This window comes from Acomys minous (genome assembly GCF_964271855.1).
Source record: "Acomys minous genome assembly, chromosome: 1".
Taxonomy (NCBI): Eukaryota; Metazoa; Chordata; class Mammalia; order Rodentia; family Muridae; genus Acomys; species Acomys minous.
This window is the reverse complement of record NC_140483.1, coordinates 141,191,548-141,311,752: the sequence shown is the minus strand read 5'-3', so window position 1 is coordinate 141,311,752 and position 120,205 is coordinate 141,191,548. Positions and strand designations below refer to the sequence as shown.

The 120,205-nt window shown below is 43.0% G+C and overlaps 2 protein-coding genes and 1 pseudogene across 9 annotated transcripts; 2 read left to right on the top strand and 1 right to left on the bottom strand.

Moving 5' to 3' along the window:
- Positions 1-18,075: 18,075 nt before the first annotated feature.
- Positions 18,076-33,409, bottom strand: CGA (glycoprotein hormones, alpha polypeptide). 3 transcript variants are annotated; one of them, XM_084784694.1, is made up of 6 exons: positions 33,054-33,409; positions 28,382-28,513; positions 27,644-27,808; positions 21,446-21,552; positions 19,906-20,090; positions 18,076-18,357 (listed from the first exon to the last, which is right to left on the bottom strand). In XM_084784694.1, the coding sequence occupies exons 4-6, from the start codon at positions 21,543-21,545 to the stop codon at positions 18,280-18,282; spliced, it is 363 nt and encodes a 120-aa protein (XP_084640820.1). In that variant the 5' UTR covers positions 21,546-21,552; positions 27,644-27,808; positions 28,382-28,513; positions 33,054-33,409; the 3' UTR covers positions 18,076-18,279. The 3 variants fall into 3 exon arrangements, with proteins under 3 accessions (XP_084640820.1, XP_084640821.1, XP_084640819.1); XM_084784695.1 differs by lacking the exon at positions 28,382-28,513; XM_084784693.1 differs by lacking the exons at positions 27,644-27,808; positions 28,382-28,513; positions 33,054-33,409 and having other exon boundaries at positions 21,446-21,731.
- LOC311606799 (transmembrane protein 11, mitochondrial-like) lies at positions 21,676-33,381 on the top strand (annotated as a pseudogene). The gene is made up of 3 exons: positions 21,676-21,682; positions 23,872-24,501; positions 33,026-33,381. The product of its transcript is annotated as a transmembrane protein 11, mitochondrial-like (transcript).
- A 3,836-nt stretch (positions 33,410-37,245) lies between the features above and the next one.
- Positions 37,246-114,065, top strand: ZNF292 (zinc finger protein 292). 5 transcript variants are annotated; one of them, XM_084784208.1, is made up of 9 exons: positions 37,257-37,322; positions 37,437-37,465; positions 74,990-75,144; positions 75,331-75,409; positions 75,513-75,648; positions 89,721-89,923; positions 96,763-96,899; positions 100,463-100,604; positions 105,143-114,065. In XM_084784208.1, the coding sequence occupies exons 1-9, from the start codon at positions 37,283-37,285 to the stop codon at positions 112,226-112,228; spliced, it is 8,007 nt and encodes a 2,668-aa protein (XP_084640334.1). In that variant the 5' UTR covers positions 37,257-37,282; the 3' UTR covers positions 112,229-114,065. The 5 variants fall into 5 exon arrangements, with proteins under 5 accessions (XP_084640337.1, XP_084640334.1, XP_084640338.1 ...); XM_084784212.1 differs by having other exon boundaries at positions 37,257-37,465; positions 105,143-107,501; positions 107,603-107,893; XM_084784209.1 differs by lacking the exon at positions 37,257-37,322 and adding an exon at positions 51,315-51,496.
- The last annotated feature ends 6,140 nt before the right edge of the window (positions 114,066-120,205 follow it).

Here is a 120,205-nt window from a genome sequence, read left to right as displayed (position 1 = left end):
TACTAGGGAGAGCACTCACCGTCGGGAGGGTGGAAGGCGGAAGCCAGCGCCATCTTTAGGCGTGGCTGCATCGGAGCTCTCAATAACTTTCCTCACCTCTCCCACCTGAGATATGGTGACCTTCTTGCCTGGTCCCTGCTTTCCTTGGTTTTGTTTTGTTAACATTGCTTAGAGATAGGCTCTCACTGTGTAGTTTTGGCTGGCCTAGAAATCTATGTAGACCAACCAGGCTGGCCTCAACTGACAGAGATCCGCCTGCCTTTGCCTCCTGAGTGCTGGGATTGCAGGTGTGTGCTCTATCATGCCTAGCCTCTTACTTGCAGGGTTTTTTGTTTGTTAGGTTTGTTTGTTTTGAGACAGGGTTTCTCTGCGTTGCCTAGGCTGTTCTGGACTCACTTTGTAGACCAGGTTGGCCTTGAACTCACAGAGATCCACTTGCCTCTGCTTCTTTGAGTGCTGGGAGTAAAGGCGTGCGCCACCACACCTAGCTTTATTTATTTGTTTATTTATTTAATGTGTGTATGGGAACTGTGCGTGTCTGTGCACTACCATTAGCTATGAAGGCCAAAAGGATGGCTTCAGATCCCCTGAAATTGGAGTTTGAGCCACCATGTGGGATGCTGGAAACTGAACCTGGGCCCCCTCTAAGAGCATGTGCTCTTGACCACTGAACCATTGCTCCAGCCCCCAACTTGGAGTTTTTAACCAGTCCTAACTATCCACTGTTCCCAGCCTGATCCTGCTGAGTCCTCTGAACTTGTAGGGCCCATTGCTCATGCATTTTCGTGAGTTGCTCACTCACTGCTTTGCACACCCATTTCCTGTGGACAGAGTGAGGAAGAGGATCAAGTGCCAGGAGGGTACAAGTCACTAGGTAGGAGAACAGAATGTGCGCCAGGTTCCTGCCAGTTCTGCTGTGAGAGCTTTCTGAAGGCTGAGTGGGGCCTTAGCCACCCAAAAGAAGTCTAGAGAGAAAGAGATACCATCCACATGATTTTAATTATAACATTTAAATTTTTCTATTTTTATTATTGTTGTTGATGCTTACTATGCCTAGTCCATTAACTCAGTGTATCATAGGCATGTATGGGCGGGGTGGGGGAGGGGGCGGGCATAGCCTGAGAGGACTGGAAGATGGGAGAGTGCTTCCTGCACAAGTGTGGGGGACTGTGTTTGATCCGCAGAACCCACACGAAGACCCGGCATGGTGGTGCACGCCTGTAATCCCAGACCTGGGGAGGTGGAGATGGGTAGGCCCCTGGGGCTCACTGTCTAGACAGCTTAGTCTCTCCAGAAAGCTGCCAGCCAATGAGAGATCCTGTCTCAAAAAATGAGGTCACCTTTGAAGCATGACACCTGAGGTCCTCTGCCTTCTGCAGGTACAAACACACACACACACACACACACACACACGCGCGCGCGCACTTGCATCCTTGTGTACCGGCATATGCGTATTCATCTGTACACACTTGTGCGCACACACACACACACACACACACACACACACACGGGTGTGTGCACTTGCATCCTTGCGTACCTGCATATGCGTATTCATCTGTACACACTTGTGCATGCATACACACACACACATGAAAGGTGTCTTTGTGGAGTCTTAGAATGTGTTCTCCACAGGTAAGGGGGTACCACAGGGAGTCTAAAGCCTGTATTCAACCCCAAAAGTGTTCATTTGTCATCCTAAATCACCAAAGGGCTGGGTTTTATAAAGTGGATATTTTTCCCTACAGGTTTTGCAATGAAATTAATTCCTATCTTTAGAAAACGCTGCTCTTCTGTTCCCCCCAAGATCAGGATATAGGCCAGATAATCGGAGTCATCCAACAGGGAACGGTCTCTCCTAATGCTTTCCTCATTCTCAGCCTTCACTGGGGCCTCCTGAATGTTAAACCAGAGAGTGCTTATTGTGTGATATTTTAATTAATTAAGGGAACCCATATTGCTCTGGTGTCTGCGGCTTATTGAGTTCAGGACATGGATCCTGGGCACCATGCTTGCTACAGTGGCTCAGTAGGGCCGAATGCTCTCCCCTGGAGTGAGAATGCCATTATAGGTCAGGGCTGCCTGTGAGCGCTGTCTTGGTGGCCCCCTGGCTGAGAAGTGCCCGGTCCCACCTTCCCCACACTTCCCTTCCCCCCCAGAGAGTGTTCATACAATGTCCATCACTGTGGCTGGCTGTACAGTGTCTGGAAGGATGTGTCTGGCTAGATGCAGACCCAGCACCATTTGACAGGAGAGACTCCTGAATATGTCCACTGGGGTGCTAGAAGCAGCGCCCTGTGGTTCTCGAGGGATGGCTGTATTGTGTGTATTTTGCTTATGGTTGCCCCCCTCCATCAGTTCCCTGCTGTATCCCCAGCACCTAGCACAATTCCCAGCGTACAACAGAACACTTAAATGTGTTGAATAAATGAATAGACAAACTGACCACCTCCCCCGTGCCCTTAAGCTGCCTCCTCCAGCAAGTTTCCCTATCAGGTTGGTGGGGTTTTTTTTCCCCCTGAGACAGGTTCTTATGTAGTCTAGGACAGCCTCAAATTTGATATATTGCCCCAAATGACTGTAAACTTACTGCCCTTCTGCCTCCACCTCTAGAGTGCTTGGGTTACAGGTGTGTGTCACCATGCCTGATTATATGGGGCACTGGGGACCAAATCCAGTGTTTCATGCATACTGAGCTATATCCCCAGCCCCAAGGCTCCCTTTTACAGTAGCTAGCACCCCATACACACCTAGTTACCACAACCAAAAGGTTGACCCTCCTCCTGCACCAGTCTGTCCTCCTACCACCTTACCCTGCTTCCTGGTTGGTCAGGATCTCCCACTATGCCACACCCTGATCAAGCTAGTGCCACAGTGGACAGAGTAACAGTGTCCTACACAGTCTGCCCCATGTCCATTGTTCACATGGAAAGAATGACCTTTAAAAACTGGATATAAGCCAATCTCTGTCAGGGCTTCCTACTGTGGGGCTTGGCTTCCTAAGGATGAGTGGTAGGAAAGCTCCAACCCCTGGCTGCCTACTGCCCCAGCCTCCCTGCTCCTGTGGGAACAGGCTCTGCCCTTCCCTCTCCCTTACCAGTGGTTTTGTCACCTCCTTCTCATCCATCAGGATCTTGTGTCCCATTCCTAGGGCCTTGCCCTTGGGTGAGCAGAGAAGCAGAGTGGAGCAAGCAGAGAAAAGAAAGGAGGGTCCCAGGTTGTGCTAGCCCTGCTTAGCTGCTTGACAGATGCTGGCAGCATTCCCTGGGGACTACCTGAGGGCAGATGGGAGCACTGGGTGAGCTGGTGCCTTGCAGGTACTTGATAAATACATTCCTTTCCTCTCTCTTTTTTTGTTTTGTTTTGTTTTGTTTAATTAATTTATTCAGATTACAACTCAATTGTTATCCCATCACTTGTATCCTCCTGTTCCTCCCTCCCTCTCTCTTTTACCCTATTCCCCTCCCTGATGTCTATGACTGAGGGGGACCTCCTCCCCTCCATCCTAACAGCCTCTTGACATCTTGACCTCCGTACTCCTGCTTGCCACTGCACAGGTCACCCTGTTCTGTAGTTCTCTTGCTTACAGGGTGTGAACTCCTGCGGGGCAGTCTGTCTGATTAGTTTTCTCCCAGTGGTCCACCTACAATGGGGACTTTTTGCTCTTTCAGATCAATGAATGATCTGAGCGGTTAGGAAAAGTGGGGACCACCAGAGGTCAGTCTTGTACCCATAATGGTTCCAATCAAAATGAAAGTTCCTCAGTGACACAGACTTGGGTTTAGAGGTTTGATTAAGTTTGTTTCTAAGTATACCCCCTTGTCTGGCCCCTCAGGCATGCTCATGGAAAACTTACCCAAATAAGCTGTCCATTAGACTCTCAGAGCTAGAGGGATGGCTCCGTGGTTAGGAACACATACTTTTCTTCCAAAGGACCAGGCAGTTCACAGCCACCTGTCACTCCAACTCCAGGGCATATTCTGGCTTCTGTAGGCACCCATACACACATGGCATGCAAACAGCCACGCACAGATACACATAAATACATCTTTAAACAAAAAGGTAAACCTCTGCTTGCTTACTAGGAAAAAAAAATCACATCAACTGCCTTGCTTTACAGTACTGTTTTAAGGCCAAATTAGTATGTGAAGACACTGGAACAGTGCTTGACGCAGTATGAGCTCGGTGGGTCTGTGGGAAAGATGAATGGATGCAGAGACAGACTCCAAACCACAGCATCTGGCACAGCTCAGACCTGCAGTCCAGATGTGCTGGACTGAGCTGATGCCCAGGGAGACCTTCCTTCCTTGTTTGAGGGATACAGTCTACTCTGGCAGGGAAGGCATGACGGTGGGGTGTGATGTGGCTAGCACCCTGTGCCTACAGTCAGAAAGAAGAAATGAATACTGATGCTCATCAAGATTTCTTCTCCCCCCCCCCCCTTTTAGTTCAGTCTAGATGCCTAGGCCATGGGTTGGTATCAGCTATGTTTAGGGTGGGTTTTCCCAATTAGGCTAAACTTCTCTGGAAGGCTGAGACAGGACAGTCAAGTTGACAATGAAAATTAGTCATCATAATAAGAATCCTTCACTACTGTACAATGGGGGGGGGGTTGTAGTGTTCTCTTCAGAGAAGTATATGAAAGATGCTGAGTCAGGGCCATGTTGGTCTCAGAAAAGTCTCACAGGAAGGGGGTCCTAGGAAGGAAGAAGAGAGACCCAAACCAACCTACAACCCTTGAGACACTAGAAGGAAAACCTCAAACTGAAGAGTTTAGCCATCCCCAAGAAAACACAAGAAATAAATAACCTCAGACCAGTAAGGGGGAGGGGTACCCATATCACAACAGAATATTGGGAACCAGCAAATACTAGTCATTGATAAGTCTCAATATCAATGGTATCAATTACCCAACAATTAGACACAGACTAACAGGTTGGGTATGGAAACAGGAAGCCTTCTTCTGCAGGGTCCAAGAAACACACCTGAACATTAAGGATAGATACCACTTCAAACTAAAAGGATGGAAAAAATATTCCAAATAAAAGGATCCCCCCCCAAAAAAAAGCTGGTGTAGCCATGCTAGTATTTGACAAAACAACCTCAAACAAAAACTAATCAGAAGAGATAAGGAGGTGGTGGGAACCATGTTACATCTCTTAAGAAGAATCCTTGATTCTTCCGTGAGTGATCTCCTTGAGGCAAGGACCTTGGAGCTTTTCTCCCACTTGACAAGATCCAGTGGGACTGATGTCCAGAATGACTTTTCAGAAAAATACATGAGTCTTCTGTGGGGGATCTCCTTGAGGCAAGGCCCTTGGAGTTCTTCTTCCACTTGGTGAGATCCAGTGGGAACGATACCCAGAATGACTTATGTCAACCCTTGAGAGATGGAGCCACGATTCCTGCTTATGACCCCTGCTTGTTTATTTTTTTTTTTTAAGATTTATTTTTTATTATTATGTATACAGTGTTGTCTGCTTGTTTACCTGCAGGCCAGAGGAGGGCACCAGGTTACATTATAGATGGTTGTGAGCTAACCATGTGGTTGCTCGGTATTGAACTCAGGACCTTTAGAAGAGCAGGCGGTGCTCTTAACCACTGAGCCATCTCTCCAGCCCCTCCTCCCCGCTTGTTTATTAAAGGTCAAGAAAAGACATGATTGGCCAAGGCCTTTATAATAAAGATTCTTTAGTAGATGGTCTTTAATATTGTTAAAAATATTTGAAGAAGAAGAGGGGCTTGCAAAGGCCAGCTACTTCTGAGGACCTAAGTATGCTAATGCATTAAGGTGAGAGAAAGGCCAAAACCAAGAGAAGATAGAGTCTGAAGAGACGGGACCTACTGAGATGAGGCCCTACAGGTCAGGAGTGAGAGTTTATTCTTAGGTCAAGTTAACTTAACTTTAGGACAAGCTAGTAAGTAAAAATTTATCGTGATCTTAAAAGAAATTGAATAGATTCATTCTCACCTTGGACAAGGAAGAAAATAATATCGGATAATGAAAGATGATAATTATTTCTGCTTAACGAGAAAGCTGTAATAGAGTAGGACCACGTTGTATAATCACACAAAATTGGATTATAAGATAACTTAATACATATTATGAATATATTGTTTCAGATTATAATAAGATGTAGACGTTATTTTGCTGTTAGAGGCTTATTCTTAGATTTTAATTGTTTTTACTTTGAAACTGCATGTTTGCTTCCAGCCTGCACACAAACCAAACTGGTTGTTCCTGGCTAGATGTAATCATTTGGCTTGCAATAGTTAGGCATATTTAGTTATGACATAATCGTTTGGATTGTAATACTATATTGCTTAGATATGGACAAAGGTCAATCACTAACTAGGAATGAACAAGAGAAACTTAATACACGTTGAGATTTTTGGATAATAATTGAAGGTTAATCTGATATTGTACATGTGTAATGCTTCAAAATTCTGTATATATAAAGACGGCTCAAGCTAGTCAGGGCCACTGGCTCAAACTGCAACAAGTGGTCAGAATTTCCCTTTTCACCGACCTCACATCTCCATCCCGGGTTACTGAACTTGCCAGATACAGACTCCAGCAAGGAGGGACACACACTCCTCATCAAAGGAGAAATCCACCAAGAAGATATTGCAACTCTAAACACCTATGCACAAACACAAGGGCACCCGAGTTCATAAAAGAAACACCACTACAAGCTAAAAGCACATATCGACACTCACACAGTAATAGTGGGTGACTTCAGGACCCCATTCTTGCCAACTGACAGGTTGGGCAGACTAAAGCTAAGCAGAAATGCTGGAGGTAACTGACAGACATCAAAAACCAAATAGACCTAACAGTTATGTATGGACTGCTTCACCTGTCTTTATCACACTGTTCTGTAAAGAGACGCCATGGCCAAGGTGCCTCTTACAAAAGAACACATTTCATTAGGATTGCTTATGGTTTCAGAGACTTAGTTGATCATCATCATGGCAGGAAGCATGGCGGCCCACAGGGAGGGATGGTGCTGGAGAGGAGCTGAGGTCCACACCCTGATCTAAGGGCCCAAAGTGGGTGGGGGTGGGGGTTGATTGGGTTTTTGAAACATCAACTCCACCCTCAGTGACACTGTCATTAAAGACCACAGCTCCTAACATTGCTAATCCTTTCAGACAGTTACAATCCCTGGTGGTCAAGCATTCGAATATATAAGCCATTGGTGGACATTCTTATTTAAACAACCACACCACTAAAATACAAAAGAATATACTTTTTCTCAATCTCATGGAACTTTCTCCAAAACTGACCATATACTTAGACACAAAGCGAGCCTCGATGGATACAAGAAAATTGGAATAACACCCTGCATCCTATCTGAAAACCACAAATTAAATCTGGATATCAACAGAAAGCTTACAAACTCAAGAAAATTGAAACAAAAAAAAATCACTACTGGATTTTTTTAAAAAATGAGTCAAGAAAGAAATTACAGAGAAGAGACTTGATACCCTATGAGCATATACAGGGAGAGGTAATCCCCCTCAGGAACAGTCATAGGGGAGAGGAATCAGGGGAAAATGGGAGGGAGGGAAGAATGGGAGGATACAAGGGATGGGATAACCATTGAGATGTAACAAGAATAAATTAATTTAAAAAATTAAAAAGAAAAAGAAATTACAAACGAACTTAAAAACCTCCTAGAATTGAATGAAAATGGATACAAATACCCAAACTTTTGGTACACAGCTAAGACAGTTCTAAGAGGCAAATTCATAGCACTGACTGCCTACATTAAAATAAAATAAATAAAGCTATCTCACATTAGTAAAAAGTGGCACACCTCAAAGCTTTAGAACAGAAAGAGGTAATAACACTCAAAAGGAGTAAATGACAAGAAATCACTAAACTCGGGGCTGAAATCAATAAAAATAGAAGCAAATAACAAACAAAAAAATTACAAAGAACTGATGAAACAACTAGTTGGTTTGTAAAGTTATCCTCAGTCTCTAGAAATCCAGATAAGGGAGGGAGTGAGGAATGGGAGGATACAAGGGATGGGATAACAATTTAGATGTAATATGAATAAATTAATAAAAAAATAGTTTTTAAAAAAGAAATCCAGATAAGAGCTGAGCACAGATAAGATTTCTGGGTGTGGCCCATAGACCCTTGATCTCAAGTTGTGCTCATGTTATTTGATACTTATGTATAGCCCAGATGACACCATGCTGCTATCCTGACACACCGGTTATGAAAATATTGTCTTGGTTGGAAAAATGGAGGGTGGAGGCTAACTCACACTTGGGATAAACTTATCCAAGTTTACCAAGGACCTGGGCATGGACAACTGCTGGGAGAGGCATACACACTCCTCACACCTGAGGTTTCCAGATTATTTGGTGGTCAGGTGTGGTCTAGATACCATGAAAGCCAAGATGAAGTCCTACTTCCACTGTGGTGAGGATTTGTCCTTGGCTGGATAACATGAAAGTGTTGCCCACCCATCCTTATAGTTTAAATGTGATCAGGCTACTTGGTAGTCAAGGCGCTGCCAGGCTCCTTGGCATTGGTGGGAGGGAGTTCATGGCCTATGATCTGATACAAATCATCAATGTAGAAATGATTGTGGGTGAGTTAAAGATTCTTGGTGAATACTGTGTGGTCTGGGTCACAAGTGAGGATTTGGTTTGTCCAACAAAATAAACTGAAGATAATATCTGGTGTCAGAGTAGGGCCATGGTCATGGGTTTGCTCATTTCCTTTGGTCATTAAGTTGAGGTTTGATCCCTTTAAGGCCTGGCTAGTTCATGTTGATATTGTTTCCTGGGTTGGAGGGAGGGAGGGAGCAGACCACACACCCTTGGTGATAAAAGGACCCTAACTACTAGGAGGTCAAGGAACTGCCAGGTTTCTTTGAGGTCTGTTTGTGGCCTCACACCTGTGTTAACAATCCGATCACTAACAAAATCCCTTTATTGGAGGATGGAATTCCTCCATATGTGAGTTAATTAGAACAAGATCAATTTCAGGTTTTCCAAGATTCTTAGTAAATACTGTTGGGACCTGAGTTACACTTGAGACTTGTTTGTCCCTAAGAATAACAACCACAAAAATCAAAGATTACATTTTCCCTCAGGAAAAAACAAAGCAAAACAAAAAACAAAAACAAAAAAAAAGTTTTCCCTCAGATGACCACATAGAGTTCAGTATAATGCCCTTTATATTATAGTACCTCCAACATTGCTTGGTGACTTACGTGAGAACTTGGCTCCTTATGGTGAGTGGGAGTTCCAGGCTCACATGTCTTAAGGATGTTTCAGGGGTAAATGAAGTGTGTGATCCATACATGTGGAACTCAGACTGATGTCAGCTTATATCAGGCCCCAGTACAAAACCTTCTGTGAGTCTAAGTTTTGAATGGACATGCAAGAAAAAAAGACTATGGTGTTTCTGCCCACCCTGGGGAGGATGTGGCCTATGTTGGATGGAGAGAAAGAGGGTCCTGCCCATCCATGAGGCCAAGGATTTCTGAGTTTCTTTCTCAGTGGGTTGCAGGGCTCTGCTGATAGCAGCTTTATGGTCAAGTGCATCTCTTTTCTAGGTTCATCTTCACTCCTTTCATGGGCTTGATCCTTGGCTACGTAAAGGTCAGTGCTTGGTCTGGGAAGGTTTCCCATATGAGGTTGCATCAGGGTCCATGTAGTGTGCCTCTTGACTTGGCTTCATGGAGCTGGAGAGATGGCTCAGAGCTTAAGAGCCTTAGCTGTTCTTCTAAAGGTCCTGAGTTCAATTCCCAGCAACCACACGGTGGCTCATAACCATCTATAATGAGATCTAGTGCCCTCTTCTGGAGTGCAGGCACACATGCAGGCAGAACACTATATACATTATAAAGAAATCTTAGGGGCCAGAGAGATGGCTCAGAGGTTAAGAGCACTGTTTGCTCTTCCTGAGATCCTGAGTTCAATTCCCAGCACCCATAATAAAGAAATCTTAAAAAAAAAAAAAAAAAAAAAAGACTTGGCTTCATGAGGTCAACGTTTAGTCCATCCCGTTTCTTTCATTGGATTGCAAGGGAGCCTTTGGTTTTAGGATTCGGGGACTGTTTTCAGCAAGGCCAGTCCTTGGCCCAGTAACATTTCTCTTCTGTAAGTCATCTATGGGCTCTGACTTCTCAGGACCCACTTTTCTTCTTGGTTTGGGCCCAGACTTATTCATGATAGTAGCTACCCACAAGCATTTAACTTTTTTGCTTTGGCTTCTTTCAGTTGAGGGATTGACCTTGGGCAACCTCTCTTCACTTTTGGGTCCGTTGCTTCTTCGGGGTGACATGTGGGCCCAGGCCCACTTCTCTTTTTGGCATGGGCCCAAGCTTCAGTCGAGGGGGTGGGGGAACCGTTAAGCCCTGGAATGTTCCTTTTCTTGCTTTGTCCTCAGCCTCTGTCAGGGAAAGCATTAGGCCTAGTCATTCTTCTCTTGCTTTGCCTGCAGATCTTTCATTTCATATTTCTCTTCTTGATGCAGGCCCAAACTTCTTCAGGGCCAGTTTATACATATCCCTAATAATGTAAAATGCCAGAGGACCCTGTAGAACAGCATGTGTCACTGGATGGGATCCGGTCACTTTTAGGCAGCCCAAAGGGACTCATACACAGTTGGTTTCCCCAGCAGCCCAGGGAGCATCATAGTAATAACTCTGATGTGTGAACACAGCAAGAACAGTGGTGAAATGTCACTTTAAATTCATAGTGAAACCCAGAACAAAGGCTTGCTTCCCCAACTCGGCTGTGAGTCAGCTTTCCTGCCTACAACCAGCCATCAACATCAGAGCAACAGGCCTAGCTACCCTGAAGACTGGTCCAGAGAACAGTCTCCAAAGCTCTTCTGAGCTCAGAAAGCAGTGAGAGGACTCACAGAGGAGGCTTGATGCATCTTTGACCCAAGACACTGTGATTATGGGGAGCAGAGGGGATAGTCCTCCACAGGGATGCGGACCGACAGGAAGAAAACCTGCAAGACACAGAGGGCTCAAAAGACAACAGCTCTGTGGGCACACATTTGGGAGTCATGGAACAAACTGCTAATAATAATAATAATAATAATAATAATAATAATAATAAAGCAATTTGCTTTCTCAAGATCAAATCAAGCCGAGCGTGGTGGCACATGCCTTTAATCCCAGCACTCGGGAGGCTGAGGCAGGTGGATCGCTGTGGGTTCAAGGCCAGCCTGGTCTACAAAGCAAGTCCAGGACAGCCAAGGCTACACAGAGAAACACTGTCTCGAAAAACTAAAAAAAAAAAAAAAAAAATCAAATTTCTTAAAACATAAGCAACGCCCCCTCACCCCCCAGTATCCTAGACAGGCAATCTGAAGTCTGTGGAACGAGATTCATTTATGTAGCTGAACCATCGAGGATGCTTACTGAGAGACCAGCATAAACACAGTGGCAGCTGCTAAGGAGGAGGAAGCAAGTTTGAGGCCAAAGGAAGATGGAAAAGGGACCAATGTGACATGGGTTTCTTTATTTCGCAAGAGTGGCGTTTTCGTGAATCTGAATGAGGAAGTGTGGCACCCCACCCCAGCTGCAGTACAGCAGCCCATCAGCTCTCCCCCCTTTTTTTTTTTCCAAAATTCTGCAAAGAACTGTTGGATGTCCCTAACAACGGTGCCTTCACCAGCGCCTATCTTCAGACAGTCTTTTAAGTTCAAGGCACTGTATTCACAGACCAGCTCCGTCTGATGGACTGGACTGGACTGCTAAGGGCGTAGCCAGGTCACACTTACTCGTGTTCTCATAAGCCAAGGGTGTATCTTACTGATCTTGGACAGGAGCAGGACAGCTCTCTATACATTTTCACACAGTCTTGACCGGTGCACAGCCTGCTGCGGCAGTTCAGGGGCCGATAGGTGGCAGCACAGTTCTTTACAAACTGCTTAGCTTGGAGCTCCTAAAGTCTGTACTTGGTTTTCAGCTGTTCCCTTGCTGCTGTTGTTGCTGTAGTTGTTTGTTTGTGGGGTTTGTTTGTTTGTTTGTTTGTTTGTTTGTTGTTTTTCGAGACAGGGTTTCTCTGTGTAGCCTTGGCTGTCCTGGACTCGCATTGTAGACCAGGCTGGCCTCGAACTCACAGTGATCCACCTGCCTCTGCCTCCCGAGTGCTGGGATTAAAGGCGTGAGCCACCACTGCCCGGCTAGCCAGGTGGTGGTGGTGGTGCACACCATTAATCCCAAAGCTTGGGAGGCAGAAGCAGGTGGATCTCTGAGTTCAAGGCCAGCCTGGTCTACAGAGTGAGTTCCAGGACAGCCATAGCTACACAGAGAAACCCTGTCTTGAAGGGGGAGGGGGGAACGGAATGCAAAATATTTCCTGACAAATAGAAGGTAAATTCTTGCAATAAGCACAATGACTGCTTCTTTGGGTTACACTGCATTTGTAAGAGCCCTACCCTGATCCTGAGCCGCGGTTTCAGGGGAGACGACTCAGCGGCGTGTGGCCTGGTTTCATGTTGAGATCCTTGCTCCACTTGAACCTGAGTTTTGTGCAGGGTGATAAGTATGGATCTATTTGTGTTCTTCTACATGCAGACATCCAGTTAGACCAGCACCGTTTGTTGATGAGGCTGTCTTTTTTCCAGTGTGCATTTCTGGCTTCTTTATTAAAAAAAAAAAAAAATCACACTGGGCAGTGGTGGCGCACGTCTTTAATCCCAGCACTTGGGAGGCAGAGGCAGGTGGATCTCTGTAAATTCAAGGACAACCTGGTCTACAAAGTGAGTCCAGAACAGCCAAGGCTACACAGAGAAACCCTGTCTCGAAAAACAAACAAACAGACAAACAAACAAAAACACGTATCGCTAGGTGTATAGATTCTTGTCTCGGTTTTCAATTTGATTCCATTCATCAACATGTCTGTGCTTATGCCAATACCATGTGGTTTTCATTACTATAGCTGGGAGGTACAACTTGAAATTGGGCATTCAACAGTTCTTTTATTGTTCGGGATTGTTTTGTCTATACTGGGTCTGTTTGTTGGTTTGTTTCAGATTCATTTATTTATTTATTTTTATATACATGAGTGCTCTATCTGCGTGTACACTGACATGCCAGAAGAGGGCACCAGATCAAATTATAGCTGGTTGTGAGCCACCAAGTGGTTGCTGAGAATTGAACTCAAGACCTCTGGGAGAGCAGACAGTGCTCTTTAACCACTGAGCCCTCCAGCGCCCTATCCTGAGGTTTTTGTTTTTCTGTATAAAGTTGAAAATTGTCCTTTTAAGGTCTGTGAAGAATTTTGTTGTAATTTTGATAGGGATTGCATTGAATCTATAGATTGATTTTGGTAGGGAAAATATACATATATTATATATAATATATATCTGTAATATATATATAGTGTGTGTGTGTCTGTGTGTCTCTGTGTGTGTGTGTGTGTGTATGTGTGTGTGTGTGTGTGTGTGTGTGTAAAATTACTCTTTGGCTTTATGTGTAAAATCATTCTACTGATTGTCTCTTTGGCTTTGTAGAAGCTTTTTAGTGCTCTGAGTTCCATCATCAGAAAGTCCCTTCTCACACCTTTGCTCTGTAGGGTTCTGCTATATTTTCTTCTAATACTTTCAGCTTCTCAAATTTCACATTCAGGTTTTGATTCATCTAGATTTTCTTTTTGTGCCAGGTGAGACATGCATGTCCAATTTAGTGTTTCTCTACAAGGAGCTCCAGTTTTCACAGCACCACAAATGGTGGTTTTTTTTCTCTGCTATGTGTTATTGCATCTTTGCCAAGTGGTAGATGGCTGTACTCCGGGTTGGGGTTAGGATTGTGGGTTTGGTGTTTGATTTGGGGTTGTGGTAGGTGTGTGTTTGCAATTGGGATGGGTGTTAGGGTTAGAGTCTGGGTAGGCATTTGGGTTAGGTTTGGGGTTGGCTTTGGGGACAGGGTTGTGGTGGGGGTTGGGCATGGAGTGCCAGCGGGCCTCGGCAATGGCTTGTGGTTATGGGGATGCCCAAGGGTGGGATGGCGTTTAGGGATATGGTTTGATGGGGGTGGAGGTTGGGGTTACAGTAGGGTCAGGGATGTTACTGGAGTTAGAATTGGGGGTTTGGGATTGAGGTTGGTATTAAATTTGGTGTTGGGTTTGGGGTTAGGGTAGGGGTTATGTATAGAGTTGAGGTTAGTCTTAGAATTGAGCTATATATTGAGGGTGGGATTGGGGACGGGGGAAGGTTTGGGGATTGGGGAGGGATTGCTTGAGGTTAAAAATGGGGTTGTGTCTGGTGGTGTTAGGTGTGCTGGCTGATTTTATCACCACTTAACACAGGTTAGAATCATGTTAGAGGAGGGAACCCCGATTAAGAAAATACTTCCATAAGACTGGGCTGTAGGCAAGCCTTTAGAGCATTTTATTTTTCCTCTTTCTTTCTTTTCTTTTTGTTTTTTTTTTTCCTTTTTTCAAGACAGGGTTTCTCTGTGTAGCCTTGCCTGTCCTGGACTCACTTTGTAGACCAGGCTAGCCTCCAATTCACAGCGATTCCCCCAGCCTCTGCTTCCAGAGAGCTGGGATTACAGGCTTGTGCCACTGAGCCCTGTGTGTATTTTCTTAATTGGTGAATTATAGGGAGGATCCAGTCCACTGTGGGTGGTGCCATTCCTAGGAAGATGGTCCTAGGTTTTCTTAGAAAGCAGGCAGGGTGTGGCGGTGCATGCCTTTAATCCCAGAACTCGGGAGGCAGAGGCAGAGGCAGGAAGATCACTGTAAACTCCAGGCCAACCTGGTCTATGTGCTGCAGCTGGAGACATTGTTGGTGTTCATGGCATGCGCTGCTGCTGCTGCTGGTGAGGGCCATGAGGCTGTCCGTGGTCTGTTCTGCCACTGGTGACCATGCTGAGGTTTGTGGCACATGCTAATGCTGGAGGCCATGTGAGTGACTATGATCTGTTCTCTCATGGACTGTAAAGGGCAAGGAAGCTCCTTTTCAGAGGTATCGATGAAAGCATACTTACAGCTGAGAAAGAGACTCATAGAAGGCTCCTGTGTCGATCCTCCCCCCCCCACCAAAAAACAAACAAACAAACAAACAAACAAACAAACTAGCCTGGACAGGAAGCCTTCAAAGAGAACTCTTAAAAACTGTGATAAGTGGGACGGGCATGGTGGTGCACGCCTTTATTCCCAGCACTCAGGAGGCAGAGGCAGGCGGATCGCTGTGAATTCGAGGCCAGCCTGGTCTACAAAATGAGTCTAGGACAGCCAAGGCTACACAGAGAAACCCTGTCTAGAAAAAAAAAAAGAAAAAAGAAAAAAAAAGAAAAGAAAAGAAAAGGAAAAATTGTGATAAGTATAGCTCTTCCGAAGTTGATGGCTTCCGGTGGGGGGTGCAGGTGGGGAAGGACGCAGTTTTCTTCAACAGGCTGACTCAGTGAGTACACGGGCAACACAAGCTGGACTTGTGTCTTTTTGGTGGTGGTGGTGGTATTGTTTTTTTCTTTCTTTCTTCCCCCTCCCCAGCCAGATTTGTTACCTCCATTGCTCTCCTAGTGGCGCTCCTGTCCCCTCCAGGTCCTTCTAGCCCCCCACTCTTCCATAAGACTCCCTGCGCTCCCCCTGGAAGTTTGCCTGTGAGTCTCAGCATCTGCTCTGATGCCCAGCTGAGCGGAGTCTGTCAGAGGATCTGAGAGGATCAGAGGGAGGCTCCAGCCCTGTTCCAGCTCGTCAGCCACTCCCAGGGTCTATTCTATTTGTCCTTCTGAATGAGAATTAAGCATCCTCCCTAGGGTCCTCCTTGTTACTTAGCTTCTTTAGGTCTGTGTACTGTCCTGTGGTTATCCTGCCTTATGTGGCTAATATCCACTTATAAGTGAGTTTTTCCATACATATTTTTCTGAGTCTGGCTTACCTCACTCGGGATCTAGTTACATTTGCCTGTAAATTTCAAGATTTCCTTGTTTTTAATAGCTGAGTAGTATTCCATTGTGTAAATGTACCACAGTTTCTTTATCCATTCTTCAGTTGAGTGACACTTAGATTCTGGATATTTTTAATAAGGCTGCTATGAACATAGTTTAGCAAATGTCCTTGGTGTGTGGAGCATCCTTCGGGTATATTCCCGGGAGTACTATGGCTGGATCTCAAGGCAGAACTATTCCCAATTTTCTAATAAAGCACCAGATTGATTTCCAAAGTGGTTGTACAAGTTTGTACTCCCACCAGCAGTGGAGGAGTGCTCCCCTCTCTCCACATCCTCACCAGCATGTGGTGTCACTTGAGGTTTTGATCTTAGCCATTCTGATGGGTGTAAGATGGAATCTCAGAATTGTGCTGATTTGCACTTCCCTTATGACTAGGGACGTTGAGTATTTGTTTAGGTGTTTCTTGGCCATTCGATATTCCTCTGTTGAGAATTCTCTGTTTAGTTCTGTACCCCATTTTTAAATTGGATTATTTTGTTTGTTGGTGTTTATTTTCTTGAGTTCTTTATATATTTTGGATATTAGTTCTTTGTCAGATGTGGGGTTGGCGAAGATCCTTTCCCAGTCTGTAGGCTGTCGCTTTGTTCTGTTGACAGTGTCTCCTGCCTTACAGAAGCTTTCCAGTCTCATGAGGTCCAATTTATTAATTGTTGACCTAAAAGCCTGAGCTGTTGGTGTTCTGTTCAGGAAGTTGTCTCCTGTGCCAATGAGTTCTAGGCTCTTTTCCACTTTTTCTTCTAACAGATTTAGTGTGCCTGGTTTTATTTTGAGGTCTTTAATCCACTTGGACTTTAGTTTTGTGGAGGGTGATAAAAAAAGGATCGATTTGCATTTTTCTATACATAGGAGTCCAGTTAGACTAGCACCATTTGTTGAAAATGCTATCTTTTTTTTCTTCCATTATATGGTTTTGACTTCTTTGTCAAAAATCAAGTGTCAATAGGTGTGTGGGTTTATTTCTGGGTCTTTGAGTCAATTCCACTGAGTACTTAAAAAGTACACTCATCTATTTTAACTTTTTAAATTTTTAAAAAACTTTTAAAATTTTTTAAAGTTTAAAGTAGGCCAGAAGAGGGCACCAGATCTCACTATAGATGGTTGTGAGCCACCATGTGGTTTCTGGGAATTGAAATCAGGACCTTTGGAAGAACAGCCAGTACTTTTAACCTCTGAGCCATCTCTCAAGCCCCTATTTTAACTTTTACCATGACAACTGAAATGCTTACCAGTTTGCTAAGGAACTGATTGGTCACTCAGTGATAAAGTGATATGTTTGTGATGGTTGAGATTTATATTAATTTATTTTGCTTTTTTTTTTGTCTGTCTTGCTTTTGAGGCAGCTTCTCATGTGGTTCCAGTTAGCCTTGAATTTCTATATCTCCACCTACCAAGTGCCACATGTACTGAGAGCAGATGCACATTCCACCATGACTAGCTTAGAATTAATTTTTTAAATTTTGCCTTTGTTTTTTTCAAGACAAGATTTCTCTATGTAGTCTTGGCTATCCTGGACTTGCTTTGTAGAACAAGTTGGCCTTGAACTCACAGAGATCCACTTTCTTCTGCCTCCTCTAGTGCTGCGAGACACGTGCCACTGTGCCCGACTTTTTTTTTTTAATCTTATCTGTGATGGGTATTTACCTGTAAGTATATGCAAGGTATTATCATGATACTATATCTCTATTTTGATACAATGTATTAAAATAGAGGTGTAAAGGGGACATAAAAATGAGTAAAAAGGCCAGGCATGGTGGTACACTCCTTTAATCCCAGCACTCAGGAGGCAGAGGCAGGTAGATCACTGTGAGTTCAAGGCCAGCCTGGTCTACAAAGTGAGTCCAGGTCAGCCAAGGATACACAGAGAAACCCTGTCTCAAAAAACCAATAAATAAATAAATAGAGTAAAAATAGAATTTTCATACCTTTATCTCCCACCCCAGTGAATTATCTGATAAACAGCTACTGGCTGACAGAACGCACAACTTGCTTCCAGAAAGTAAACTGGAAGCCGGATTCTCCAGTGTCGGGTCACTAAGTGTATTTGGTCCTGATTCAACCATTTGATAGATCTTGTCAAAAGTAAATAGCTTTACTTTTAAAGAAGGTGACAGTTCTGTGCTTGATGACTTAAAAGGCTTTATTTCTGGTGGAACCAACTTTTTTGAGCATGCTAAATGCTATATTTTTCCCTAATAAAAAAAGACTGCTGGTGATACTGACGTATAAGGGAAGTGGCAATAAAGCTACGGTGCATGGCTGAGTCACATCCAAGGTCTGGTTCACTCAGCGCTATGCCACAGGTGGCGAGCATCCGCTGCCCTTTGCAACAAAGTTACGACTTGTGATAGTAACAAGTACTGCAGTGGCACTCCGTGTGGTTCTCCACTCTGGCGTTTCCCAGGACGGTGGCCTGGAGGGAAGACAAACAGGTAGGTAGACAGACAGACAGACAGACAAAATTGTAAAATGTCAAATAAGACAGTAGCCAGCATAATTTAATAAATATCTGGTATTTTTATATTTTCACTTTCAGGAGATATATTCACTCTTAACAGTGAAATTCACATTGCAAAGTAAGCTATGGTTTTTTATTTAGCTCTCTCTTTCTGTCAATTAAAAAACTATTTCAGTATTTCTTAGGCAAAGCAGGCAGCTTTAAAAAAAATAGCCATTTATGATATCCTCCACCACCACCTCTTAAGAATCAAACCTCAGGCAGGTGCGGTGGCACAGGCCTTTATTCCCAGCATTCAGGAGGCAGAGGCAGGTGGATCACTGTGAGTTCGAGGCCAGTCTGGTCTACAAAGGGAGTCTAGGACAGCCAAGGCTACACAGAGAAACCCTGTTTTGAAAACAAACAAACAAACAAACAAAACAAAAAATTATTCTCTCACATGTTCCTCCTGTTACTTGGAAACTTTGTTTTGTTTTGTACTTTGCTTATTTGTTTTGTTTTGTTTTTACTCTTGTTCTTCTTCTGAGACATTAAACTAGCCCAGCTAACCCACATGAAGACTAGGTGGCCCTTCCTTTTCCCACTTGTTAGTGTGTGTGTGTGTGTGTGTGTGTGTGTGTGTGTGTGTGTGTGTGTATAGGGGGTGGTCAGAGGACACTTTGAAGGAATCTGTTGTCTCCTTCCATCATTTGGTTCTTGGGGATCTAACTCAGATCATTAGGCTTGTCGGCAAACTCTGCTACCCACTGAGCCATCCCATCAGCTCCAACCGGGCAGACATAGATCACGTAGGATGCCCTCACCCCTGAATGACGAGGTTACAGGCACGCACCACTACATCCAGACGCTTTATTTTAGAATATATTAATTTCATATATTTATGGGGTATAGTTTGATAATTTTATTTTATTGTTATTTTTTTTTTCCAGACAGGGTTTCTCTGTGTAGCCTTGGCTGTCCTAAACTCCCTTTGTAGACCTGGTTGGCCTCGAACTCACAGCGCTCCGCCTGCCTCTGCCTCCCGAGTGCTGGGATTATAGATGTGCGCCACCACTGCCCAGCATAGTTTGATCATTTGATACCTACATACAAAATATTATGATCAAACCAGGGTGATAGCCCGGTTTCTTTCCTCTAACATAATGTATCATTTCTTTGTGCTGCTGACCTTTGAACTCTTCCAGTTCTCCGCAGTCTATGTAATAAATTGTGGCAAGCTGTCACTGCCGAGCTGCACGGCAGAACTTGAGAACCTGCTTTGCCTATGTTATGTTTTGTTATCCTCATCAAACCTTCCTTCGTGCGCCTCCCACTGGCTTCTTAGACTGTGGCAACCACTGTTCTCTCTATTTCCGGGTCATTGACATTTTCCATTTCTAATTAGAGAGGGCAAATACACCTGTTGCCGGCTCAAAGGAGCAACAAATAAGGTCACTAGGCAGCTTGGCCGTTAAGCCCCGCGAGTAACGACTGCCTCCCGATGGGCTGCCGGGAAGCGCTTACCTTAGTGAACGCTTTGGCCACACAGCACGTGGCCTCCGAGGTGATATTCTTGGGGACCAGCATCGTCCTCTTGGACCTTGCCGGCGTGGGGTATGCCCTGGAGAAGCAGCAGCCCATACATTGATAGATGGGGGCACCCAGCTTAGAGAAGTATTTGTTTTCCTTGAGTTTGCATTCCGGGCAGCCTAGCCAGCAGAAGAGAGGAGGAGGAGATCACCCAGAAAGGACTCAGAGACAAACCAACTCTTCCCTGAGTACAACCTGAACAAATGCTTCTTGCATTGGCAACAACAACAACAACAAAAAGGAAATAAATATTTTTGTCTACATGTTAGTTTTCACATATAGTATCATTTTATAATCGTTGTAGCTATGGTCACAGAGAAACCACTTCTGCATATCTGCACAGGTAGTTTGTTGTAGTGGATTCCCACTCTCCCAGCATATAAAAGCTTGACAGATACAAATGACACATTCCTTTGAAAGGAAAGTTTTTCTGGAGGCAAGCCTGCTATTGGTTTCCTCATAGAAACTCCAAATATTGGCAGGAAAAAAAAAAGTCATCGGGATTAAGAAAGCACGGTGAGTATAGATAGCCTGATACTACAAAAGGCATCTGTGCTTAGAATTTCATATTGAAATATTGCCGTTTAGCAAGAGAAAAACCATAACAAATAATAGTTCCCAATTTCAAAGCTGGTGGTTATGTCAGTTACTGTAGGAGCTGGGTCAAACCATATAGGAAAACTAACTTAATGCACAAACCTGATTTTTGTTTTTCTTACTTGTTAACTGATATAAAAATTTATATGCGGGGCTGGAGAGATGGCTCAGAGGTTAAGAGCACTGTCTGCTCTTCCGAAGGTCCTGAGTTCAATTCCCAGCAACCACATGGTGGCTCATAACCACTTGTAATGAGATCTGGTGCCTTCTTTTTTTTTTTTTTTTTTTTGGTTTTTCGAGACAGGGTCTCTCTGTGTAGCCTTGGCTGTCCTGGACTCACTTTGTAGACCAGGCTGGCCTCGAACTCACAATGATCCGCCTGCCTCTGCCTCCCGAGTGCTGGGATTAAAGGCGTGCCCCACCACGGTCCGGCTGAGATCTGGTGCCTTCTTGTGGTGAGCAGGCACATGTGTGGACAAATATTGTATAAATAATAAATAAATCTTTAAAAATTTATATGCAAGAGCAATGTTAAATTTTTCTGACATCTGGAAGAAATGTGAAAAGCAAGCGAGCTGAGTGCAGATGATTTTCTCCTTTAAAACTCAGATATGGAATAATAAAGAATGTACTTCAGATGACCATGACAGGATGCTGCTAAAATAAATGTGGAATATAAGATTTCCATTGTATATTTTCTGAACCTAATTTAATTTTGTATTCACAGTCTACAGGTGTCTGGATATGTACCCAGAAGTGAATGTTTATCACATGTGAAAGGTAGTAAAAATTAATTAAGGACTGCTGATGCACATCTATTTAAAAGAAACAACAACATGTTTTCCTTTTTGTTGCAAGCCTGAGTTTGGCCACATACCTTGAATAAGAAAGTCTCCATCCGGAAGAGAGTGAAGAATATGCAGGAACATGGACAACATGACCAGAATGACAGCTGCGTATTTTCTGTCGTAATCCATAGCTCCCCTGCAAACCACACGTGACAAAAGCAAAACAAACAAGCACAGTCTCATGTTAGCTCATCAGTCATAACACATACCCGTGGTTTCAGGACGATTGTTCTTTCAGCTGCCAATGCTGGCTTCGGGCATGCTAAGTAAGTGCTCTACCACTGAGCTATTTCTCTTGTACCATCAGCCAGGCAATTTAACATTATTGTTCATAATAGTCATTAATGCCGTGCCCCCTTGCTTTCAGCTCCCAACATAGCCTAAACATACATAAACCATGTAAATAAAAGCACCAAATCCCTTTAGGAAAGAGGAGGGCCATTTCTTTCTTTCTTTCTTTCTTTCTTTCTTTCTTTCTTTTTTCTTTCTTTCCTTCCTTCCTTTCTCCTCTTCTTCCTCCTCCTCCTCTCCTTCTCCTTCTCCTCCTCCTCCTCCTCCTCCTTCTTCTTCCTCTTCTTCTTTTTGGTTTTTTTTGAGGCAGGGTTTCTCTGTGTAACCCTCGTTGCCTGGACTCACTTTGTAGACCAGGCTGGCCTTGAACTCACAAAGATCCACCTGTCTCTCTCTCTCCCAAGTGCTGTGTGCCACCACCACCTGGCTTACCTCCCCATTTCTGACATAACAACTCTGTCTCTCTGTCTCTGTTTCTCTGTCTCTCTCTTTCTGTCTCTCTCTGTCTCTGACTCTCTCTCTCCCACCTTGAGCAGTGAGTTCTCAGCAATCCTTCAGCCTTCCCAGTGTAATTAATGGTATGACTATGTAAATTAAGACAATAATCACCAGAAGAGATATAATCGAAGAAATGCCAAGTACTGGTCTGAATACATGAACGTGTATAAGAGAGACATCACCGGTAGAAATGTTAAGAGAGTACAGGCACTCTGGAAAATAGCTTGTGAGCTTTTCTTGTTTTTCAGTTGGGGTTTGGAATGGGGTGTGTACTTTTTTTTTTTTTTTTTTGGTTTTCCGAGACAGGGTCTCTCTGTGTATCCTTGGCTATCCTGGACTCACTTTGTAGACCAGGCTGGCCTCGAACTCACAGTGATCTGCCTGCCTGCTAGGATTAAAGGCGTGCACCACCATCGCCAGGCTGGGTGTGTACTTTTCTAGGGTTTTTCGTTTTTTGGTTGGTTGGTTTCTGTTTTTTGTTTGTTTGTTTTCAGTAAATAGGGTTCATGTAACCCAGAGTGTCCTAAAATTCATGCTATAACTGAGGATGACCTTGAACTTCTGATTCTGCCTCATCTCCTTAGCACTAGCATTCCTGGTATGTGCTAACTCACACAACTTTACATGTCATTACTTCTACCGTGTGTGTGTGTGTGTGTGTGTGTGTGTGTGTGTGTGTGTGTGTGTGTATAACAACAGGTAACCACTTGTTATTCTTGACTTAAGTGGGAAGACACTAGACAGTTTCAGCGGGTCTGTGAGAAGGAAACAATTAGCAACAATCCGACAGTGTTCTTTGCATTATCCCTACAGCCTCTGATGTGATTCTGACCGTCGAGCACATCAAACCCAGGGGGCCTCCTCAGCCCGACATCGAAGGGATTTTAAAAAACATCAAGCCGTGCCACTTTTGTCACTGGTGTTTTCTGGTTAGGACACTGTCATCTGTTTGCTGGTGGCATGAAGTCCCAATCCCAGGACTTTGGGAGGCTGAGGCAAGAGCATCATCACATTTCTATGCCAGCCTGTTCTAAAGAGCAAGACTCTGTGTCCCCGCAAAATCAAGACACCCATCACGTTATACGCTGACTTTTCCTTTCCAGCTTTTTGTTTCTGTTTGTTTTGTTTTCAGACACAGGGTTTTGCTTTGTTCTGTAGCACTCACTGTGTAGCTAAGACAGCCTCAGCCCTCCGCCTTCAGCCTCTCAAACGCTGGGATCATTGGCATGTGCTACCATGCTCAGCTTATTGCTGCTGTTTAAAGGAACCATTTTGAAACTTAAAAAAACAAAAAATTTGGTGCCAGGCGTGGTGTCGCATACCTTTAATCCCAGCACTGGGGGGTGGGGGGTAGGGGTGGGGGGACCACAGAGGCAGGTGGATTGCTGTGAGTTTGAGGCCAGCCTGGTCTACAAAGTGAGTACAGGACAGTCAATGATACACAGAGAGACCCTGTCTCAAGAAAAACAAACAAACAAAAACAAACAAACAAAAAAGAGCACAGGCTGCTCTTCCAAAGGTCCTGAGTTCAATTCCCAACAGCCACATGGTGGCTCACAACCATCTATAATGAGATCTTGTGCCCTTTTCAGGCAAAACACTGTATACATAATAAATAAATAAATCTTCAAAAACAAAACTCAATGTCTCCAAGATGGCCGGGTAGAAAAGGGGGTCTCTGGGACCTGCCCGGGTGTGGGATCCCCAGAGAGTGTTAGCCTGTTAGCCACGGACTGCTTATGTAGTGCTTGAAATCTACAGCGGCGAGAACGCCCAGGACCAGCTTTGCATACGACCTGGAGCAGGCACCGGAAGCCCAGTACAAGTACATTGTGATAGACCCCTTCCAGATCTGAGAGGAGACAGCATACTGGATCACTGAGGGCGATTGCCTGCACAGGACTGCGGTGGTGTCGGTGGGCACTGCCTGCCTCTCCACCGTATTGGCGCTGCCCCTGGATTACTCGCATGCATCTCTCTGCCTGCTGACGTGCTGAGCATGGCCTGCTGTACACGTTATGAGATCTGGCAGTTTGACGCTTGCTGCAAGTACCAGGTGGAGTATGACGCCTATAAACTACCCCCCACCCCCGCCTCTGCACATGCGCTCTTCCTCCACACCAGGTGGTGCTGCTTCAGTAGAGCGACCTGCACAGAAAGCGACTGCACAACACAGTAGCCCTGGGCACCCTGGTGTACCCTGTAAAGGTTTATAACTGCAGGAGAGTGGGACACAGAGCAGAACCACGGGACCCACAGGGCTCAGGTCCCTACAGCAACACTTTGGGTTTTCTCCGTGAGGCAACAGCACCTGGGAAAGTGTTTGGTTTAATATTTGTTATTTTAAAAGAAAAAAAAATAACAGATCATGGGTATGCCAGGGGTTATTCAGCTCATTACACTAAGAGGTCTATTTCCATAACCCAGGAGTGGGTCCCAGGCTGTGGAAGTCTGACTGGGCAGTGGAAGATGGCTGGGAGCCAACGCTACTTTCTGAGGGGTGTGAACTCCCTGTGGGAGTGTCTTAAGTATACTGCTTAATTATGCCATTCAGAAGCCGACTAGAAGCTATTGATCATTAAAGTTATGAGAATTTAAAAAAAAAGTTCAAGGGACAGCCAGATGGCTCACAAGCACTTGGGGCTAAAGCTTGACATCCTGAGTTCCACTGCTAAAACCCACACAGAGGTAAAAAGAGAAAACTGACTTCATAAAGCTTTTCTCTGGCTTCCACACGTACACACGTACACCTTGTCATGCACATGCCCAACACACACAAAATAATAATAATAATAATAATAATAATAATAATAATAATAATAATAATAATAGTAGTAGTAGTAGTAGTAGTAGTAGTAGCAGCAGCAGCAGCAGTAGTAGCAATACTAAATGACAAATATTTTGAATAATTTAATTAGTATTAAATCAGAGAATTTTGCCATCTAAAATATCAGCAGTCAGGAGGCTGAGGTATGAGTTCAAGGACAGCCTGGGCTATAGAATAAGATCTTGCTCAAAAAAAAAAAAAAGAATTAGGGAAAATAATTTTCAGCTAACATTTATTTTGTGTGGTAGAGCATGAGTATACCACCCCGTATAAATACAGAGGTTAGAGGGGAATCTCTGGGAGTCAGTTCTCTCTTTCCATCAAGCAGGCTCCATGGGTCAAGGTCGCATTGTCAGGCTTGATGGCCAACACCCTTCTTGATGTGCTGAGCCACCTTCCTGGCCCCAAAGTAATTATTTGTTTTGTCTTGGTCTTACTGGCCCCTGCCCCCCACCCCCACCCTTGCCCCGAGACAGGGTTTCTCTGTATAGCCTTGGCTGTCCTGGACTCACTTTGTAGATGAGACTGGCCTAGAGCTCACAGAGCCCTGCCAGCCTCTCCCTCCCCAGTGCTGGGATGAAAGGCGTGCTCCACCACACTCGGCAGTCTTTGGTTTTGAGATAAGGTCTTGGTTTGTAGCTTGGACTGGCTACATGATAATGGAAGTACATCACCACACTCAGATGTATATCAAGCAATCATCTTTTGTGTGTGTGTGTGTGTGTGTGTGTGTGTGTGTGTGTGTGTGTGTGCACCCTGTTGTCTCTGTGTGCACCAATACTTGCAGGTGACCTCAAAGTCCAGAAGAGGTTATCAGATTCCCTAGAAAGAGCCACCCATCGAAGGTTCTGGAAACCTCCCCTGAATCCTTTGAAAGAGCAGTAAGTGCTCTTCACTGCTGAGCCATTGCACTAGTTCCTCAAATAACTACTTAAGAGAAATCTTCAGAAATACAAACGGATTCTCTTGTCTTCGGGCTGGGGAGATGGCTCAGAGGTTAAGAGCACTGGATGTTCATCCAAAGGTCCTGAGTTCAATTCCCAGCAACCACATGGTGGCTCACAACCATCTGGAATGAGATCTGGTGAGATTCTGGCCTGCAGGCACACCTGAGGGCAGACTACTGTGTAAACAACAAATAAATCTTTAAAAAACATTTCACTCTACCTGTAACCCTAGCATTTGAAAGGTAGAGAAAAGATTATCAGGAGTCCAAGGTTGTCTTTGGCTGTGTGGCAAGTTCCAGGCCAGTCTGAACAACATTAACTAATCTGTGTCCAAAAACCAAATTTTTCTTTTAATGTTAAATATCTTGAAACAAAAAGTCATATCAAAGCTGGGCGTGGTGTTGCACACCTTTCATCCCAGCACTCCGGAGGTAGAGGCAGGTGGATCTCTATGAGTTCGAGGCCAGCCTGGTCTACAAAATGAGTCCAGGACAGTCAAGGCTACACAGAGAAACCTTGTTTGTTTCAAAAAACAAAGAGTCCTATTGAGGTGCAACAGCTCTTTTGCATACCCAAGTCACTCTTCACAGCCTTTAGATCTGCCACCCTTCACTGGTACCCAAATCCTATTTGAGCAAGAAGAACAAGAGTGCTCATTTTATTTTCTATTTTCAGTTTACCAACCAATCACTAGTTCAATACTGCTAACACAAATAAAACTACAACCATTGCTCAGTATCTGTGTGGGGTTGGTTCCCAGGGCCCCCTCTGATACCAAATCATTGGATGTTCGAGAACCTTCTATAATACCACATATTTGTACACAACCTATACACCTCTTCCTTTGTACTTTATCTCTTGATTACTGGCAACATTTAAAAGAATGAAAGTGTTACGTAAATACCTGCTATACTTTATTGCTCATGGAATAATTGAATTGACAAATTTTAACTTCTATTGAATTTGAGGTTGGTTGGATCCGAGAATGTGTAGTACTCACACAATATGCCAATTAGAAGGTGGCTGGGAAAAAGTTTCCAAAAGCTCATCAGAACCACCCGCTCAGACTTGGAAAGTAATTTATCTCTACAAGGTCATCATTAGTGACTGGCAAAATGCTCCCAACTATCGTTTTTATAGAATTTTATAAAAAAAGAAAATTAAAATGCTCAAGTGCTAGTGATATAATTAAAAATACTAAATAATTTATTCCAAATATATTAGAAGGTGTGGTTAATTCAGTGAGCACGTGAGCTCTTTTGTTGATAGCTAATTTGAAAAGTCAGTTAGACATCATCTAAAATGATAATAAAGTAGTATCAGCCTACTTATATAACGTCTACTTGCTCTGTCTGGTCTCTGAAAGCCACTCAAAATGAATGCCCTTCCAATGTCATGCAATGGTCCTTGAGAAAACATTTCAGGTTTTGACAGACACTCTAGCATCTTGTTTTCTGGCTTCTGCTATGTAGGATGTTATTTAGCCATGATCGCGTACTACAATTTTACAGACCTCCTCCCAGCTCAAAGCGCGAGCACCCTAAAGAAAACTAATGAATGCCTAATTCTTTTCTTACTAAAAGTTACACGGAAAAGTCCTCCCTGTGGCCTCAAGTATTTTTACTCCTTAATTAAAATGCCCCCAAATGATTTCATCCCATTACCTTCTTCTGGACGTTTTTGAGGGATGTGCTGTGGGCAGTTGACTGCAGATCTGGAGAGGAACTGTAGCTCTGTCTCCTGGTCGCTCAGTAACTGCACTTTGCCAAGTCTCCCTCTGTCCTTTATAAACCAGCAGAGTGATTCACGGTGCACGTTTCCACCTGCACCTGAGCCCAGGGATCAACAGGAAAGTCTGCCCAGTGATTGGATGGCACTTCACGTAATTACCATGACATCAATTTGACCTTATCATGTTGCACTCCTCAGATAAGTTTTGTTTTTAGCCATTTTCAGGTAGCGGTGACCTCAAGGACAGCTTATGAGAAGAGAGCATTTGGTTGTTTTCTACGTAATTTTACTGAGGCTTACACAAAACATCCTGAAAGTTGACACTTTTAAAATAAACAGGCTCTAAGAGTAGCACATTTAATTAGCTAAGTACCTGCTATTTTCATAAAGCAGGAGGAAGACACTCTCAGGATTACATTATTACAACAGGAAATAGAAAGACAAAGCAATTGCTTCAATTTTTAAAATTGGATTTAATAAAGATATATGGAAAGGTATGAGGTGACCCTGAGAAGGACTGACTAGTACTCAGTACACATGTCAGGTGTGTGTGTGTGTGTGTGTGTGTGTGTGTGTGTGTGTGTATGTGCACACGCGCGCTCTATACAGTCTCATAAAGCAGCCTAAGAATTATTTTTAATTAATTAATTTATTGTATATGAGTACTTTACCTGCAGAAGAGGGCATCAGATCTCATTATAGATGGTTATGAACCACCATGTGGTTGCTGGGAATTGAACTCAGGACCTCTGGAAAAGCAGGTGGCGCTCTTAACCACTGAGCCATCTCTCCAGCCCAGCAGCCTAAGAATTATTAAAAAACAAAGCAACTTTTATCAGGGGAGTAGAGAGGTGGCTCAGTGGTTAAGAACATGTACTGAGGGCTGGAAAGATGGCTCAGAGGTTAAGAGCACTGACTGCTCTCCCAGAGGTCCTGAGTTCAAGTCCCAGCAACCACATGGTGGCTCATAACCATCTATAATGAGGTCTGATGCCGTCTTCTGACTTGCCAGTGTACATGCAGGCAGAGCACTATATACATAATAATAAATAAATAAATCTTAAAAAAAAAAGAACATGTACTGATCTTTCAGAGGACCCCAATTTCATGCCAGATCGAGAAGCTCACATATAACTCCAGCAACATGAGGAGTCAATACGTATGACTACCACGGCACCTGCACTCATGTATGTGAACCCAAAGACATTACATAATTTAAAAAAAATTTTTAAATTAAACTTTGGGAAAAAATAAGTGAAGCCACTGGACAGTGGTGGCTTTAATGCCAGCGCTTGGGAGGCAGAGGCAGGCAAATCGCTGTGAGTTCAAGGCCAGCCTGGTCTACAAAGTGAGTCTGGGACAGCTAAGACTGCACAAAGAAACCCTGTCTCAGAACACTAACAAAACAAAACAAAACTTCATTTTACTTTGTTGAATGGATTCAGAATCTTAGAATTTATTTTAAAATTAACTTTGGAACACACACAAATAAACAAAAATAAATAATTCAAATAAACTTAACTTTGTGTGTGTGTGTGTGTGTGTGTGTGTGTGTGTGTGTGTGTATGTGTGTGACAAGTTCCACTGTGTGTGTGTAGGTCAGAGAATAACTTTGTGAGGTCAGGGCTTCCACTTTCTGTGGGTCCTGACTTTGGGCCATCGAGCTCAGGTTGTCCTGCTTGTGGGTCAGGTACTTTTAAACCCACTTGAGCCATCTCACCAGCCCAAGGTTGTGTTTCTTAGTGGTGTTATAGAAAAGAAGTCCAAACAAAGACAGTCCAAAGCCAAGATATCTTCTTAAGAAAGGATCCCAGCTACAGTGTCTTGCTTCAGATTGAGGCAGGGCAAGCACAGGGAATAGCTTAGCGACCTGGAGCCACTTAGCTCAGGCTACACACATATTCCCCTTCTAGGTGTGATTTTGTCAACACATATCCCTCACCTACACGTACTGGACACGTGCATCTCTATCCTAAGAACGCACCTAGCACCCCAGGCCTCTAGCCTGCAGCTCTGTACGACTCTGAATAATTTAGTAAGTTTATATGCCTCTGGCAACTATCAACGGCACCCCTTCCAAGGCCAGTTCCTATTCCAACAAATTCCCAGACACACACAGATGTATCGGGAACTCTCTGCTGCTGTGATAGCACCATAGCCAAAAGCCGCTTGAAGGAAGAGTTTATTTTGTCCTATGGCCCTAGAGGAAGAGTCTGTGACTGTATGGGCAAAAGTAATACCATATTCTGTATGTAATTTATAGTCTACAATTAATGCCATGGTCTGTGAGAAAGTTGTCCTGAGGTTATTCCACTACTTCCTGCATTCTGGGAAAGAGCACATACTGCCATAAACTAAACCTGCCAGCACTCTCCAGAAGATACAATTAACACCCAAGGATCCCTGGAGATTCAGCCTCCTGGACCCAACCTGCTGGGAGGTCTGCATTCCTGAGCCTCACAATTTTCCCTGGAGATCCTGTCCCCACCCAGCCTGCCTAAAGGACTGTGTTCCTGAGACTCACGACCTACCCACCCCTCGCCCCCTGCCACGGGTATGGTTTGGTCCTTGCTTCCCTGTGACCCCAACCCCTAATCACAGTTTTTCCTTATAAACCCATTGCCCTTGAAGCTCCGGTATCATTCTCCTATCCTGCTGCGTCAGGAAGGATGGTGATCCGAAGCTCTGAGCCAGTAATACAGGACCCTGTGTTTGTTGCATTGGTATCGAGTCCTGGTGGTCTTTTTTTTGGGGGGGGGGTGGGTGTCTTGTGATCTGAGTAATCTCCGCATAACATGGCAAGAAAGGCGCGCAGCAGCAGCAGCAGCAGCCAGCTAGCACCTGAAAACAGCTGAACACACTTTAACATACATGAAGGAAGCAGAAAGAGTGCACAAGACTGTGGAGAGAGGCTACAGATTCTCAAAGCTTGCCCTCAGCGGGGAGCTCTCTTCAGTGAGGTCCCATATCTTAAAACTTCCAAAATCTCTCCAGATAACATGGCCGATGGAGGAAAAGTCGTTAGAACCCATGAGCTTACGAAGGGTATTAATCTCCTGAACAGCCATGAACAACTATATTCCACGTCCCGCCTTCAAAATCTTATGGCTATACCAGAATTGCAGAATGAATTTAGTCCAATTTTAAAAGTTCTCATAGGCTTTCACATTCTCCACCCTGTTCAAAAGTCCCAAGTTCAAACTTGCTTTTGAGGCTCAAAGCAACTTCTTACCTATGGCTGTCTATTAAAAAAAAAAACCAAAAATTATATACTGTTAGATATAAGTTTGAGGTCACAAAGAAAAGACCCTGTGGCCAGGTGAGGTGATACACGTCTTTAATCCTAGCACTCAGGAGGCAGAGGCAGGCAGATCTTTGTGAGATTGAGGCCAGCCTGGTCTACAAAGCAAGTCCAGGACAGCCAAGGCTACAAGAGAAACCTTTTCTCATAGGAACAAAAAAAAAAAAAAAAAAAGACAGCTCTAAGTAACAATCACAATAACCACAATAACTAATAAAGTAAAAAAATAAAAATAAAAAAAATAAAGTTCTAAAAAAAATAAAATAAAAAAACAATAACCTGATCTACAAAGTAAGTCCAGGGCAGACAGGGCTACCAGAGAAACCCTGTCTCGAAAAAGAAAAAAACGCCGGGCATGGTGGCGCACGCCTTTAATCCCAGCGCTCGGGAGGCAGAGGCAGGCGGATCACTGTGAGTTCGAGGCCAGCCTGGTCTACAAAGAGAGTCCAGGACAGCCAAGGCTACACAGAGAAACCCTGTCTCGCAAAAAAAAAAAAAAAAAAAAAAAAAAAAAAAAAAAAAAAAGAAAGAAAGAAAAAGAAAAAGAACAAAACAAAACAAAACAAAACTGAGGTCACGGCCTGGAGGGATGAGTCATCAGTTAAGAGTGCTTCCTGCTCTTGCAGAGGACCTGACTCAGCTCCTAACATCCTCCTCAGGCGCCTCACTAGCACCTGAAGCTCCATCTTCAGGGAATCCTGCCACTTCTGGTCTCTGGACACCTGCACACCTCTCTCTCTCTCTGTCTGTCTTTGTCTCTGTCTCTGTCTCCCTTTTCCTCCCTCTCTCCCTCCCCCTGCCCCTCCCCTGCCCCCTCTAAGAAAGATGTTATCCTTTAATGAGCTACAGTGTAAGAGACAGTGGCAAACAGAAGCTGGAGAGATGGTGCAGCAGTCAAGGGCATTTGCTGCTCTGGCAGAGGAATGAAGTTCCAGAATACATCAAACTGAGCAGCTATCCTGTCTTTGGAAAACACTTGTAAGCCAGGTGTGGCACACGCCTTTAGTCCCAGCACTTGGGAGGCAGAGGGAGGTGGATCACTGTGAGTTCGAGGCCAGCCTGGTCTACAAAACAAAAAACAACACACACACACACACACACACACACACACACACACACACACACTAAAACAAAACAAAAAGCAACAGAATAATTGAGTATTTGGGGATCACCACAACATGAAGAACTGTATTTGAAGAGTCACAGCATTAGGGAGATTGAGAACCAACTGGTCTAAAAGAGTCAGGTAAATCAACAAAATTTGATTTCCTAAAATGAGAAGAGAGACCTGTGCATGTCTAAGTTTATTTCATCCCAACATTACTATTTTTATTTTTAAAAACCCAAATGCTACAACACTGAAATTACATATTCCTGACGAGATGAATGATGTCAAATTAGAATTTAGAACTATAAGGCTGGGAGTGTGGCTCCTGCTTAATAGAGAGTGTGCACAGGGCAAGCAGGGCGGGCAGAGTGGGCAGAGCAAAGAGGGTAGAAGGAAAGGAAAAAATATTTCCCATATTGCCCTTTGCTTCTTTGGAGAAATGCTGCACATCACTTCAAAGATACTTTATAGAGCCTGTTTCCAAGGCTGTTTCGCTTTATTTTATGATTGCGTTGATTTTGGTTAAGAAGGTACAGCATCTAGAGTATGGTTGGTTGCCAGAGCCTTAGTACTGCACACAGTACGTGTGGTGGTGAAGGGCTGGAGGGAAAGTAATAAAATCATTTTCTGTCAGTGGGTTTGTAATCAAGCACGGGCTACAAAGTGAGCCGACCTCAAAAAACTCTATGATTCATTCTTTTAAATTTTCCTTGAAATAATTGTTACTCCTCGTTTTCCATTTGGCTTTTTCTTCATAAGGAAAAAGAAAAAAAGAAAAAGAATCTAGACATATAACAAAAATCTATCTTCCCTCTCTTTCACCCCATGAAAGAAAAAAAACCCTAAGGACTAAAAATGTCTTCTCTGAAAAAGTGTCATGCGGTTTTTTGCTTTTTGTTTTTTTAGCAGATGGGTTTCAGCACAGATCCCATACTTTTTCTTGGGTCCACTCCAGACAGACGCTAATCCTTCACGTCCACAGGCTGCGGGTTCGTGCATCTGGGTGCAGCTCAGATCTTTGGAGGAAGCAGGTCAGGTCCTGCCGGGCCAGCATCCCAACCAGCCGGGCCTCCGCTGCGCCTCCGGGCGGGCTCGGGAGGCGGCGCGCCCTGCGGGCGACAGTCTCGGGAGCCCCACGGCCACCAGGCCACTCCACCCTGAGGCAGCTGGAGTTGCTCCGAGGTGCAGACGCGGCTGGGGAGGAGCGAGGCCGCGGCCGGAGCCAGGCGACCTGCGCTGCCCACGCGCAGCAGGCACCATAGGTCCCCGCTCCAGTCTTCAGGCCTGCAGTCTAGGAATTCCTGGAGAGTGTGTGTGTGTGTGTGTGTGCGCGCGCGTGTGCGTTAGCTAGACCAGGGAAGCAGCCCGCAGACCCCGGGAAGCTGGCTCGGCTACGGGAAGCACGACCGACCCTTCCGCCCAAGTGCCGGAAGTGTAACTGGTGGCGCCTGGGGTGTCGCTCTTGGGAGTCTCTCTCGTTACACCACGCCCATAAACAGCATCGCTGGGTCGAAATACTGTCTGTAGCGCTTCCCTCCAGAAACCTGGCCTTGAACCTGCTGCAAAGGGTGACTTAACGCTCCTAACCTTTTTGCCTCCATCTTTTGGGTGGCGAGCATATTGGCCTCTGCAACCAAACCCAGAAATCTACATGCATTTTCATAGAAGACCACTTGTTACATTGTAGGTATTGCAAGTGCCAGTTACTCTTAAAGCGTGGAACTGTCTCTTCAAGATGGATAATTTTTATCCTGCTCTAATTTTCTCACAGCAGCTACTGCCTGCTAAATTTTGAGTGCTATTGATACTGCTCACCCCTTTCCGAAAATGACATCTTTTTGCATACATAAAATGAGGAAGGGACGCAGAACTAGGGAGAAAGGAATTAGGAGGGCTAAAGTTAACCTGTAAACCCCACCTGCCATAGGACAGATAAAGTTGCCTGGAGTGCTGGGGGCTGTTGTTCATGTAAGATAACAAGTCACATGTTTTCACTTCTGTAAACAAGCTTGGTTGCCCCAACGGCACAAAATGTGCTTGGCCATGTGTAGGCAGAAGATAGGCTGGCCAGGAAGAGCCTCAGGATATATGCCCCGTGGGTGCTCGACGTTGAAACCGGCTCCTCTGGAAAAGCAGTCAGTGCTCTTAGCAAGAGTCTATCTCTCCAGCTCCGAATCCAGATTCTTTAGCTATAAGAGAATCATGGCCTGAAAACGCGAATGACATTTTTAGGTAATCCTCCCCCCCTCAACCCTGTTACCAGGGTCTCAGGCATGCACTTCACCACTGTCTACACTTCAGCCCTAAGTAATTATTTAAAATCCCTCATTCAGCCGGGCATGGTGGTGGCGCACGCCTTTAATCCCAGCACTTGGGATGTAGAGACAGGCGGATCTCTGTGAGTTCGAGGCCAGCCTGGACTACAAAGCGAGTCCAGGACATCCAGGGCTACAAGAGAAACCCTGTCTCGAAAACCCAAAAAAAGAAAAAAAGGAAAACCACCACTACCACTACTAAATAAATAAATATCCGTCATTCAAGCATATTTTACTTTGGCATATCCCTCCCAGCACACACACACTTTTTCCTTCCAGTACAAGAATTAGGGGGGAGGGGGGAAAGAATTCCCCTCATCTTTGATATCTTACAGTCCTTGGAGTTACTGTTGAGTTGGCTAACCACATATTTTTATATTTTTTCCACTGGAATCCTACAACTTGACTTCAATACCTGAAATATATAACCTGGGCAAGCAAACTGCAAAGTTAAAATCATCATCAAGGAGGGTACAGTGTCTACAAGCACCAAGCAAAGACAGGAAAGCTGCCTTCCTTTTGTTTTTTCAAGTCTTTTGAACTGTTAAAACCTGAAGGGGAAATCCTCTCCCCTTCAGGGTGCTCCCCGGGGCTCTTGCATAAGTAAACATTAGAAGAACAGATGTTGGCCAGGCACGGTGGCCCAAGCCTCTACTAGGGAGGCAGAGACAGGTGGATCTCTGTGAGTACGAGGCCAGCCTGGTCTACAGAGTGAGTCCAGTAAAGCCAAGGCTACACAGAGAAACCCTGTCTCGAAAAACAATAACAACAACAGGAGAGAGAGAGAACACAGTGTTTAAAGAACCTTTCCCACTTACTCTCCTCCTGCCCCCACTGCCCCAGTACTAGAATTGCAGATTTATGGCACATCTGGCTTTATTATAAGTTTCCTGAAAAAATTGTTTTTTTTTTTTTGGTTTTTTTTTTTTGAGACAGGGTATTACAATTCAGTGCAGACTGTATTGAACCAGGAGACCCTCAGCTTCAGCTTCCTGTCAGGCAGAATTTGTTTTGTGTGTGTGTGTGTGTGTGTGTGTGTGTGTGTGTGTGTGTGTGTGTGTGTGTGTTTTAGAAAAGGTTTCTCTGTTACACAGAGCCCTGGCTGTCCTGGACTCTTTCTGTAGACCAGGCTGGCTTCGAACTCAGAGATCGGTCTGCCTCTGCCTCCTGAGTGCTGGGAATAAACGTATGCGCCACCATGTCTCGTTCACCAGGCAGAATTTTTACTTTAGATAACTATACTTGGAAAAACGCCAGCCAGAACATAATAGTAAAAAGACTATCTCAGCCGGGCGTGATGGCGCACGCCTGTAATCCTAGCACTCAGGAGGCAGAGGCAGGCGGATCGCTGTGAGATCCGCTGTGAGTTTGAGCGCAGTTGGCTGTCTTGGACTCGCTTTGTAGACCAGGCTGGCCTCAAACTCAGAGATTTGTCTCCCTCAGCCTCCCAAGTGCTGGGATTAAAGGCGTGCGCCACCACCGCCTGGCTACTATTGGTTTCTTTGTTTCTTTTTTCTTTTATAAAAGATTCAGTTTAAGATAGACATCTTGCCTCTCTTCTTTCTTTTTTTCAAGACAGGGTTTCTTTGTGTAACCTTGGCTGTCCTGGACTCACTTTGTAGACCAGACTGGCCTCGAACTTACAGCGATCAGCCGGCCTCTGCCTTCCTGAGTGCTGGGACCACAGGTGTGCACCACCCTGCGCGGTTGACATCTTGCCTCTTATATTAACATTGGGCTGTGGGTTTTGTCTGTTTATTTTGCTTGCCTGAAACTGGCTACGCAGCACAGCTGAATTTCTGACACTCCGGCTTCTACCTGGGCAGTGCTGAGGTTAAACAGGCAGCTGCGTGTCTTTTGCCTGGTTTATGCAGTACGGTGGACTGGCTGCTCCCTACCAACAGTCACATCCTCAACACCCAAACACGTGTCTTGCTATTTAGCTTATGAAATTTATGGTTAAGCATTTTGATTTTCCGAGCCCAACCTCCTGACCTTTGAAATTTTGTTTGTTTTAGGGACTCCTATGTCATGCGCTGGAGGAGCTACTATGTAGGCAACGATGAACTTTTGAACCTCCCGCCTCCGCCTCCACGCCTCCACCAAGTGCTGCTGAGATTCCGACGGTGCACACAACACAGAGCCCTCTTCTACAATCCTAACGCAAGCCTTCATGACTTTCGTGTTCCAGAGTAAAATACGGTTTCGAAGGCCACCGGTTTGCAGCACCAAGGGTGTGTGTGGGGGGGGATGTTATTGGTATTTACTTATTGACATCCGTGTCCTTTTTTTTTAACTTCAGCATCCTTAATAGTGTTCTTTTCCTTGACCTACTTCCAAGAACCTGCATTAGGTGTTGATTCTTGTAGCCGTCTTAAACTATGGCAAAACAGATTTATTTTTAGAAAAGCGTTTGCGTCTTGAAAACAACAACAGCAACCCCGCGTAGCTTGGACACTCATTATTTCGGTCTGTTCGAAGCCTCGCCAAACTATTCTTCTCTTGTGTTCGCTTAGCGGGTTTTCCAGAATGAGAACCGAACCTCGTTCTCTTCTGACCCAATTGTTTTCTTTGTGGCCTCCAACACCTAGGGAGCCTGCTTCCAGGGGGGAACGTTCTTGGGAAGGTTGCAGACACCCAGGGCGAGCACCCCGGGCTCGCTCAGCTGTGCGCTCGTCCCCGGGGCCGCGGGCGCCGCCGAAGCCTCAGCTCGCCGCAGCACCCCGGCCACCGGGGCCTTTTGTACGTGCGCCCAGGCGTGCCAGCGCGCCCGGCACGTGACCCCACCGAACGTGGCATTGTGTTATCACGTGACCCAGGTGCGTACGCGACGGAGCGGGCTGCGAAGATGGCGGACGACGAGGCCGAGCAGGAGCGCCTGAGCGGCGGCGGCGGCGGAGGCGGCGGCGGCGGCTGCGCGGCGGAGCTGCGGCGCCTGGGCGAGCGGCTGCAGGAGCTGGAGCGGCGGCTGTGCGAGAGCCGGGAGCCCGCGGTGGAGGCCGCCGCCGCCTACTGCCGGCAGCTGTGCCAGGTGAGCCCCTCCCCCCTCCGCGGGGCCTGGGCGGCCGGAGCGCGGGCGGTCCGCGCCTTTGTGTTCCGCGGCCCCGGGGCTGGGCCGGACGGCCTCGGGCGGGATCCGTGCACGCTCCCCTCCCCCGTCCCTCCGCCCCTCCCGAGGGAGCTGCGCCGCGAGCACGGGGGCTGGCGGTCGCGCGGCGGGCCCCCGGGTCCTGGCCGGTGCGCGCAGTCGCCCAGCCTTTGTTGCTGGGTTAGGCTCCGACCGGAGGGTCTTTGTTGATGTTCCCGAGCCAATCCCGCCGGACCTGCAAGCTGGGAGTGGCGGCGTACGCCGCTGCGGCCGTTGCTGGTGGCTGCTCGCTGGTGCAGAGGAGCTGTCACCGTTCCATGGTCGGCTGTCCCCTGGGGGCGGCTTTTCCAGTGCGGGTTTCTCCTTTACGTTCCGGAAGAGTAGGATTTCCGGCCCCCCACACCCCTCCACCCTTCAACCCCCACCCCCACATTTCTTGGGTTCTTTTCCTGTTGGGTGTCTTAGTTGACAAGGGATTGGTGCGCGGGTCAGACTCAGACCTCTTCCCATTCTTTTTCTTGCCCAAGGACGTTGCTTTTCAGCAGCATGTTCTAACTAGGGTTTAGGATGTTAGTAGCAATTCGCCTATGATAGAAATCAGTTTGGGTCCACGGGTCTTAACCACGACTCCCCAGTTAACGTGTGAAACTCCAAGGAGCTGCTGCTTGCTATGGAGAAAATTGATAACATTGCTTAGTTGAGGAGGAAATGGGCAGGTTTTTGTTTTTGTTTTTTAAACCTTAAGGGTGAACCTAATGGATGTGTCATTGTTGAGATTTTTGTTTTAGAAACACTGAGGTTTGAACAATGGTGGAGCATTTTAAGATTTCAGAGTTGCACTTTCACTTGCTAGTCTCCAGATTCTGAAATCTATCTTTCTAGTGTAGAATCTCTTGCTGTATGCACTTTATGTCCATGTGTTATTTGGTGGTTTTTCATTTAAAAAAGAATTTTCTAGGATCTAGGGTGACTTGTCAGAAAGTTCATCAGGCACAGTGTCATAGGTCTGGAGGGAACCTAATAGAGTCATTGTTTTAAACCTTAGTAGTAAACACTTTTTGAAATTTGCTATTTCCTCTGCCCTGAAAGTACCCACTCATCCTTATTTGATCCTTATATTGAAAAACTCATATTAACCCGAGAAATTATTTTAGTATAACCTACGAATAAGAAGGCTTTCATTTATAAGTGGAATCCACTTTTTGGGATTTGTTTGTTAAGTGGCGCCCACTTTGGGGGGAGGTGATGTTTGTTTTGACAGTCTTACTGTGTAATCCTGGCTGGCATTGAATTTTGGGTAGTCCTGCCTCTCCATCCCAAGTGCTGGGCTTACCGAATTGTGCTACCACAGCCTTTTAACCTGGGGGTGGGGGCGGATAATAAAGTCTACTTTAGTTTGGGGGAATTTCTTAGTAGAGTCTAGCGATGGTTTTAAGGATTAATAATACTGGGGGAAAGTGAAGTCTCCTTCAGTAAAGACTATGGAGCTCTTTTTCTTTTTGGTAATTGATATAAAAGTGCCACTCTGTGTGTGTGTGTGTGTGTGTGTGTGTGTGTGTGTCTGTGTGTGTCTGTGTGTGTCTGTGTGTGTCTGTGTGTGTCTGTGTGTGTTTAAAATGGTACTAGGGTTTAGCTGAGGGCATCTAGTGTGCTAGGTAACATCACCAGTTTTTAAGTTACTCTTTTTTTCTTTTTTGGTTTTTCAAGACAAGGTTTCTTTGTCTAGGAACTTACTCTGTAGGCCAGGCTGGCCTTGAACTCAGAGATCTCCCAGATTCTGCCTCCTCCAGTCCGTGCTGGGATGAAAGGCATGCACCACCACTGCCCAGCCTTAAAGGTACTTTTTATTTTATTTTATTTTTTTATTTTTAATTTTTGGTTTTTCAAGACAGGGTTTCTCTGTGTAGCCTTGGCTATCCTAGACTCTCTTTGCAGACCAAGCTTAAAGGTACTTTTAATGAATGAAACAGTTTAAAAAATAAAAGTAATTTTCTATATTGGTTTTATTAAGTGATAAGTCTTAAATTACATAAATCATTTATTATTTTGCCAACAAAAATCAAATAATAACAAAATAATCGCTAGTGGTTTTCAAAAATCCAAAATTATAATAATAATAAATTACAATTCATATTGAGGACAGTTTTATGTAGCTTCAAACTCAGTGGAAGATGACCTTAAATCTTTGCTTTTCCTGTCTCCATCTCACCAGTACTGGTGAGTCCTATGATAGTGGGTTTTATCCCAGGGTCAAACCCCATGTCTCTGGGTGCTAGGCATGTACCATAAAGGCTGATTTGCGCTCCCCACCCCCAAATGATTAAGTATAAAAGTGACCTATTGAATTGGTGCACAGCTCTAATCCTGCATTTGAGGGGCTGAGGCAGCCAGGTGGGATTTGAGGCCACGTAGGGCTACACAGTGATGAGTTCCAGGTTATAGCTAAGGCAGAAGAGAGGGCTGGGGGCTGGGCTCCAACTCAGATGTGTCTGGACATCTACCTTAGTTAACATGAGATTTAACGTTAGAAGTAGGAGAAGCTAGAAACTGCATGTTGTTTTCTAAATCTGAATCACAATTCTACCTTATCTACATCTTACTCCCATAGAACTGGGCTGTTCACATGGTTCAAAAAAGGCAGGATAATTAAACTTCTCTCAGTCACTGGATCTCAGAGCTAATACTCTGTCAGCATTGAGGCTCATTGTTGTAAAGTTCTCACTTTATGTTTATTTATTTAGAGATTGTTCTGTTGTGTGTGTGTGTGTGTGTGTGTGTGCATGTGCCACAGCACTCAGAGGGGAGGTGAGCTTGTAGGAGTTAGTTCTCTCCTACCTTGTGAGTTCTTGTGAGATCAAACTCAGCCTTTTTTTTTTTTTTTTTTTTTTTTTTTTTTTTTTTTTTTTTGGTTTTTCGAGACAGGGTTTCTCTGTGTAGTCTTGGCTGTCCTAGACTCGCTTTGTAGTCCAGGCTGGCCTCGAACTCACAGCGATCCGCCTGCCTCTGCCTCCCGAGTGCTGGGATTAAAGGCGTGCGCCACCACGCCCGGCCAAACTCAGCCTTTTACTGGCTGGGCCATCTTGCTAGTCCTATTTTTATTTATATATTATTTAAAAATACTTTTAAAGGCCTCTCTTTACCTTACATGTATTTGCTTTGCCTGCGTTTATATGTGTGTATCAGTGTGTGTCCGATGCCCTCAGAAGCCTGAGGAAAGTGTCAAATCCTTTGGATTTTCCGAGGGTCTCTCATGGCCAGCTGAGTAATAATCCAAGGGAGGCAGGAAATTATTTTGGTTCAGCAGGACTAAATTGCTGGTATTGCTTTAAACTTTGGGACTGACTCCAAGTAGTTTATTTTAGACATATTTAAGCACAGCACTGTTTTGTGAAAAGTTTCCTGGTGGTGCTTAGCTTAATTCCATGTATACAGTAAAGTTTAAGATGAGGTTGTATTTAAACTCTTTGTACATAGGGCAGCTTTCATAAAGATAGGCTCTATAGATTGACACGCTCACTGGAGGACTCTGGGAAGGAGGGCAGGCGAGGTGATGCATTCTTTTAATCTCAGCGCTTGGGAGGCAGAGGCAGGCTTATCTCTGTGAGTTTGAGTACAGCCTGGTCTACAAAGTGAGTTCTAGGACAGTCAGGACTCTTAGATAAACCATGTCTCAACGCCCCCACCCCCCCACCCCCAAACCACCACCACCACCACCACCAACAAAAAACAGGGTAGGATTTGGTGTGGTCTTGATAGTGCAAAGGTCACCTGACATTACCTCTCATCCTTCTGGGTAGGTGACAGGTTATGTATGCAGCACCTCTTCCACTGAAGGACCCACCCTGTGTGTTTAACACTCCTGCTTCCCTTAGTGCTGCTTATCTGTGATAAGGACATACAAGACCTGAGTTGCAGACAGTTGTTAACCCGGATGTGGTTGCTGAGAGCCTACCACAGTCCTTCAAGAGCAACAGGAGCCCATTTCTGCAGCCATGTTTGTAATCTTTAAGTTGCTGTTGTTGTAGTAGTAGTATGTTTGTATGTGTGTGTGCGTGTGTATGATGGTCAGACGACTGCCTTCAAGATTGGATTGAACTTCACAGTGGGATCCAGGATCAGTTTCATATCATCAGGTTTGTGTGGCAAGAAGCATCTTTACCTGTAGAGCCATACCGACAGCCCTACATTCTAAGCTAAGCCAGGCCCTCATGTTCTAGAATCTGAGGCAAGAAGATTGACACTAGGCTAGCCTGGTGAACCTGTCTCAGAACAACAACAAAACCTAGTAATGAAACTGGGTGTGGTAGCTCACGCCGTTAATCCCAGCACTCAGGAGGCAGAGGCAGGCAGATCGCTGTGAGTTCCAGGCCTGCCTGGTCTACAAAGTGAGTCCAGGACAGCCAAGGCTATACAGAGAAACTCTGTCTTGAAAAACCAAAACCAAAACCAAAACCAAACCCCAATAATAAAATGCAATTACCATTTTTCCTTTTCTTTTCCCTTTCTCTTTTTTCTTCCTTTTCCTTTCATCTTTAAACAAACAAACCTTTAATCCCAGCACTGGGGAGGCAGAGGCAGGCAGATCGGTGTCAGTTCGAGGCCAGCCTGGTCTACAAAGTGAGTCCAGGACAGTCAAGGCTACACAGAGAAACTCTGTTTCAGAAAACAAAACAACAACAAAAAAATCAAAATGTACTCAGGCTGGCCTTGATCTTCCTGTCTCTGCCTGCTCTAAGTGCTGGAACGTACGTAGGTACCAGCATGGGTGGCTTTCTTTCTGTCTTGACTCTAAGTAATTGCACATGTGTTTGGGACAATATGTTACTGTTGTGCTTGGGTGCATTCTGTAATGATTGAGTCGGGGTAATTGACAGCTCTATTCATAACACCAGTAACTTCTTTGTGATGAAACTATTCTATATTCCTGATTCCAGCTAGCTATCTTTCAAAAACACCTAGACAATTCCTGTTACTCTAACATGTAATGGAGCATCCTATTCCTAATTGTAACTTTGCAGTATTTAAAAAAATACTTATTTATTATTATGTATACAGTGCTATGCGTACATGTATGTCTTCGTGCCAGAAGACGGCACTAGATCTCATTATAGATGGTTGTGAGCCATTGTGTGGGTGCTGGGAATTGAACTCAGGACCTCTGGAAGAGCAGACAGTGCTCTTAACCGCTGAGCCACCTCTCCAGCCCCAACGTTGCACTATTAAATACGTTCTGTTTGTCCTCTCTTTCCCCAGTCTCTAGTTCCACAGTTCTGATTCTGTATGCCTGAAGTTATTTTGTTTCCACGTTGGGTGTGTTTAACTTTACTTCATGCTCTAGTCAGCCCATGTTTTTGCATTATCATCCAGCTGAATTCCCAGCGTTCTCATTGTGGTTTTACTTGTTATTTTCCTGATAATTAGTGAAGCTCAGATTTTTTTTGCCATTGTGTTTTTTGTTTGTTTGTTTTCAGTTTTTTGAGACAGGGTTTCTCTATGTAACAGAACCCTGGCTGCCGGGGACTGTTTTGTAGACCCGGCTGGCCTGGAGATCCACCTGTCTCAGCCTCCCAAGCGGGAGGATTAAAGGTGTGTATGTGTCACTACACCCGGCTTCAGGATTTTTTGTTTTTAATATGCATCCTTCTGAGAAGATTCTTGGTTCTTTGTTTTTTGACCATTTATTTTTAAATCTTTTTTAAAATTTTACTTAATTTTACTTATGTGCATTGGTGTGAGGGTGTCAGAGCCCTGGAACTAGAGTCACAGACAGTTGGTTGCGAGCTGCCATGTGGGTGCTGGGAGTTGAACCCAGGTCCTTTAGGAAGAACAGACAGTGCTCCTAACCACCGAGCCATCTCTCCAGCCCCTTTTCGATCATTTATGAGTTAGATCATTTTTAGTTGTTTTTTCTTTTTTTGTTTGAATTGCTTATATTCTGGATCTGAACCCCTTGTTAGAAGTATAGCTTGTAAACCTCTTCCCTCTTCATCCAGCAGGCTCTTCATCTTGTTGCTCTCCTGTACAGAAGGTCTGCAAAGGCTCTTAGCTCACTAGATCACCTAATTTTGCTTTTAGGTTATATCCAAAACGGCCTTGCCCAGTCTTTTGTTGTTGTTGTTGTTGTTCTTCTTCTTCTTCTTCAAGGCAGGGTTTCTCTGGACTCACTTTGTAGACAGATCAGGCTGGCCTCGAACTCACAGCAATCTGCCTGCCTCTGCCTCCTGAGTGCTGGGATTAAAGGCGTCCGCCACCACGCCCGGCATTGCCCAGTCTTTTTTATACTGGGTTTTGAGTTCTTTTGTATATAGTGAGAGTAAGGAGCCGGCTTGACTTTTTTCCTTATGGATGTTGGATTGTCTTGTTTCCTTTGCTGAAGACAGTATTCTTTCCTAGTGTACTTTTTTTGTTTTTTGTTTTTTTGACTCCTTATGGAACATCAGTTAACTGTGATGTGAGAGCTAAAAGTGAATTTGTTTAAATTTTGAATTCTTAGCTCAGTGGGAGTTGGGCTGGAGAATACAGAGAACACACAGCTGAGGCCTTGCTTATGACCCCTAGTTGACCTGGAAGGCCCTGGCCACTGTGCCATTCTCCCTGCTGTGCAGGTGTGGAGAGGCAGACCCTCAAGGTTCACTTGCTGGGAGGACCGCAGAGTAGTGGACGTGGGTGAATGAGAGCCTGTTGCAGATATTTATGTTTCCTGTTTTTTGAAAGTTAGCTTAAAATAATTTTTATGCAACTGTATAATTTAATTATATTACATATTTTTCTTAACACTGCCTTACAGTGAGATCATGAGATTTCCAGACAGAATCTCTTGATGTTGTTTTTGCATAATTTTTCTAGTTACTAATCTAAAACGCTGTCTAGATGGTTCCTTTTGAGTGCTTTGCTCTGCTGAGCTAGTACAGACTGTTATGGGTCAGGTGACAGTGGCCATGCTTCCTTGTTTCAAGTACCTTACAGTCTCTGAAAGACAGATAAGTAATCTTAAATGTGATTTGTATTTTTAATTTCTTTCTTTCTTTTTTTTTTTTTTTTTTTTTTTTTTTTTTTTTCCGAGACAGGGTTTTTCTGCGTAGCCTTGGCTGTCCCGGATCACTTTGTAGACCAGGCTGGCCTTGAACTCACAGTGATCCACCTGCTTCTGCCTCCTGAGTGTTGGGATTAAAGGCGTGCGTGCCCATGCATGGCCCGTATTTTTAATTTCTAAGATGAATACAGTATAATGGAAAGTTATTTGCTTGGGAATTTAAATAGAAACATTCCAGCAGGGTTCTTAAAGGCACTTTAAGATAATTATTCACTAAAAAGGAAGCAAATTTAGTGGTTCAACAGCGGTTTGTCTGTGTATAATGTTTGCTAACAACAGTGCATCACTGAGCTACAGCCCCTGCCTAACCTCTGTTTTAAAGGTTGAATTGGAGTTTTAAATTTGTATCATTCAAACACACACACACACACACACACATACACACACACACACACGGTTTTCCTTATTCTAATGACTTGGGTTTTGTTTTTATTTTTTGTTTTGCTGAGACAGGGTTTCTCTTGTGTATCCCTGGCTGTCCTATACTCACTTTGTAGACCAGGCTGGCCTTAAACTCACAGCGATCCACCTGCCTCTGCCAGCTTAAATAAGCACTTAAAAAAAAAGATTTTTTATTATTATGTATACAGTGCTCTGCCTGCTTGTACACCTGCAGCTCAGAAGGGGCATCAGATCACATTAGGTTGTGAGCCACCAGGTGGTTGCTGAGAATTGCTCTCAGGACCTCTGGAAGAGCCACTTCATTGTGACTGTCAGATGTCAGGACATTGTGTACCATTAAATAACAAAATACTCAGAATTGAAACTAGGACCTCCTGCCATCTAAGCCAGCATTCTACCGCTGAGCCATGTCCCTAGTCCTGCCATCTAAGCCAGCGTTCTACCACTGAGCCATGTCCCTAGTCCTTTCCTTTTGTCTTTTAAAAAATTAATTAATTTATTATTATGTATTCAGTGCTCTGTCTGCTGTACATCTACCTGCTTGCCAGAAGAGGGCATCAGATCACATTACAGATAGTGTGAGCCACCATGTAGTTGCTGGGAATTGAACTCAGGACCTCTGGAAGAGCAGTCAGCGCTCTTAACCTCTGAGCCATCTCTCCAGTCCTCTCCTTTTGTCTTTTGTGAGAAAGTCTTGCTAAATCAGCCTCTGGGGCCTAGAACTGTGCTTGCTTTCTTTTAAAGATTACTTCCGTGGGGTGTGGGGTGTGGGGTGGGTGGAGAGCAGGCATGGGTGTAGAGCGTGAGGACAGCTTGTGATAGTAGTCTCCTTTCACCTTGTGGCTTCCAGCAGTGAACTAAGGTGTCAGGCTTGAAAGTAAGCTCCTTTACCACTGGACTAGACCTTGAACTGTTAATCCTGTTTCACACCCCTCACCCAACTCCCCAGCAACTGTGGTTTCAAACCGGTGTCACCAGGCCTGCCAAAGATTTGTTTTATCATTAGCTCGCTGCTTTTTACTGGAAACGTCTACTATGTATGTCAGTATCGCAGAGGACTGCCTGAAGTATGAAATAAGCTGCACCAACAGCAACAAAACTGCCTTGTGATGCATTTCTCAGGGTGGATTCTTGTTATTAAGCAACACATGATTGTGCATTGAAATGGATAACACAAATATTCAGACCCCAGAAGATACATAAAAACTTGATCTTTCAGTTTGTCTCCTTCCTGTGTGTGTGTGTGTGTGTGTGTGTGTGTTATGTACATACATGTATCTGTTCGTTTTTGTTCAGATCTTAGTTAAAGGTAACATACTCTACCTTGTACCTTGCTTTTGTTTCTGTTGTTTTGTTGTGCTTGGCAAACACTTTACCACTGAGCTACCCCCCAGCCTTGTGTTGTTTTCTGTGTATTCATTTCACTCAGAAACTATATTGTCTAGATAATTTCATAGCAAATCATATAAGTCTTTCGGTTTGTGTTTTAAAATTACACAGGAATCGGGTATAATGATTAACCTTTGTAGTCTCAACACTCAGTGTAAACTATGATGTGAAATCCTGCCCCCGAACCTCCCCCCCCAAAAAAACCCAAAGAGCTGGACGTGGTGGTGCACGCCTTTAATCCCAGCACTCAGGAGGCAGAGACCGGCAGATCTCTGTGAGTTTGAGGGCAAACTGGTCTACAGCGTGAGTTCAAGACAGCCAGGGCTACACAGGGAAACACTGTCTCAAACCCACCCCCAAACAAGAACAACAAAACAAAAACAAAAATCTCAACAACAAATAACAAAACTCTGCCTGATAATTGTGGCCTGGGATTGTGTCTAATTAGGTAATTATTGGTAGATATTTTGGAGACTAAGCTATTACTTATTAAATTTGTTTTGATTATTTCTGTGTTTGGGTGTTTTGTGTGCATATGTGTATGTGTATCATGTGCATCCCTGGTACCTGTGGAGCCCAGAAGAAAGCACTGGACTCCTGGGATGTGACTCAGTTGCAGAGCACTTAACTAGCAGGACCAAAGCTTTAGTCTGTAATTTCTAGAAATGTAAGGGCAACATGTTTGAAACTGCATAAGCATGTTCCTTAAGAAGCCAGCCTGGTTTTGATGATTAGAGGCTGTTTCAATTCGAAGAACACATTAAATCAGAATATAAGATGGCTTCCTTCTTAATTAGTGATAATTACTTTAGGTATTGAGGGAGTAATAGGCCATTTAAAATTTAAAAACTTAATGCTCATGGGAAATGCTTTAAATGTTCATAATTAGTGTGGTTTTGCATGTTAAAGACATTAAGTCCCACTTTCTACAATGTACTTATGTTAGTTTTAGCAAAGAAGGGAACTTCTTTCTGCTGCCTAGTACATTCTGGTCTGAAATTAAAAGGGATGAGAAGATGTTTTCTGTGCTGCCCTTTGTACCTTTGTTTCTTGGTTTATTTATTGATTTTTCCAGTGCCTGAGAGCCAAACCTGGGGTTTACACCCTCAGCCCCTAGGAAACTTTACAGAGAACAGGGAAAGTGTCCGTGTAACCTAGAGCTTGCTGTGCAGTGGAAGGGAGGATGACTCTGAGCTGCTCCTCTAGTCTCCGCCTCCCAAGAACTGTGGCTCCCTGAATACTTCCTGGTTGTACCGCAGAAGAAAAATATTACTTTACCCTTTAATTTTGCATTAAAAATTAATGATCTCTAAGTATTACATGTTTATTCCAAGATTTATTATCATGTTGTCCTCAAGCTCTACCCACCTCATGCCAACTCTCCACCCCCCCCAAGGAAATTTTTTTTTTTTAAGGGACAGGGTTTCTCTGTGTAGTCCTGGCTGTCCTGGACTCGCTTTGTAGACCAGGCTGGCCTCCAACTTACAGAGATCCACCTGCCTCTTCCTCCCAAGTGCTGCGATTAAAGATGTGGGCCACTCAGCTGCGCCCAGCCCGCAAGTAACCTTAAAAAGAAAGAAAGTAAAGTTCTAGGCCCCAGAGGCCGATTTAGCATTTAGCAAGACTTTCTCACAAAAGACAATAGGAGGGGACTGGAGAGATGGCTCGAGGTTAAGAGCGCTGACTTATAAGAGCACTGGGCTTATTTTTTACATTCTTTAAGTTTGTTTGTACCTTTGTGACCTCTTTTTTTAGTCTTCCTCTTACCTGATGAACATACACAGCAAATTGAGCTACTATTGATACTTTCAAGGGATATTTGACTATTTAAGATGTTTTGAGAGAGATTTTAGAGACTAACTGTGGTGGTGCACGCCTTTAATCCCAGCACCGGGGAGGCAGAGGCAGGTGGATCCCTGAGTTTGAGGCCAACCTAGGCTACAAAGCAAGCCCAGGACAGACAAGGCTATGCAGAGAAACCCTGGCTTGGAGAGATTCCCTGCATTCTCATCCGTGCTTTTATCTTGTCTTGCCTGGTTGATGTGTTCTCACCTTCCCTCCATCCCCTGCCGCAGCTCAGCCCCGGTGCTCCGCTCTCTGCTCTGCCCCAAAGCTACATTCCAGTCTGAACCAGTCAGTAGCAGAACAACACCCGGTTCATCTCTGTGTTGCTGCTACCCACTTTGCCACCTTCTCATAGACAGAAAGCACTCTTCCTGGAAACATCCTCATAGATAGAGCCAGGACAGTCTGTCATAGCAAAATACCACCCCCCTCACTTTACAGCCGTTTGCACTGCTACTCCTCAAGTCAAGAAGCCACAGGCAGCCGTGTGCTGCAGCCCACAACTTTTAATCCTAGCACTTGGGAGGCAGAGGTAGGCAGATCTCTGTAGGCCAGCCTGATCTACAGAGCTAGTTCAAGGACAGCCAGGACTACACAGAGAAACTCTGGGGGTGAGGGGGGGGCATGGAGAAGAAGCCACAGGCACAGGTCTTGTGATGGCTAATATTGTCATCTTGTAGAATCACCAGTGAAATAAATAAACACCTGCAGGGCTTATCTTGATTAGGTGGGAAGACCTGCTTGTCAGTTCATTTTATCCCAGCAGAAGAAACGAAGATTTCTCATGTGATGATGTAAAGGTTGTGCGGTGTAAGGCCAGCTTTAAGAAATACCAAGTGAAATTTAGAAGCTGACCATATATGGTACTTGGAAACACTGGCTGCTTTGAGGCCAGTAATTACCATCTCTCCATCCCCAGTAAAGGACAGTAGTTTGTGTAACTCGTATGGGAGAGGAGAATCATCTGTATGCATATGCACACAAACTCCCAGAACAGAGTTGTGAAGGTCAGCCTCTGGTTTATGGTACAGCCGTGTTGTTAGGCGCTTGATAGGTTTAACATTGACAAAATCTGGGAAAGCCAAATGGAAATGACTGGAGATGAATGCGATGTAGAATGCGTTGGAGGTCAACCTCGCGTCAGCTCCTGATACTTTATCAGAAGTAAAACTGGCTATAATATTATGGGGAGACCCTGAAGGGAAATGTGGGTGGAGGCTCTTCTATCCATCATAGAACCAGACAGTTCTCTGGTCATGATTCTGAAAGCGAGATGTTTGATGGAGAGCTGCATTTTGAATTAGAGTGTTGCTGATTATTTGATATGTAATGGAAGATGAAAAAGCACTTATAAGAAATAATTCAGCATATAAAAACAAATAACTCCCGACATGGAGGTGATGTAAAGGAAAGTCTGTGCTGCCTGTCAAGAGAATCCAGTCTATGAGACGCTTAAAAGAGAAGTGAAAAGAAGTACAACTCTCTCCAAACGTGTCTTTCCCAAGAGAAGTATTGGGTAGCTCAAAGAAGACAAGTGTCCTGGAATACAGGAATGGGCTACTGAGAGCTAAACCAATTCCCGTGAGTTTTCTTCAGATAAAAATAATAAATCCAGGCAGAGTGTGATGGCGCATGCCTGTAATCCCAGCACTCTGGAGGCAGAGGCAGGCGGATCACTGTGAGTTCGAGGCCAGCCTGGTCTACAAAGGGAGTCCAGGACAGCCAAGGCTACACAGAGAAACTTTGTCTGGAAAAACAAAAACAAAAAGCAAAAAAAAAGATAAATCCATTGGTCAAGCCAACAAGGGGAAGAAAGGGAGGAAGTAGTTTATGGCTAGGCATAGTGGAGCATACTTGAGGTTGAGGCAGAAGGGCTAGTAAACCTAAAGATCCTTTTTACATATTTATGGCAACTTGTAATTAATGGTTTTGTGAAACTTTCCCACCTAAGTTTCTTTGTTGTTGTTGTTATTGGACCTAGATACAGTGAGCTAAAATGAATTATAGTGTCTTTATTCACAAAAGCAAATACTGTTCCACATCACCGTGTCCTATACATGATATTTGTAGTCCGTGGAACCCAGCCTTAATGTTAAGAAGAGGAAACTACCATGGTGCTTTTTCCTCACTCTAGTAGGTTTACAGTTATGCAGAATGGTTCTTAGTCATCAACGCCTAAAATTGTCAATGAGATATGAAATGAAATATTTCCATAACAGTTAATGTCTGTTATGTTTTAGTGGGACCAGCTGGAAAGCAAAAACCAGTTAGTCTAAGCAGACAGCCATACTTCAGCCATTGAGGGTTGGGATCACAGGTGTGTGTCGCGACACCCTTCTTGATATGTCTTTTTTTGCTTTTTTTTGTTTTGTTTTTTGAGACAGGGTTTCTGTGTGTAGCCTTGGCTGTCCTCAACTTGCTTTGTAGACCAGGCTGGCCTTGAACTCACAGTGATCTGCCTGCCTCAAAGAGCGCTGGGATTACAGGCGTGCGCCACCACGCCCGGCCCTTTGACATGTCTTAGTTCTCAGAGACAATAAAAATGAGGATGTGTGTGTTTGTCCTTTTTCTTTTTTTCTTTTTTAAAGATAGGGTTTTTCTTGTTGTTGTTGTTGTTTTGTTTTGTCCTGGAACCACTCTATAGACCAGGCTGACCCTGAACTCACAAATCCTCCTGCGTGTGCCTGTGCCTGTACCTCCTCAGTGTTGGGATTGGATTAAAGGCGTGCACCACCACAGCCTTGCCAACATGGCCTCCTTTGTGTTACTCTGTCATTGTCCTCTCTACTTAAGCCCTGACATTCCCCCCTTTCTTCCTTTGTAGCACTTTCTTTCTCTGCTACCCCTGTTTCCTTCCCCCTTTCCCAGTGGTCTCTCTACTCTTCTGGCCTCTACATTTCCTTCAGGTATATTCACAGAAACCTAAAGGTTAAGAGCTAGGATAGAGCTATAAGAGCGATCAGGTGACATTTGGCTTTCTGGGTCTGAGTTACCTCACTCAGTATATTGTATATTATTTTCCAGTTATATCTATTTATCAGCAGATTTCATTTTTCTTTACAGCTGAATAGAATTTCATTGTGTACGTATGCTGCATTTTTATTACCCATTCATCAGTTGATGGACACCTAGGCTACTTCTCCAACTCACACTGTCTGTGCTATCATGCAAGCTGCCAAGAGAAAAAAGGTATCACCAGTCCTGCCCAGCTATAGATCCTGGGGACTACTCAACTGCCTGGCAAGGTATGCCCGATAGTGCAATAGTGGCAGCAATAGCTTGGGGTAACCAACAGATATCTGTTTGGACTTAAGGCCTGCTTAGTGATACACTTGGAACTGTATCCAAGACCAGCTCACGAGGAGAACTGACTACTACCATTTACTTAGGTTGATAAAGTAGTGCTTTAATAAACTGCCTTCTAAGTACACACCTTGACACACGTAGATAATGGCACGTCTCATATATCTAGAAGCTTCTTTTTGTAGGAGATAAAGACTAATTACAGAAAACCTCCCAATAGGTGCACAACTGAAAGATATATAAAAGTCTCTTAACTGTCTTAAGTATTAAAATTATGTATTAGCCTCTTATGGTTTTTTTCTTTTTTTTTCCTTTTGGTTTTTTGAGACTGAGTTTCTCTGTGTAGCCCTGGCTGTCCTGGACTCCCTTTGTAGACCAGGCTGCCTTGAACTCATATCAATCCGCCTGCCTCTGCCTCCCAAGTGCTAGGATTAAAGGCATGTGCCCCCATACCTGGCTATCCTCTGTGTTTTAACTTAAAGTCTCATAGATTTAAAAAAACAACAAGCGGCCAGATGTGGTGGCACATGCCTTTAATCACAGCACTGGGGAGGCAAAGGCAGGCGGATCTCTGTGAGGTGAAGGCCAACTTGGTTTACAAAGCGAGTCTAGGACAGCCAGGGCTGTTACATAGAGAAAACTTGTCTGGAAAAACCAAAACTAAACCAACCAACCAACCAAACATAAACTGAAAGCCAGTATCATTCACACAATGAACATAGTGTATTCATAGGTAGGTAAGTATTTCAGGGAAAAGATAAGAGAACAGAGCTAACACTAATTTGCAGCTGTTAACCCAAAAGTGAGATGATTAAACATTTAAAAAAAATTTTTTTTTTGAGACAGGCCTTGAACTTATTTCATGATTTTGTTTCTATATCCTAAGTGCTTACCTGGTACAAACACTTTAAAAATATTTTATTTAATGTACATTTGTGTTGTTGTTGTTGTTGTTGTTGTTGTTGTTGTGTGTATGTGTGTGTGAGGTAGGGGGAAGACGGGGAGAGATCTCCTGGAACTGGAGTTAAAGTCAGTTGTGAGCTGTGAGTTGTGGCAATATGGGTGCTGGGAATTGAACCCAGGTCTTTTGGAAGAGCAGCCAGTGCTCTTAACCACTGAGCCATATATCCAGTCCCTGCTGTAAATATTTTTAAATACTTGTATTAAAATTAGCTGTTAGAATGGCAGTTTTGTTTTCATTTAACCTTTTTAATATTATGATCAGAATTTAAGTTTAATACATGAGTAGTCTATTAACATTGATTATTTTGGGAAGTTTATTTTGTTTTAAAGCAAATGAAATACATGATTTATACATGAACTTAATAAGGAGCTTTTAAACATACTATTGGTGCTATAACTCAGGTATGGGGTATTTCCCTAGCATGTGTAAAGCCTTGGATTTAATCCCCAGTGTAACAAAGAGAACACTAGTTGTGGCTGTTTGAAGGAGCATGGCTCTCACCGGCCCCTGCGTCTGAGGACTCGGTCCTCAGTGGAAGTGTCGAGGAAAGATTAGGACGCGTTGACTCGCTCTTGGTTTGAGGTTTCAGCTGACTCAGGCTGTTTTGAGGTAGCTCTCTACTTTCTTGTTTGTGGTTCCTGTTGCTATGCCTTCTCTTTGCCACCATGGACTCTAATCCTCTCTTACCATAAGCAAAATTAAATTAATGCTTCCTTTATAAGATGCATTGATCGTGGAGTTTTAATAGAACAGTAGAAAAGTAGCCAAGATAGTACTCTGTCAGACTGATAATCTAGGAATCAAACCATGAAATCATGTCTTGACAGGTGCTTTTCCACCCAAGGTGTACCCCCTGCTCTTTATGAGTGCTCCATCTGCATGTGCACTTGCACACCAGAAGAGGGCACCAGATCTCAGTATAGATGGTTGTGAGCCACCATGTGGCTGCTGGGAATTGAACTCAGGATCTCTGGAAGAGCAGCCAGTGCTCTTAGCCACTGAGCCATCTCTTCAGCGCCCTGCTTTTATTTTTGAGACAGGGTCTCTCCATGTAACTTGCCTGTCTTGGACTTCCTTTGTAGACCAGGCTGGCCTTGAGCTCAGAGATTCGCTTGCCTCTGTCTCCCGAGTGCTGGGATTAAAGGAGGGGAGGGTGCCACCATGCCTGGCTTCCCTGCTCTTATTTTAAAACAACAATTTTGTTACTTTTAAATTTGAAAAAAAAAAAAAAGGTGATGCTATGTGGCACAGTGAGTTCCCATATGTTTGTAGGTCCAGTTTCCCTTTTCCCCTTCTGTGTGTGATAGAATCTTACTCCATAGCCCAACTAAGCTGGAACCCACTGTGTAATTCAAAGAGCCTCAAATTCTGAAAAATTCTCCTTCTTTAGCCACCATGTCTGGAAATCTTTCTGGTTTTTAGAGACAGGGTTTCTCTGTGTAGCCATGACTGCCCTGGACTTGCTTTGTAGACCAGACTGGCCTTGAACTCACAGCGACCCACCTGCCTCTGTTTCCCTAGTGCTGGGATTAAAGGCATGCGCCACCACACTTGGCTAATGTGTGGCTTTTTAAGCACACACACCTACCACACCATCACCTCCTCCTCCATTTGTTTGTTTGTGTTTAATTGTCTGTGTGTGCACTACATGCATGCAGGTGCTAGTGGAGGCCAGAAGAGGGCATCAGATCCCTAGAGCTGGGATTAGGGGTGCTTGTGAACCCACTTGGTGTGGGTTCTGGGAACCAAACCAGAATCCTCTGCAAGGGCAGAAAGTTTTCTTTCTTTCTTTCTTTTTTTTCTTTTTTTGGTTTTTCCAGACAGGGTTTCACTATGTAGCTTTGGCTGTCCTGGACTTGCTTTGTAGTCCAGGCTGGCCTCGAACTCACAGAGATCCGCCTGCCTCTGCCTCCCTAGTGCTGGGATTAAAGGCGTGTGCCCGCACCGCCTGTCTCAGAAAGTACTTTCAACCACTGAGCCATCTATTAAGCTCCTTATTATGATTATTATTACTATTATTGTTGTTTTAAACCAGAGTGTCATGTAGTCCAGGCTCCAGCTCACTATGTAGCAGACAATGGCTTTGAACTCCTGTTTCTCCTGCATCCACCGGTGTATGTGCACGTGCGCATGTTACTACACCCAGTTTTCCATATTTTGTGTAAGTGTGTATCTGTGTGTGTATTCAGACTATAGATTGATATTAGATGTCTTCAGTCACTTAACTACCTTTTTTTTTTTTTTTGACGTTTCAGAAAGATTTTATTTCCAAATTAAGACTTGTAAGAAAGAGAGCCATATGCCCCCCTTGCCTCCAGCTTCTGGCTGAGACTGAAAAGTCCGGTACAACAAGCCATACTGAACTCATTTAGAAACAGTCACAAGAACAAAAAGCAACCATAAAGACCTCAGGGAGGAATGAAAAGAGCGTCGGTCTTTGACAACATCTCTGCTGCTACACAGGCACTGGATCACCTAGAATCTTAAATGGGACTTACAAATTGTTCAGTGGCTTCTTAGATGTTCCCCGGAGCTTAACTCCAATCTGACTCCATGATTTCCATAAACAGGACAACACCAGAATGTGGCCACCGTTCAGCAACACATTCTCTCATGCCTAAGACAAAGCGTTCATTAGATTGTTCTTAAATTATATGGTGTTAAGCTTTATCATTTGTCATGAAGTTCATAGCACAGTTTAATTATCCATTTCCATGGGAAGACATTAAGTTCAGTTACCACCAAGATAGGACAGTCTTTGGGTATGTAGAAACAGGTAAGTGTAAACTGGCACCATTCTCAACACAGTTTTTTTTTTTTATAGATTTATTTATTATGTATACAGTGCTCTGCTTGCATTACACCTGCCTGCCAGAAGAGAGCATCAGATCACTGATGGTTATGAGCCACCATGTGGTTGCTGGGACTTGAATTCAGGACCTCCAGAGGAGCAGTCAGTGCTCTTAACCCCTGAGTCCCTCAACATACTTTTTTTGTAACTTGTGTAGTAGATATTGCCAAATAGAATGTAACAGGACCAGTAATCAACACTGTAACACTTACACTGCATCAAAGAAGAATGGTTTTATACACACACACACACACACACACACACACACACACACACACATTCTTGTAGCTGGATTCTAATTTATTCTAATAAATTTAATACACTACATTGTTCCGCTTATACACATCAGTAATGAGAGATGTGTATATACGTGTAAAGTTTTTTCATACACACACACACACACACACACACACACACACACACACGTGCTCGTAATATTTAGTATACACACTAGATCACAATAACCTCAACTAGGTGGCATCTACTTAGTGACTACTAATCAGCTCATTTAACAATCTTATCTTTAAAAAAACAGGCTGCGGGGAAACACAGTTGAATATGAGACACAGAATAAAGCGTGTAATAATGACTTGGTTGGTTAAGATTTAAATTTAAGCACATTGTATTATTTAGCACATCTCTAGCCATATGAATTTCTCTGTGACTTTTAGGACTCAGGTTTATATAATCAACTTAAACCCAATGAAAAAGAAAACAATTGAACCAGCAATCAAATCACATTTTTTTTTGAAAAAAAATTAAATGAAATTCCAAGGTACTTGTTACAAAGACATTTAAAATATCTTAAAATAGAAGTACTTTAAAATTTTAATTTTTGTACCCTCATAATATAGAATCAAAGATAGAAAACATTCAATATTGAATTCTAAAAATGGATATTTATGAAATATAACTAATAAGCAATAATTAAAAGCTAGCCATAACTCTATGCTTTAAAAGAAAGATTTGTTTTATGTGTATGGATTTCCCCTCCATGTATGTATGTATACCATGTACACGCCCTGTGCCCTCAAGTCAAAAGCATCACATCCATCCCCTGAACCGGAGCGACAGGTAGCTGTGAGCCATCCTGTGGGAACTGAATCTAGGTCCTCTGTAATAGCAGACCCATGCTCTTAACAGGTGAGCCATCTCTTCTACTTAATGTTTCAGAGAGATAAAAAAGAGCTGTAGCTGAGGCAGACAGCTCCTGAGTGTAATCCCAGCACACAGAAGGCTGAGGCAGGATCCCAGACTCCAGCCAGTCTGGGACTTACAGTGTCCAATGACCCTGTCTCCAAAGTAAATAGAAGAAAGTGAAGCCAGGCGGTGGTGGTGCACGCCTTTAATCTCAGCACTCAGGAGGCAGAGGCAGGTGGATTGCTGTGATTTCGAGGCCAGCCTGGTCTACAAAGCAAATCCAGGTCAGCCAAGGATACACAGAGAAACCCTATATGGAAAACAAAACAAAACAAAACAAAACCACAAAAAAAAGAAAAAAAAAAAAAAAAGAAAAAAGAAAAAAAATGAGGGAGGAGAGAGAGGGCAGGTGGTGGTGGTAATGCTAAAAACCTGAAACCTTAAGTTATGTGAGGCTTTCACAGACAACCGTGCTATTGCCTCCTTTTTGCTGTAGTCAATTGAAATATTCTAATACAGGATAAACTACCAGGTAAACAGAAATCACTAGGATAAACAAACAGATATGTAATTTTACTGACATATATTGGTCGAATTGCTTTCCGAGAGTGGTTTCTCATTTCATCAAAGCTTGAGGTCATCTTTCTAGCAAAAAGTGGTGTATACTGAAGGGTGACCTTGCACTTCTGCCTCCACTTCCTGAGTGCGTGCTGAGTGCTGCGGATCAAACGCAGTTCCCCCATGACAGCAAGCTCTACCCCAGCTGAGCTATGTGTCCACCCCCTATATCTCCTTTGCTGACAATTGGAAAGTATGTTTAATATTATAAAATTACCCTTTTGTTCATTACCCACTTTTTGGGTTGCTGTTGTTGAGACAGATTGTGCTGTGCTGCCCAGGCTGGGTTCAGATTCCCTATCGCCCTGCCGCAGAGTAGCAGGACTGACAGCTCATACTGAATATCACTGCGTCCAGATCCACCACCAGCTTTATACTTACCTTGGGAACCATTCAAAGACTGTGCTTTCATCCCTAAATTTAAAAAAAATGCTTCCCTTTTCTTTTTATGCCACCTGGGTTTCTAAGTCTCCATTAGCAACAGTCTCAGACTCCAACACCTTTGTTCAAACCTTTACTGTGTATGTGAGCAAGCATATATAGGGTCAGGCATTGCCTTTTCCATGGTTTGCTTTGCCTTAATTCTGTATTTTTCTATTTTAAGTTAGCTAGACAATTTTGTATTAATGGAAAAAAAAAGTTTGCCTATCTCATATAAGGTTTTGACTTTGCTCTGTACCATAAATACAATATAATAATTTCAAATAATTTAAAGTATTAAATTTATAATTTTGGCATATGAGTGTATAATTTTAATTATTACTCATTTGTTTACCCATTCACACCAGTGGTAAGGATAAGGAAGTTTTATTTTGGTTTTGGTTTTTCGAAACAGGGTTTCTCTTTAGTCCTGACAGTCCTGGACGAGGCTAGCCTCGAACTCACAGAGATCCACCTCCATCCTTCATAGGTGTGTACCACCATGCCCAGCTAACAGCTTTCTTATCCATCCAACTACACCACTGTTTGACTAAGACTTCTTCTCTATTAGCCTACCCCACGCCCCAGTCTCTGCCTCTGAAGTGTGGCCATGATTAAAACCCCTTTCCTGGTTTTTACCATTTGGTCTTTGGGACTGGTGTACCTGCTTTTTGGAGCCCGTTAGAGTCAAAACTCTAGCCTAGGATGCTAGTAACAGTTCCAGTCATATTTACCAAGTACTTTGGACTTTCCTTGTGATTTTCATTTTAAAGATTTATTTATTTTATTTTGTGTGCATTTTGCCTGATGTATGTATGTGTACCATATGCACACAGTGCCAGAATGGTACTGGAGTTACAGATGGTTGTGAGCTGCTGTGTGGGTGCCGAGAATCAAACCTAGGTCTTCCTCAAGAGCAGCCTTTGCTCTTAACTGATGAGCTATCTATCTGTTTTGTACTTAGCTCATAGCTCAGTTTTAGCTCCTCTGTCATCTAGGTGAGAGAAGCATGGGAGAATGGCAGAATAGAAGGATCCAGAGGGTCCTAGAAACCTACAAGAAGAACATTATGACGGGCAGATCTAGGCCCAGGGTTCCTGCTCAAACTATGGCACCAGCCAAAGACAATACGTGCAGTAAACTTCAAACCCCTACCCAGATCTAGCCAATGGACAAGACATTCTCCACAATTGAGTGGGGAGTGGGGTCTGACTTTCACAAGAACTCTGGTGCCCCACATTTGACCACGTCCCCTGGATGAGGAGAGCTGCCGTGTGGGTGCCGAGAACCAAACCTAGGTCTTCCTCAATCAAGAGCAGCCTTTGTTCTTAACTGATGAGCCATCAATCTGTTTTGTACTTAGCTCATAGCTCAGTTTTAGCTCCTCTGTCATCTATGCCAGTGTCACATTGTCTTAGTTCCTGCCTGTAGCTATCAATTGATTCTTGGTATCAGTTTACATCAAGTGTTCTTACCTGGCTCTTCAAAATTGGTTTAACTTGTTTGTGTGGAATTAACAAGCAACTGTCAAATTCTGTTTTTAAAAAAATCCCAGGAGAGTTTCATTAGCAATACTTTGAATTTTTTGTTTTGTTTTGTTTTCTTGATTTTGTTTTTTGTTTTTTTATGTTCAATTATTACAGTTCATCTGGTAGGAAGATACTCTAATGATTCTCTTCTGTTCTGTGCAGTAATAACAGGAAGGACTATGACTTGAGTTTCATACCTGGGCTGGAGAGATGGCTCAGCAGTTAAGAACACTGTCTGCTCTTCAAGAGGTTCTGAGTTCAATTCCTACAGCTACATATTGATTGACTCAACCATCTGTACTGGGATCTGATGCCCCCTTATGGTGTGCAGGTGTACATGCAGACAGAGCACTCATACACATAAAACAAATCTTTAAAAAAGGTATCATACCTATTAAAAAGTGGTTATTTAGTGTATGAATATTGCAGTAAATATGCTAGCTTGTGAAAGTGGACATTACGAGTAAAGTGTGTATCAGAGGAATCAGTTTAAGTTTGATGGTAGAAGGAGTGCTTTGAAATGGATCCAAAAATGTATGGACAGGTATCTTAATTACTTCTCTAATGCCATGAATAAACACAGTCACCAAGACAGTTTATAATGTAAAGCATTTAATTGGAGCCCTGCTCACAGAGGGTGAGTCCATGAGCATCATTGTGTGAAGCATGGCAGCAGGCAGAAGGCAGGCATGGTGCTGTAGCAGTAGCTGAGAGTTTACATCTGATGTCAGAGCATAAAGAAGAGAGGAGGCTTGTTGTAAATGGCACCCTCAGTGACACACCTCCTCCAGGACCACACCTCCTGATCCTTACCAAGTAGTTCCACCAAACAGAGGCCCAAGCATTAAACAAGAGGGCCTTTCTCATTCAAGCCACCACAGTCAGTGTGATGTCTAGGGTCCATTGTAAGCTTGGTAGGTTCTGGAATCACCTAGAAGACAAGCATTGGGACATGTCTGAGAAGAATTGCTTGGATTTGGTTGTCCTCTGGACATGCCTGTGAGGGTATTATCTTGATAAGGTTTGTTGATGTGGGCAGCACCTTTCCCTGGGCTTGTGTTCTAGACTGTAGAAGGGGGAGGAGTGAGCCGACTGTGAGCATGCCTCACTCCTCACGCCTTTGCTTCCTGCAGAGGATGCTGTGTGACTAGCTGCCTCCTCCCACTGTGAGAGGTTCCCCTCAGACTGGGGTCCAAATAATCCTCCTCCCTGCATTTCTTTTTCCAGGATATTTTATCCCAGTAACGGGCAAAGTAACTAAGACAGTACGCATGGTTAGTATCATTCATAGTGAAGTGAGGTATCTGCTGCATGCATGTCATCTGGGCATTTTGTATTTTCTTAAGTATCTCAGTGCTACAGGGTACAAGTTATACCTTTTACCCAACTTAAAAAAAAAAAAAAAAGAAAGAGGTGTGGTCTTGGTAGCTCAGTTTGTAATCACAGCACTCAGAAAATGGACGTAGGAGGAGACTCAGGACTTAAAGGGCAAACCATGGCTACACGAGACCATATCCCACTCCCCACCCCTAACCTGTAGATATAGAAGCAACACATACAAAATTTATGTTTTCTCATACTATGTTGAAACAGCTTTGCTGTTTTTTTGTTTGGTTTTTCAAGACAGGGTTTCTCTGTATAGCCCTGGGTGTTCTGGACTCGCTTTTAAGACCAGGCTGGCCTTGAACTTACAGAGATCCACCTGCCTCTGTCTCCTGAGTGCTGGGATTAAAGGCGCCCGCTTCTTTGTGAGTTTTATATCATGCACCCTAGTCCCACTCATCTCTCTGTCCCTTTGTATCTGCTCTCCGCCCTTGAAACCTCCTCCAAGTCAAAGCATAGAAAACATCTTGTCCTGGAAGCTAGTGTCTAGTGTCTCACACACAGTACACCCCTTTCTTTGTCCACAAAGTTTTACTTGCAAATGTTCATTGCAGTGAGTTATTGGTTTGGTTCTAGGCCTCTGGCTTCTGCTACACCATTGATATCGGATCCTCACCCGACTCCTCTTAGCTATCCCGTGCTGCCCGTGTCATGGAGGTCATGCAGCTTTGGGTTAGCAGCACCAGCCCTTTCACATGCTTCAGCAGTTTGTAGGTGAGGATCTGGGCCTGGTTGGTTGATGCGTTGGTTAGTCAGCGAGCTCTCCCATGTCTGTACCACCAGGGCAAGCTCTCCAGCACTGCCCTGGCTAGCTCACCCAGTGCCTCCTCCGGCAGGGTCGCCTCCTCTGCTTTCATGCCCCAGGGGCTGGCTCACCTGCACTCACAGCAGAGCCAGCTCCTCTCTGCTGCCCAGTACAGATGTGGAGCTCTCCCAGGCTGGTGGGAGACTGGGCCAACTCTGGCTCTCAAACCCTCTGGACTGGCTCCCCTGTACTTCCCGTACATTCGCCATCAGGGCCATCTCCACTGAGCTGCCCAGGTGAGGTGCAGGGCCTGCTCTCCCGAGTGCTGCAGCCAGTGAGAGGCAGGTCCAGTTCTGCACAGCTCTTGGACAACTATGTGGTTCCAGGTGGCTGCCAAGACCAAGGCCATCTGTGAGGTCTTTAGTGGTAACATGAGCCGTGGGCATCGACACGGACCCCTGCCACTGCATGACCATGGACCCAGACATGTCCCTCAGCAGCAGCACAGCCTGGGACTTCACCATGGTGTCAGGGGGAGGGCTGGTTACGCACAACAGGCTGCTCCTCTCCACCCTTGCGTCTCCAGTTCCATCTCTTCTTCCTACTCAAACTATTCTGCTTCTCTTTTCCCCATCTCTCCAGCTTGTACTTGTACCTTGCAGTGGTTCCCGCTCAGTGGACCATGTGGCTGGCAGTCCTTGGGTGCCCTCCTCTGCTGGCACTATGTGGCATGGCAGCGAGTGTGCCTCTAGGTGTCTACAGCCTGTGTCGGCAGGCAGATCCCGGGATGTCTTCTTTTTCCTGCGCTGTGTTGCCTGGCTGGCAGCAGGCCTCTGGATGTCTACAGCTCCCCTCCTCTCTCAATTAAAATTTGAATTCTTGTTAGGATTTCATTTTTACTATTTAAAGTTTTTATTAATTCCTTTGTTACTCTGAGTTGTTTTTTGCCATCTTGTTTGAATTCTCCATGTTGGAAGGTTTTTGTTTGTTTTATTTTTTGGCTTTTCCAGGCAGGGTTTCTTTGTGTAGCCCTGGCTGTCCTGGATTCACTTTGTGGACCAGACTAGCCTCAAACATAGGGAGACACACCTGCCTCTGCCTGGGATTCAGGCGTGCACTATCGTGCCCGTCTTAGAAGCTTTTCTTAAATGTCACGTGGTCCCTGGGTGTCCACATTTAAAGGTACATCCACACTAACGAGCTTATTCTGAGCTGCAAGCCTGGCTGTCGGTTCTTTTTTGTTTTTGTTCTGTAAGTTTTACTAAAACAGGATCCAGTGGTCCTGGCCCCCTTCAGTCTGTCTTTGAGTCCCAGGAAAGGCCCAAGAATTATATGTTCTGCAGTGAGATTGGAGCTGTTTCTCTTTGTCGTGGAATGTTGACTTAATACTGGGAAAATAAGAGATGCTTCCTTTCAGCCTTGTCCAAACACATGTTAGACTCCCTGCTGGGGACGAGAGGAGCCCTGTCCTGCGTGGTCTCTTCATTGTAGAGGACAAGGAACAAGATAAGGGCGACTTGGCTAATGAGTAAGCTCTCCAGATTCCTTCCACTTAACTCTTCTCCGCCCTTATTTCCAGAGGTACTTACTGCTCCCAGTTCTTGAGCCCTTTGGTGATTTTACAGCTAGCACTTCCTGTTTGGTGGTGTGTTTTGAAACAGGATCTTACTTTATAGCCCAAGCTGGCCTCAAACTTGCTCAGTTCCTGCCTCTACTTTTGAATCCCAGTTGTTGGTTTGACAAGTACACATCACCATAATGATTTCACTTTTTGTTTTTATTACATACATACTGTCTGTCTGTCTGTCTGTCTTGTGTGTATGCCACATGTACAGAGGAAAACTTGGAGTAACTTCTCTCCTTCCATCAATGGGTCCCAGGGATCAAATTCAGGTTGTCAGGCCTGGCAGCAGGCACCTTTACCGGCTGAGCCATCTCACCAGCTCCTGTTTTTTCAGACCTAAAAATTCCTGAGAAGTCATATTTTTTCCTTTGAGTGTTAATATTCCATATACTGTCTTAGTCACTCTATTGCTGGGAGACACAATTAAATGACTAGGGCATTTAATTGGGGGCTGGCTTAGTCCATTATCATGGTGGGGAGCATGGTGGTGGCACACAAACAGGCATGGTGGTGGTGAGGTAGCTGAGCGTTTACATCCCGGTCCACAGGCAGCAGGAAGAGAGAGAACTGGCCTTAGCATGGACTTCTGAAACCTCAAGGCCCACCCCAGAGACACACTTCTTCCAAGGCTGTGCCTCCCAGCCTTCTCAAATAGTGCCACTCAAAAATATGACCCTGTGTGGGGCATTCTTATTCAAACCACCACATACGCTTGCTTTCTTTCTTTCTTTCCTTCTTTCCTTCCTTCCTTCCCTCCCTCCCTCCCTTCCTTCCTTTATTTCCTTTCGCTCTTTCTTTTGTTTTCCGAGATAGAGTTTCTCTGTGTAGCCTTGGCTGTCCTGGACTCCCTTTGTAGACCAAGCTGGCCTTGAACTAACAGTGATTCTCCTGCCTCTGCCTACCAAGTACCAGGATGTAAGGCGTGTGCCACCACCCAAATGTTATTAAAATGTATAAGGTGAAGTAAAATAAACATGTAAGACTGACTTTTCAAATAAATTTCAGGTACTATGCCTGTTAGTTAGCCAGGTGAAAATGTTTAAAAAGTAGACAAAAATTGTGAAATTGCCTCATTTCTTGATTGAATTGTGAAGAACTGATGTAATTCTGCAGTTCATTGTATTCTTCTGAATGACTGCCCACGGTGGTCTCCTGTTTGCTGTAGGCAGGCCTGATGGACAGAAGCTTGCAGCCTGATGGAAAGGCCAGCCAGGAATCCAGACTGACCTTGGGTCACCCTTGTCACGTGACTAAGTGCAGCTGCAGCAGCATGTTCAACCTACCATCTGTACAGAAGGGTTGGAGGCGGGCCTGAGGAGGTGGGGTAGTGGTACTCCTAATTCTGTCTGTCTTTGGGGACAGAAATGCTAGTTAACCTTGTTTTAGAATTTACCTTTCCCCCTAAATATATCAATGCTTATTCCAAAAAAAGTTAGTATATACAAAAATTTAATTCAACTATGAACATATTAAGGATATATTTTCAAAAAAAGTTTATTCAGAATCCCAAATACAAAGTAATACTTAAGTTTTCCTTATATTTCTTACTGTCTTATCTAATATGATATTTATTTGTGTATTTAAAAATAAGTAATGCTTAAATATCTTAGCTAGCATAAACCTCCAAGACAATGTATTACTTAATGCTAAAATAAATTATATTCACTATAATAAATAAATTATAGCCACTAATCTTACCTAATTTGGGTTATTTATATGACTTGTCACCAGTTCACAACTTTTAAAATGAAACTTCATTATTTGTAAAGATTTATTTGAACACTTTACTGTTGATAAAGACAACATATAGTTTGTGGAAGAACATATGAGTTATTACACATTAATAATGCTGTGATGTCAGTAAAAATGAAATATTCTACTAATTTTGAGTAGAGTTAGGAGTGCATATAATATACAACCTTGATGGCATCCAGAAAAGTACCTGTTCTGTTAGAAAGACAGGCCTGTTCTTATTAATATACATTCACAAGTGATAGCAAAATTTATCACATAATTTATACGTTGTCCAATATTATATAAAATTTTATTAGTATACTTAAGCTAGATGCTGTATGATATCAATTACTTCTGTTTTTGCTTTAGTAAATTACAGCTGTCAACTATCAGCCTTGAAGTATTTTTATTTTGTATGTGTAATTGTATCACACATTGAAGAATATCTAGAAGACTAAAATATTTGTTTTACATTAAAGTAAATGAAAAACAAATTGTGTCATAAACAACACCTAGATTATTTATTAAACAACAGATATTTAATATAACTGTGTTGTAAGGTTAAGTTTCTTCAAACTCAGCTTTTTAACATGTTAGCTAAGAAACAATGAACTGCACTAATTTCTCAAATTGCTTAATAAAAACATGAGTTATACAGACTACTTTGTAAATTAATGTGTCCTTGAGTTTTATTCATTCTGCGTTATGTGACCTTCCCTTGAATCGGGAGGTGCTTTTGAGTCAGACATCTGAACACTCATTTAAGGAGAACAGTGGATCCTATGTCGTAGTTGTTACCAAATTAATCACAAGTAAGCTTACTGTAAACATTTTTCATTTTCTTTTGGTCCTAGAAATAAATTTAGTAAAAAAAAAAAAAAACTATCAAAATGCTTAATAAAAGCAGTAAACTATAAAACTGTAAACTATAAAACAACTGTGAAGGACCATGGAAGAACACGCAGTCGTGGGAAAGAGCAGCAGAGCTGCACTTTAAAAACGCTTTCTTAATAATGTTACGAGAAATTTCCTGTCATTTCTACCCTTCTCTTGCCTCTCCAGTTCAGTTGTCCATTCCACTCCTCAAATTTATGCCTCCTCCTTAATGACACTGTTCTACCCAGCACACACGTATAGGTAACTACAGCCTGTTCATCTCATGTTGCCAGTGTATATGTGTGTAGGGCCGACCACTTGTCAGGGCACTCCCCTTCCCAGCAGCCATACAGAGCCTGTAGCTCTGTCGAAGGATAGAGCTTTTGCAGTTTCTCCCATCTATTTTGCCGTGTCAACTGTTACTGTCATTGTGCTGGTCTTGTTTAGGCAGCCATATTGCTGAGACATTGAGTGGGTATAGTTTCCCTGTCCTTTGTAGAAGAGTCTCATAGCAGACAGTGTGGTTCTCTGGCTGCTAAAATCTCCCACAGAGTTCCTCGAGCCTTAGGTGTGTGGATTGTTTTTGACTGTGTTTTGACCAGATGTGAATTAGCTTCTTTGTGTGGTGAGAGAGGGTAAGTATTTAGAATGCTGTAGATTCCCCTCTAGGGTGCATGCCCTTACCAGCCACAGCATTTGGCTAGGTTTACAGTAACCAACATGAATTTACTCCTGCTGAGTGGTTCTTAACTTTAATTGTGCAGCTGTTGATAACAGCCAAGATTATAAGTGGCACTCTTGTGCCCTTGGGGATATCTTGCCTTGATGGTCATTGTGGTTCATAGGCCTCATAGCTAGATGAGAAAATTGTTTCTTTCTTCGCTGGCAGCTTGCGTAGCATCTTCAGATACTGTGAGCCTACTCTTCAGGGAGGAGGCTTCCAGGCCAATTTCAGCTTCATTTCCTCCAAGTACTGTGTTCAAAATGTGTGGTGTCTTCAGCAATAGATTCTTAGCTTCAAGCTGTGGGAGACAAGCAAGAATAGCCATAACTTATATTACTTTGGGAGTGTCTTGGACTCCTGAGGCACTTGGGTTTTATTAGGTAGTCTTTGGCTTATGGGGGCAGCATTATCACCCTAAGTAGTACACCATCATTTCAACTGTGTGTACATAGTCATATGCATGCATCCACACATTATGTGCGTTATTAAGTAAACTCTAGCTGTTCTGTACATCCTGAGTGTTGGTTACTCCTCCACCCTTCCTCTTACTCTCCCTTCACAGCATCTGTGTTTACTACCTCCAATCTAGAGCGCCTTCGTCTCATCTCCCTAGTGGTTTCTGCGGTTGCTCCAAGTTACATGCATGCTTTTAAAGATTTAGAGCTGGGACCTACAAATGAGAAACAAGATGTGCGTTTGTCTTTCTGGATCTGAGTAACCTCACGTTGTGTATTCTAGTTCTGTTCATTTACCTGCAAATTTCATTTTCTTTACAACTGAATTAGTCCATTTTGTTTATGTACTACATCTTTATTCATTCCTTTGACGAAGGGCATTTATTGTTTTTCATTTCTGGCTATTATAAATAGAACAGCAGTGGCCAAGCAAGTACATATGGAATAAGATGTAGAGTCATTTGGACATTTCATGGAACAGTATATATAGCTGGATCATATATGCTAGATCTGCTGATTTCCATAGTGGCTGTGTAGTTTGCAAACCTACCAACCATATCCTTACTAATATTTCTTGTCTTCTTTCTTTCTTTCTTTCTTTCTTTCTTTCTTTCTTTCTTTCTTTCTTTCTCTTTTTGGTTTTTAGCTTTTGGTTTTTTGAGACAGGATTTCCCTATGTAGCCTTGACTGTCCTGGAACTCACTCTGTAGTCCATGCTGGCCTCCCAGTCATGGAGATCCGCCTGCCTCTGCCTCCCAAGTGCTGGGATTAAAGGCTTGCGCCACCACCACCTGGCAAAGATTTATTTATTATGTATACAGTGTTCTGCCTGCATGTATACCTGCACACCAGAGAAGGGCATCAGATCACATTATAGGTGGTTGTGAGCCACCATGTGGTTGCTGGGAATTGAACTCAGGACCTCGAGAAGAGCAGTCAGTGCTCTTAACCTCTGAGCCATCTCTCCAGCCCCTTGTCAGTTTTCTTGATTTTGGCCACTCTGACTGGGGTAAGATGAAATAGCAATGTAGTTTTAAATTGCTTTCCCCTAATTAATTGCTGGTGATGTTGAACACTTTTATTTTCCTTAAAGAAAGATAGTTCTTAATTTATTTCTTTTCAGAACTCTGTTCAGATTGGTAGCGGCCCTCCTCTCCCAGGTTTTTGTCATTTGTTTTCTTGAATTTGTTTTTTAAGTTCTTTGACTATCTTGGATATCAGTTCTTTGTCAGATGTATAGTTGACAAAGATTCTCTCTTTACCTAGTTGACTGTCCTTGGCTTTTAGTTTAATAACGTCCTCATTTGTCTTTTGTTGGCCTTAATTCCTGGGCAGTGTAGTTTTGTGCAGCAAGTCCTTCTCTGCACCACATCTTGTAAGGTGCTGCCTGTCTTCTGGCAGACTCAGTTTCAGGTACCATATTGGGATCTTTGGTCATTTTGGACTTGACTTTTGGGCTGTGTGATAGATAGGGGTCTAATTTCATTCTTCTGCGGTAGCCATCCAGTTTCCCAGCACCATTTGTTGGAGATAACTGTCTCTCCCAGCACATATAGTTGTCCATATTGGTCAGCTATCAGTGGCTGTAGTTACATGTGCCCACATTCACGTCTTCCATTTTGTTCCATTGATCGACCCACTTGTGCCACTGCCATGCTGTTTTTATTACCGTTGCTTTGTAATATATATTGAATCTGGAATTGTGATTCCTCCAGCATTATTCTTTTTGCTTAGTGTTACTTTGGCCAACCTCAGTCTTTTTTGGTATGTTATGAATTTTGGGGATCCCCTCATTTCTTGTAAAAAATATGGGGATTTTGGTTTGAATTGCAGTCTAGTCTTAAAATGCTTTTGCAAGGATGCTTGTTTTTTACAACATTTCTGGTTTGTTTGTTTGTTTGTTTGTTTTTGTTTTTTGAGACAGGCTTTCTCTGTGTAGCCTTAGCTGTCCTGGACTCCCTTTGTAGACCAGTCTGGTCTTGAACTCACAGAGGTCCACCTGCCTCTGCCTCCTGAGTGCTAGGATTAAAGGCAGCCTCCTGGTTCTTATAAGTTGATTTTGTTTCCTACAAATTTGCTAAAAAGTGTTGGACATTTCTGGAAGTTTTCTGGTGGAATTTTTAGGGTCTCTTATGTGTAATGAGTATCTGTTATGTCATCTGGAAATGGGGATAATTTGGCTTCTTTCCTATCTGTATCTCATTGCTTTCTTTCTCTTGCCTTATCGGTCCAGTTTGCGTGCTAAGCAGCACTACATCTAAAAGAAGTGTGGCCGGACATGGTGGCACACGCCTTTAATCCCCACACTCGGGAGGCAGAGGCAGGTGGAGCGCTGTGAGTTCAAGACCAGCCTGGTCTACAAAGCGAGTCCAGGACAGTCAAGGCTACACAGAGAAACCCTGTCTCAAAAAACAAACAAACAAAATAAGAAGTGTGGACAGTCCTGTCTGATCCTTAATTGGAATGGGATTGTTTCAAGTTTTTCTTTCTTTATGATGATGTTGGCTGTGGGTTTGTCATACATAGCCTTTATTTTTTATATATTGAAGATTTCCTGAAGTTCTACTTTCTTTGGGACCTTCATTTGCACCATGAAATTGCTTTGATGGTGGTGTGTATACAGCTGATGCCAGCATAGGGCAGCAAATGCACATTGGACATGACTAGCAGACAAGTTCTCACTGCTCCCATGTTTTAGGTGCTAGTACAGTTCTAGGCCACTTCCTCCCCCTCCATCTGTCGCATCCTGGTAACTAGGAGAGCTCCATCTCGTCTGTACCTTCTTCTGTCACTGCACGAAGCCCTTGTACTGGAACATGGCTGTGAACGGCTGTGAGGTGCATTAGAACAGTTCCTGGATGGTGGTACATTTGCCACTGAAGGTGAATGACATGTGTAGTCCCTGAGGTGTAATGTCACAGACAGCTATGTTCACAGTGTTAGGGATCCACTGCATCAGGTTACTTTGTGTGTGTTTGGATGTTAAGCATCTGCTGCACTTCCTTCATGGACATGTGGACATGAACATGGTAGCTGTTGTCAGTTAGAACCCATGGCAGTGGGTGACACAGATGGCCATCGTGGTCTTGCCTCAGACATCTGCTGGGTGAAGTTAGGCACTGTCAAGGTGGGGTACTGCTGCCTGCCCAGTTGGTGAAGGGGCATGAAGAAGGGTAGGCAGCGAGAGGGTCCCATATTTACAGGTATGTGGTTACCCCACTTGTGGTGGCAAATAAGAGGTGGTTCATAAGTGTGTGTGTCAACTTTAGGCCTTGAAGCAGGTGTGATAAGTGAGTCACAAGTCCTTATCAGTGCAACAAGCCTCATGGTCTGTTTTCAGCAAGCTGATAGACTGAAAGGGTGGCGTTATAGAACTCACCCACTGTGGCCAACACCCTGGAGGAAGGCAAGACACTGAAAGTGTTCATGATTCTTCCTAGGCACTCCTCTCTGATAAGGATACCTGTCTCAGACTGCCACCCCCATCACACCCTGCAAGCAGCGCAACTCTCAGCTTCCTTCATCACAATGTCCAACGCCAACTGAAGTACCTCTGTAGCTTATGGGTAATGCCTTGGCCCATTTGTTCCTAGCCTAACCTAAGAGGTTACCAGGCCTGATGATCTGCCAGAAGAGCCCTGCGCTAACTTCACAAGCACACAGTGTGGGACACAAACGTGTGGCCTATTGTTTTTTCGATGCACTCCAGCTGGAGGGTACTCTCTCTGTAGTGTGTGGAGGTGGGGTCCCGGCATACTTGTCAGTAATCACTTGACACCAATCTGATTGGTGCACAGCAAGGCAACTGCACACTGGCTCGAAAGAAGGCAGGAGGCAGAGTGCTTCTCTGGGACTTGTATTATGAAGGCAGATGCCTTTTCTGCATCTGTTGAAGTGATCACACGATTTTATTGCTTTTACTGATTTATGTCAGTACTGCTGAATCAGCCCTTTATCTCTGGGATAAAGCCAGCTTGATCAGGTAGATGATCTTTTTGATAATGCCTATATTTTTATAGTTTATAAGTATTTTGAGGATTTTTGCATCTGTGTTCATCAGGGATATTGACCTGTTGTTTTCTATTGTTTGTCTTCGCCTGAATTTGGTTATTAGTGTAATATAGTCTTCAGAGAAGGAGTTTGCAAATGCTCTTTCTGTTTTTCCTTTGATAACCTTAGAAGTACTGTTTGTAGTTCTTTGTAGAAATTCTGGTACAATTCTGTGAATTCATCTGGGCCTGGGCTTTTTTAGTGAGAAGTCTTTCAAAAAAAAAATTTTTTTTTTATGTGTTCATGTGTTTCTCTTTGTATGTTCCATCCACCAAGATGTGTATATATGGGCACCAGAATATTGAGGGCCTGCTTTATTTTATGGGGAAACTGAGGTCAGTGTAGATCCTGAGGCTGGCTGGTGATCCTTCAGACTTTCACTGAGGGCAACCTTCTAGGCCGGAACTGATTGTAACCGGCAATGGCTTCCACTGATGGCAAGAGGATGGTAGGGCTGATGGCTCCTAGCTGGGGCTTCCGCTGATGGTGGCAAGCATCTAAAAAAGGAAGGGAGCCAGGCGGTAGTGGCGCACACCTTTAATCCCAGCACTCGGGAGGCAGAGGCAGGTGGATCGCTGTGAGTTTAAGGCCAGCCTGGTCTACAAAGCGAGTCCAGGATGGACAGCCCAGGCTACACAGAGAAACCCTGTCATGGAAAACAAAAACAGAAGAAAAAAAAAAGGAGGAGAGAAAAGAATATCTCTCTCTCTCTCTCTCTCTCTCTCTCTCTCTCTCTCTCTCTCTCTCTCTCTCACTCACCCTTGATGATGAAGTAAGACAGACTCCAGAAGGTAGATTTCAACAATCTTCTTCCAAGTTTTTCTTACTTTACACAATCACATGGGACAAGATTCCAATGAGCGAGTTCCAACAAAAGATTCCTTATTATTTCTCCCACAGTTTATGTATCCAAGCAAGATCTTTGAAGCTGTGTAAAAACCACAATGTGGTTACATCTTATCTCTCTTTAAGTGAATGATTACAATGAGAATATGTAGAAAAACATGTTCCTCGATACCTTCGCACGATCAAATGTTTTACAGATCATGGGTGAGAAACAACAAGTTATTGCTAAAAACCCACATACATTTGTAACTAAGCAACTTGTTATAGATTAACAGAGAATAAGCAAGCCAGACGGTTTCTCAGCCAGCTTCTCTTTCCTGGCAGGCTGCAGTTTGTGGTTACAAAGAAAGAATCATCTTAAAAAGTAATCTTATAAACATCTTAAAGGAATCACACATCTAAACTTTTGTGTAAAAAACAATCAGCCATTTCTACTTAAAATCCTAAAGGTGCTCATCTATCTACTCATTAATAATTGTATTAAATCATATCAGAAAGCTGAGGGCAAAAAAAAAAAAAAAAAAAAAAAAAGGAATAGGGAAATCAATCCTCATCTCAGCCACCGGCCCAACTTGAAAGAATCACATCGGCCAATGCTTCAATGGGCCATTGTCCTTGCTTTGCTAACCTCAGAAAGTCCCTAGGTTACTAGTAAGGTTGTACTTTTTCTTAATTTCAATTGTTCTCTAAGATTTCCTGCATCAGGGCCAGTAGCAAAAATATCTTTACCTCACTTTGCTAAACAATCGATTTTTCCAAATTCTTTCTAAAGGTGGTGGTCTTTGTTAACAGTCTACATCAAGGGTGGTGGTTGAGTCATTAATCTGCTGAAAGAGATCAAGCATGTTACTGTGTGTGCAATGAGTCTGCCCAGTGAGGGCTGGAAGCTCTCCATATAGTACTCACAGAATTCAAATATTAGGAATATTATAAAGACTGCAAAGGTAACAAGCCGAGCTATGCTCCATAACAGCATGAAGTCCTCAGGACACGTAGTTCTGGGGTTCTGCCTCGCTGAGACACACCCATCATGGATATGCTAATCTGTGGGCCATATTCCTTGGGCTCTAGAGCTGTTTTGCTGTTCCTCCTGCATGGCCCCCACAAATGGCGTATTAAAACCACCTCTAGTACTGGATTGGAGCTAATCCCTATCTTTAATTCCAGGAGTATTTATTTTATGATCTAAATAGGGTATGACAGAGTTTAGTGTATGTTTCTTTAGTATTGTAAAGTCTTCTCTTAATTGTCCCATTGACTGGAATGAAATACCTTCTTTATCTCTTCTGATTAGTTTTGGTTTGAAGCCTGTTTTGCCAGAAATGAAGACAGTGAGTGACAACTGTTTTTTTCCTGGTCCCATTTTCTGGGTCCTCTGAAGAGCAGCCAGTATTCTTAACTGCTGAGCCATCTCTTCAGCCCCTCTGGTCTAGGGATTCTCCCTCTCCTCTCCTTCCTTCCCTCCCCTCCCCTCCCGTCCCCTCCCGTCCTCTCTCCTCCCCTCCCCTCCTCCTCCCCTCCTCTCCTCCCTTCCCCTTCCCTCCTCTCCCCTGCCCTCATCTCCTGTCCTCTCCTCTCCCTCGCCCCCCTCCCTCATTTTTTGGAGACAGGATTTCTCTGTGGCGCCTTGGCTGTCCTGGATTTGCTTTGTGGACCACAGAAATCCTGCTCGCCGCTGCCTCCCCAGTGCTGGGACTGCCTTGCCTGGCTTGCTGGTCTCTCCTCAACATGGCTGATTCTTCAGTCCCAGCTGAGCAGAAGTACAGATTTCAATTCAGAATATTGAAGAACACTGATAATATTTAACGGACCCTCAAAATATCCCTCTGAAATTTCATAAGCCAAGACTTTAATCTTTTAAAAAAATTTTATTTTATTAATTTATTCATATTACATCTCAATGGTTTTCCCATCCCTTGTATCCTCCTATTCCTCCCTCCCTCCCATTTTCCCCTTACTCCCCTCCCCTATGACTGTGACTGAGGGGGAATTCCTCCCCCTTTATATGCTCATAGGGTATCAAGTCTCTCTTTGGTAGCTTGTTATCCTTCCTCTGAGTGCCACTAGGTCTCCCCATCCAGGGGATGTGGTCAAATATGAGGCACCAGAGTATGTGTGAAAGTCAGACCCCACGCTCCACTCAGCTGTGGAGAATGTCCTGTCCATTGGCTAGATCTGGGTGTAGGGGTTTGCAAGACTTTAATCTTATGTACTGCTTCTTATCAGTGTCTTCTGAGTTCCCATAATAGTTTAGGAAGCTCTGAGCACTTGATGGCTTTTCTAGCCCAAACTTCCAAAGTCCTTCCATAAGCCTCCCCAGAACATGGTCAGGCATGCCCCGGGCCGTGTCCCACAGCCCTAGTATCAGTTTCTATCTTTGTTAGGTTTTCTATTGTTGTGATAAAGGATCATGACCAAAAACAACACACTTCATCATCCAAGACAAGAACGCAAACAGAGCCCATGGAGAAGCGCTTCTTACTGGCTTGTTCCTAGTGGCTGGCTTAAGACTGCTTTCTTATCTACCCAGGACCACCTGCTCAGGGATGGCACCACCCACAACTGGCTGGGTCCTTGCTTGTGAGTCAGTCAGTCAGTCAATCGATCAACCAACCAAACAATCAAGATGCCTCATAGGTTTGTCCACAGGCAAATCTGCTGGAGGCAATTTCCTACCCATGGTTCCCTCTTCTCAAAAACTCTAGCTTGTGTCAAGTTGTTAAAAAACAAAACCAGAACAAGGTCCCACTAGTCTCTGTATTTGAATCATTTTACTAACTTAAGTTTTCAGATCTTATGTTTTCTTCATTTCATTCTGTTTGTATGTTTGTTTTCTTGGCCATCACTCAACTTATGGATAGCCTCCTTAAGTTCATTGAGCTGTATGTGTCTTGTTATATACTTAGAATTCTCTGGTAAAGTTATAGTTAGAGATTGTCCTAGGGTTCACCTAGCTAGTTCTCATTGGAGAACACTTCAATAGGACTAGTCCTATAGGGGTTTGTGGGGAGGGGACACATACTGTTGGCCTTCTCTGTTGTTTGTTTTTGGGGTGTGACTTTGGCATGTTGATTTTTTTCATTGGTTGTTTCTGATGTGGTGTTCTAGGCTGCCTCAGGACCTGACCTGGAGCTGGGCCTAGGAGATGACCTTGTAGGACATGGTTCTCTAGGGTACTCACCAAAGAAAGCCAGTGGAGGAGTTTCTGGATAGGAGCTAGGCCCAGGAGTGGTTGTGACATGCTTGACTTGGTTCTGTATTGTCCAGTTGAAACCAGCTGTAAGGAAATGATACTGTTGCTTAGTGAATCATTATACATCTTTTATCTCTTTGAAACAGGACTACATCTTTAATATTTAATGCAAACTACTTTGCATTTTAGTTAAGAATGGTAGAGAAGAAAAACACTATTGATTAGTAGTCAATGTATATTTTTTAAATTTAGATTTGAATATGTTTTATTCCTTCCAAAACAGACACTCCTTGAATATGCAGAGAAATGGAAAACTTCAGAAGACCCTTTACCTTTACTGGAGGTATACACAGTGGCCATCCAAAGTTATGTCAAAGCTCGACCATACCTTACCTCTGAATGTGAAAGTGTAGCCTTGGTTCTGGAACGCTTGGCATTGTGAGTAGAACTTTGAAAAGTGAATTGAAGACCATAGTTAATTTATTCTTTTGCATTATTTCTCAGTCCTTAATAACTATTTAATTTAAAATAGATTTTACTTAAAATAGTTAATAAAGACTCTACTGAAAGAATTACTGGTTTTGTTTTATTTTCAATAATCATTTGTATCCTTTTCTTTTTTAGAAGCTGTGTTGAACTTTTACTGTGTCTACCTGTTGAGTTATCAGATAAACAGTGGGAACAATTTCAGACATTGGTGCAGGTGAGATTACTTACCTATTTAATATGGATGTAGCTTAATCAGTTTTGCTTATTTGACTAAACTTTAAGGCATCTAAACGATGTTGTTTATTTGCTCTTTGTAGGTGGCTCATGAAACACTGATGGAGAGCGGCAGCTGTGAGCTGCGTTTCTTAGCAACTCTAGCTCAGGAGACTGGAGTGTGGAAAAATGCAGTGCTGTCCACTATTCTGTCCCAAGAACCATTGGATAAAGATAAAGGTAAATATGAGAGAGAGAGAGAGAGGGAAAAGCAAATAAATCATTAGCCTAGGAAACACATACTTAGATTTGTTTGAGTGTAACTCACTTTAAGATGTATCAAAGGAGGCCCATATAATTAAATTTTGGGTGAAGGACTTAAAGCCTTTCACGTTTATTTGGGAGAAGATGTATTTATAAGAATTTAGAATGGGGCTAGAGAGATGGCTCACTGGTTAAGAGCAACGCCTGCTCTTCCAGAGGTCCTGAGTTCAATTCCCAGCAACCACGTGGTGGCTCACAACCATCTATAATGTATCTTCTGCAGATAAAGCACTCATATGCAATAAATAAAATAAATAAATCTTAAAAAAAAAAAAGAATTTAGAATGATCAAAACTGCAATTTTTCACCTCAATCTTTTTTCATCAGACGAGTTCTTTGTGCAGTGCCCTGGCAGATATCAGTGTCCTTTGTATGTAATGATGAACTCATTTAACAGATGAAGAGCAGAAATAAGGTAGTAAATAATTTTCTTCAAAACAGAGTAAGCCGTCTCTGCCGGAACTCTTATGCTGTTTCTAAGATTCTCTCAGATTATTCTTCAGTCTTGCTGTATTTAATTGTTTTATGAGCTCAGACAATAAAGATCCCAGTTCAATTCAAACTGACAGGCATTTCATTGACGTAAATAGCTAAGTACTAATATTAGATAACAGTTAGAGTGCTAAAGTGCTTACACCATGAAGAACAGTATCACAAATGTCTCCTATGTATTTTCTCATTAAATTACTTAAAATTACTTTGGCAAGCAGAGGTGCAGAGCTCAGTGTAAGGCCAGACTAGCCTATATATATATATCTATATATAGATAGTTTCAGGCTAGCTAGGGCTACATACTGAGATATTATTTAACTGACTAATAAGAAATTAGTATGTCCAGTAGGGAAGGGCATATAGTTATCACTATTAGCTTCTTTCATTATTGCTGCTTTTCTTATTGACTGTTGGCAAAGTCTGGGTAATTTTGTTCTGGACAGGAAAGGCCATGAGATAGAGATTTAAGCCAGTGTTAATGAACTCGCTGGCACTTTTAAATTTTCCAGGTTTTCCTGTTCATGTCTTAACTATTTCTTCAGACAAGTGGTTACTCTTGTCCTCTCTCCTGACATCTTCACCATGCTTCCCTGGTTGTTCCAGTGTCACCCACGTTCAGTTCTGAAATTCCTCTAGTATTATGTCCTATTAAAAGTTGCCGAATAAAAGTACAGTTATAGGCTGGAGAGGCGGCTCAGCGGTTAAGAGCACTGGCTGCTCTTCCAAAGGTCCTGAGTTCAATTCCCAGCAACCACATGGTGGCTCACAACCATCTATAATGAGATCTGGTGCCCTCTTCTGGTGTGCAGGTATACATGCAGATAGAGCACTCACATAAAATAAATCAATCTTTTTTAAAGAGTACAATTATAGCCAACCTAAAAGGATTGACTTCTCTTTCTATTTTCTTCTCAGTAAAAATTTTCCAATTTCGTATTCTCAGTAGCATTTTCCTATTTTTCCTTTACTCTGCTTTTTAATCCAGATGCAATCTTTCTTTGTTGGGGGTGGGGTGTTGAGAAAAGGTTTTTCTGTGTAGCCTTGGCTGTCCTTGAACTCACTTTGTAGACCAGGCTGTCCTCAAACTCACAGAGATCCTCCTGCCTCTGCCTCCCAAGCGCTGAGATTACAGGTGTATGCCACCTTGCTCGGCCCATAGCATTTTTCTAAACTAACACTTTTTATTAAGTCAGAAAAAAAGGAGTCTCAACTTTATCAGAGGTTTAACGTAATTTAAAAAGACAATGTGCTCTGCCATCTTGCTTGGTTGGATGAGGTTGACGCTGCACCTGTTAACAAATGGCTCTGTTTGTCAGTCTCTTGGCTGCTTTATTTCTTATCCTAACCTTGCACAGCCACTGGAGTGATTTGGACTGTGCAGCCAGCAAGAATTTCTACAATCATACGGAGTCAGGAGAAAGGTGAAGGAAGTGGATTTTGGCCTCTACATACTAATTTACTTACATTCTCAGATTTAGTGATGCTCAGACATCTTGTAGGTCTAATAGGCTATCCTTTCACTTAGCCTAGGTTAGCTTCTAGTAAGTGCTAAGAGGCAAGGCCTTTGAAGGCTATACTTGTTAGTTTATTTATAGTGAGGCACTTGAAATTTTGATGGAGTATTTGAACAGGGGTAATCTATTTATTCCTGAGTTTAGTTGACTGTTATTTTACTGAATCTGCTAAATTCAAGCTAAACAGCAGCAACAAACTGCTCTTTGATTTGAAAGCATGCCCATAGACAGGGGTGCCTCACTTTGGGATCTCAGCCTCCAAGAGTGAAGTCACTAGGCAGTCAGGCAAGGAGATGGTTTGCTTTGGCTTCTTGACAGGGTCTCACTGCGTAAACCATGCTAGCCTCACACTTGTCTTAACTTCTCCAGTGAAGGTCTGAGCCCGAGCCCCCATGCCTGGCTTCGGGTGAATGGTTTCTGATGTCAGAGGAGAGGCAGGCGTGCCAATCATGCTGCCTTGTGCCCTCTCTAGTTGTAACTGAATTGGAAAGCTACTTAGTGCTCACTTCCTTGTTATCCTGTTTGAATGCCCTTTGAAACATCACTGGAAGATGAAATCACTCCAAACCCTTGTAAAGAATGGAATCGATAATTCAGTTCATTCTCAGCCTATTAAGAGAATCTTGATTGTAAGAATTACATTTGGGAAGTTTTTGTCTTTTAGAAAGCCACTGTTTCTAAGCTGGCCTTAAAACTACAGAGTGAAGGAGGGCTGGTCCTCTCACTCACACCTCCTAAATGCTGGGGTTATAGGCTGGCCCTGATGATGCTGGGGTTATAGGCTGGCCCTGGTGATGCTGGGGTTATAGGCTGGCCCTGATGATGCTGGGGTTATAGGCTGGCCCTGATGACGCTGGGGTTATAGGCTGGCCCTGGTGACGCTGGGGTTATAGGCTGGCCCTGGTGATGCTGGGGTTATAGGCTGGCCCTGATGATGCTGGGGTTATAGGCTGGCCCTGGTGATGCTGGGGTTATAGGCTGGCCCTGGTGATGCTGGGGTTATAGGCTGGCCCTGATGATGCTGGGGTTATAGGCTGGCCCTGGTGATGCTGCGGTTATAGGCTGGCCCTGGTGATGCTGGGGTTATAGGCTGGCCCTGATGATGCTGGGGTTATAGGCTGGCCCTGATGATGCTGGGGTTATAGGCTGGCCCTGATGATGCTGGGGTTATAGGCTGGCCCTGGTGATGCTGGGGTTATAGGCTGGCCCTGGTGATGCTGGGGTTATAGGCTGGCCCTGATGATGCTGGGGTTATAGGCTGGCCCTGGTGATGCTGGGGTTATAGGCTGGCCCTGGTGATGCTGGGGTTATAGGCTGGCCCTGGTGATGCTGGGGTTATAGGCTGGCCCTGGTGATGCTGGGGTTATAGGCTGGCCCTGGTGATGCTGGGGTTATAGGCTGGCCCTGGTGATGTAGTGCTGGAGATCAAACAAGGCCCTTGTGCATGCTAGACACTCGACCATTTCAGCGTCATCCAAAGTCCGCAATTCAGGCGCGCATGCGCTTGCTTGTTCACAAATCACATACATTGTTTAGGTGTCAATGGCCATGTGTGCCAGTTCCTGTAGAAGCAAGAGAATAATTTTGAATGTCATGCCTTAGGAGCAGGAACAGCTACTTTATTTTTTGAGGCAGGTTCTCTTATTGAGACTTTTAGGTCATCCTTCGCTAGACTGATGGGTGGCCAGTGAGACTCTGTCTCCTCCCTAGCACTGAGATTACAAGTGTACACTTCCATGCCCAACTCTTTAGGTAGGTACTGAAGACCAAATTCAAGTCCTCCAGGCTTGAACAGCAATTACTTTATATCTTTCTAGCCCCCACAACTGAGACTTCTAAAGGCCACTATAATTGTTGTGCTTAGTTTTGTTTTTCATATAGTCTGAAAATCTTCCTGGTATTGTATGAATATATGCTGTCAGGATTCCTTGTCTATAGACAATATGCTTTTTGTTCTATTGACTCGTTCTGTGAACATCTAGTCTGTGTCCCAAATATGATTTTTATATAATGTATATATAATAATTTGTGCTTAAGTTACTGTAATAACAGTTATATTTTTGGTAAGTTCATTGAAGTCACTATAGTCACACATATTGGTTTTCTTTTTAAAACTTATTTAGAATTATATGTGTATGTATGTGTGCATATGAATATGTACACATGTGTGGGTGCCCCAGGAGGTCAGGGGTTTTAGTGAAGCTAGAGTTACAGACAGTTATGTGCCACCCAGTGTGGGTGCTGGGAACTGAACTCAGGCACTCTCCGAGAGCGCTGCGTGCCCAGAACCGTGCAGAGCGCTGCGTGCTCAGAACTGTGCAGAGCGGTGCGTGCTCAGAACTGTGCAGAGCGCTGCGTGCCCAGAACTGTGCAGAGCGGTGCGTGCTCAGAACCGTGCAGAGCGCTGCGTGCCCAGAACTGTGCAGAGCGGTGCGTGCTCAGAACTGTGCAGAGCGGTGCGTGCTCAGAACTGTGCAGAGCGCTGCGTGCTCAGAACCGTGCAGAGCGCTGCGTGCCCAGAACTGTGCAGAGCGGTGCGTGCTCAGAACCGTGCAGAGCGCTGCGTGCCCAGAACTGTGCAGAGCGGTGCGTGCTCAGAACTGTGCAGAGCGGTGCGTGCTCAGAACTGTGCAGAGCGGTGCGTGCTCAGAACTGTGCAGAGCGGTGCGTGCTCAGAACTGTGCAGAGCGGTGCGTGCCCAGAACTGTGCAGAGCGGTGCGTGCTCAGAACTGTGCAGAGCGGTGCGTGCTCAGAACTGTGCAGAGCGGTGCGTGCTCAGAACTGTGCAGAGCGGTGCGTGCTCAGAACTGTGCAGAGCGGTGCGTGCTCAGAACTGTGCAGAGCGGTGCGTGCTCAGAACTGTGCAGAGCGGTGCGTGCTCAGAACTGTGCAGAGCGGTGCGTGCTCAGAACTGTGCAGAGCGGTGCGTGCCCAGAACTGTGCAGAGCGGTGCGTGCTCAGAACTGTGCAGAGCGGTGCGTGCTCAGAACTGTGCAGAGCGGTGCGTGCTCAGAACTGTGCAGAGCGGTGCGTGCTCAGAACTGTGCAGAGCGGTGCGTGCTCAGAACTGTGCAGAGCGGTGCGTGCTCAGAACTGTGCAGAGCGGTGCGTGCTCAGAACTGTGCAGAGCGGTGCGTGCTCAGAACTGTGCAGAGCGGTGCGTGCTCAGAACTGTGCAGAGCGGTGCGTGCTCAGAACTGTGCAGAGTGGTGCGTGCTCAGAACTGTGCAGAGCGGTGCGTGCTCAGAACTGTGCAGAGCGGTGCGTGCTCAGAACTGTGCAGAGCGGTGCGTGCTCAGAACTGTGCAATACATTCTTCAGCCCACTCACTCACTGTTGCTTGTAGAGTGTTTTGTCTCCAGCCTGCATATATATATATAATTATTATTATTACAGAAATGATGTTTTAAAGATTCTTTTTAATTTCATTCATGTGTGTGACTATGGAGACAAGAAGCAGCCCATTAGATCCCTGGAGGTGGAGTTAGGGCTTTTCTGAGGGTGGTGAGGGTGCTGGCTTACAAACTTGGGCCATCTGGAAGAGCAGCAAGGCTCTTGAGTGCTGAGCCATTTCTTCAGTCCCACATAAGTGGTTTTTAAAGCCAACTTCACTACTCCCTTCATTGTCTCCCACACTTATCAAGATCCTTTGGATTTTGTATTTTTCTTTCTCAGCTTCATCAGTAGCAGATGTACTGTTAAATAGCTTTACAATCAAGGTCCTTAACTATAGTCGTAAAGAGACCACGTAAGGCCAACCACAGAGTGTATGCCTGTACTTGTAGTAGTTGAGAGGCAGGGCAGGCTTACGTTTGAAATAGCGCGGGCTGCGTACTGAGTTGAAGACCATTCTGAGCTCTGTTCTGAAGTTCTGCCTCAACAGCAACCCCGGGGCTGGTTGGTAAGTCGCTGTTGATCTGTACAAGACTCTGTATGATGTAGCGCTCCTGGGGAGGGGTGGGCAAGGTCCATTCAGAAACGGAGGCGCCCATGTGCTCTTTGCTTCTCAGCTGCCCTCAGTCAGTGTTGCTTTACTCATCAAACATATGTATTTCTTTCTATTTCTGGCCCATGAACCTCTACTTTTTGCTGTAAGCATTTGATGAAAGACCATAACCATTGTTCAGCATTCTCTTAAGCAAGCAAGAATTGTGTAGTATTGAAATAAGTTTGACCTCATTTATTATTTTTTGTATTGTCTTACTTTTCTGAGATACGCTGGCCGCCAACTTGGTGCAGTCCCTCTGCCTCCTGGGTGCTGGGATTATCCTTGTGAGCCTCAATGCCCACCCTCATTTACTGTTTATTATTATACCTGATTATAATCATTAATGTCTTATGTTAGTATATTATATTAACCAAAATTAATAAGCCATTATAAATATTGTGCTACTCCTGAAGTCCAGTGCTTCATGCAGAGTTCTGTAGTCTTTACTTACATTCTGTCCCAGGATCCAACACAGTATATCACACCACGTTAGTCATCTTAAGTTCTCACTGGTATAATAGTTTTTCAGATCTCACCTTTTTTGACAAACATGACAGTTTTAATGGGTACTAGTTCAGATATTTTGTGCAGTGTCCTCATTTGAAATTTGGGGGAAGGGACCACAGTGGGAAAATGCCGTTGCCATCACATCCTGTCAGCATGACTTAACCATTGTGGTGTGAATCTTGGCAGCCTGCCGAGCTGAGCAGTGTGCCAGTGTTCTGTACGCTGAGCTTGATTTCTTCCCGTGCTGTGTAGCCCTGGCTGTCCTGGGCTCGCTTTCTAGACCAGGCTGGCCTCCAACTCACAGCGATCCGATCCTCCTGCCTCTGCCTCCCTGAGTGCTGGGATGACAGGCGTGTGTTACCACACCCGGGGCTATGTTGTGTTCTTTGAAGGATGTTTCTGTGTACATCCCACACCTAAGAGGGAGGAAATTATCCTCTACCTCCTTGAGAGAGCACAATCAATAAATCTTCTCTGGAGAATTCTGCCTATCTATGTCTTTTCCATTGAGTATTTGCTCATTTATTTAATATTAGTGTGTACTCATGGACAGTTTAAAAATACTTTGATCAGAGTCTAATACTACTTACTGTATTTTACTGCTCAAATTACTGTGGTTTTTGGTTAGAGCTTGTTTATTTTTCCTGGTTACATTGACACAGTCCTATCATCATTGTTTTTGTTTTTCAAGATAGGATTTCTCTGAGTAGCCTTGTTTGCCCTGGACTCCCTTTGTAGGCCGGGCTGGCCTCGAACTCACAGTAACTCACCTGCCTCTGCCTCCCAAGTCCTGGGATTAAAGGCGTGCGCCACCACGCCCAGCTTGGGTTTTGTTTTTTGTATGAGCTACATCCTTGTTTTCTCCTACTACAAGATGTTCCAGGATTGCCTTGCATATTTCCCTGGTTCCTTTTATTGGAGAAAGTACCAGAAACCAATGTTTGAGTCACTGGACACACACATACATATACATAAATCTAATATTTATACAGTACATTTATGTATATATTATGCTGTTAGTTTATATGATATGTGCTAACGCATCACTACTCTCTTACCTATTATTTCTCCATCTCTTAGTGTGGCATCTGCAGACATTTGTCCTGTAGTTGACTCCCTCCCCAAGGTTTGTGTCAATAGTGGCACTCATGCCCCAGCCTCATGTAAGGCAGAGAAGCTGTAGTTCGGCTCCACTAGCAGATTTGTTCTAGTGGACTATTACGCCGCTACATTTTGGAATCCGTATACCTTACCACTCATTCTCTTTGCTGTAAAGTTCTGTAGTTCTGACAAGAGCTTTGTTACATATCCATCCACAATAGTTGCCCTGTCCTAACACTATCATCACAAAATCTACATGTCATCTTTGTCCCCAAACCTAAGGACTACTGAACCACTTGCCGTGTATAATTTTGCCTTTTCCATTTGACATAACAAAATACACTTAAAATGTCTCCATGTCTTTGTGTGACTTAGTTAATTCCTTTTTATTATTGGTTACTGTATGATTGTCCATATATACCATGATTTGTTTATTCAGTGGCCATTTTTAGTAGTATGAACAAAGCTATTGTAAATGTTTATATGTAGATTTCTGTGAGTTTCTATGTGAATTGGGCAAATGTTTCAGAGTTTGGTTACAGTATCTAGGTGCAAAACACTGTTTAGCTAAGAGACGGCCAAACTGCCCAATGAGATGCTTATATAGAATTTTGTATTTCTGTCAGCATTGGGTGATATTGTTGTTTAGTTTTGTTGTTTTGGTGGAGATACCACACCACTTTAGTTTGTATTTCTACAGTCCCAGATGATACTCAATATCTTTTCAGATGCACATTTGTCATCTGCATATCTTTGATGAAGAATCTGTACATATCATTGCCTAGTTTTTGAACTATGTTGTTTTCTTGTTGGATTTTAACAGTTGTGCCATCAGGCCATGTGTTCCTTTACACTGTCTTAGCCTTCCTCCTAACAGCCACTGGCGGAGCAGGGCTCCTCTTCAATAGGTCCCGCTTCTCAATAGCCCCTTTTATGAATCTAAAAACTTCATCCCCATTTTTTAAACATTGTATATATTTTTCTTTTGTGTTTTTCTTTAAGTACTGTACTTTTATATCTTATGTATTTTTTTTATCTGTTTTGAGATAATTTATTTGAAAAGTCTAATCTATTTGTTTTGAGTGAATTCTGTTTTGGTTCTCAGTAGTCATTTATGTTTCTGAGAAGTCACAAGCCATCCTCAGACTTGTATTCAGGAAAACATTCTCTGCTACTTTGCAAATGTATCATTGGTTTCATTTTATTTTGTTTTGTTTTTTGTTTTTTGAGACAGGGTTTCTCGGTGTAGCTTTGACTGTCCTGGACTCACTTTGTAGGCCAGGCTGGCCTCGAACTCACAGCTATCCGCCTGCCTCTGCTTCCAAGCGCTGGGATTAAAGATGTGTGCCACCACCTCTTGGCCCATTGGTTTCATTTTGAACATTACAGTTTTCATCAGTTTCAAAGTCTGTTCCTTTTGTTGTTCTTGTTCTTTTAAAGTCTTTTTTCTTTTATCTTTCTGCTTTTTAAAAATATATTTTTATTTTTTTACATATACATTTAGATTATTACACAAACAAAATAAACTACATAGAGCAAGAAGAACCATGAAACAGTCAGGAATTATATAAATGTTATATTCATAGTGTTTCGGCTATTTGTATCTGGCAACCTTGAAGAAAACATTTTCCTATCTTGGTGAGTCTTTTAAAGTCTTCACCACAATTCATAAGAAGTGAATTCTTTTTATCATAACCAATGCCTAGTTATAAGCAATAGGCCCTTCCCTGGAGACCACCGCCTTCAGCTTTAGTGCTCAAATACTTTGATGAGTTTTGGGTTAGTTTGAGGTTTTAATTTTACTAACATTTCATGTGTTAATACTGACCGTCTGACACCTATTGCACAGCTTTCGTCACACTGAATTCTTCAGCACTTCCCCCTCTGCTTCTCTATTGAAATAATTTAGTTATTTAAAAAAAATTTTTCTTAATTTAGTTATCTTTTTGTCAGCCTTTTATTGAGTCTTGAGCCCAGAAATTCTTTCTCTTTCTTCTTCAAAGGAGAGTTTTCAAGTGTCAAGCTTGCCCAGATACTACCTCCATCCCCGAGCCCCATGGGTAATACTATGCCCTGATGAGGTTCCCTTGGCCCCATGGGTAATACTGTGCCCTGATGAGGTTCCTTCTGATGGGATGAAATACCAGGAACAAAATCAACTTGACAAGGAGAAACTTTATTTCTTCTTAGAGTTTGTTGTCCATCATCCTGGGAAGTCATGCCAGGAACCTGGAGCAGGAACTAATGCAGAGGCCATGGAGGAGTGCTCCCTGACTGCCTTCCTCCTCCTCACTAGCTCAGCTTGCTTTCTTACAGCAGCAGCCGCACAAGCTCAGGCGTGACATCATCTGCCATGAGCTGCCCTCCTACATCAGTCCATCAGCCTGGGCTGGGACTGAGGCCAGGGTGGGGGTGGGAAGTGACTGAGACCTGGGCGGAAAGAGTGGAGATGTGGTCATTTGTTCAGAGACCAGCGTTTTGAAGCTGCCTCTGAAGGGTCTGCGTTGAGCACAGCTAAGCAGACGCAGGCATGGACATGTTACATGTGGCATGCAGTAGAACGGTTTTCCTCTTTGGGGAGTTTCTCCTTGCTTTTTTGAGACAGGGTGTCACTATGCAGCCCGGATGGGCCTAGAACTTACTGTGTAGCTCAGGCGGACCTTAAACACATGCTCTCTGCTTCATCCTTTCAAGTGCTAGGCTCAGGTGTTACCATCGCGTTCAGCAGGACCCTGGGCAAATAAGTTGGCTCCACTTTTTTGTGGGGAACCCAAGACCACTGGGACAAATTTTTAATTAAACTGGTTAAATACGGTACGCTTAGGTTGCAGCTTTGTTACTCAGCTGTATTGATGGCTTAAACCACCCTTTCCCTGTGAGGTGGATGCGGGGAAAGTAGGCAGACCATGCATGACTACAACTTAACATATTTTGTTTTTATGGTGTGTATGAAAAGCATAAAGTAAAGCAAAACTTGGTGCCTTATCTAGATATTCAGAGATGAAGTCCATAAAACTCCTAAGTCAGTGAGCACCGACGCATGCTGCCTCTGCCGCAATGTCAGTCCTGTGCGGAGAGCCGTGTTGGAGATTGGAGACAGTGAGAGACGCAGAGAGGTGAGGGAAGGGCTAGTGAGGAGCTGGGAGAAGGGGCCTTAGCGGACCAGGCCGCTGCCGGCGGAAGGGTGGCCTTTGGGGTGCAGTTTTATGCTACTTCACAACTTCAAACTAGAAGTAGGTACAGTGAGCAAAGATTGTTTTTTTCCTGGTCCTACAGAAAATGATAACTCTAGGAATCAGAACACACATTCTAGTCTTGGTTCTGTCATGATAGTTTTATGACTTAAAGAAGTCATTCACTTTCTGTGTGCCTCAGTTTATACATTCTGCCAAGTGATGGAGCTACAAAAACTAATTCTATACTTCTTAAAAATCCATTTTTCTCTAAGCGTGTCAGTGATTTCCCATCATTAAAACATAAATACATATGATTTTGAAATTTTTAAGACTAGCATTTCTTAAGAATTTTTGGCCTTTAATCCCAGCACTCAGGAGGCAGGTGGATTGCTGTTAGTTCCAGGCCAGCCTGGTCTACAAAGTAAGTCCAGGACAGCCAAGGCTAAGCAGAGAAACCCTGTCTCGAAAAACAAAAAAACAAACAAACAAACAAAAAAGGTTTTTTTGTAGGCTTATTTTGTTTTATGTGTATTATGCTTGCATGTATGCATGTGCTCCACGTGCCTGTCACCTGGGAAGGTCAGAAAAGGACAGCAGCGTCCCTGGGACTGAGTGGTTGTGAGCCGCAGTGTGGGTGTTGAGAATAGGATGGAGATCTTCTCAAGGAGCAGCAAGTGTGCTTACCTGCTGGACCAGTCTCTTGCCCTAATATTTATTTCTAACACACTAATCTACCAAACTATTCTGTACAGGTTATCATTCTAATTTATATACTCTGTTTTAAAAAAGGGGGGGGGGATTATTTGAAATTGGCCTTTTAAGAAATGCCATCATTTTTGTTAGATACCTGCCACTTTGAAAATTTTTTATTATGATCTTTGTTTTGTTTGTTTTGTTTTGTTTCAGATAGGGTTTCTCTGTGTAAGAACCCTGGCTGTCTTGGACTCACATTGTAGACCAGGCTGGCCTGGAACACACAGAAATCCACCTGCCTCTGCCCCCAAGTGCTGGGGTCACAGGCGCCACAACACTGCCTGGGTTCTGCCCCCGAGTGCTGGGGTCACAGGCGCCACCACACTGCCTGGGTTCTGCCCCCGAGTGCTGGGGTCACAGGCCCCACCACACTGCCTGGGTTCTGCCCCCGAGTGCTGGGGTCACAGGCCCCACCACACTGCCTGGGTTCTGCCCCTGAGTGCTGGGGTCACAGGCGCCACCACACTGCCTGGGTTCTGCCCCCGAGTGCTGGGGTCACAGGCGCCACCACACTGCCTGGGTTTACTATGGTTTTTCAGCTCCTGTTGTTTGAATCTCCATGAGAGAATTTGTAAAAATCCCCAGACTTTGTATCTTTGGAATTTCCCTTTTTAAAAAAAGAGAAGCTCTTTTTTTTTTTCTTAATGTCAGTTACTCATAAATAGTCAGAATAACCTTATTTAAATAGTTATTTAAAACTTTTAGAATTTTCTTTGATGGTGAACTCGGTGGAAAATACATTGCAGTATAAATGTCCTAACAGGCTCATGTAGAACTAAAAAAAGAGATGTAATGTGTTACATTTATGTCAGGTAGAGACACCAGATGCTCACACATTTATTTATCTGTGTCAGTTTTGATCATTTTTTTTTCCAGTGTAAAAGGACTAATACGTAGGGAGGCCTAGACTGAAGTAAAGGTTGAAATTTGGAATTCTGTGTTTTTGTTTTTGTTTTTTTTTTTTTAATTCTGTGTTATTGCTTAAATATTTGTGACTTTAATGCTGAAGAGTCACGGTGATTTATAGACATGACTTTTCCTAAAAGAGCAGAGAGATTAAAAGTGAAGGTTCTAGAAGGGAACACAGGATGCTGAAAAGGAAGGACCATCTCATAAGCTACTTACTAGACACATCTCCCATGAATCTGTAATTTGAGAATATAGTGTTTCATCTACAGGACATTTCAGTTATTGGTTAGTAGAGGTTTTCTAAAGGCTTCAAGCTAGCCATCAAGAAATAAGTGTTTAAACATGGTTTTTATCCAGGTACAGAAAACTAATGAAAGTGTTTAAATTCATACTTGGTAGAACATGAATTCTCTTTCACGGGTGCAAAATGACTTCCTATTGTAGAGAACTCAAAGAGCACAGACTTGCAAGAGTAGAAGTATATTGCACGTAAGTGTATTAGCCATTTATATTGAAATAAATACAATTTCAAATACATTTAAGGGATTTGTCTTTTGGCAGATTTCCCCCTTCCTTACTATTTTTTCTGTGCAAAGTTGTATTTATTTTAAAACATCTTTTAAAAAGACAGGTTTCCCCCTTGGAAAAAAAATAAGTAATTATCAATGTAGAATCAAGTATTAGTTAAATTTCTTATTCTGCACTGTCCAAATACCCTTTGCTCCTACTCAGATGATTATGTGGTGCTCTGGGTTAAGGATAACCGCGTGGGTCTGAGTAGTGGCGCAGGCTTTTAATCCAGAGCCAGAGGCAGGCGGATCTCTGAGTCTGAGGCCAGCCTGGTCTTCAGAGTGAGTTCCAGGACAGCCAGGACCACACAGAGAAACCCTGTCTGGAAAAACCAGAGGTGGGGCGGGGGTGGGGGCAGTGGGAGGGTGGGAGAGAGAGAATAACTGCATTTGGAAAACTAGTTTATTGTAATTTTAAAAGAATTTGATGCAGAAATATTTGAATAATCAAGTTTATTGAAGCTAGGTATAGTTGTACACACCTTTAACACGGAGGCAGAGGCAGGAGTCTCTCCATGAATTGAAGGGCAGCCTGGTTTAATAGTAAGTTCCGAACTTGCCAGGGCTACATAGTCTCCAAAAGGGGAAATAAGAATTTCTTCAGTCCATTCTAAATTATGCCTTCCTTAAGAATAAACACATTTACTATAACTTTAAAAGTTGGCAAGCCTGGTATGGCATCACATGTCTGTAACTCGTAACATTTGGGAAACTGAGGCAGGTGGGTCACATTTTAAGCCAGCCTGGGCTACATAGAGAGTTTAGGGCAGCCTGAGCTGTAAAGTAAGACGTTTCAAGGACGGTGGGATGGGCAGTATGATCTCCTCCTGTGTATAAAATCAAACATTATGTGATGTTATATCCTTACTGACAGTAATAGGAATATGTTTTTATGTTTTTAAAAAATTCCTTCTAAGTATTTTTATTGCCGATGGATTGCCAAAATGTTAATAATATATTATGTCTTGTTTTTTCAAGTGAATGAATTTTTAGCTTTTGAGGGTCCCATCTTGTTGGATATGAGAATTAAACATCTAATAAAAACAAATCAGTTAAGTCAAGCAACTGCGCTAGCAAAGCTGTGTTCTGACCATCCAGAGATCGGCACAAAAGGGAGTTTTCAGCAGACTTACCTTGTCTGTCTTTGCACATCATCACCAAATGAAAAGCTAATCGAAGAGGTGAGTATGTTCTTGTTTTTAATGTGGTTAAATAATCTTTTAATTAAATTTAGGTGAGAATGCTTTGGACGTCCTTGCTTGTAGCAAATGGAGCCCGTTTGCCTTTCTTACAGTACGGTGCGCTCCCGGGTGAGGGCACCTGGGATCCCAGCTGCATTTAGAATCACGCGACAACTTGGGCCTTCTAATTTAAATAGTGTGGATTGTTTGTTTTGGCTACATTAAAGGAAATAAGATGGTGGCTTAACAGTGTCATGGCAACTTTTTTGGTGGTATTTATGCCATAACTTCATTTTTATTTGACATCAGGATACCTAAGAATATTTTTAGCTAACTTATTTAGTGAGCGTAATCCTAGATAGAAGCCATAAATTATCTCTCTCTATATAGATTATATGTAAATAAACTCATAGTGTTATATAGCAATATACCATTCAAAAAACTAAATGTTGTTTACATGCTTAATGTAAATGTTTTGTTGCTTTATAACATTCCACTTACGCTTCATTTGGTATAGTGTGTAGACTTTGTACAGACTCCTGGAGCTGTAATCATTACCCAAAAGGAATGTATTTTTGTGCATTCAATTTTACAATTAAAAGTTGATGTATTCATCTGTGTTAAACAATTTAAATGAAAACGAACAGTGTGTTGAAGTGTTCAGTAGTATAGTGCTCTGTGAGCACTGTTTTCAAGTGCTGTACTTCCCTGCTGCATATCTTGACTCTAGAGCAGTAAATAGACAATAAAGGAATTGTGGGTATCGAGGAGCTGCTAGCAGCGTATGGTTGCTGAAAGGGAGAGTCTTCTTATGGGGGTCACTGATAGAATCCCAGGCTCCAGTGAATGGACACACACACACACACACACACACACACACACACACACACACACACACACACACACACACTGCACTCACTCCCTGGACTCTGGGTTGGTTGGTTGGTTTGCTTTTTAAGACATGAGAAAATTAGAGGGAAATGAGTGAAGCCATATCATATTTTATTGCATAGCAGTAGAAAATTCTCAAGAGTAAAGGAACTTTCTATGGGATGGACTTGATATAAGATGAAAACACAATTATCTTATCCTATATACAATCCCCAGCAGACAGAGAAGCATGATTAGAATTCAGACTGTGATTGCCTCAGGTGACTGTCCACATGACAGTAAAGATCTATGTAATATCTATGTGATTTTTTTCCCCTTGAGAATACAAAATTAGAAGCTAGATGATAGAAATTTGGACTAAGTCAGTAAATAATCTTGAGTACGGTGAGGTTATTAGAAAAATTAGAGTGACCAGGTGTGGTAGCACACGCCTTTAATCCCAGCATCCGGGAGGCAGAGGCAGGCGGATCACTGTGAGTCCAAGGCCAGCCTGGTCTACAAAGCGAGTCCAGGACAGCCAAGGCTACACGGAGAGACCCTGTCTCGAAAAACAAACAAACAAACAAAAAAGACATTACCCCTATTTAGGGATTGTGTTCACAAATATATACTATTCCTTTTTTCTCCCTCCACTTCCCCTACCCCTCCTTCCCTTCTTTTCTTTTCTTTCTTTCTTTTTCTTTTTTAAGTTTTTTTGAGACAAGATTTCTCTGTATAGCCTTGGCTGTTCATGACTTGCTTTGTAGACCAGGCTGGCCCGGAACTCAGAGATCCACCTGTCTTTGTCTCCCAAGTGCTGGGATTGTAGGTGTGCACCATAGTGCCCGGTTAGTCCCTCAGTCCTCCTTCCTTCCTTCCTTCCTTCCTTCCTTCCTTCCTTCCTTCCTTCCTTCCTTCCTTCCTCCCTCCCCCCCCCTTCCCCTTTTTGGTGTAAGATTTGCATTTTAAAAGCGTGTTCCTTTAGAGACTATGGGGATAGAGTCAGATGTGGCCTGCATTGATAGTCTTGAAGATGTTCTTGTCTGTGTAACTCAATGGGCAAGAAGTCAAAACTATTTCCCAGCAGTAACAGCAGCTGTTCCTGTTAAGTGTCAGACTTACGAGCCTATAGGAAAGGGATGTTCACCTGACATCTCTTGAAATAATGAATGAGCTTTTCTTGGATTCTTGGCATAGGTACTATAACATAACAGTGGTGGCATTAGTCTGCATCCAGTTTTTCAGTTGTTGTTGTTGTTATTTTTGTTTTTTTGACACAAGGCTTCTCTGTGTAACAGCTCTGTTGATTTTATCTTTAGGACGAACATGTAAGGATTTGTTTTAATGCCCTCTTGGTTTCCCTTTGGTCATCATTTTGCCACTTTCACATTCTCTGGGATGAGGAGTGTGAATGAGGTGCTTGGATGCACGCATGAGAACCTCATTTCAGGCCCCGCCCCCCATGTAAAGCCAATAGAGCATGGACCCAGCACATGTGTGTAGTCCCAGTGCTGCTCCCGTGATGAGATGGGAAGTGGAGACAGTAGCATCATCTGAAGCTTGCACCCCAGTTAGGCTGTACACAGCAGCACACAGGAGAGCCTGTCTCAAGGTATGAGGTGAAGACAGCTAGCCTTCCACATCACAGCTGCCCTTTTCATGCCAGCACACACAACGTTACTTCACTGACACCGCTTTCCTTTCTTTTACTGACATCTTTCCTGTCCGTTCTATTTATATTTAATAACTGCATTATGGATTTGTGGTATATTTAGCCAGATGGGTAGATATTTAGATTGTTGTCTTGTAAGTGAAGATTCATGTATCCCTGCAAGTATACTGATAAATTGAATTTACAGAAGTAGACTTGAATCTAAGAACCTACATATTTAGACATGGGAATGGTGGCAAAGACCTTTAGTCCAACACTGGTGGTTGAAGCAGGAGGATTACAGGTTAAAGGCCAGCCTGAGCTATGCCTTGTCTTGAAACAAAAATACAAAATTTAAAAAAAATCAAGAATTAAAGAATCTACACATTTTAAATGGGTAAGGGCAAGTTATTCAGAAAAACAAAACAAAAAGAATGTGCACTCTGAAAACAGTGAGGAAATTTCTTCTTTCCTGTCCCTGGAGATTGCTGATTTAGAAATATTTGCTAGTTGTATGATTTTCACAATCTTTTAGGTATGATAAAAAGTTCTTTCTGTATGAAAACATAATCTTATTTTGTTGAGCAAACTGTGTAGTCTTGAGACTGTTTACTTATAATTAGTACTAATATATTTTAAAATATAGTTGGTAAACATGAAGAATTACTTAAATGTTTTATACTTTGACTAAGCAGCACAAAGAACCATATGAAAATGCAAAATCGTGATTTATATTCTGAAATTACGTTTCTCCTTTATAAGAGGGTTTAGCATGGTGTATCATTAACACATAGGTCACTTTGTTTGGCCTTACATTTTTTTCTGGCATTTGAAATTTTGCTTATGATTATTTTAAAAATTAGAGCATAGTTTCTACATGTACAGTACATTGATAGTTTCTGAATTATGCTGCTTTGGAGTTTTAAAACAATTATTGTTTGCTGGGTGGTGGCAGCGGCAGTGGCACACACCTTTAATCCTAGCACTCGGAGAGGCAGAAGAGTTCAAGGCCAGCCTGGTGTACAGAGTGAGTTCCAGGACAGCCAAAGCTGCACAGAGAAACCTGTCTCGAAAAACCAAAATAAAAACAAAATCCAATATTGTTCAAATGTTTATATTTTATCCACATAATTTTAATCCATTAGTTTAAATATAGTTTTGTTGTCCTTTTATTGTCTTTATTATTTGTTTAAGAGGCAAATAAGGGAAATTAAATATTTTAAAGTTTAAAATTTAGCTAACAACTACAACAAAAAATAAGTTTGAGCAAAGATGTATCCATAAAAGCCTGGAAACCTGACTTCAATCCCTGGAACCTATAAGAAGCGAGAGGAGAGAAGTGATATCACAAATTTGTTTTCTTATATCACTAGTGTACAGCATAAGCTTCCACTACATAATAATAATAGTAGTAATAACAAAGTCTTTTAATTGGAGCTTTTCTATATATTTTCAGGAAACCAGATGTTTCAGTTGGTATATTGTGTACACACACTCACACACACACACACACACACACACACACACACAAACACACACACACACACACACACACACACACACAGGCAGGCAGACACAGGCACACTACAGATGCTGTGTAGGGTGGTGATCCTCAGTCAGGCAGACACAGGCACACTACAGTCACTGTGTGGGGTGGTGATTCTCAGGCAGACAGACACAGGCACACTACAGACGCTGCGTGGGGTGGTGATCGTCAGGCAGACACAGGCACACTACAGATGCTGCGTGGGGTAGTGATCCTCAGGCAGTGTGTAGGGTGAGAAAAGAACGTGAATGTCCACATTTGGATCTCACACCCAGAATCTCATTGTATATATGCAAATAATATAAAAACCTGAAAGGCAAAGCATATCTGATTCCAAGCAATTTAGGTAAGTGATGCTCAGCCTGGGGTAGTGTCTTCCCAGCAAACTGTTGTGCTGATTCTTTTATGCTAATTCTGAAGAAGCTGGCCCTAAGAAATAGTTTGTTCATGTTACTGTTAGCATGTTATAAAAAAGTTTTTAAAAACTTTGCAGTTCATCTGACTGACAGTTATCATTCTGAATGTATTAATTAAAATTAACAAAACTCTTATAAAAGATAATGTAATAAAATGATAAGAGTTTAGGTCTTTGTCAGATTTGGTTTGCTTTGATTTGTGGGCCTAGTTCTTTATTGTTGTAAGCAAATTACATAATTTTTTTTCTTATCTATAAAATATTACACTTTCTGCCTACTGGTAAAATTATAAGTAATACACATGCAACGTCTGAATGTTCTGTTCAACATATTGTAGATATTTTAAAATATTGGTTGTATAAACATACATCTTGTAGTCTTTTGCTGTTGTTTCTGGATTGTGTAAATAGGATTACTTAGCGATAAAGATGTGTTTACGGCATGTCTCACAGATGAATGGTGGGAGCGCTCTCGATGTCTGGAAATACCAAGTGGTGCTCCACAGACACTCAGGCCTCATCAGCCCCTGGGTGACTGTATGTGTCTGACCACAAACACTTTAGGCTTCAGCCTGAACCCGGCTACTAATTTCATAATTATTTTATAAATTGTTTTTGGCCAGGCATGCACAGGTGGTACACGCCTGTAATCCCAGCACTTGGGAGGCAGAGGCAGATGGATCTCTGAGAGTTCAAGGCCTGTCTGGTCTATATAGCGAGTCTAAGACAGCCAAGGCTACATAGAGAAAACCTGTCTCGGGGTGGGGGTGGGTGGGTGGGTAACAACCACCAACAACAGAAACCATTGTTGGCTAAAGAAGTAGCTAAGTGTTTAAGAGCAAAGGACCTGGGTTGGTTGCCGGCATCCACATGATAGTTTATAACCATCTATAATTCCAGTTCTGAGAAGTGAGATTCCCTCTGCTGGTCTCTGACACTAGGCACACACGGTATACATACATACATGTAGGGACTCATACAGACACATAAAAATAAAATCTTTTAAAAGCATCTTTAAAATATGTCAGTGTTAAATCACAAGAATGGAAATGGATGGTTTTCTTAGTGTGTGTTCTGGTTTGTTTTCTGTTGTAACCTAGCCTGGCCTTAAAACTCGTGCTCTTCCTGCCCTTCTGCCTCCTGAGTGCTGGGATTTAGCTGCCAGTACCACCATGACCGACCTCCCCTAAATGTTTTCCAGTCCAGTTTCATAAAGTAAAGCCTCTCAAATGAGTTGTCACTCAGCCTTCAGCCTTCCTTAGTATTTACTGATCAACCTTAAAACCACACGTTAGTGTCCTTCCTTTAAACACTTGTTCAATCATAAGCACGCCACACATAACCTTTTGCTTACCTTGTATTTGATGAGGTGTGTGAGATTATCAACTAGGAGAGTGGAACACACAGCTCTGTGGTGTATGGAAGCTAATGATCTTTGTTTAGTCTTCAGTTCTTTTTACCATCTCATTGTGCCATGAATTAAATATGTCATGAAACAAAGATGATTTGTGGTTGTCTAATGTTTGTTATAGCTAAGTGTAGAAGCTGGGCGGTGGTGGCTCACACCTTTAATCCCAGCACTCGGGAGGCAGAGGCAGGCGGATCGCTGTAAGTTCGAGGCCAGCCCGGTCTACAAAGTTAGTCCAAGACAGCCAAGGCTACACAGAGAAACCTTGTCTTGGAAAATAAATAAATAAATAAATAGCTAAGTGTAGAAGTCATTGATTAATTCTGCCTTATATGTATAAATATTAAGGTGGTACACTTTAAATTTAATAGGTTAAATAATGCAGGTTGCGTGTAGATTATATGAACTTCTAGGAAGGCTCTGAGATAAAGTAAGTGTATATGAAAAGCAAAGGTAGAGCTTATTTATACAGTGTTACAGTTATATATAGTATTGTGGATTGTTTCTTCCCTGAGGGTTCATAGACAGTTTGTCAATCTCCGTCCAATACAGTCTCTATGTCTTCTGGTTTTAGAAGTGATTTAAATCAGTGAGTCAAAGGGAAATAGGAAAAGTGCTGTGGTTTTCTTTTCTGGGAAATGGACGCAGTGTAAAGGATAAAAGGTGCTTATGATTTACACCTGTTCCTTACTGAGCAGGCATACATCTCTGAAAGTAATTGGTATCCTGTGTTTAATATTTTCAGAATACTATGTTAATATTTATTAATTATAAAGAAAGTTATTGTTTAAAAACTATGGCCAAATATTTATCCCAGTTATAATTTGATAGTATCTAAGTTAATATATTTTACTGATGGAAGATATTTATCAAAGGAAAAGTTAAATATATTGTTATGTATATATCCTAAAGCCACTTCATGGCCTATTTCTGTTTCCTTTTTCTATAGATTTCAGAAGTTGATTGCAAAGATGCATTAGAAATGATCTGTAATTTAGAATCTGAGGGTGATGAGAAAAGCGCCCTTGTTTTATGTACCGCCTTTCTGTCACGGCAGCTCCAGCAAGGAGATATGTACTGTGCTTGGTGAGTTGCTTCCCTTTTTTTAAAGGAGATTCTGTTACGTGAGAACACAAGGCCAGGTGGGTACCACATACTTTTGATTGCAGCACTCTGGTCGCAGAGGCAAGCTGAGCTCTATGATTTCCAGTCTAACCTGGTCTATGTACTAAGTTGCAGGCCAGCCAAGGCCACACACTCTTGACACCCTGGCTAAAACAGAAACAAAAAATTTTTTTAAATATGAAGTAGATTTTAAGAATTCACTTAATTCTTACAACTCTCTGTAATTCCAGTTCCAGTGGATCTGACACCCTCACACTGGCGTACATGAAGGCAGAATACCAATGTAAATAAATAGGCATGCACCTCATGCCTGGCGGGAACGCACACCCCCCTGCCCCCCCAATAACAAAAATCATTTAACCAAGTCGGCCTCCTGCACAGCAAGGATCACAAACATCAACATGGACTTTGGCAGTAACACTGGACCACTATCATCCACACCGCCACTTGTGGCAGCAGAGACCACCAGCACCAAATGGCCCCTGGGCAGCAGCGTGGGTCTTGGAAAACCATGTTGGTTTTGTATTTATATGTGCTGCTGCCGGAGGTCATGTTGGTGTCCGTGGTCTGTGCTGCCACTGGAAACCAAGCATATGATCCATGCTGCCGCTCGCTGCTATGGGCAAAGAGTGATATTGATGACTGCAGACTCCATTAAGAGAGAATGAGGAACATTGAAGACTTCTGTGACAACACCTTCCCCCTCCCCAAGGGAAAAACATGCATGTGCACACGCACGCGCACATGCGCGTGCACGCACATACACACACACGGACAAGAACGTTTGGATTTTTTGTTGTTGTTGTTGTTGCACCCCCTTCCCCCTCCCCCCACCCCAAGACAGGGTCTCTCTGTGTAGCCTTGGCTGTCCTGGACTCGCTTTGTAGACCAGGCTGGCTGCAAACTCACGGCAATCCACCTGCCTCTGCAGGGACACTCAGTTTTATTTAAGGGGCTTGCCACAGGAGTGTGACTATATGAGTAACACAAATTGAACTTGGTGTCTCTACCACCACCACCACAATCACCACCTCCTCCTCTTCCACCTCCCCTTCTTTCTTTCTTTCTTTCTTTTTTTCTTTCTTCTTTTTCCTCTTTTCTTATTTTGGGGAGGGCACAAGGGTAGACCTAGGAGGGATGTAAAGTGAATGTGATTGGGTTGTATTTTATTAAATTCCTAAATAAATTATAAAAATATATCTGGAACACAAAAGAATTTATATAATCTAGGGATTTTAAAAAGTCAATTTCTCTACAATGTGAGACCAGGGCAGCCAAGGCTACACAGAGAAACCCTGTCTTGAAAAAACAAAACAACAACAACTACTACTACTACTAGTAATAATAATAATAAGTAATTTAAAAATGAGTTTATCTTACCAAGACAAAAAGTGTATTTCAGGTATTCCAGCCTTTGTAATCTGATTATATAATAGTTTATATTTTAGTTTTAGAAACTCTGTGTTAAGGACAATGCAATTCAAAGGGTTTATTTTTTTCATATGCTGCTAAATTTATTTTTAGCTGTTTTTTTTAACCAGCCTGTGATTCAAGTGTTTATTTTTTACCTATGTATTATATATTTTGAATTACTTAGCACTTATATGTGGAGATATAGTTTCTTTCATAGCTGGAGAGACAGGTCCTTTTAACTGACTTCTTCAGTGTTCTCCAATCATGTGCGCCTCCTGCCTCAGCACATCTCAAACCTGCTGTAGCGTCCCTTTTGGGAGGCTGCAGCTTATACTGACTTCCATCGACTTAAGAACCGATGCCAGCCCTGGATTAGTTGGATTAGTTGCTCAGTGGCGGTGGCAGTGTTCTGTAGCACTCTGCGTGTCAGACTGTCGCCAGGCAGCACGGCGCGTGCATGTGGATGAGTAGAGAACATAAATAAATGGCCATGTCAACAAGTCAGGGTCACAGCTACCAAGCTTTCCTGAGCAGTTGATTCTGGTGAATAAAAGTTGAATTTTTAATAGAGGGGCTTGCTGTAAAAGTCATGGATAACTAGTGTATTTATCAAGGATAAGTGGGTTTTGTACGCATAAGATAATGTGAGAGTCGGTGGTACCGAGGGAATTGTTGGTATGTTGTGTTAAGACATGGAAATAATTTTACATGGTACACAGGAGAAGCCTCTTACCAACCCTGAAGGGCAACATTCAAAACTTAGGTTTAAAAAATAGTTTGAAGTGTGCTGTTGGGTGAGGGTTGTTTAGTGAATGAGTAGAGGGACATGAGGCGGCAGAGAGTGCACGCACAGAGCTTAGGTGGCGGCTGGGAGGCCTCTGAGGAATCCAGCTAGCGCTAGGGCCTTCTGTACGTGTACAGCGTGAGGTGAAGGAGGTGAAACACACTCAGGTATCTGTCTCAAGGATAGTAAGACGCCCAGGCCACCTGTGGTAGTGATGCATTCAGCTAGAAAGAGGGTAAAGGGGGATGAATGGCAGACGCCCTTTTCATGCACAGGCGCACACTGCTTAGAGGTAGTATACACTCTGAGACGTGTGTGGTTTGAAGTAATTTGTCCTTGAGTGGCTGCAGTGGTACACTTTACTAAGATGGATGGTGTTCTGGAACCAGTCAAACTGTATTCGGCCTGTTGTTAATTGAAATGCTGCTAGAGGATTCATCACTCTGCTAAAATTCAGATTTTAGAAGAATCAAATTAGATGAGGCTTCTAAAGAACTAGGAAGGTGAAAAGTTTATAAATAGACCTGGAGGCCCCCTATAGATGTTAAAATCCAGTACCTAGGCAGTTAAGAGGACAGGGGTTCTAAGAGCTGGAGACCAAAGAAAGCATTAGCAAAGCTGGTACTGCTGAACATGTTGAACCTGGGGAGTTAATGAAGGATGGAAGAGAAATTGAACATGGCGGGCACTTTTACCATTTTAGTTATTTTCTCTGAAAACATTGGTATTACACCAGATAAGCGTAAAATGTAATTATTTTATTTTATTTTTTACCATTTGTATCACAAATGCATGTTTTCCTTTGAGGGTCTTTGTCATCACTGTTCTTTTGCTCATCTAATAATAACAACCATATGGCTAGATCTTAACATAGAAGATGCTTGCTTTATGGGGCTGTTTGGGGTTGGCTGGAGTTGAAGGCATGCTAGATGAGGCGCTGTCACCGCGGTGCCCCCTAATCCTAGAGAAGTATGTTCTTAATCCTTAGGCCCTGTTAGATATGGTGAATACACACACTTTGTATTTTTATATTATATAGTTTAAAGTCTGAACGTGACTCAGATGTTTTTATTACATGATTTAAGTGTTAGATATTTTCTTATTAAAAGAATGCTGCTCTGAGATTCAAAAGTACTGATCGATAAGTAAGAAACTGCATCTGATTTTTATTTTAGAAACTCAGGGTGCAGATTTATCCTGTATTTAGGCATAATTCTACCCAAAGAATTGGACTCTAAAGTCAATTTCAAATGTAGTGGCTGGACATGATTATTCCATGATTAGTCCATGCTCCTTCTGTTAATCCTTCACACTTTTCTTTTTAAAGGGAACTCACTCTGTTTTGGAGTAAACTGCAGCAAAGGGTAGAACCATCAATACAAGTGTACCTTGAAAGGTGTCGTCAGCTCTCTTTGCTAACGAAGACTGTATATCACATTTTCTTCCTGATTAAAGTTATTAATTCAGAGGTAAGAATAATTGTTACCTTTCCTTAATTTAAATTGTGTAAATCATCTTTAATAAGATTTTAACTTTGGGGGCTGGAGAGATGGCTCAGCCCTTAAGAGTGCTGTCTGCTCTTTCCGAGGTCCTGAGTTCAATTCCCGGCAACCATGCGGCGTGGTGGCTCACAGCCATCATAATGAGATCTGGTGCCCTCTTCTGGCCTGCTGGCACACATGCAGGCACAATACTACATACATAATAAATACCCCAATCTTTTTTTGAAAAAGGATTTTACCTTTTATTATTTTGATACTTTCTTCAGTGGTTTTTTTCTTCTAATACTTTTGGCCTTGATTCTTTTCAGGACATATTAATCCTTTGAAATATTTGATTCAGAGAAACCTAAAAGTTCATTTATAAACAGAAGGCTTAGGGCAGGAAGAGGTAGGTGCAGCTCTGTGAGTTTGAGGCCAGTTTGGTCTACAGAGTGAGTTCTAGGACAGCCAAGGCTACACAGAGAAACCCTGTCTCAAAAAAAAACCAAACCAAGCCAAACAAACAACCACAAGGCTTCCTCCTACAATCTGGGTAAAATTTGCCAGTTTTTGTTCTCCAGTGTTCCAAGTATGTGTTGTACTATTTTGGTAATTTGACTCTTTGGAAGTTTAGAAAGTGTAAAGAGGAATACAAAAATTATTTTGTTGCTGGTAGTAGGCCAGAAGACCCTAAAAAATTCCTTCTACTACAAAATAGCCACAAAAGCTTGATAAAATAGAACAACACTTTCATAGCAGCCAGAGGCTGCCAGAACAGTAGGAAAATTCCCCTCCCAACCTAGAATTCAGCATAAAAAAACAAAGACAAAAAACCCTAATACCTGAATCAAAAGCTTGAACAAGGCCTAGGCCAAGAGCACCAGGCACCTCGTGGTGAAGACATACACTCATACATATAAAAATAAATGGAAAACACTACCAAAAGGAATAACAGGATTAATTTGTCTAATAGTATGGATAATGTAAATGTGAGTAAATTATACAAAAAACAAAAAGGAGAACTCTGTGAGTTACACGCCAGCCTGATCTACAAAGCAAGTCCAGAAAAGCAAAGTACACACAGAAACCCTGACTCTAGAAACAAAAAACAAAAACAAAAAAACCCAAAAAGACAGAGCTGAAGAGATACCTCAGAGGTTAAGAGCACACTGGCTGTTCTTCCAAAGGTCCTGAGTTCAAGTTTAACAACCACACGGTGGCTCACAACCATCTATAATGAGGTCTGCTGCCCTCTTCTGGCATGCAGGTACACGTGCAGGCAGAATACTGTATAAATATTAATAAATAAATCTTTTTTATAAAATAATAAAGCATGAAAAAGAATGACACTATTAAAATGCCCAAACTGATTTTAAAAGAGTCAGAACTTTTGGAATCATTAAAACAGGATCTCATACGGCCCTGGCTGGCCTGGGACTTGATAAGTAGCTAATGACGTTGATCTCTGCTCACACTCATCCTGCCTCTACCTCCCCACCGTTCGGATTTCAGGGATGGCCCCAGCAGGGTGGCTCAGTGCATCTTCACTCGTGTTTTGTTTTGTTTTGTTTTTTTGTTTTTTGTTTTTTTTTTGAGACAAGGTTTCTCTGTTTAGCCTTGACTGTCCTGGACTCACTTTGTAGACCAGGCTGGCCTCGAACTCACAGCGATCCGCCTGCCTCTGCCTCCCGAGTGCTGGGATTAAAGGCGTGCGCCACCACGCCTGGCCCAACATCTTCACTCGTGTAATGCAGCTCTTCTCATACTCCTTGAAGTTAGAGTTGAAGGAGAGCCCTGCTCTTACAGGTTTCATAATCTGTTGATGGAGGGAGACACAGGAATAATTGTAGGTCTTTCTACTGCATTGTAATGCTGAGGCTCCTACTACATTGATTAAACTAGGGGCTCATCAAGTAGCTACTAAGCGGTTGACACAGTGAGTTGTTTAACCCACTTGTGAGAGATTCATAGTTACAGGAAACATATAGAAAGTGGTGTTGAGGCAAATGACAGAGTGGAATAGTTGAGAAACTATGGATAGCTGCTGATTTAGGGTTCCCATTGCTGTGGAAATCCTACAAGCAAAAGCACAGCTGAAGTTACAGGTCATGGTGGGCACATACAATCCCGTTGCTTGTGAGTCTGATGCAGACGGTTATGAAGTCAGGCCAAACATGGGCTACAGAGCGTGCACTGTCTCTGAAATCAAAAGTATTGGTGGTTAGTGAGTTGAAATGAATCCTTGTTTAGCAGTTCACCTACTTTATAAGAATTGTTAGGATTTCTCTCAAGAATAACTGTAGTTGTACTTAATGGTTTTGAATGAGCTTTTAGATTTTTTTTAGAGGAAGTTGACATTCAAATGATAGAAAAGTTACTTAGCCCAAGATAAATTCCCTTCACCCATAAATTCTCTGACCTCTGGATTCTTTCTAAAATTCATTCCTTTCCCCCATCATTTTGTTGTTGTTTTGTAGGTTTTTTTGTTTTTTGTTTTTTGTTTTTTTTTGAGACAGGGTTTCTCTGTGTAGCCTTGACTGTCCTTGACTCACTTTGTAGACCAGGCAGGCCTCGAACTCACAGAGATCCACCTGCCTCTGCTTCCCAAGTGCTGGGATTAAAGGCATGTGCCACCACTGCCCGGCTCCTCCCATCATTTTGTGAGTCTTGTAAATATTACAAGCTTTTTCTGGACTCCTCCCTGCCCCTGTGCCTGCCCTCCAGGCAGTGCACTCTCGGGCCATGGTGACGTTGTCCTTTGACTTGTATCTGTGATTCCTCTTTGTGGCCTCTTACACAGCTTCATCTACTCCTGTCTTTTCTTTCTTGTGAGTTAACGGAGGAGTGGCTCAGCGGTCCGCTGATTCTTCATAGCCCAGAGGCATTTTAACAGATGTTTTACTGGAAAGTTTTAGTTATGTTTAGCTATTCATTTATTTTGTATGTGCACACACAGTGCATGCCATATGACACAGGGAGGCCAGGGAATATTTTGCAGAGTCAGTTCTCTTTTCTACATGTGGGTCCTGAGGATGGAGCTCTGTGTGTCAGGTGTGGTGGGACACATCTTTAGCTGATAAGCCACGTGTCTCATTGTTTTATGTGAAGTAGTCACATGGCTCCAGCTCTTTTCCAGGGACAGCTTCTTCCTCAGATGTGTGGTCTGTGTCTTCCTGAAACCGAGGCTGCTGCAGTATTACATGCTTTCCCTTAGCTTTGCTTTGCCGTGTAAATCTAACTTCTCTTTCAGAATACTACTTTATTTTCCCCTTGGCTTTGGATCCTATGCTGGCCGTCCATGCTGCTTTCCGCGGACGTGACCGTGTCCTCTGGCTGCTCTGCTCCACTTGTCCATAGGGCTCCTCTTACCCTTCCCTCCACCTAGTCTTCCAAGAGACTCTTGCTCAATTGCTACTAATTCATTGTGCTAATTTTTTTTTTAAATAGAAAGTTGAATTTGCTTTTTTTCCCTTTCATTATTATGTGTACAGCATTTTGCCTGCATGTTTACCTGCAGGACATAAGAGGGCACCAGATCTCATTATATATGGTTATAAGCCACCATGTGGTTGCTAGGAATTGAACTCAGAACCTTTGGAGGAGCAGCCAGTGCTCTTAGCCTCTGAGCCATCTTTCCAGCCGAATTGTGCTAATTTTTAGGAGAAACTTATGTCTTTTCTCTTAAGATATGTCTAAATATACCGTAAGTGAGTAGACATTTTCGTTTATGATAGCACTAGAAAGCCTACTGTTAATACTCAACTGTTTTTCATTACTAGCAGTTTTGGGCGTCTGAGGAAAATTAGTTTTGTAACTGCATTAAGAAGGTTGTATTTTTTTTTTAATTGCAAAGACAAACTTAAAGCAAACCATTTATGAAAAAGATAATTAAAGACCATTTACTAAGCTACACTAGGGACCTTAGACACCCACTTCATTTTATAGCTCACACCTAACGTGAAGTCTTAGAGCTATTCGACCTGGGAGTTATTGTCTTCTTTAGCATTGTGTTCACTTTCATTCGTGTGTGTGTGTGTGTGTGTGTGTGTGTGTGTGTGTGTGTGTGTGTGTATCGAGCGCACGCATGCTCACAAACATGAGGGCCATAGAGGCCAGAAGTTAGACTCTCTGGCTGTGAGCTTCCTGCAGTGGGGCTGAGGCCTCAGAGCAGCAAGCACTCTTAACCCTGAGCTGCCTCTCCAGCCCCTTGACCTCTGCTTTATAAAAAGGATCTGAAAAGTTAGAAAAGTGAAATAATTTTTATGTTTGCCTGTATTAGGCTTTGTTTTGTTTTGTTTTGTTGGACAGGTCTTTGCTTAATTTTCACGACTTGTGCTTTTAATAATTTTTTTCTGGTCTCTTGTCCACCCATATCCACACCGACCTCATTTTAGAAGGAATATATTTTCCCGTGTTGCTGTTTTAAGATTCAAGAACAATACATGTCAATCTTGAAAATCCAATTTGAAAGAAAGAAGAAAGAATATGTGATTAACCTTCCCTTTTTTTGTTTGTTTGTTTCACAGACTGAAGGGGCTGGACTTGCTACCTGCATAGAGTTATGTGTAAAAGCTCTTCGTTTGGAATCTACAGAAAATACTGAAGTGAAAATATCAATTTGCAAGACCATTTCCTGTTTGTTGCCCGATGACCTGGAAGTCAAACGTGCTTGTCAATTGAGTGAATTTCTTATTGAGCCTACGGTAGATGCATATTATGCCGTGGAAATGTTATACAACCAGCCAGACCAGAAATATGATGAAGAGAACCTTCCTATTCCAAACTCTCTGCGGTGTGAGCTCTTACTAGTTCTGAAAACTCAGTGGCCCTTTGATCCAGAATTTTGGGACTGGAAAACCTTAAAACGACAATGTCTTGCACTGATGGGAGAAGAAGCATCTATTGTGTCCTCAATTGATGAATTGAATGACAGTGAAGTATATGAAAAAGTAGATTACCAGGGTGAAGGCAGAGACACATCTGTGAATGGTCCTTCTGGGGGAGCTGGGGCTGATTCCGGCCTGCTGGCAGATACCGCTGAGGAGAAGCAGAAAAAGAAGGAGATGAAACAGCTAAAGGAGAGGGGCTTCATCTCTGCTAGGTTCAGGAATTGGCAAGCCTACATGCAGTACTGCGTGCTGTGTGACAAAGAGTTCCTTGGACACAGAATTGTGCGGCACGCTCAGAAACATTACAAAGATGGGGTTTACAGCTGTCCCATATGTGCAAAGAATTTTAATTCTAAAGAAACTTTTGTCCCTCATGTCACACTGCATGTTAAGCAGTCTAGTAAAGAGAGACTGGCAGCTATGAAGCCATTAAGAAGATTGGGAAGGCCTCCTAAGATCACAGCCACCCATGAAAGTCAAAAGACTAATACAAATACTGTGGCTAAGCAGGAACAACGGCCCATAAAAAAGAATAGTCTTTATTCCACAGATTTCATCGTATTTAATGACAATGATGGTTCAGATGATGAGAATGATGACAAAGATAAATCTTACGAGCCAGAAGTGATCCCTGTCCAGAAACCCATACCTGTTAATGAATTTAATTGCCCGGTAACTTTCTGTAAAAAGGGCTTTAAGTACTTCAAAAACTTAATAGCTCATGTAAAGGGACATAAGGATAATGAAGATGCCAAACGCTTTCTTGAAATGCAAAGCAAAAAAGTCATTTGCCAGTACTGTAGAAGGCATTTTGTAAGTGTCACTCACCTCAATGATCATTTACAAATGCACTGTGGCAGCAAGCCATATATATGTATACAAATGAAATGTAAGGCTGGGTTTAATAGTTATGCAGAGCTGTTGGCCCACCGAAAGGAGCATCAAGTCTTTAGAGCAAAGTGCTTATTTCCAAAATGTGGCAGAATTTTTTCACAAGCTTACTTACTGTATGATCATGAAGCACAGCATTATAATACCTATACCTGTAAGTTCACAGGTTGTGGTAAAGTTTACCGTTCTCAGAGTGAGATGGAAAAGCACCTGGATGACCACAGTGCTCCTGAAGACCAGCTCGGCTCCTCCATAAACAGCATGAACCAGAGCACAGGAGGGGGCACTGGGGACGGAAGGCCAGCGCTTCCTGCAGAGAACAGTGTTGAAAAGAGCCTGGGAACAGACAGAGGTGGTGACTGGGATAAAAGCAAAACAGAGGCAGCTGTGACTAACCATGGCCAGGTCTCTGCCTCTGAACTCAGGCACGCTAACATCCCATTGTCAAATGGTCTGGGAAGCCCTGGTAACGCCACTGTGCTTCAGACCAATGAAGTCTCTGTGTCCATCAAGGTGTCTGTCAAACATGGCCTTGAGGACGGCTTTGGGAAGCAAGGAAGCCCAGCCGTGAGAGGCACCGGCGGGCCGCTCATCACAGATGCGCGTAAAGCAGGAGAGGGTGCTGGCGCTGGCTTGTGTCACCCAGGTTTCCAGGAGCAGGAGCACCAGGGCCTAAAGGAGGCCCAGAGTGCTCACAATTCTCTAGCAAACTCAGAATCCCTGAAGATGGCTGACCTTAATCCGCAAAGCTTAGAGAGACAGGTGAACACTCTGATGACCTTCTCTGTACAAAATGTGTCAGGACTTGAAGACAATTCACAGACTCCCAAGTTTGAATGTGGAGGTAATGTTAAAACCTCATCCAGCCTTTACGATTTACCTCTTAAGACACTAGAAAGTATCTCATTTGCTCCATCGCAGCCCAACTTGAGCACTTCATCAGGAGCTCCAGCCGTGCCCCCCACAGCCCCAGTTCAGAAATTCAGCTGCCAGGTTGAGGGATGCACTCGAACATACAACTCCTCACAGAGTATTGGGAAACACATGAAGACAGCACACCCTGACCAATACGCTGCTTTTAAAATGCAGCGCAAAACTAAAAAAGGTCAGAAATCTAACAACTTAAATACACCAAATCATGGAAAGTGTGTTTATTTTTTACCATCACCAGTGAGCGGCTCTAATCATGCTTTTTTTACACCACAGACCAAAGCCAATGGGAGCCCTGCCTGTTCAGCCCAGTTGCAGCATGTCTCGCCCGCCATTTTCTCAGCTCAGTTAGCAAGTGTGTCAGCTCCATTGTTGCCCTCAGTGGACAGTGTCCTAAGTCCAACCATACCTTCTCAGGGTAAACATGTACAGGATGGTATATTGTGTTCACAAATGGAAAATCTGTCTAATGCTACCTTGCCGTCACAGATGGAAGATCTGACCAAAACTGGTTTGCCTTTGACGATTGACAGCGGCTCAGATCCTTTCCTTCCTTTACCCGCAGAAAACAGCTCTCTCTTCCCTTCCCCAGCACACAGTGAGAATAATTCTGTTTTTTCCCAACTGGAAAATAGTACAAATCATTATCCTTCACAGACGGAAGGAAACATGAACTCCTTTCCAAAAGGAGGCAGCAGTGAAGACGGACTTCTTTCTTCACAAGTGAGTGTTGCTGATGACTTCAGCAGCACCAGCGCTGCCGAGCAGTCTGTGTCTAAGAAAGCCAAGAAAGACCGCAGCCGAGGCCCAAACGGGAAGGAAAGAAAACCCAAGCACAACAAAAGGGCTAAATGGCCTGCGATTATCAGAGATGGGAAATTCATCTGCAGCAGGTGTTACAGGGCGTTCACTAACCCCAGGTCCCTGGGTGGACACCTGTCTAAAAGGTCGTACTGCAAACCACTGGATGGAGCAGAGATTGCGCAGGAACTAGTACAGAGCAGCAGAGAGCCTTCCCTCCTGGCCAGTATGATTCTCTCCACAAGTGCAGCAAATGTGCAGCAGCCACAGCAGGCTGCCTTTAATCCAGAAGCATGTTTTAAAGATCCATCCTTCCTGCAACTTCTCTCTGTGGAAAATCGCCCAGCGTTTTTACCAAGTACATTTCCTAGATGCGATGTGAGTAACTTTAACCCAAGTGTTAGTCAGGAAGGGAGTGAAATTATTAAGCAGGCTTTGGAAACCGCTGGCATTCCCAGCACGTTTGAGAGTGCTGAAATGCTTTCTCAGGTGGTTCCGATAGGCAGTGTTCCTGATGCGGCGCAGGTAAATGCAGCGGGGATGCCAGGTCCCACTGTGATGCCCTTGTTACAGGCTGCTTGCCACCAAAACACCTCACCAACAAACCAGAATAGAACACCAAATTCCCAAACCTCCACCATCAAGGAATGTAGCAGCTTGCCTATCTTTACCACAAATGATTTACTGCTAAAGACTATTGAGAATGGTTTGTGCCCCAGTTCATTCAGTGCTTCTCCTGAGCCGCCACAGAACTTCAGCAGCAGCAGTGCACACATTTCTGTTATAAGTGGCCCTCAAAATACAAGACCCAGTCATTTGAATAAAAAAGGAAGTAGTGCATCTAAGAAAAGAAAAAAAGCGGTTTCTCCAGCAATCCTATCTAATGCTTCCCAGAATGTGGTACCAGCTGAATTAGCCATGGGACTTACAGCAAAGTCTCTTACAGCCCCTGGATCTAACACACACTCAGATGTAATTCCAGACTGTGAGCCTCAGGCGGTAGTGGAGAATCTCACACAGAAGTTAAATAACGTTGACAATCATGTGTTTATAACTGATGTAAAAGAGAACTTTAAAGCCAGTCTTGAGCCCCATACGATGTTAACCTCTGTAACATTAAAAACTGAAGATGGCGATTCCCAAATGATGGCTTTGAGTTCATGCACCCCAGTGAGTTCTGACTTGCAGGTTTCTGAAGATAATGTTATACAGAACTTTGAAAAGACTCTTGAAATTATTAAAACTGCTATGAATTCTCAAATACTTGAGGTAAAAAGTGGATCTCAGGGTACTGGTGAGACACCACAGAATGCTCAGATAAATTACAGCGTGCCCCTTCCTTCGGTAAACTGTATCCCAGATAACAAATTACCCGATTCTTCTCAGTGTTCCTCTTTCCTAACTGTAATGCCAACAAAAAGCACCGCTCCTCAGCCTGAAGCCTTACATAAGGAGGATCAAATCCAGGACATTTTAGAAGGCTTGAGAAACTTAACATTAGAAGCCGACCTCTCCATTCCAGCTTCCCAGTGTGCGGCGACAAACACAGCAGTAGCACTTCCCCCTACTCCTGCTAAGTCAGCTCCAGATACTGTAGTCCAGCCAGTTTCCGAAATCATGCATATTCAGCTCAATGACAGAGTTAATAAGCCCTTCGTGTGTCAAAATCAAGACTGTAATTACAGTGCCATGACTAAGGATGCTCTGTTTAAACACTATGGTAAAATCCATCAGTATACTCCAGAGATGATTCTTGAAATTAAAAAGAATCAGTTAAAATTTGCTCCATTTAAATGTGTAGTACCTACATGTACCAAAACATTTACAAGAAATTCTAATCTCCGGGCACACTGTCAGTTGGTGCATCATTTTACAACAGAAGAAATGGTGAAGTTAAAAATAAAAAGGCCATATGGAAGAAAATCTCAAAGTGAGAATTTGTCAGCTCCACAAAATAACCAAGTGAAAAAACAACCACTCATAGCAGAGGAAACGAAAACAGAATTACAGCCAGCCTTAGAGTTACCAGCAGTGACAGATGATGCCCTTGAGAATGTAGCAGTAATCGCAGAAAAACAACTTACAGAAAAAAAAAGCCCTGAGAAACCAGAAAGTTCTTCACAACCTCTCACAGTCACTGTTGAACAATATCATACTAATCTTGCAAACCTAAAAACCAAAGGAAGGAAAAATAAGAGGCATAGAAAAGAAAAGGAAGAAAAGAGAGAAAAGAATCCTGTTTCCCAGTCCCTTGAGTTTCCAACAAGATACAGACCTTACTGCTGTGTTCACCAGGGATGCTTTGCTGCATTTACAATACAGCAGAACTTGATTCTTCATTATCAGGCTGTACATAAATCAAATCTTCCTACGTTTTCTGCAGAGGTTGAAGAGGAGTGTGAGGCCGCTAAAGAAAGTGAAGAAACTGAATCTAAACAATCAATGAAAGAGTTTCGGTGTCAGGTGAGTGACTGTTCTAGGATTTTCCAAGCAATTACTGGCCTAATACAACACTACATGAAACTTCATGAAATGACCCCTGAGGAAATTGAAAGCATGACTGCTGCTGTTGATGTTGGCAAATTTCCATGCGATCAGTTGGAGTGTAAATCTTCTTTTACAACATACTTGAGTTATGTTGTTCATCTCGAGGTAGACCATGGAATTGGAACAAGGACAAGTAAAACAGAAGAAGATGGCATATTTAAGTGTGACTGTGAAGGCTGTGACCGGATATATGCAACCCGGTCTAACCTTCTCCGGCACATTTTTAACAAGCATAACGACAAACATAAGGCTCATCTGATTCGGCCAAGAAAATTAACTGGCCAGGAAAATATATCAAGTAAGGCAAACCAAGAAAAATCAAAGTCTAAGCATCGGGCAACGAAACACAGCAGATCTGGAAAAGAAGGAATGAAAATGTCAAAGACAAAGCGAAAGAAAAAAAGTAATTTGGAAAACAAGAGTGCAAAGATTGTGCAGATAGAAGAAAATAAGCCTTATTCCCTAAAACGTGGAAAGCATGTATATTCCATAAAGGCTAGAAATGATGCCTTGTCAGAATGTACAAGCAAATTTGTGACACAGTATCCATGTATGATAAAGGGGTGTACTTCTGTTGTTACAAGTGAAAGCAATATAATCAGACATTATAAGTGCCATAAATTGTCCAAGGCATTTACATCACAACACCGCAACATTCTTATTGTCTTTAAGCAATATGGCAGCCCACAGGGAAAGGAAACCTCTGACCAAGAAGGTGGTAGGGATGACACAAAAGATCCTGACACATTAGTGTTAGAGGAAAATAATAGCTCACAGCCAGATACCATTCCACAGGAAGAAGGTATTAAAGGTGAAAAAGATGAAGTGGATGAGCTAACAGAATTATTTATTGCAAAATTAATAAATGAAGATAGCACAAATGTAGAAACCCAAGTCAGTACTATAAAGGTAAAAAATGATTTCCAGGAAAATAATTCCTGCCTGTCAGAAAGACAGAAGGCTGGTAATTTGAAAAGAGTGCATAAAGAAAAAAATACAGTGCAAAATAAAAAAAGGAGAGTTGATAAAACTGAGCCCGAATTACCGTTGGAGGTGAAGAGTACGCAGAAGGAGGAGGAGACTGCTGTAGCAGTTCAGACCACTGAGGACCATCCTGCGTCGTTTGACTGGAGCTCCTTCAAACCAATGGGATTTGAAGCGTCCTTTCTCAAGTTTCTTGAGGAGTCTGCAGTGAAGCAGAAGAAAAATGCTGACAGAGACCATTCAAACAGTGGAACTAAGAGAGGATCCCACTCAAATTCAAGAAAAACCGTCGACAAGACTGCGGTGACTGGTGGGACCCACACGTGTGCTTGTAAAGAAAGGGAACTCTTTGTACGCTTTGCCAACCCCTCCAAGCTTCAGTGCAGTGAGAATGTAAAAATTGTTCTAGACAAGACTCTTAAAGCTTGCTCTGAGCCTGTTCTAAAGCAGCTTCAGGAAATGAAACCTACTGTCAGCCTAGACAGACTTGAAGTGCTGTCGAGTGATGCAGGTAGGACTGTCTTAAAAGGAGTCAGCATAGGTAAAACCACAGTCAGAGGGCAGTACTGACGGCTCATGTACTATAAATGCACATCATTTGTAGTTTTACTTTAAATAGAAAGCCATCAAGCATGCTGTAATTGTGAGCTTTTTTGTTGAGATAACCTAGCTTTAAGAAAAAATGAGGAAAAAAAAAAAGCCATGACATTTGTCATGTAGAACTTTATTTTATCCCTATGGGACTTGATCATAATCAATACTTCAGTTATTGTAAATAATTGAGTTAAGCCTCAAATTTCTGTCACCCAGTTGTCCTTTCCATAAACTATACTGACTTATCTGTGTGATTGGTATCTTTTCAGCAGATCACCACTTATGTATAGCAGCAGTACTCTTTATTTGTAGATAGTGTTTTGTATATATTTATTATTGTAAATCATTTGCTGCCACCAGCAGTCTGTAAGTCTAAATGAGTAAATGATACATTTATATTTGCAATTTTAGTTTTAACAAAGTGATCGTTTTTAAACTTTTATTGTTTTAAATTAAGAACTTTTTGAACTAAAACTAGAAACTGCCATAGTTAATTTTTTTAACATAAAACATTTACAAGATGATGTCAATGTGTTTCACATGGTAGGCACATTACAACACTGTTTTGTGAATTTGCCATCCTCCACTCTCGGATGGTGTTCATGTGAAATTAGAGCAGATTCTTTAGTTTCATATAGCTACAGTTTTTCCCCCCTTTTTCCATTGCTTCTAATCTGATATAGTTGCCATGAGTCCGTGAAATATAACGGAAATGTGAATAAAGACTTTACTACATTGAAGATTTCAAACATTGGTATTTTAAGATGCCCTTTGTCAGTGTGATAGAGACCAGTAGTGAGCAGTGGAACTACTGAAGGAGGCGGTTGTGAAGTAGCCAGTACTGCCTTAAATAAAACCACATTTCAGTTCTCCTTTTGTACGTGATCTTATAAAGATGTTTTCCTCCCATTTTCTGAGACTTATGGATGGTGTATAGCTTTAAACTGTATAAACTTTTGTGGAAAGAATTTTTTAGACATTTTTATAAATTTTAAAATTGGTATCATCAAAGTGAGCTCATCTTGTGTTTATAAAATACAAGAATTCTTAACATTTATAGTTACATAGATGAAACACTTTCTATAAGGAAGTCATATGTTTTGATTTTACTATTTATAGTCATTAGGTTGTGCAGAATTGTCTGTATTCACTTTATCTAATGATACGATGTTCATTAGATTAGTCTTCAAGAACAGTATTAGTCATGATTGATTATTTGATCATTCGGTAACTAGTTCTTCTAGCCTAGCTTGATCCACCATATCTGTGCTGGGAGGTGGAGGTTCCTTCTGGATCCCTGACAGCCCTCATGGACAGCACAGCCGAAGTCAGTGCTGGGAACACGGCAGCCTTTGGACAATGTACTTTCATGTTTGCCATAAATAGCGTTGTTTTGTTTCTTTTGGCTTTTTGTTTGTGTTTTGTTTGTTTATTTTTTGTTTGTTTGTTTTTTGACATGTTATAAAGCAGTTAACATTCACAGTGTTGGCCTGAGCTGTGGTGTTGTGGTCACGTGGATGTGTGTTTCCCCTGTGCAGTGTCAGACTTGCAGGAGAATAAGTCACTTGACTGAAATCACTGGTACTCTGAATAAATAAGCATGGTAAAGGAATGACTCCTTTTGGAAACTTTAAAGTTTTATTATTAAAGTACTACAGTTTTATTTGGGGGACCTAATGCATTGTGTTGAGTAGTTGGTTTCACCTTGAGATTTTTTTTCAGTATGCATAAAACTTGACACATTAAAATCCTTACCATTTGGTAAGCCCGCTGTTATTTATTAATGTTAAAATAAAGGTGGTTTTCATGGTGATTTATATTTTTTTAACTGAATAATTTCAAGTTTTTGTTCATGGCACACTTCCACACAGTTTCCTTAGATGCTCTCCTAACTCTTAAAGATGAGCATTTAGCAAAAATGTCTGATAGGACATGTGAAGAGGTTCCTTGCCAATCATTGTAACGTAGCCACCGTAAAGTGAAAATGCCAGTGCAGAACCAGGCTTTTTGGCACACACGTATAACTCTAGTTCTCAGAATCGCCTCAGACCCAGGCCAGTGCTTCAGAATGAGATCTTGTCTGAAAAATGAGAAAGGATGGAGCTAATATAGAAGAGAATACCAATATAGTGTGCATTTTCCTTCTTTATTGGAAAATTGGCCACTAGACATTTTTTCACTCTATTTTGAAGAGAAGGATTGGCAACATTGAGCGGTATTCGTTTATTTTATAGGTAGTAAACACTAAAGCAATTATGAAAATAAGCTTTTTTGGTATGAAACTGATGAAGTAATAAAATAAGAATAGCATGCTGGTGAAGCTGACACAATGGAATGCCTTGGTAATAAATAATCAAATTATATGTGTCTTCAAATATAGTCTTCCTCAATCTATTCTTAAAATATCTCCTTGCGACCTAAATTTGCCCAAGGCTTCGTCCTTAGTGGGTTTCTTCTTCCTTCTCTCCATCTATCACAGCATTTTTATATTAACAATTCAGAGCCTTATTACTCAAAATATATCTTTGCCCTAAGTTAGGCATAACAGCTTTTCACCAAGTGTTAAATTTGGTTAGGTTTTTAAAGGACTAGACAGAGAAAGCTGGCCATTGAGTGTCTCTGGGTTGAAGAACTCATTTTAGACAACTGGCACTGTCTAGCGAGGAGTCTGGATAAATTGGAGATTAACGGGAAGACATACCCTTAGTTTAGAAAAACTGATGGGAGCAGTACAACTTCGGAGAGAAACTAGTGTTTTAGAAAGACTTTGTGGTCATGAGTAATGTGTTGTGAGCAGAGATTCCCTGTGTGTAGCAGCCTCTCTGAAAGGAGAGAATACATTAACATATTAGATATTAAAATCTTGTAGAAAGCAAGATGATTGTTAATGAGAGACTTTTCCAGGCTTAGTTGATCATGGTTTTAAGAATGTGTCTCATTGTCTTAGTGGCTGAGGGACAGGAAGAGCTGTCTTAGCTGTACTGTAGAGTGTCTGCCTGAGACCCTGAGCTCCATCCCTAGCAATACTTATTGAATATTGACTTTTCTATTTTCAGCCAAATCCAGTTGTCCTGTCAAGGTCCCTTCTAAGCTATGCAGACACTCTTCAGTTGTAAGTGTACGTCCCCATCTGTGGGACTCCAAAGGACAGAGACTGAGAACTTTCCATTAACTTTTCCTGTCACACTCTTTTGCTGGGTTCTTTTTAATAAACATAGGTGTGTCATACTACTGATTGGCATCCATTCAAGTAAAGATAGGGGAGACAGACTTAATCTATTCAATTATAACTCCTCTGGATCCAATTGTAGCTCACTTGGTTGCACAGTTCATTTCCTCACTTGGTATTTACTACAACCTTATCTTTACCTAAAAGTTGTTCCCTTCAGAAGACACCCACCCACCCCCATTGCTCCTTTGTGTTGTCATACCTCCTAGTTCTTTTTCTGCCATTGCTTACTCCCTTGAGAGCATTGAGTAGGCCTGACACACCTTAAAATTCTCTTTTCCTTGTGACATTTTATTTCTTCTTTTTCCTTTCTCTCTTTGTGGCTTTTCCATCTGTGTGCCCGCGCACACATGCTAGCTTCTTGGGCATGGGAGGCAAGTTTGTCTACTCTTTGGATGTCTGTATCACCTGTGTACTTGAAGGAGCAAACATCACTATTTCAGTTCTGTACAAAGCTATCTACTTCAGAGCTAAGCAGCACACACCCAGACCATTTAACTCCTCCTCATCTTTGGTCTTTTCTTCTAATGTTTCTTATATGGAAAGGTAAACTCTGTGCCTGTGGTCTTCAAACCTGAGTTCCTGGATGCTTCCTGGTAAGGGCTACTGGTGTTGTCATTTCTACTTCCAACATAGAAGAGGCCTCTCTGCTCAGGATTGGTATAGCTGGGTCTTGAGGTAGCACTATTCCTTTTTTTTTTTTTTTTTTTTTTAATTTTAAGAAAGTGCCAGAATGATTTCCAAAGTGGTTGTACAAGTTGGCACTCCCACCAGCAATGGAAGAGTGTTCCCCTTTCTCCACATGTGCTGTCACTGGAGTTTTTTATCTTAGCCATTTCAGTGGGTGTAAGATAGAATCTCAGAGTCGGTTTGATTTGCTTTTCTCTGGTGACTAAGGACATTGAGCATTTCTTTACATGTTTCTCAGCCATTCTATTTTCTTCTGTTGAGAATTCTGTTTAGCTGTGTACCCTATCTTTTAATTGAGATATTTGGTTTGGTGGTATTTAATTTCTTGAGTTCTTTATATATTTTAGATGTTAGCCCTTGGTTGGATGTAGGGTTTTCCCAGTCTGTGCATTAACGATCTCAATATAAAACCACACACACAAAATCTGTTAGAAGAGAAAACGGGGAAGAGCCTTGAACTCATTGGCACAGGAGACAACTTCTTGAGCAGAACACCAACAGCCCAGGCATAAGATCAGCAATTAATAAATGGACCTTATGAAACTGAAAAGCTGCAGTAAGGCAAAGGACACCATCACCAGAACAAAATGGCAGCATGTTAACATTTTTAGTAAGGAAACAGTGCAGTGAGTAATTAAGGAAGTCTCCATTCATGAGAGAAAATACTGACTGGGTAGAACATTAGCAAAAGTGTGGGAGAAAAATTAGATAGACGTGAATAATCTAGAATATTTGCTGTTGTTTATGGGTTATGGAAAAGGAGGGAGATGCATGCAGTAAGAAAATAAAATTATGAGGAAACTGTTTCAACTAAGAATGCCACTTACCAAAGTCAGTAGGACTGGACCAAAAGTTTTATAAGTGGATGGTTGTGAAAGGAAGAATAGAGAGAGAAAAACATTTGGAGCTAGGTGCTGTGGAACTCCAAAGCTTAAAGGAAATTATAATTTACTTAGTTGTAGAAGTCAGTTGGAATTGGTAGGGGGGGTATCTTGGATTCCTGTCCAAGTTCTTGGAAGCGATAGGCCAAAAGAGTTAACAACCTGTGAGGGATTTGGCAGAGGTTAACATGTGAGAGATAGTATGTGTTGAGTTGTAGGGTTTGGTCTTGGGTAGACAAGCTCATACAGGAGTAAGGTTGGAAGGATCCGGGTTGAATTTGATGCTCCTGTAGGTTATCAAGGCAAAGAAGTGCAGTATTCCAACTGAAACAGCTCTGAGCTTCAAACAACTTAAAGCTAAACATTCCTTCAACTCAGGCATTTCATAGAATTACGGAACAACTGCAAGTAAAAGTTTGGGCATTTACCATTTGTAACATAGGGTGGAGATTTGGAGATGACCTCCATGTTTAATAAAAGGTGGTCAAGCAGCTAGGCCAGAGGTACACCGATACTTTGTTGGAAGAAGAAAGTGAACCAGCAGTGTCTTGGAAAAGAAGAGACAAATAAGACCCGAGTGATGTGTATGGCCATGCCAAATGCCTTGGGAGACTTACTAGTAAGAATGGCATCTATTAAGACTAATTGTTGGTAGTCATTTTAATTTAGAGAAGTTTAAGTGGTTTGGTTGGTTGGTTGTTTTTTTTCCTAATTAAGCATAGTGAATAATTGTCTGTTTCTAAAGACATAAAAGTTGGGGTAGTAGACGAAATCTATTTCCACAAAGTTTGTAATGTTAGGATTATGACAGGGAACTCAGTTTAGACATGTTTTAAAAGTATTGTTAGCTTGGCAGTAATGGTGCATACCTTTAATCCCAGCACTCAGGAAGCAGATCTCTGTGAATTTGAGGCTAGCCTGGTCTACAGATTGAGTTCCAGGGCAGCCAGAGCTAAACAGAGAAGCCCTGTCTAGAAATACACACACACACACACACACACACACACACACACACACACACACACACACACACACCACACACACACACACACACACACACACACACACACACCACACACACACACACACACACACACACACACACACACACACACACACTTAAGCTCCAGGGTTGGAATAGAAAAATTCTTAGCAAAAGAAAACGTAAATCAGAATAGTTTCCTTTCTTTTGAGACTGGGTTTCTTTCTTTATCCTTGACTGTCTTGGCTGGCCTTGAACTTGCAGAGATCTGCCTACCTCTGCCTCCCTGAGTTTTGGGAGTTTGGGATTACAGGCGTGTGCCACCTCACCTGGTGACGAAAATCAGAACTGTTCAAAACACTTGACATGATCAATCGGATATCCGTAACGATTAGTCATCAGGGGATGTATTCAATTTCTCGCTTTGAAGGCCGTGTGGAGTCGTCTGCTTGATCTTGTGGTCTGTAGCAGCCGTTGGCTGTATAGGCAGTCCTGGGGGGTAATGCAACAATGTGTGTGGGCAGGGCTGTCAACAAAGGCAAGCAATGGAAGAAAAGGGCTAAAAGGGCTGGTGGCCGGCGGAGGGTGTGCCTTAGCCTGCGCTGGAGAGAGGACATAGGAATAAGTTGAGACGTGAATATGAATATGCATTGAGTTGTGCGAGTACTCCAGCTAGCAGTATCTAAGGGTTTTAAAAAGTAGAATGGAGATGAGTTAAGCTTTATTGGATAGGTTTCATTGGCACTTCATAAGAGAGATGTGAGAAGGCCTGATGCCCTCAATTAGGAACAGTAGGAGCAGCCCTTCTAGCGAGCAGCTGCCTGCGCACAGCTCTGTTGTCCTAGGAGAGCCAGACTGAGTAAGTTAAGATAAAGTTGTAGTACATAAATCTGTGAAGCAGCAGTGAACGCTGACCACAGGAACCCATCCTAGAGCACGTAGTGGAGAAGCAAATAAAATACTGAGTAAAACCGTAGTAACTGAGAACTTGTTTTAAAGTGCCATCGAAGGCGTGGGGGGAGAAAGAAAAGAGGACTTTCTAACTGAGTCCTTCCAAGTACAGTGTTAGAGGCCAACAGCACTGTGCTCTACCCATTCTTCCCATGGATCAGATTAGCCAACAACAACACGTTATAAGTCAAGTTTGTTTTAGAGACTGGCTCTCACTATGTAGCCCTCTGACTCACCTAGGACTCAGCGACCTGCCTGCCTCCATCCCTCCCACAACTGTATCTATCCTGTAAAAACCTCTGTCAACTGCAGGAGTATGCCTATCACGAACTTAATTATTTTCTACTGCCTATTACACCAACTCTAAACCCCATTTTAAAATTAAACTCTAAGGACATCGTGTTTTCCCCTTCCTCCCTCCAGCTTGTCTCATGTTCCCTCCTCAAGTTCATGGCCGTTCGTTACGTAACAACTCACTGTTACATATAGACCTGAGTGTCTAGACGTGCGTGTATGTATGTGGTTACGTGGCTAGCCACTTGATATTTTATATCTAATTACGGGGCTCATTCCTAGAAAAGACTTAATTCACCCAGCATTCCTCACTTGCCTGGAGTTCGGACCTGGGAGGATTTTTCTTTCCCCTTCCACTTAGCAAGTCTATTGTGCCCTTGGCCCAGACTTGGTTAGGCAGCCGCATTGTTGAAATATTAGGAGCGAAGCCTCCTTCGTTTCTGGGAGATACGACCTCACAGCTGACTGCCTCTCTGGCTCTTATAGTCTGCCCCGGTCACACCGTTGCCCGAGACTGAGGTTCAGGAACTGGGTTGGGGGCTTGCCCGTTGAGCTGGGCACCCCACAGTCAGCTGTCCTCTGCATTCTGAAGCATTGTAGGTTTCTGTAATTGTCTCCATCTGCTGCAAGAGAAGCTGCTCTGATGAGGGGTGAGTTGCACCGAGGCGTGGGGATAAGTATGTAGAGACCGGTTCAGAATTACACTGATTTAATAAGATGGCAGGTGTAGATTCTCTAAGGTCCAGGACCTGACTAGCCCCATGGAGTTGGTTAGATTGCCAGTACCAGGCATAATTTCCAGCTGAGTGGTTGAGAGCCACCACTGCACCCTTATGGATATCTGTGCCAGGCATTGATTCCTAGGCATCACAACGGAGTAGTCTGATCCCTAATTTAAATTTTTTGGGGGGGGCTGGAGAGATAGC

Bases quoted from the DNA above. Each gene is read 5' to 3' on its own strand.
- ZNF292 (XM_084784211.1), top strand. From the start codon at position 37,283: ATGGCGGACGACGAGGCCGAGCAGGAGCGCCTGAGCGGCGGCGGCGGC. The intron at 37,466-74,989 runs GTGAGCCCCTCC...CTTCCAAAACAG, and splicing joins ACTGCCGGCAGCTGTGCCAG to ACACTCCTTGAATATGCAGA. The intron at 96,900-100,462 runs GTGAGTTGCTTC...TTCTTTTTAAAG, and splicing joins GGAGATATGTACTGTGCTTG to GGAACTCACTCTGTTTTGGA.
- CGA (XM_084784693.1), bottom strand. From the start codon at position 21,599: ATGAGACTGTGCTTGTTTGTTTTGCTTTTGTCACGTGTGGTTTGCAGG. The intron at 20,091-21,445 runs GTATGTGGCCAA...TCTGCTGGCTAG, and splicing joins TGGAGACTTTCTTATTCAAG to GCTGCCCGGAATGCAAACTC. The intron at 18,358-19,905 runs GTAAGCGCTTCC...TCTTCCCTCCAG, and splicing joins TGGCCAAAGCGTTCACTAAG to GCCACCGTCCTGGGAAACGC.